General features: G+C 38.2%; 2 protein-coding genes and 1 pseudogene across 10 annotated transcripts; 1 reads left to right on the forward strand and 2 right to left on the reverse strand.

Annotated features, from left to right (window-relative positions):
- Positions 1 to 26055: 26055 nt before the first annotated feature.
- LOC107796139 (uncharacterized) lies at positions 26056 to 30632 on the reverse strand (annotated as a pseudogene).
- Positions 30633 to 51003: 20371 nt separating this feature from the next.
- On the forward strand, positions 51004 to 54102 carry LOC107779973 (uncharacterized). The gene is made up of 8 exons (XM_075223755.1): positions 51004 to 51328; positions 51425 to 51599; positions 51967 to 52045; positions 52163 to 52517; positions 52609 to 53211; positions 53278 to 53338; positions 53441 to 53498; positions 53662 to 54102. Exons 1-8 carry the CDS (start codon positions 51004 to 51006, stop codon positions 54100 to 54102), a joined length of 2097 nt encoding a protein of 698 aa, XP_075079856.1.
- A 7488-nt stretch (positions 54103 to 61590) lies between these two features.
- LOC107824993 (uncharacterized) lies at positions 61591 to 97868 on the reverse strand. Of its 9 annotated transcripts, XM_075222887.1 has the most exons (24): positions 97506 to 97645; positions 91883 to 91951; positions 91716 to 91759; positions 91530 to 91593; positions 90039 to 90153; positions 89839 to 89939; positions 89618 to 89715; positions 88188 to 88359; positions 87178 to 87406; positions 86621 to 86747; positions 85845 to 85910; positions 84117 to 84226; positions 83902 to 83991; positions 80548 to 80679; positions 80287 to 80420; positions 79612 to 79698; positions 79434 to 79507; positions 77551 to 77731; positions 77353 to 77424; positions 76377 to 76416; positions 70439 to 70716; positions 62557 to 62734; positions 62259 to 62470; positions 61591 to 62025 (listed from the first exon to the last, which is right to left on the reverse strand). In XM_075222887.1, exons 5-24 carry the CDS (start codon positions 90082 to 90084, stop codon positions 61729 to 61731), a joined length of 2724 nt encoding a protein of 907 aa, XP_075078988.1. In that variant the 5' UTR covers positions 90085 to 90153; positions 91530 to 91593; positions 91716 to 91759; positions 91883 to 91951; positions 97506 to 97645; the 3' UTR covers positions 61591 to 61728. The 9 variants fall into 9 exon arrangements, with proteins under 9 accessions (XP_075078988.1, XP_075078984.1, XP_075078983.1 ...); XM_075222883.1 differs by lacking the exon at positions 91883 to 91951 and having other exon boundaries at positions 89872 to 89939; positions 97506 to 97868; XM_075222882.1 differs by lacking the exon at positions 91883 to 91951 and having other exon boundaries at positions 97506 to 97868.
- Positions 97869 to 144179: the final 46311 nt, after the last annotated feature.

Raw genomic sequence — 144179 nt, forward strand, 5'->3', positions numbered from 1 at the left:
GAGAGTTTGATCACTAGAGTGTAGATCTCTCCACTAGCTTAGCAATCTTGGGTGGATGTTGGTGACCATACGGAATTTGGGGACTTCATGCCTCATATTTCTGCAAGACAAATATGATTAGGCCCTTACCCCCACCAGACTCGACCATTTAGCATCAATAATTAGCACGAAGCATTTAGTTCTCCAAATAAATGCACAGAACGTGACGACGTCCGTTTGGGTTTAGGGAAACCCGGTGGACTTTTGGACAAGGCTATCTTAAAGGATCATTATACGGATAACATAACTGACCCGGCTAGGTTTGACCACAATGCATGCACAACTTAAATAGAGTAAGGTTTCTATGGGGTTTTAGACTGGTACCCTTGAGCGGGCAACTCAAGGGGAGAAGGCACGAAACTGTCAACTGCACCGTTGATCGACTAGTTTTACCGTAAATATGTTTTTTCGAATTTAGGGGTAATGATATAGGAAGAGCGCAACCACTCATTAAAAGTGTTGCTATAGCATTTGCTTGGCACGAGTGGAGTATGATGTTGATCAAGGTTATGCAATAATTAAAAGCATGTTGCAATGCATTTGCACGTTAAGAAAACGATAAATACAACAGTTTCATAATTTAAAGCAGCAATAAAGGAAAGAAACAAAGAAGACATGTCAGTTTCGTAATTGAAGAAAGAATTAAATGCTTAAAGAAATTTAAACAAGTAATTGCACATAATGGGGTACAAATTCACAAAATAATCTGAAATGGTAAAAGCCTAAAATCCCCAGCAGAGTCGTCATGCTATCGCGCCCCCTTTTTCCCTCTTCACATCGGAAAATCGGGTTTATGACATTTTGGGTATGGGACAACTCATTCCTTTCGGGAACTGGGTTTGCATTTGAAGAGTCGCCACCTAATGATTTAAGGTGCATTAGAACACCTATAGGGTTCATTTCTAAGTTTGTTTGATAACCAGAGATAGGGTAAGGGCATGAAATTATCCTAAGGGGAAAGTGTTAGGCACCCCTCTGGATCCACTAGTGTGGTTCCCGGCCAGATAGTTTTGTGAATTTGTACAATTATAAAATAGACAAGTATAGACTCAAATAGTAGGAGATTTAGGTTTAAAACATAAGGGTTTGAAAACAATTATTAAAAGACGAATTTTGAAAAGTAGTTACAGTTTACACATACTTGAGAATGTAAAAGGGGGGTCCTAGGTTTGTTTATAATATGGATCACATCAATGCAATATACTCGGTATGACACTCCTCAAAAGAGGGGATACACGTGGTATTAACGCATCGGTCATCATATCCATATCTACCCTTCTCACCTCGCTAAAGTATTAAAGCGCAAATTCGTTTCGACCTCTATTGCATACTATTACCTGTCCCATTCATATTTGTCCTGGAGGGATTTAGGACTACTATACCTATAAGAGGGAGGATTTTAGGCTGACTCTTAGGTTTAAAGGTAAAAGGCTAGAGCAACATACAAAACATGTAGGACTGCTTTTTTAGGGGAAACATATAAACAATTTAAAGGCTCATGTACACCTCCGCAAATAGAGCATATAGATAGTATGACTTAAACACATTTAGGGTCGGAATTTAAAGTACTAAAGTAGGGTGTTTAAATTGTTGAAGCAGACCAAATTTATTACATAACTCAGATAAGAAGTCTGAATCAGGCATGCCTGCTGGTTGTAGCAATTACTAATTAACAAAGGCAGATTCAGTTTATCATTATTACCTAAGGCTTGCCTGGGTGTGTAATGGTGATGCCTTATAAGCATGATATCTATCGCTTATTAAGAGTACAGTAAGACAATGATCAATTTTTAAATGAGCGATTTGGATCCTATAGGCATGTTTTCTAATCGTAATAATTAAGAGGAGTAGGTTATTAATCTGATTCAGACGGACATGAGTCAAACTGATTTTTAACTAAGCTGGTTTTAGATCTTATAGGCATGATCTCTATTATAGCTAATTTTAATTCCTATAGACATGGTATCTAAGTATTAAAGGTTGATTTTGGTCCTATAGGCATGACATCTAATTGAACACGAAGTGAAGTAGCCAGGATTTATTTGATCAAAGCAAAATTCCTATAGGCATGATTTCTATTAAAAGTGACTTTTAATCCTATAGGCATGATCTCTATTTGTGTGAAAGTAAAGCATGCAAAATTTCATTAAACCAAAGCAGATCCTATAGGCAAGTTATCTAACAGATCATATCGAGATACACCCTATAGACATGTTATCTACCCTTCTAATAGTTAAAGCATGCATAATCGCCCCATCCCTTTCCACTAGCCAACCCCAATATTTGTTACAAATTATTACAGACCAAATGATTGAATTACATCCGAAAAGGTGCAAAATAAGAAGTTAGAACCATAGGAAGCCTGATTCTGACTTCCCCTATGAGTTATGGAATAAATCACCTCAAATGCCAATGATGTTTCAAAGCGTTTCTCATACCTGGGTGTGTCTAAGTTCCCTAAGGACCTCATGGGATCCTGGGCAGTGCTCATACCCAGGTTTGCATAACCAGATAGAAATGAGCATAGTGTGGAAAAGCCAGCCCTTGTGTGTCCAAGTTCAGAGAGAGCTCAAAAGTCCCAAGGCAAGGCTCACACAAGAGGGGCAGAACTTAAATTTTAGGAATATAGTGAAAGTGCAGAACATAGTTGAAAAAAGAGTTTGTTTAAAACTGGACTGGCAAGTCCATTTTGAAAGTAATCAGTAGCAGAAGTGTTTGAAATCAGTTGGGGTAATGAACAAAACTCAAACACACATAATCAGTAGTCACACAAAGGGGTCAAGGGGTTTTGAAAATACATTATATGAAGCATATGACCCCAGTAGGGGTTAAGTTTGGTCATGCACAGCAATAGCTGATGCTGGCATACCCACAAATCAGCCAGAGAACACAAATACATAGAGGGGATATGGGTGATTGGGATTCATAAGTCAACAAACACATAACAAGTGACTGACAGAATACACACATAGGGAAGCACTAATTTAAAGGGGAAGGGAACATATGCTAGTAATATAACTTAACTGCAGAAACATAAGCAGGAGTAGACAAGAATGAAAGAAATTGGAACAATCAAAGAAACATGTTGTTGTTGGGGCTTTAAAGAATTAACTAGGACATACTAGTAAATAAGCAAAGCGCAGAAAGGAAAAGTAAGCAAGATTTCACAATCTAGCATAGGCTTTCAGCCGGCTAGACAAAGCAGTAGCACAAGTAGTAGTAAAGAAGGAGAGAGTTTTGAGTGTAAGTGTGTGTTCTGAACTCAAAATGTTCGTGTGTTTGAAAGAAGAGAGGGTGGGTATTCATAGTTTTGAAAACGAGTGAAGAATAAGGTAATAAGTAAAGTCTTAACACAAACATGGAAATAATCAGAATCAATTAACACAAGTGATTCTCTTTAATTAAGGGATCACTGCTTAATAGATACTAACAGGTTTAATTAAGGAAAAAAATCAGTTTGAAACAGATTGATTCTTGCCATATAAGGGGGCAGTAAAAGTATGAAGTAAATGATTGAGACTAAGTTCAAAGTATACTTAGTTTTGGGAAAAGATTCAGTAAGGTAAAACATTACAACAATTAAAGGAGGGAAATCAATTAATTCAAACAAACGAGAAAGATTAAGGTTCATAAGAAAATTTTTGCAATCAGTTGCAACATTGAGGAAGTCAGAATCAATCTATGATTCTGCACCTCAACATATAAATAGCAAGGAATGAACAGGCATGCAGGGTCAAACATGTTAACAAAAAGAAACAACACAAACATACAATAGCAGTAGAGGTTAAGCTAGGATTCAGCAGTAAGAAAATATTCGAAGCACAGTAGTCAAGTAAGTCAAGTAGTCACATAGAATCAACAGTGAAGAACATAGTAACAGGTAAAAGAGTCAGAAGCAAGTAAAGGTCTCACGGTAACAAGTGAGGAAAACTATTTTAATAAATTAGGTCTTCGACAGTAATAGAGTTTAAGAGATGATAAGAACTCAAATCAGATAAGTCAAACAAGGAGAAGAGAGTCAAACATAAAGAACTTAATCGAACAAGTACACATTTAAACAAACAGTTTCAGAACTCGGATGAGACCGAAAAGGAACTAGGGTTTTCAACATGCTGACTCAAGTAGAAGGAAAGCATAACAAGTTGTTTGAACATGGTAAAATCATGAAACAACACCAAAAAAATCAGAGAAGAGATCTTTAAAAAGAGGTTAAAAGAAAAACCCTAATCGTTGAAAAACAAAAGAGTCATTTTGAAAGAAAAATTGAAGACCCTTCGAGAAAACACTTAAAAAATTCATAGTAAGCACAGATCTAAGATAGATCTGAAAGAAAATCAAAAGATCTTAAGGCTAGGGTTTCAGAGAACCCAGAAAAGGTGAGAAAGGCTTTGAAAGTTAATGATCTAACCAGAAAAGTCAAGGATCTAACTTGAATGGCCATGGCTGGCTGGAGAAAGACCGGAGACAGAGGTTGAGCAAGGACTGGACCAGATCTCTTTGAGATCTGGACATGAAATCACAGAAACAAACACCCAGGAGCCCTAGGAGGTCGATACACATCTCAAATGACCATGAGAGGCCATGTATTAGGCAGGGGTTGAGATGGATTAGGGTGGAATTAGATGGCGGTAACTAGGATTCATGTGAGGCTGCAGAGAGAGTTGAGAGAAGAGGGATTCAAGGGCGGTGTTTAGTGGAAAATGAATTAGGGTAAGGGGTCGTCTAGGTTTATTTTAGGAAGGGTAAACGGTGGTCATTGATCTGAATGATCAACGGCCTGGATTAAACGGGTAGGTAGGGAATCCGGGTTTGGGGTTGGTTGAAATTGGGTTGGGTCGGGTTTAATTGGAATTGGTCCGGGGAAATTGGGTCTAATTTGAGGTTCAATTTAGGCTAAAAATTAAATACAAATGGGCTGTTATTTAAATAGCCAATTTTCCCCTTTTTAAATTATAAAAAATAGTAAATAAATTTTTGAAAATAAATTGAAAGCACTAAAATGATTCACGGCATGTAAATAATAATTTAAATATATATGGCTAGATTTTTTGAATATAAAACACAATTAAATCTTAACAAGGCTAATATTGCAATTATGTGCAATTAGCTTTAAAAAAATACTAAATAAAATTGTAAAAATATGTAAAAATTACCTTAGCCATACTTTGACATAAAGATGAAAATCCAATAGATGAATTACCAAAACAATAATTTTGGAAATAATTATTGGGTTTTTATGGATAAAAGAGGGAAATAAATTGATTTAAAAACCTTTAGAAATCATGGAAAAAATAATAATAAAACATTTGGATATGCTTATATATGCATATATATGTCATTTTGTAGTTATTTTGCATATTGAAAATATATAGGGAAGAATTGGGTATCAACACTTACCACTACACTAAATCATGCATTTAGTAACATTTTCATGTTAGATGTATTTGTCATATTTACCATTAAATTGTGGGTGATGGTATGAAAATTTTAAATGTTGAAATTGAAAAGGTTAAAAAGGCTCTTAATTGGCTTTTTATTCAAACCGTAGATGTAGACTTAGAGAATATTTTAAAAGATGCGATGAATTTGGCCTAAGAGAAAGAAAGGTTCCTAAACCTTGTTTAACTATATGGAATTACATGTATGACAGTTTAGTTGTCGCATATAAATATAGAAATCCCATAAACTCAACGTTTAATGCTCATGTAAGTGATGATGATGAGCACCTTACAAATGCGGATTGGGCTAATGTTAAAATGCTTGTAGATTTTTTTAGAAACATTTCATGTTGCTACAAATGAATTTTTTGGGCAATATTATCCTACTATTTCGAACTGTTTAGTTTATCTTGCAGATCTTGCAAATTTGTTTGATTATTTTTCAGAGGGTGGGGAAATTTATGAAGTAGCTATTGATTCTATGAGAAAGAGAATTAAAAAATATTTTTTTTCTATTCCCCCTATTTATGGTATTGCTTCCTTGTTAAATCCTACTATGAAATTAGGTGGTCCTCAATATTAGTATTGATATATTTATAATGGTTTAGCACTTGTACCTGAGGAGTTCTCTACACTTTCGGACGCACAAGCCTCAATTAAAATAAATGCTCTGACTATTTATAGTGCTTATCAAATTGCACTAGATAATGCTAGACCAGATATTCCAACTCCTTCTTCTTCTAGTTCTCAATCATCTAAAAGAACTGCAGGAGTAAGAGCACTTAGTTCTTTGACCGAGTTTAGGGGTTCTCAAGGTTGTACCACTAGTGATTGTTCACAACTAAATGTTCTTGAAGTTTATTTGTCACAGGGACTTGAGAAGGAGAATCCCAACGGCTCATTTAATCTTTTGGAATGGTGGAAGGGCAAAGAAAAATACTTTTCGGTCCTTTCAAGGATGGCCCGAGACATTTTAACTATTCAAGCTTCAACAGTACCATCGGAGAGTGCTTTCAGTCAAGCAAGACAACAACTCGGTGATTATAGAGCATCTATGAGGGAGAGCTTGGAAAAATCATTACTTTTCAGAGATTGGATCCGTTCGGAACGAAGAAATTTTGGACTTGCTGAATCACAACCAGAGGTAGACGAAGCTTACAAAGAAATGCTAGCTGAACTTGTGGAGGAAGCAGCTTCGCCCCGAGGCGGTGATGAACAAACTTTTTTTCCACCACCACCAACGGAAATTCCTCCGAACCTTGAAGGATTTATGAAATTTGTAAGAGACACCATATAAAATTAATATGTAACTTGTATTTTGGCACATCTTGATTAGTTTCTTTTTCTTCTCAATGGTGGTATTAGCACCTTGGTTGTGCTCTTTCCACTGGGGGGGGAGGGGTGGAAGCTAAGAAAGATTAGGTCATGTTTTCTTAATGTTATAATAATAAAAATTATAACGCATTCCTTTGAATATTTTTTTTACAATATTTTGTGTTTTAAATTTGAATTAAAAAATTTTAAGTCACAATTATATAGTATAATTTACAAGAAAATACCTTAGATAAAAAATTTAAACAAATAAATAGCCCCACATATTATATATATATATATATATATATATATATATAAGCTATATAATTTATAAGAAACTGCCTTAGATAAAAAAAATTAAAAAAAAAATAGTCAAGGCCCATTTAGGCCCGTTAAGGACCGAGCGCGACCCACATAGCCTGGGACCATTACTACATGGTCCCGGTCCCGGTCTGGTTACACCGAAAAGCCCATGAATCCCGGATTCGTTTAAGCCCGGCCCACGAAGACTGGGTCCATTTGAGCCCGGACTTTTTAAGCCCGACTCGTGAAGCCCGTTTGGGACCGGCCCGCACCATTTGCCAGCCTTAATCAAAACATGCGTATCCTCAATCAAACATATTGAACATGGGACTTTTAATTCATATTGGATTGGTATAGCCTTCCTCAACTCATGTATCACAGGTTTTCCATAGGAGAATTTGCCCAGGACTGCTAGATGTAATCCTTACTTCAATATAGATTGTTTAGCCTCAGTTTTCTTCCATCTCACCATTGGTTCTCCAAGCAGATACTCGACGGGCTTTAGGTTAACATCGTTTACGTGGATGGGGGAAATTAATGTTTGGGGATGGAGGAGTTTTGCGTAGTTTGTGATTGTAGTAGGGTTGTTAGATGTTTGAGGAAGCTGTTTAGGGTTGGTTGACGACTGACCAATCTCCATTTAAGGCTGGCCAGTGGCCGGCGTGACCATGGAAGCTAGGTTTAGGCGTCAAGTTTAGGGTTTTTTCATGAGAGAGAAGAGAGCATACTTTGTGGCTTTTTTTAATATTTTATAATTGTGGTATCCATGTCAACTTCGCGTAAGTCGATTAATTTCATAGGGAACATGTTTGTATATGGTAAATTGGTTAGCGATAGTTGTATAAATGACGATATGATGCGTGGAACTGAAGACAGGTAAAATATGAGTAAGCAAATAGTTGGCACCGGATACAAGTATGTGACTGGTGCTGAGTAAGTTCCGAAGGCATTGAAACTGAGAACAAAGATTTGAAAAGAAGATGTCGGTTGGGACAGATAGCATTCAATGAGTAGCTGTTACAAAGAATCTTTGTATTTATAGCCAACTGTTGTGCAACCATCAATAAAAATTTTATTTTAATTCAAGAGGAACTTGATTTGGGTATCTTGTCTCCCTAAATAGAGCTATAAATAGAAGAATTAATGTCCATTGTAGGACACGAGAAATCATTTGTACTAAAAGGCTATAATTTGCTCTTCTTGAAAAGTTACTTGATTTTCCTTTGCTCTTAAACATTGTTCTTGTTATCATTTCCGGATAGGCTCACCGTACGACCTGGCTTGTATTTCTTTTAAATTATTTTCATAATCTTGATTCTATTCTTACTTATTTCGTATATTTTCGATCAAATTAATTCACGTGTCTATAAACCACCTTACAAATTCAAATATACCAATTTATGGATAAACAGTTTGGCACCCACCATGGGGCATAGAAAAATTAGATATGGCTGCCAACGATGTGAACAATTCTCATAATGTTGGAGCTCACAACGAACGTGAGGATGTGCTCCAATGTAATGATTAAACTAGCGAAACTCGCTACGAAAGGAGATGAAACAACTCCAGTTTTTGAAGGTTAAAATCCTTGACATGTAAGGAGTCTAACTCATGATGATGCGGATGATGAAGACGTTGAAACAGTCAAAATCTTAAGAGAGAAACAAAGGGAAATTATGAATCACCTCTCAAGGCTATATTAGGTAATAACATAATTGAAGCAGGTGATTTTAGTTGCTTCCAATAATTCTAATGGAGGAGTTCGGATTCCTCCCAGCATCCCTGAAAATCAAACAGTTCGAAGAATTGGTAATGATGATCCAAGGGAGGAGTTAAGTTTTAATGAGGTAGGAGTTACCGGTAGTGGGTCTGGGAATGACAACAACACTAATGACCCTTTCAAAATCGATCTTATGAGATTCATGAGAAAAATGAATGAACGAATGGACGAAAATGCTAAAGAATTCCATGCTCGGATGGATCAGATCTCGGGAGTGTTGCTAGTGCTAAAGGGACGTGATTCCGAGAAGTATATCCCAGTTACTGTTCAAACCAAGTGCGGCCCCAAAGTTTATTCCAAAAAGATTTAAGATGTCGGATATTCTGAAGTATGATGGTACTTTAGATCCACAAGAGAATATCATGACCTACACTACGGCTGTAAAGGGAAATGACTTGGCCAAACACAAGATTGAATCTGTCTTGTTGAAGAAATTTGGCAAAACCCTAACGAATGGTGCTTTAAGTTGGTATTCTTTGTTACCTAGGCATTCCATTGATTCTTTTGAAATGCTTGCAGATTCTTTTATTAAAGCTCATACTGGAGCAAGGAAGGCGGATATATTCAGAATAACCCAAGGAGAATCCGAACTATTATGACAGTTCATGAACCGATTTCAGAAGGAGAGGATGTTGTTGCCGGTAGTACCGGATAAGTGGGTAGCGGAATCTTTTACAAAGAGTCTCAACCCATTGAGCTCAGATGCCTCTAGGAAACTGAAGAAAGGTTGTTCAAATTTGAGGAAACTACTTGGGCAGATGTCCACAATTGCTACGAGTCAAAATTAAGAATAGAAGATAATCAACAGAGTTCCTCAGTTTCTTCCAAGGGGCGTAATCGTGATCGGAATCATGAAAGGTTTAAAGTTGATGTTGATACAGATCGAAGATCTTCTAGAGGTCGCTTTTAGCCTTATGAAAGGGCCTAATGGGCGAGGAAATAAAGGTTTTCCGTCATCAGGTAGGTTTGATTTTGACAGAAGAGTGGATCATGGTTGGAGTAGCATAACTTTACAAGAGAAAGAATCATTGGGGTCCAGGGATTCAATGTATCTTCGGTTATCCAAATACAACTTTAACATCAGTTAGTAGAGTTGGTGTCAGCTATGATAAAATTAAGGAGGCTAGGTTTCCGAAACCAATTCGATTGGATCCTAGCTAGAAAGTTCCTAATTTATGGTGTGAATTCCATGGAACACATAGTCATGGGACTGAGACTATCGGCATCTTCGTGAAGAGGTAGAAGCATTATTGAAGAAGGGTCACCTCAAATAATTTCTAAGTGATCGGGCCAAGAATATTTATGGGAAATATCGTGAAGCTGGGGAGCCAACCAACCTGCGGCAAGGTCACCTTGTATGACCATAAACATAATTTTTGGTAGTGACGAGGTAAACAGTGTGACATTTTCAGCAGCAAAGAAGATGAAGATATTTGTAACTTATGGAAAGAGGATCTGAGAAGTTGCAGAATATGACATCACCTTCATAGAAGAGGATACTGAGGACTTCTTCTACTGCACAACGATGCTCTTGTAATATCTCTTAATGTTTTAGATTTCAAAATTAAGCATGTGTTGGTTGATCCAGGTAGTTCATCCAATATCATCCAATGGAGAGTTGTGGTGCAAGCAAAGTTAACCGAAAACATACTTTTCGGCAACTAATCTTCTAGCCAAGTTCAACTTAACAAGTGTAATAACAGGGGAGAAATTCTGATGAGCACATATGCAGAAGGAATAATGAATACTACTCTATTCAAAGTGGTAGATTGCAATATGGGATACAACGTGATCCTCGGAAGGCCTTGGATACATGAAATGAATATGTCTTCAACTTAGCATCAGTTGCTGAAATTTTCCACACCAGAGTGAGTCAAGTAGATCAGAGGTGATCAACCAGCTACAAGAGAAATGAATGTGGTTACCTTGCCCAGTATCAAGGGGAAGGAAACAAGCAAAAATAGCAACTACAGGAGTCGGTGCCATCTTCCACCCTGATTGAAGATAATAGAGAAGAAGAGTCATCAGATTCTTATCAGGTGCCGAGGTCTTTTCAGGTACCGGAGGAAACGGATGCGACCAAATCAACTACTAAAGAGATCCAACAAGTGTCCTTGTTCACGGAGTTCTTAGAAAGGAAATTCCATTTAGGAACGGGGTTGAGTCCCGAACTCAGGTTAAAAATTACTGATTTTCTAAAAGCTAACATTGATTATTTTGCATGGTCGCATTCAGATATGACAGGTATTCCATTGGAAGTGGTGTCCACAAGCTGAGTTTGGATCCTAACTTCCTCCCAAGAAGGCGGAATAAATGACTGATAATAGAGGTCAGAAACAGGTTTGTCAAAGGAGAGGTAACTCGATTACTAAATATAGGTTCAATTCGAGAAATAAGTTACCCTGATTAGTTAGCTAACACAGTGGTAGTAACAAATAAGAATAATAAATTTAGAATATTTGTAGATTATAAAGATTTAAATTAGACATGCCCTAAGGACTCTTTCTCGTTGCCAAATGTTGATCAAATGATTGATGCAACGGTCGAGCATGAGTTAATGAGTTTTCTTGATGCATATTTCGGGGATGCACTCGAAAGATCAAGTAAAGACCTCATTTATCACAAATTTTGGCACAACCACTATAATGTGATGCCTTTTGGGCTTAAGAATGCCAGATCCACTTACCAAAGATAGTTAATAAAATGTTTGAACAAGAAATTGGTAAGACAATGGAGTTTTATATTGACGACATGTTGGTTTCGTCTATTAATGCAAGAAATCATTTGAATCATCTCCATTAATCATTTGACATTCTGAGAAAATATAACATGAAGCTCAACCCGGAGAAATGCGCCTTCGGAGTTGGTTCTGGTAAGTTCCTAGGGTTTTTGGTTTCTCAAGGAGGAATCAAAGTAAACCCCAATAAGATAAAAGCCATCGAGGATATCCCGGATTAATTAACTAGTGTGAAGGAAGTACAAAGGTTGACTGGCACGTTGGCGGCTCTAAGCAGGTTTATCTCAAGGTCTTCGGAGAAATATCATCATTTCTTTTTGCTTTTGAAAAAGAAGAACGATTTCGTGTGGACTGCGGAATGTCAACAAGCATTGAAAGACCAAAAAAGGTACCTATCTAGACCTCCTTTCCTATCAAAATCGAAGGAAGGGTGAAATTATTAATTTATCTGGTGGTTTTTTAAGTAGCGGTAAGTGTTGCCCTGGTCCAGGGGTGGAAAGTACGTAATTTCCTGTTTATTATGTTGGTAAAGTTTTATCGGGAGCAGAGACACACTATTCGCACCTTAAAAAGTTGGCCCTAGCTCTTGTAATCGCTTCACGAAAGCTTAATCCTTATTTTCAATCCCATCCTATAGATGTTGTGACAACTTTACCCTTGAAGAATGTCCTTCATAAGCCTGAGTTATCAGGGCGTTTAGCTGAATATGCAGTCGAAGTTAGTGAATTCGACATTGAATATAAGCACAGGATTGCGATCAAGTCACAAGTTTTGGCCGACCTCATGGATGACTTTAGTTCGGTATTAATGTGTTTAGCTACTAAAGACGCAATATCGGGGACGGTATCAGGTTTTTGGACATTGTTTACGGATGGAGCTTCCTATATAAAAGGGTTCGATCTCGGGATAGTATTAATCACCACTTCGGGAGAAACCCTGAGACAAGCCATTAGAATTGCGATATTAACTAACAATGAAGACGAGTATGAGGCTTTGTTTGCAAGACTTGAACTAGCTCGAGAACTAGGCTCCGAGGTAATCGAAATAAAGTGCGACTCCCAACTGGTAGTTAACTAGGTGTATGGAATTTTGGACACCAAAGAGGAACGCATGTAGCAATACTTGAGTAAGGTTCAAGTATTACTTTTCCGGTTCAGGGAATGGTCGATTATACACATTCCGAGAGAAGAAAACCTGGATGCAGATGCATTAGCCAATTTGGGATCGTCCACGAAAATGAAAGGAACCAATTCCAGTGCGGTCAATCAACTGCTACATTCGGTATTAGACGTAGACGGATATTGCAAAGTTAACTCAACCAACCTAATTTAGGATTGGAAAAATGAGTTTATAGAGTATTTAAGGCATGAAAAATTGCTTGAAGATCCAAAAGCATCTCGGGCACTACGGATTAAAGCAGCTTGTTATTGTCTTATTGACGGTTAGCTGTACAGAGGGTCTTTTCAAGGACCATTGCTTGGTGTTTAGGGACATGGGAGGCTGACTACATAATGAGAGAAGTTTACGAAAAAGTGTGCGGGAACCACTCTGGTGCAGACTCGTTGGTTCTCAAATTGATAATGGCTGGCTACTACTAGCCCCAAATAGAGCAAGACGCAAAGACATTTGTACAAAAGTGTGATAAATGTCAGTGCCATTCACAGGTAGTTCATCAACCGGCAGAACCTTTTGCATTCAGTAATAATTTGCTCTTATTAAAAATTTACTTGCTTTTCTTTTGTTCTTAAACATTGTTCTTGTTATCCTTTCCAGAGAGGCTCACCATATGATCAGGCTTGTATTTATTTAAGTTATTTTCACAATCTTGATTCAATTCTTACTTATTTTATATTTTTTGGATCCAATTAATTCATGTGTTTATAAATCACATTACAAATTTAATTTTACCGTTTCACGGGTACATAATGCTACCTCTCACAAGCATTGTACCAAGTAGCTATGTCTACTATGGGTTGGACAAATGGAAAGAATTCATTCTATCTTTCTTGTTTTCATCATTGCTGAATATGCCTATCAAATACGGATAAGTTGCAGAGAAGATTATGTACAAAAGATGGTGTTACTTTATTTTTAAAAAAAAAACATATTATGTACAAAAGATGTCAGCTTGGAAGGGGCTGCAAGAATTGACTTAAGTTGTAGCATACACATGTAAGCATGTGCAACGTCTTAACATGATTAGAGCTAATCATGTGATCTTAGCTCTTGATTGCTAAAATGACAGAGCAAAGCTACTTTGCAATTTGCATTATGAAACTAAAATGTCACTAAAACTTCCAAAAGACAGTCAGAAATAACATCCAGTGATGGGGTTGACAGAGTTTAAAGTTTTACTATCAAATATAGTGATAAATTATTTAAACAATTAGATCATTTTAATTACATATAAAAAATCATATAAGCATTCATTAGTAGCCCGGTAAAAATGGTAACTAACCTAATGTAACAGGTTACAATACACTATTAGTGTTAAAATCTTTACACTATCTGTATGCACGACTTAAATGTTAGTTAATAACAGTGATCACAGCTAGATTTAACCTCTAGCTCAAAGATCAACCAGTGGTTTCATGGCATCAGAATAGGATTACTCCTATATATGAAGGCCAAAAGGCTTCGACAACCATGATATTGTCAATCAGCAGAACTATTAAATACATATACTAGCTAAATAATCCTTTAGCTCTGTAGATTAACTAGAGGTCCACAAGGATATAATGTCTTAGAGACTAAAAAGAAAAAAGAAAAAAAAGACAACTCTTGTTCCTCTTTTTCCTTTTTTGACGGTAAAAAGACAACTCTTCTTACTAGATGTCATCTGATATAGGCTGAGCTCTTAGCTATATATTGAGATTGTGGCTGGTCAAATACATTTATACAAGTGATTTTCCCTCAAGAATTTGGCGAGATGAAGAGTAATCACCCAAAAAGTAGAACTCCATAATTTGCAAATGGCATCATACACTTCTAAGAATTCCTTGACCAGGCCAGATTAGGATTTTCAAATCGTATATTTAATGAACTCAAATGTCTATTTTGGTTCACCTATTTGAAACTCCATGGATTTGTACAAATATATACACAATACTATACATGTTTCAAATAAGGTTGTCGCCTTGAGTGTGCTATTTGCACCAATATCAGGACCTGACTGTATTGGGTAAAATTGGTTTATATTAAATACTCGAATAATAGAGCGATACGTGGAACCGAAGATAGACGAAAAATAAGGCAAGGGGGAACCAAGATCGAAGACAGCAACTTCGATTGGCACCGGGCAGATCCCGAAAAAAATAATGCTAACAAGGACAAATGAATGTTTGCCACCTGATAAAATTAAATAAAGAATATTCCTTAGTGTTAAATACATAATCCGTTAATAAGAAATTTAGCATTCATAGCCTGCAATTATTACATTCATCAATGGCCCCCATAATTGTCATTTAATAAAATCTTGATCCTAGGACCTTGTTTCCTAGCTGTAGCTATAAATAGTGACTTCAACAGCCATTATAACACACGAAAATTCTAACAAACTTATGCTACACATTATCATAAGCTCAATATACTTTATTTTCAATCTATTGATATTCTTATTGTTGTCTTTGGAAGCCTTGCTCCCGGAACCAAACTGTTTATTGTCTCATCTTGATTTCAACGCTAAGTTTTGCATTTTATTTAATTTATTTATTATTTAGGGATCAAATTGATTCGCTTGTCTATAAACTAAGTTATAAATTCAATTGTACAATTTTACGGATAAACAGTTTGGCGCCCACCGTTGGGCTTAGACAGTTGCATAATTGAGTTGATCCTTGCATCTATTACTAATCTGTTTAATTCTTTGTCTCTTAGCAAAAAATTGTAAAAGATGGAAGATAAGGATGTCAACATCGCACACAACATTGAGGTACGAGGAAATTTGCCTCAACACGAACATTTGGTCAGTGATACCCGCAACGAGGAGGACGTAGCCACGCTGGTCCATGGCAGGCAATATCTACGACACGTATGCGAGGCGAATTATGATGGCGAAGACGAGCACGTTGCGAAAATGGGGAGGATCTTGAGAGAACAATAAAAGGCTATCATGGGCCATCTGTCATGGCAAGATCAAGCCATGACAGAATTGAGGCAAGCGTTGTCAGGTGCTTCCAACAACGCGAATGGAAGAGGTCATATTGTTCCCGATGCTCCCGCATATTAAACAGCGCAAAGGTTGATAATAACACCTCGAGGGGTGAGGTCGTCTTCGACAGGGTCGGAGGGATGACAGCGAACAACGGGAATGATCCCTTTAAAACCGAGCTCATGCGGTTTATGAGGGAAATAATTGCCCGAATGGACCAAATTTCGGTGCACCGCCGGTGTTGAAGGGACCGGACTCAAAGAAATACACCTAGTTGTCGTTCAAACCGAGCGCGGCACCAGAGTTAATCCCAAAGTGGTTCAAAATGCCAGACGTACCAAAATATGCTGGAACCTCAGATCCTCAGGAGCATATCACTACCTACACAACGGCGATGAAATGAAACGACTTAGCTCCACACGATATTGAGTCAATCCTGCTGAAGAAGTTTAGGAAAACTCTTATGAAGGGGCCTCTGACATGGTATTCACTTTTACCCGAGCATTCAATAGATTCCTTTGAGATACTCGCAGATTCTTTCATCAAGGCCCATGCCGGGACCAGGAAGGTACATGCCCAAAAGGCCAACATATTCAAAATTGCGCAAGGAGAGTTCGAATTACTGCGAGAGTTCGTGACCAGGTTTCAAAAAGAAAGGATGCTGCTACCGGGTGTGCCAGATGAATGGGTAGCTAAGGCATTTACTAAGTGGTTGAACCCGAGGAGCTCCGACGCTTCCCGAAAACTGAAAGAAAGCCCGCTCGAGTTCCAGGCAACTACTTGGGCAGATCTCCACAACCGTTACGAATCAAAGACAAGAATATAAGATGACCAGCTCGGTTTATCGGCATCAACCAAGGGTCAGGATCGAGAAAAGAATAAGGATAAGTCAAAGGATGATTTTGACACAGATCGGCGATCTTCTAAGGGCCAATTTTTGCCTTACAAAAGGGTCGAAGGACGCAGCAGAGGTTTCCGGTTGGCAGACAGGTTCGCTACTGATAGGAGAGTCGATCGTGGCCAAAACAACATATCATTACAGGACAAAGAGATATCAGGCTCCCGAGATTCCACTTACCCAGAATATCTGAATATAATTTCAGTGTCAGCATGGTGGAGCCGATATCGGCGATAAGGAACATTAATGAAGCACGGTTTCCGAGGTTGACGAGATCCAATCCAGTTCAAAGGGTCCTAATCTATAGTGTGAGTATCACGGGACTAACGGTCACTAGATTAGGAACTGCCGACATTTGCGCGGGGAGGTAGCAACGTTGCTGAAAAATGGCCTTCTTAGAGAGTTCTTATGAGACCGAGCTAAAAATAACTGCGACCGCAACCGGGATAACGCATAGCCCTCAAAGACAGGAGAAAATCCTCCTCGACTAACAATCAACATGATTTTCGGGATGGAACGAAATTAATGGTGTAACCTTTTTGGCAGCAAAAAAAACAAAGGTATTGGTGACTCATAGCAAGAGACTTCGGGAAGTCGCCGATAACGATATCACCTTCACAAAGGAAGACGCGATGGACTCCTACTACCGCACAATGATGCCCTGGTAATTTCTCTCAATGTTTTAGATTTTAAAAAATTAAACGTGTTTTGGTGGACCTAGGATATTTAGCCAATATTATTCAATGGAGAGTGCTAGAACAAGCCAAGCTAAGCGGAAGCATCATTCCGGCCACAAAGCACCTCGGCAGGTTCAACTTGCAAGTGTGACAATCTGAGAGGAGATCCTGCTGCCCACAGACACAGAAGGGGTCATGAAAACCACCCTATTTGAAGTGGTAGATAGCGATATGGGCGATAATATAATTCTTGGCAGGTCGTGGCTACATGAGTTGAAGGCCATGCAGTCAACATACCATCAACTTTTGAAATTCCCAACTCGAGAGGGCATTAAACAAATAAGAGGAGATCAACCAGTGGCAAGGGAGATGAACGCGATCTCGGTTTCTAGCAGTAAAGGGATGGAACATGCGGCATAGCAATTACAGCAACCGAAGCCCACTCCCGGACCAAATGAAGTCAACAAAGGAGAGGAGTCATGAGAATCTTATCAGGTACCAAGATATTTTCAGGTACCGGATGAAACGAATGCAACCAAATCCACCGCGGAATAACTCAAACAAGTCGCATTGTTCGAGAAGTTCTTAGAGAGAAAATTCCACTTAGGGACATGATTAAACCCCGAGCTCATGTTAGGATTTATAGAATTCCTTAAATTAATGTTGATTGTTTCGCATGGTCGTATGCAGATATGACAGGTATTCCAGTAGAGGTGGTCATGCACAAGCTAAGCCTGGACCCCCAACATCCCTCCGGTAAGGCAAAAGAAGCGCCCAATTACCGAGGTCAGAAATAGGTTTGTCAAAGAAGAGGAAACTCGGTTACTCGATATTGTTCAATCCGGGAGGTGCAGTATTCCTACTGGCTAGCTAACGTAGTAGTAGTTCCAAAGAAGAATAATAAATTTTGAATGTCCATAGATTACAAAGATCTAAATAAGGTATGCCCGAAAGACTCGTTTTCATTACCAAACATTGATCAAATGATTGATACAACGGCCGGGAACGAGCTGATGAGTTTCCTCGATACCTATTCCTGGTACAACCAAATCAAAATGAACCCGGAGGATCAAGAAAAGACTTTGTTCGTAACGAACTTTGGCACATATTGCTACAATGTGATTCCTTTCGGGCTTCAGAACGTCAGAGCCACTTATCAGAGGCTCGTTAACAAAATGTTCGAAAAGCAGATAAGGAAAACAATTGAAGTTTATATAGATGATATGCTGGTTAAGCCTTTGAACGCAGGATACCATCTGAGACACCTCCAAAAAAGTTTTGACATCCTAAGGAAGCACAACATGAAACTTAAGCCCGAAAAGTGCGCATTCGAAGTCAGCTCATGTAAATTTTTGGGTTTCCTGGTATCACAAAGGGGATCAAAGTCAATCCCGATAAAATTAAAGCCATTGGGGACATTCCCGACTAGCTGACAAATGTGAAAGAAGTCCAAAGGTTAATTGGAAGACTGGCTGCTCTAAGCAAGGTCCTTTCCCGGTCTTCAAAAAATGTCATCACTTCTTCTCACTTCGGAAGAAAAAGAACAACTTCGAATGGACTCTAGAATGCCAGCATGCCTTAAAAGACCTGAAAATGTATTTATCAAGCCCTCTGTTACTATTGAAACCAGAGGAAGGTGAACAATTGCTAGTTTACTCAACAGTCTCGGAGGTAGCGGTAACTATCGTTCTAGTCCGGAAAGACAAAGGTACGCAATCTCCTATCTATTACGTTAGCAAAATTTTAAAGGGAGCAGAAACTTGTTGCCCACACCTCAAAATATTGGCCTTAGCTCTCGTAGTCACCGCTTGAAAGCTTAGGCTTTATTTTCAATGCCAACCAATAGTCGTGGTGACGACTTTTCCCCTACGGAATATCCTTCACAAACCTGAATTGTCAGGCCGTCTAGCCAAGTAGGCAGTCAAAATGAGTAAATTAGACATTGAATATAAACCTAAGACTGCAATCAAATCACAAGTTTTGACCGACTTTGTGGCCGATTTCAATCCCGAACTGCTGCCTTTGGCCACCAAAAAAGCGATGATGGTGTCGGAAACGACATCAGAAATCTGGACCTTGTTCATAGACGGGGCTTCCAATGTGAAAGGGTCCGGGCTCGGGGTAGTATTAATTACGCTCTCGGGAGAAACCCTGAGGCAAGCCATAAAAATAGTTCCCTTGACTAATAATGAAGCCGAGTATGAGGCTTTAACTACAGGACTTGAACTGGACCGGAAACTAGACTCCAAGGTCATTGAAATCAAATGTGATTCCAACTGGTGGTAAATAGGTATACGGGATCTTCGACACCAAAGAGGAACGCATGCAACAATATGTGGTGAAAATTCAGACTTGTTCTCACGGTTCAGGGAATGGACAATCACCCACATTCCGAGAGAAGAAAACGCAGAAGCAAACGCACTAGCCAATTTGGGCTCATCCACAGAAATGAAGGGACCAGATTCCGGTGTGATCGTACAACTCATGCATTCGGTATTGGATGTAGACTGTTATTATGAAGTAAATGCGACTAATTTAGTCTGGGACTGGAGAAATGAAATAATCAACTATCTTGAGCATGGCAAACTGCCCGAAGATCCGAAGGCATCCTGGGAACTCCGTACCAAAGCAGCTTGCTACAGCTTCTAGGGAGGCCAGTTGTATAGAAAGTCGTTCCAAGGCTCGTTGGCCTGATATTTAGGAGCCTCTAGGGCTAATTATGTCATGAGAGAAGTTCACGAAGGAGTTTGTGGAAATCACTCAGGTGCGGACTCGTTAGTTTTAAAGTTAGTTAGGGCAGGATACTACTGGCCTCGGATGGAACAAGATGTTAAGGCATTCGTTTAGAAATACGACAAGTGTCAACACCACGCGCCATTAGTGTACCAGCCTACAGAGCTATTGCACTCAGTATTATCGCCATGGTCATTCATAAAATAGGGGATGGATATAGTCGGAACACTGCCATCGGCTCTCGGAAAGGTAAGGTTTCTTTTGATTTTAACTTATTACTTCTCTAAGTGGGTTGAAGCAGGCCGTTATCAGAAGATCGGCGAGCACGAAGTGGTCGATTTCCTATGGGAGAACGCAATTTTCATGTTTGGAATACCAAAAAAGATAGCTTGCGACAACAGGCCACAGTTCATAGGCGCAAAGGCCACAAAATTCCTTGAAAAATCAAAAGAATCACATCTTCACCATACCATCCGAGAGCAAATGGCCAAGTAGAGTTGACAAACAAGGTGATTATTCAAAACCTCAAAAGAGATTGGAAGCAGCCAAAGGCAAATGGCCCAAAGAGTTACCGACAGTGCTATGGGCATACCGAAGAACGATCAAGTCAAGCACGGGAGAGAAACCTTTCTCTCTCGTATACGGAGCAGAAGCTCTGATCTCAGTGGAAGTGGTAGAACCTACCATAAGATACTTCCGGGTGGACAAAGAAACAAACCACGAAGCATTGCTAGTCAAATTGGAGCTGTATGATGAAATCATGGACTTGGAGCACATAAAATGGTGGCTCAGAAACAAAGAATAGAAAGATACTATGAACCGGGAAGGCCCCTACCGGGTGTCAGCTGTCACCGGAAAAGGATCATATGAATTGGAAAACCAAGACGGAGTAAATTACCGAGCAACTGGAATGTGTCACACCTCAAAAGGTATTATTATTGATGAGCACCGCTTATACTGAAAGTATGTGCTGCACTCTTTTTCCATTCGCCCAATTTTTGTCCCAATTAGGTTTTTTTGGCAAATTTTTTACGAGGCATCAACGGAAAGCATACTACAAAGAAAACGCCATCAGCACAAATAAGACCTTCAAATGACAAGGCATGGAAATAACAAACCAATGGGGGATGGTTAGATAGCCTTTGGCTCGATAGCAAAGTTCCTAACGGGAATCAAAGCTTTCTATCAGACCAAAATCTACTTGACTGTTCATGAGTGCTTCTTCACTACAAGCCACTAGGGGTGGTTAGATAATCTTTGGCTTTGTATCAAAGTTCCTAATGGGAAATGAAGCTTCCTATTGGATGAAAGATTATTCAACCATTCACTAGTGAAATCCTCAAAGGAGCAAGACTTCTAGTTTTTCAATTCGTATTCTTCACATTCGAACACTAGGGGGAATGATATGAGAATACGACAACCTGATTGCCACAAAAACCAGGACTGCGAAATCCAGGAAAAAAATGTCTCATCGGGATCGAGGACTGCGCAGTCAGCCCCATAGAAACAAGTTGTATAAATTAGCCACAAATAATGGCAATTTCATTTTCAGCAGAACGAATGTTTATGTACTTTTAAAGATAAAAGAATTAAATAAAGTCCTTTTATTTTTATCTTGTTTCTTGTCCAAACAATGAATTAATTTTATCATTTGAAAGTTAATCAAGTACTTTAAATGTTAGTGCCGAAATGAACAGGAGACGTCCTCTTCAAGAGCACCGTAAACATAAGAGGGCCCTCTCTTATGAAACTCTCACAGAAAAAGGCTGGTTCCGAAAGAGTTTATGCCCAGAACTCAAACGCTATCGGGAAAAAATGCACCAGAAAGCTTTGCGTAATTCGACGCAAAAAAGTAAATTTTGCGCAATGCTTAAACGAAAAGCACTTTTATATATCAAAAATGTGCCAAGTAGCATGAGTACAGAAAGAAATACGAAAAGAAAGCAAAAAACTAAACTACAACACCCCTAAAACTCGGGGGATAAGAAGCATATGCGCCCCAGGAGAGGTAGGCGGATTTGTCGTCGGCTCGGGGTCTTGACCTTCATCATTATCCTCTTCAAGTTCCTCCTCTATTGCCGAAAACTCAAAACCGGAACCAGAAGAGTCACTTGCATCAGACCAAGTCGGGAGGCGCCTTTGAATAGTTGACTCCAACTCTCGGGCCTTGGCGATTTCGACATCAAAATTAATGACGCTCGCTTTGACCTCTTCCAAGGTTTTTCTGTTCATGCTATACATAGAGTATGTTTTCTTGATAATGAGGGAATCCGCTCGGTGCAGTGTTGTAAAGAGTGTGAAGCGAGGAAAAGCGGCAACACCCATTTCGCTTAAAGCGAGAAGCAAAGCGCTCACTTTTTGAAGTGAAGCAAAAAAAATATTAAAATAAATTATGTTAAGAGGAAAGGCAGTATACCATTCTGTTAAAAACTGGGTAGCATAAAAACAGTGAAAGAAGAACTGGGTAGCATTTCAACGAAGAGGAGAAGACTGAGAAAGAAGAACCGAAGGGAAAAAAATTCGCCAGCATTTCGATGCTATTTAGATGAAGAAGAAGACTTGGAACTCTGATAGTATGTTGAAGTTGAAAAGTGTACAAGACTTGGAACCCTAGTCGCCTATTTCTCTCTATTGTTGTTGGTCGTGTGTTTTAATAAAAGAACACCTTTATTTTTTAATTAAATATGTTGGCAGGTGTTTAAACAGAGAAGCGCTCGCTTCGGTCGCCTCACTTCGCTTCGTCGCTTCTCACTTTTTAGTGCGAAGTGCACTCTTTTGCCTACCTGAGTCGCTTCATATAGTAGAAGCAATCATAGGGTCGCCTCCCTTCTCTTCTCGCTTTAAGCGAGGAAGCGACCACTTTTCACAACACTGGCTCGGCATTGGAGTTCTGATTTAAGTTGATTGACCTCAGTCGAAAGGTCATCCCGCTCAGATCTCGTGGCTCTAAAGCTGAGCTCAAGGTCACGGATAATGGTTATATAAACCTTATTGTGCTCCATGACCCTCTTATATATTTCTCATCTAACTGGGCACGCTTCTCCTCAGCAGCAGCAACCTCTTCAGCTTTGGAGTTCAAGGCTGCCTCCAAGTTATTCAATCTCCCAGTAGAGGCAGCCTCACGCTCGGCAGCAGCAAGTACAGCATTTTGGACCTCAGACCATTTAGCCTTGGCTTCTTGAAATTGTACACTTAACTGGGAGGCTTCTTGGCTAAGGGCCATCACTTCCTGCTCACTCTACTGTAACCGAGCCTCCAACTCACTGGCTTCAGCTGCTTGTGCTTCCAGTACTGGGAGGCGAGCAACAACTTGGTCCCTTTCGTCTAGCAGTTGATCACGCTCAGATGTAAGCTTTTCTTATCAAGGATCAACTTCTGAAGGCCCTTGGAAGCAAGGAAGTTCGTCTGCGAAGCAAAAACCCAAGTCAGAAATTCTATCATAACAAATCAAGAAAAAACATACAGTAAAAAGAATTAGTACCATACCGCTACTGCATTATGCATGGCATTGTTTATCATACAATCCTCCGAAAGAGAGTGTATTTTCTTCTTATCTTTCTCTGAAGCCAGTGGCTTTAGGTAATTGGCGAGCTCTACGGGCCGGGACAGCAAATGACACTCAGTGGATACCGAGAGGGAGACACTCCTCCTCCTCTAAAGATCTGCAAAGGGTGCGAATAATTATGCACCAAATTCCCATGGTCTGGGGACTGGGCAGAAGGCATCCTCCTTTCGGGTGTCTGCAACCGATTGGGGTGACACAGCAGTTGCTGGTGACGAAGGTATAACCAGCGTGGAAGGAAATGAAGCTGATGGTATTGTGGGTTGAGAAGCAACTGTAGCAAAGGCAATGCTAATTGTAGGTTGCTCACCAACTGAAGACGGAAGAGGCCCGGTACTCAGCCTCACAGTACCGGGAGTAGCAGCTGGGACTGGAAAGCGAGAATTGGCATTCTCCACCAAGTCATACTCTCCCTAGAACGCTGGGGCACTGTACTCGGTTGGGGTTATAAGATCTTCAGATTGAGCATTCTGTTGAGCTGATGAAGGTCGTTTTCTTCTTTGTAGGGAAGCCCCTTCAGCACTAGCTTCCCCGTAATTATCAATCACCATAGAGACTGTGGCTGGCCGGGCACGGCTTTCTTCACCTTTTTATTTTTGCCCTCAGCTGAGGAAGAGCGTCGTATTTTAAGTTGCTTGCTCTTCGGTCGGGGACTCCGAGAGGAAGCACTTACACCAGAAGTGGATCTGGTGATGCATGTGTGGGTGAAGGCCTCCTTCAGCAACATCGCAGCCTCTGCGGAATCAGCCAAAACATCCTCCTCGAGGATGGTAACAGACCCCTGCGAAAGATCTAAATTCAATGGAAAAAGAAGTTAACCAATTTTCTTATACACAAAAATGAGATAAAGACAAGATTAGTTTCGCGAGTCAACTTACCATGATTTTTGGCCTTCCACCCGTATTTGAGGGCCAGTTCTTTCCACCGGCGGGTCTTAAGCGTGGTAATGTCCAGAATTTTCTGAACCCACTGGTCTAAGCCTTCAACCATTTGTGGTGTCCACCGAGCTGCTGAAATAATAAAAAGAGGAAGGATCAATATCAACACGAAACAACCTTTTTCAGAAAAAACACAGATGTTGAACTCAAGGAAAGATAGAGTTGTGGCAGGGATGATATCCCCGGTGGCAACAACAACGAACCGCAATGTCTATCCACGGTCGTTGTCATCATCCACCCTGGTGAGCAAAGCATAGTGGCTATATTTGTTAAAGTTTATTACTCCCCCACAAAAAATCTTGGAAGAGTAGAGGTTCATCATCTGAGCCAAGGTGACCTCCTTCTTTGTCTCCAGGCACAGTCACCTTAGACTGGCTACCGTCCGCCACACCGAAAGGCCCTCATGTGCCAAACAAATCTAGTATTTCTAGCACAGCTCCAGAGTCACGGGGTCAATTCCCCTGCTAAAAAAATACACCCAAAGTGAATGGGTACATATAAACGTTCATAAAGACCTTCTTAGGAAAGGTACTCGCTCCACTGCAGGAGTGCTAGAAGGGCAAATGGAAGAAGGGTACACACTAACAGCCCATGTACAAGAACTTGTAGAAAAAAACTTCTCTCTGAAGTCCTTAGCTGTATTGAGTCTTCTGAGAATGATGGTGCTCACCTTAGGAGGGGCAGCATCATCGCTATTTTCTTTGTTTTTTAGGAGAACTTGAGTTTTTGGAAGAGAAAGCCATGGTTAGCAAAAGGTAATGAGAGTTCTTTGAAGAACAAGATTAAAGAAGAGTGAAAGCAAGAAAGAGTTGAATGCAAAGAAGTTGAGAGAGTTTGAAGAACTGTAAAGTGTAAAAGAAGAAGAATAAGGCATATAAGTAAAGAAAAAAAAGGCGGCTAAAACCGTAGCCATGATTACCTCGAGAACTGGCAAAAATATTGCTAAATCGTGGACTGACGCGTGTTCGGAATATTAAATGCGGAGAGACGTGCGCCTAATCAAGTGTCAGAAACTGTTCAGAAGGGATCAGAAAATTTCCTGCCAAGAAAGGAATCTTCACCAACTTCCCAATGACACAAAGATGTGCTACCGGAAAGCAAGAGGACTATCTGTATAGAATAAAATCGGTTTATATTAAATACTTGAATAATAGAGCGACATGTGGAACTAGAGACAGACGAAAAAAGAGGCAAGGGAGAACCAAGACCGGGGACAGCAGCTTCGGTTGGCACCGGGCAAACCCCAAAAGGAATATTGCTAACAAGGACAAACAAATGTTTGTCACCCCATAACATTCAATGAAGAATATTCCTCAGTGTTAAATACATAATCCATTACAGAGAATTTTGGTATTCATAGCGTGTCGTTACATTCATTTTTTATGAAATACCTAATGCTTCGAGCTTTGAGATTTGAAGGGGTCAGTATTTACCCGTAAAATGGTACGGTTGAATTTATAATGTATTTTATAGATAAGCGAATCAATTTGATCCCAAAATCTCCATTCAATATTGAAATATATATTCATTTTTTATCAACAAAAAGATCCCCTAAAGAAAAAGTGGACATACGAACCACGAGATCTCACCACTTAATGTAAAATTACAGCTGATTGTCGTAATTTCTCATGACTCATTATCTCGTCATTGGCAGAACAACTCCTATTGATTAACAAGGAAAGAATTAGCAAACAAATTTGTCTATAACCATGTGGTACTTAGCGTAAGAGTTAGAAAGTTCTAAACTGTAACAATACAGCCAGAAAGAACAGAACAGTAATGGATTCAGGAGTCAACATCTTGCATTTAAATCCATTTGAAATTGCTTTCAAAAGTTGGAACATTGAATTGATATGTACAACTTTACCTATATACAGGAATGGTTCATGTCGTATATTCCACTTACCTGGTGAGAAACCAAAAACCAAAGGACCCTAATTGGGACCCTCTGCTAGCCACCATAAAAACATAAAAGAACAGCTGAACACAAAAGCCCTTCAAATTACTCCATGTTGTTCCGTCATGCCTCAATCTTTTTTCTCCTATTTGTCTTTTTCTGCTTTCCCTAGTTTTTTAATCATAATGCATACATTACCAGAAGGCTCAGTCCCTAAGAATGAGCATACTAGGAGGGTACACAATGTGTTAACCACAAAATATTTCATATAAGCTGGAAAAACATCCCAAAAAAGGAGAAGGCTTTAATTTGGATTGCACTAAACAAAAGTTGATTTCACAGATGTACATCTGGGATTTTGGGCATCTTCTCTATTTTATCGCCTCTATTAAACTCATTTGCATCAGAACTATGGGATAATAATTTTATTACCTAAGATTCTTACCGCTACTACTGCCGGATCGGATCAATGTTGACAGAATTTCAGAGAACTGAGGACGTTTTGAAGGGCAATTGTTCCAACACTTTATCATAAGAGATGTCAGGATTTGGGGGCAATCCTTTGGAATTTCAGGTCTAAGCCCACAAGCAGCAATTCCAACCGCAGCCTGTACTGGTGAGTAAGCAGAATATGCTACCTCACCAGTCACCATTTCCCATATGATCATTCCAAAACTATACACATTACTCATCCATGTCTCTGTAACACTTTCTGGATCACCTGCGATGATCTGTTAAAATAAAAAATAGAAAAAGAAGGATAAATGGTCAGCGGCATTACTTCTTTTCTCATTGATACAAAGTTGATAGCATATCGCATGGGATGAAAGATCTATGATGATTAAACTATAGCAGGATAGTCAACATCCTCCATTTCTAATTTGCTTTTAAGTAGGCTCCATGGAGATAAATCAACTTAGAAATGCTGCAAGGAAACCTAATCATGCAGCACCCTCTTTAGTTATAAAGTCATAAAGCAAAAACATTTATGATATCATATTGCGCATGCTCAATAATGATGCTAGGATAAGTGACATAAAGTTCACATTAGTAGAGCACTAATCAAAAATAACAATAATCGTGAAGTTCTCATTAGTATAACAATTCATACATACACTTTATCCAATGAAATAATCACTATGCTTAATAGTTATAGCCAACAAGTATCCTGCTTTCCGCAACTGTTAATCTACTCAATTGCAGCGAACCAAGAAAGAAAGGGGCATTTTTTAATCCTTAAGACTATGAATGTACACATGTATGAACCACAGAAGGAATTTGGTTATCAAAGAAAACGCTCCATAAAAAGTTTGTTACCCCATCAAAAACGCTCCATAAAAGTTTGTTTCCCTGTCTAAGACAGAGATGCCCTAAGGAATGAGTTACAGCATGCAGGGCCACTCATTGAAGCTCTAACACCTAGAAATTATATCTGTAGTTTCTGATGTGGGCTAGCCAATCTGAACATAGGCCCCAATCACCATGTAAGTCTTTTAGGACATTACTATATGCAGGTCATTTTGACATCTCCATTCTGCCCTCCATTGTTTTCAGTGAAACAAAGTCTTGCTTCCATTACCTTCTCATCCACACTGCACATGAGAAACTAAAAAAAAAAAAGTGTGGAGCCACGTAGAGTCCTATAAGAGCTATGGCTAATTGGCATCACCGACCTATGCTCACACTACCTTGGGCATAGAAGACGTTTCAGTAGGGGCTACCACCGCATTCCTGTTAAATATTTTACCACCTTAGCTCATAGCTCATTGGAGGGAAAACTAACATGTGACCACCAGCAAACTCATCTAGCCTCCATGGTATTAGACCACTAAAGTTTCAGTTACTGTTTGGAAGAGAGAACTGCTTTCCTCCCCGCTGTTAGAATGCTATCAAATTAGCAAGTGTAGTACAGGGGAAGTAAGTGAACATATCTGTTATTAACGGCCCCATATTGTCTGGATAATTCACCAAAACAGAATCTTGAAAGTTGAAACTATCACTAAGAAATCGATTCAAGAGATATATCTTACAATTCTTCTGCTTCTGACGATGACAAAAGTTAATACAATTAGATTAAACTGGCTGCAATTGCAAAGTCGTCTGAAATGCTCACTCTACCTAAAGGAATAATGTTTTTTCAAATTGTTTGACAAATTAAAGATTACTACAAGTAATAATGCTTGACCAGTCAAAAGAAAGTCTTTGGAATTTTGCAATAATAAGCGGACAGACATGAATGGAACATAAAGAACTCAAGTAGGATGCAAGAAGGAACAAACCTCGGGAGCTAGCCACCTATAACCATCTGTTTCGTACTCCATGGCTTCACCAACACTATTGCAAGCAGCAAGAATACCCATATCGCCTAAGCAAGCATTCCCCTGTTTGTCTAACAAGATCCTCTGTGTATTAAGATCTCTATATGCAGCTCCCATGATCATTCATGAACTTAATTCCCTCAGCTATGTCAATGGCAATCCTCATTATCTCTTTAGTCTGGAGTTTCTTCTTCTTGAGCAATAAGTCATGAACCGATCCACCTTCCATCAACTTAGTCACAACGCACAACCCATGATTTTCGTCAATGCAAACACCAAAAAGTTGCAATATACCCTTGTGCCCACAAGTCATCAACTCCAACAAATCTTTTCGAAGCTCAAATTCATAGGCATTGCCCTTATCACATCCCTTTAGTTTCTCAATTCCAACCTTTTTGCCCTTGTATGCCCCTCTAAATGTATTAGGTCCAATCTGATCAGCAAACTCGAGATTATCCGAGCTCAACAACCACCTTCCAATCTCATCTCCACAAGATTGCACTGTCTGCCATTCATCAACTGACACAGTAAATGTTTCATCGGGTAAAGGAATTTGCAATTGAACTTCTGAGCTCAAATTCTCAAACCCATTTCTGTAATTAACCTGCCCATTATCCTCTTCAATCTCTCCTAACTCTCTCCTTCTTGTGTTCTCCTCTTGACATCCACAAAGCCCAAAGGGTAGCTTCATAGAAGTAGATTTCGGCTTCTTAACAGCTGATTTGATCGCATTTTCAATCCTACTCCTAAACATTCTTTCTCCTCCAGATTGAACCAAAAGCATCACAACCCCCAATGTAAAACTTTTCTTTTCGAAGATCTGTATCTTTTTACAACAAATGGAAGCACTGTCAAGCGCCCCAGACATTGCAGGCCACGAAATGGAACAGTTACAAGCAAATGTAAGCTTGAAAATAACCCCAGCCACGTCATCATCAAACACCTCTTCAATCATAATCGCTGGTTGGTCCTCTACTGACGCTTGCTCGATCAATTTAATATGTAAAAACACCTCCTTCATTTCGAATCCCGCTTGCGCATAGCTAACAAACAAAAAAACAATCAATTTCAAAGCAAATCAAGAATAAATAGAGACAACGTTTTAAGTGCGGATCCAGTGTTGATTCCTGAAATATTTTGGAAAATCGTAAAAAAAAGCTAAACCTGAGGGGCAAAGAATCGTAATGCTTGCGAATGTTAGAGACAAGCTTCTCGGGAAGTTGACTGCCAGGGTAAAGTTGAGTCAAGCTACGTACAACACTACCCCAAACATGTTTCCGACAAGTTTCGACCCGGTTCGAGGGAGGACCAGTCGACTCACGAACCGAGTCAATGCTAAGCGAGTTCTTAAGTGAAGCAATGGCCTCAGAAACGTTCCGGCTCAACCTCTGGAAACGCTTCTGCATAGCTGAAGACTCTTTAAAACCTCCATCTGAACCGGCACTGCTTGGACCGGATGAAGAAGCATTTTCCAGTTGAGCCTCCGATCTATCATTTGTTCTCATTAAGACTTGTTCCACCATGTCTTCATCCGTACTGGTTCGGCTCGACCAGCATTCTAAAGCTGCGGCCATGGTTTAAGACTAGTATTCAAGTTTTGAATTGAATGTATATATTTATCGAAACGGAGTTAAAATAAAAGAGTGACTAGAATGAAATTTTTCTTATAGTGGTATGAGATTTTAGTGTGTACTAACTACAGTTTTGAGTCCGACATGAGAGTGGCTGGCGACTCGTGACTAAAGGGGTAAAAAGAGTGGTTTTTTGGGAGCCGGCGAAAAATAAATAGGGGGATGTCAATGGGGTGTGATTGAGAGCGGAAAGGCCCATGGGAGTAATGTGATGATACGTGGAAATACGAGTGTGCACGGAAATAATGATTTGTTATCCGGTGTCCTTGGAGCTACATATAGGACCCAATATTGATTACTCCTTCTATTAAGCTATTTCATTTTTGGCTCGTTCTAAAAATAATGACGTTTTTTTAAATTTAGAAATAATTTAGCTTAAATTTTCAAGTCAATCGTTAATGAGAAATATTTAGAATCACACAAATACTCTAGATCCCTTTTTTGATTTGTTTAGAACCACAAATTCTAAAAGTCTTCATTTTTTCTTAAACTCTGTATTCAGTCAAATAGATTCACATAAATTGAAATGGAGGGAGTATTAACGAAAAAAAGGGAAATGGTAACATCAAGCGTCTAAATCTCAGTAGGTAGAGCGTATGTTTCCTAGGTAATAAGTCGTAGGTTCGACACCTATATTATCCGTTGCTTTGTATCTTTTTTCGAGAAATTTTATTGTGTGTGAAGTTCCTTTTTATCTCACAAATTTGTAGACCCAATTTTATATTTTTGGGTCCATAAAAATCTGAGTCCATAAAACTGTAAGACAAAAAAGATGCATCATACAACTAGTGACAACTAATGTCATGAGACACAAAATAAAAAATTTCCCTTTTTCCTTTTTGAATTGTTAACTCATTTTCTTCCTTTAACTTTGCTTTAAAAATAAGGCAAAATGCACTTAAATTTACCCACTAAATTTTAAGGCAAAATGCACTTAAAGAACCCCTTAATTTGATTTGGCAGTATGTGTGAATATACATGCTAATGAATTTGTTCTCACCTAGAAAAGTTAAAAAGTATTTGCATTTCCATATTTGCCCTTAATTTCACATTTCTCTCCCTGCTTAGTGCCCACCATCGTCGTTGCCACCATTTCAGCATCTTCAAACCAGCGAAAACCCCAAACACAAAAAGCTGAAAAACCTTTTTCATTTTGCACCATCCACAAAACAAAAGTCAGAAAAAATTTCAATAATATCGATAACACAAATAAATTACATGTTCAAGTGAAATGCTCTAAAAACAAAACTACCCTCACTAATGTCCTCTGCCATCAAAGATTTCTTTTACTTTTGTGTGTCCAGATTCAGGCCATGTTTTCCATGAACTTTGGGGAGAAACAGATGAGGAATCTAAAACAAGACCAAAGTTGGTAAGCTTCTTGATTTATCGGATTCCAGCAGCGAGGAAGAACGAGTTTGAGCTTGCGGAACAAACAACATCAAAGAGAAAACAAATGTTTATAATATACGTTAAGCATATTTGGTGGTCTAGGTTAGTAATTTTCAGAAAGAACGTCAATGGCGGAGTTTCCTGCTAAGTCTCGATCTTTCTGAAAATCTATCAGAACCATAACTGGGGGGAGAGATTGGGATAAAGAAAATAAAAAAGTCGGAGGAGCAAAAGGGACAAGCAGTTAGGGGTGCAGGAGGACTTGGAGAAGAACAAAAAGAAAGGGGTTATTTGCTTTTCTTTTTTCTTTTCTTAATTAAATGTGTTTAGACTTTAATTTCTTTCATTAGATGTGTTATATGATGATTCGTTACTTTGACACACCAATTGCATTTATATTTTCCATGTGAGGTTTACCAAATCGAGGGTTCATGGGACACACTTTTGCCTAGAATAGGCGTCTGTCTTATTAGTACTAAGTAAGTTTAAGTGTCAAATTAAAATTGATAGTTCGGACTAAGTTTAAGTATCTATGTATGTATTCTGCCAAAAGTCAAATACCTCCGCCAACTTTGAAAATAGGCACTCTCCCTCCTTTATCTTAATTGAACATTTTAAATACATATTTTACTCTCTATTATCAACTTATATCTCTTTTTACTTTTTTTATATTATGATACCTTTTTCTTCTTTAACTATATTATGAACTTACTTATAAAATAAATCAATCTTATTTATCAAATAAATAAGTAAAAGATTATTTTCAAGCATATATAATATTGAAATAGTAAAAGAATTGAGTAAAATAAATAAAAATTAATTAGAATGAAACTATGGTAAGTGAAGGTGATAAAAGGGGACGGGATAGACCTAAAATCACATATAAGGAAGTTATTTCGAAAGACCTACAAATTCTTGGGATCAGTACAGACTTACATAAAGATAGGTGCCATGATCTTAATTCCCCACCAAAGCTGTGACGGCGCCTAATACTACTTGCTAGGCAAGCAAAAAAAATAATAGCAAAAAACCCAATAACAGGATAAGATAGTCTTAATAGCTGAATAATCATAAATGATAGAAGTCAATAGCATTCATACAACTAAATTATCCCACAATCTGATGTCACTGAGTACATGAGCGCTACAGAATTTGTAAATACATAGTATGATCCAAAATACACAACTGTCTAAAAGATAGAACAGTAATAGCATAAATAAAAGGAGGAAGGGACTTCAAGGTCTGCGAACAAATTCAACAACTACCTCGAAACCTTCAAAAGAAATTGGTACTGGTGCAACCCATTAGCGATCACCTCTCTTGGAGTACCTGAATCTGTACAGGAAGTCTGGAGTATAGTATGGGTACAATCGACCCAATGTACTTAATATGTAACAAGCCTAACCTCAAGCTAAAAGTAGTGGTGAGCTCCGCAGGTCCAAATACTCATATTCTATTACTGTTATAATGGATTATATTCAACCTTCTATTTGTGAAAAGGTCAAGCATTATTATATTCAACCTTTTCACAAATAGAAGGTTGAATATAATCCATTATAACAGTAATAGAATAATATTGCTAAAGACAAGTAGCTCAAGCATTATTATATTCAACCTTTTCACAAATAGAAGGAATGTGGCTTGCTTTTCAAAAAAAAGCAATTAAGGCTTTTTCCACACATAAGTCATTTAAACATGGCTTCATCAACTTAACAGTGATTCCAAGTCCAACACATTGAATAAGCACAACAAGTACAAATATGCAAAAGAGAAGGGATACGTCCTGGTACCTGTATGACAAGTATGTATGCTAGAATCAATAATGTTGTAGTTTAAAATATCAAATATGTCATATCTCAGAACGTGTGTAGTGCCTGGCACATTTGCCATGGGACCCTCACGCTAAACAATAATAATACTCAGCACTGTACGAGTGCGTGACACAAGTCCCTCACCAAAGCACCTATGTGACTGTTTTCCTGCGCCCGCAGTTTAACCTGACTTCGGAAGGGAGGGTGATTGATCAAACGCTGATCGGATCTAAGTCAACGATCAATATCACATAGCCCAACATGGGGCCTAGCATATGTGTCATCTCATAATCATTATCACTTAGCCCAATATGGGGTCGGGCATACGCGTCACCTTATAATCAATACCAAATCGACTTTATGGACCCAAGCTCAGTCATCAATCGCTCAAGTCTCAAATATTTGCATCTCATAGTACTCAACTCAAACTGTGTCAGACATATAAGGACATCAATAATATGTGAGATAGTATTTAAAGAAGGTACATAAACAGTGATATAATACGTGGATAAAGCATCATGACTAAGAGTATGACTACAACTAAGCCAAACAACTCAAAATAGCAAGAATATCCCTATCTTCTTAAGTCCCCACTTTCAAAATCATTTTGAATAATTGGAACATGTGAAATATTATCACTTGGAATAATAGGAGCATCAGAAATATTCTCAAATTTTAAAGGAAAAATTTTTTCAAAAAAAATCAGCATTTTTTGTTTCAACAATAATATAGTGTTCAAGCACGTCACTTTGACTATTAAAAATCTATATGCTGCACTACTTTCAGCATACCCAATAAACATACAATCAGATATTTTAGACTATATTTTTCTTTTCTTAGGATCGGATAACATAACTTTAGCAAGGTACCCCCACACTTTCAAATATTTCAAATTAGGGGAATAGCCTTTCCACAACTCATAAGGAGTTTTACCCATTTCTTATAGGGAATTCTATTTTGTAAATGACAAGCAGATAAAATGGTTTCACCCCAAAGATTATCCGGGGCACCAGAACTAACAAGCATGTTATTCATCATTTCCTTTAAGGTCCTATTTTTCTTTCCGCTACACCATTTGATTGTGGAGAATATGGCGGAGTTATCTCGTGAATTATGCCTTCTTTCTCACAATAATCATTCAACAAAATAAATTTACCACCTCTATCAGATCTAACTTTTTTGATTTTCTTATCTAATTGATTTTCTACTTAAGATTTATAAATTAAAAGCTTCATCTTTATTTCTTAACAAATAAACTTTTGTATATCTAGAAAAATCGTTTATAAAAGTCACATAATATTTTTTCCCTCCTCTAGTCATAGTTTGTTTAGCTTCTGACAAACTTCACACTTATCAATATTTGAAAAATTAATATTTAATATCAGACCTCCGGAATGCATTTTCTTAATATAAGATAAGCTAACATATCCTAATCTAGCATGCCATAAATTAAAAGAGTCAATCAAATAAGCAGAAGTACTAGCATTTTCATTCATAACATTGAGTACAAACAATCCATGGTTATAATAACCCTTGCCAACAAAATTATTATTCTTGGTCAACACGACCTTATCATATCAAAAGAAACCTTCACCCCTACTTTTTCTAATAATCCCACGGAGACCAAATTGGCTCGGATACTAGGAACATGCAACACGTCATTAAATGCCAAAGTTTTGCCAGATGTGAATTTGAGAAGAACTTTGTCTTTCCAAGAACTTGAGTAGTTCTTGAATCACCAAGATAGACAATTTCTTCTCCCTCCTCAACTTGGGTGTAAGACACAAAGTCTTTTTTGTTAGCACATATGTGCCTAGTGGCACCAGAATCTATCACTCAATCTTTCACATTGGCTACAAGGTTCACTTGGAAAACAACCACAATAATTATATCATCCACTTTGGCTTCAGTCAAATTTACTTTAGTCTTAGTAGGATTGTCATTCCCAACCCTTTTTCGGTATTGAGCAACGCAGTGGCCAAGTTTGCCATACACAAAGGAGTTGCCTATTTTCTTGAAGGTTTGATTGTTGGTTTTGGGCTTATAACCATTTATTTTGTCATACATGTTACTTAATTTTCTCTGAGGGTTGTTGTCCTCCACAAGGTTGCTTCTAGTAGCAATTTCTTTTTCTTTGTCAACAACAGCTTGCTTGCGGTTAAATTTACCTCCACCAAAAACCACAATTTTCGAAACAACGGGAAAAGATTTGGCATGTGTAATTAGCGATAGAACAACAACAGAAACAGTAGGAGCAGCGGGTGTAGTAGCAACAACAACAACATTAGCAGCATTATTCTCCATAATAATAGTGTGTAAATATCCTTAAGATTGTTGTAAAATTATTAGATTATGGAGAATAAGATTTAGCTTGAGGCGTGCCAAAGACATTGTCCTTAAGGATATTTCGCATACACCGTAATGAATAAAATTAGGCATATCCCCCAGGATTCAACAAGCTCTTCTAGTATAACTAAGAGCAGAAACAACAAAGATTAATGAGAAGAAAACCCGACATAAAAGATAAGGGAAGAAAAGTTTTTAACTTTTTTCTTTTACACAGTCCTCAAGATGTAAAAAAAATAAATATAAATAGTGCAAAAGAAATGCACAATCTGATAAGAAATTGTCTAAGCCATAAAGGTTTTCCAAAGCTTACAAAACGTTCAAATTCAAACATACAAAAATGTTAAAATTCAAAGCCATTAAGGCTGTCAAATGCTCAATTATTCTTTCCGGTATAACTTCTACCCACTAATGAGCATTCAATAATCAGATTTATTTTGTCCCAAGTGAATTCAAAATTAAACTAATTTTCTGTTATAAATATATTTAAAATAATTACTATAATAATGACTCATTAATATAATGGTATGAAAATGAATCTAAATATAGTTTTAGAATATTTCTTTTTGAGATATCAAAAATATTTTCTATCAACAAGTACCATCAAATTGCAATGAAACCAATAAAATTGATACGATGGTATATCCTTCATTTGTGTGATTCCTTGCATCCGCTCGATCAGCTAAAGGCCTTCAATAGTAGTTCCAAAATACCAATTAAAAACTATCCAGTAGGTGGGAAATGACTGCATTCGGTGAGCATAATCATGCAACATATTTATAATCCATCAGTCTGCTTTGTTAAAATAGTATCTCGAACGTGACCATTGTCACGACCCAATTACTCACCTGAGGATGTCATGATGACACCTAATCTCTAAGACTAAATAAGCCTAATATGCATGGAGAAATAGTGGACATAATAATAAAACTTCGAATTTAAAACATCTAGCTATCATAATAGAACTCAACAATAACGCTGACAATAACTTACAAAATCTGGTGAGACTGAGTCAAAAGCTCTACACGAATATACTGTAAAATTTCTAATACATCACTGTCTAAATAAATAGTAAGCAGTCGAAAAACAAGGACAGAGAGTGACTCTGTGATGACCCAAAAGGTCATCACTTGATTTACGAGTAAATTCTGTGTTTCGAGGCCTTAGAAGCCTTCTTTTTCCTCACCTTGATTTGCTTGCACGGTCCGGGCGTATATCCAAAATGCTTTTATGTGGAAATGTGATGAAAATGCTAATTTGGCCTTTAAAATTAAATTTAAGTTGACTTCGGTCACTATTTTAGGTAAACGGAGTCGGACCTGTGATTTGACGATCCCGTAGGGTTCGTAAGAAAATATGGAACTTAGGCGTATGTCCGGAATCGAATTCCGAGGTTCCAAGCCCGAGAAATGAATTTTTGAAAGAAATTATTTTACTGAAAATATAAGAATTGTTGAAAATTTGATTATATTTGAAATTTATGGTATCAGACCCGTATTTTAGTTCCGGATCCTAGTAAAGGTTCAATATGATGTTTGAGTTGTGTCTGTAAAATTTGGTAAGAAACGGAAGTCGTTTGATGTGATTCGGACCCGTATTTGTAAAGTTTGAAACTTTGAAAGTTTTGAGATTTTTCTTAGATTTCTATGCTAAATTCGTTGTTTTAGATGTTATTTTGGCGATTTGATCGCACGAGTAAGTTCGTAGGATATTTTTGAGGTAGTGTACATGTTTGGTTTGGAGCCCCGAGAGCTCGGGTGAGTTTTGGATAGGCGTCGGAGTGTTTTTGGACTTAGAAAATCTGGTGTTTTTGTTGTTTGCTGGTGTCCAGGTTTTTGTGCTATCCGATCGCATAGGTAGGTCCGTGATCGCATAGTGTAGTCTCAGGGGGCCCTATTTTGTGTACTATGCGAATGCACTGACTGGGACGCGAACGCAGAGCTTTGGGTATGTTGCTCTACGCGAACGCGTCTAAGTCTACGCGAACGCGTTGCCTAAGGGGGAGCTGGGGAATGGTTGGCCATAACACTGTGCGAACGCGTAAGCCAGGAGGATTAAGCCTATGCGAACACGGCCAAAGGCACGCGAACGCATAGAATACCTGTCTAGTCTTTTTAAAAACAATAACAAAATGGGTTTTCTCCAAAATTTCATAACTCTTTCATTGAAACTCAAACTTGGGCGGTTTTTTGAAGGGGGATTTCATCACAAAACCATAGGTATGTGTTCGTAGACTTGTTTTCTTCAATTTTCATTAACACCCATTAGATTTCTAGTCCTAAATCATGTTCTTAAGAGTAGAAAATTGGGGATTTGGGTAGAGTTAGGGCTTTTTGAATAATTGGAATTTAGACCTTAGTTTGGGGTCGAATTCCGAAACTAATTATATATTCGGGCTCGTGGGTGAATGGGTGATCGGGTTTTGGTCCGAACCTTGTATTTTGACCAAGCGGGTCCGGGGTCGATTTTTGACTTTTTGGGGAAAATGATAGAAAACTTATAATTAAGCATTGGATATGAATTCTTTAGCATTTATTGATGTTGTTAAATCAATTTGTACTAGATACAAGTAAATTGGAGGCGAATTCTAAAGGAAAAGCGGTGTCAGGCTTGAGTTAGCCGTGGAAGTTTGAGGTAAATGTTTGGTCTAACCTTAGATTGAGGGATTAGGAGTTGTGTCCTATTTGCTATGTGTTATTTATTGAGTACGACGTATAGACATGGTGACGAATATCTATACGTTGGTGTCAAGCATGCCCATGAGTCTTATACTATGATTAATGTGACTCTGTTTGTATTGTTCATGCCTTATGTAATGATTTCTATTGTTGAGCAAAGCTTGTGGAAGTAATATTGGTATTTGGATATTGAAGAGTGTTGGCTCAAGTTGTAAAATGAATTGTGGAAGTATAATTGGCAATTGAACCTTATAGAGCATTGGCTCAAGTTGTGAAGTGAGTTGTGAAGTAAATGTGAAAAAGAGAAGAGGATTATTATATTGTCTCCCTTGTCGGGATGTTATTGCTTTTAATGCTATCTCCTTTGCGGGGATGTTGATGATTTTGATATTGTTCCCTTGCCAGGATTTGATTGTTGTACTATTGTTCGCTTGCCGGGATTTTATTGTAATTTTATTTATTTTCTTGCCCCTATTTCTTGTGATTGTTGTTTGGGTGAGAAAGAGTGTTAAAGTACGAAGGGTGATGTCGTGCATTGTTTTGGTGAGAAAGTGTTAAATCACGAAGGGTTATGCCGTATATGATTTTGTGAGGAAGAGTGTAAAAGCACGAAGGGTGATGTCGTGCCGCACGATGTACAATTCCATGCCATTTATGATTTTATGGTGAGGACGAGAGTAAAAGCACGAAGGGTGATGTCATGCACTTGTCCTTGATTTTCCTGATTCTTGCTGATAATTGAGTTATGGTGTTCTTTACGTTTATATACTAATTTTCTATTGTTACTTGATTTTACTATGATGTTATTGATTCCCTTGCCCAAATTTCTTTGTGATTATTGCTTGGGTGAGGAAGAGTGTAAAGCACGAAGGTTGATGTCGTGCATGATATTTGTAAGAAAGTGTTAAAGCACGAAGTGTAATGCCGTGCATGTTATTTGTGAGAGAGTGTTAAAGCACGAAGGGTGATGTCATGCACTTGTCTTTGATTTCCTAATTTTTGTTGATAACTGAGTTATGGTTTCTCTACATTTAATTGTTGGTTTTCTGTTGATACTTTTTGTACCCCGCAGCATGATCCCCCCTTCCTATCTTCAATTGAACTATGGTGATCCTTATATTTACTTATTGTTCTTCTATTATTATTCGATGTCCCCGCAGCATGTTTTCCCCTCCCATCCTTAACTGTACATTTCTGCTTTATGTTTTCCGTTGTATATGATTTAACTGCACAGGTTTATTTGGTAGTCTGGTCCTAGCCTCGTCACTACTTCGCCGAGGTTAGGCTAGGCACTTGCCAGCACATGGGGTCAGTTGTGCAGATACTACACTCTGCACTGTGTGCAGATCCCGGTGCAGCAGCTTCTGAATCTTAGCTTTGGGTTGTTGCCTTCAGTCCATTCGAAGATCCGAGGTAGTCCTGCAGGCATCCGCAGGCCTTGGCGTCTCCTTCTATCCTTTTATTTTGTTTCTTTAATGTATTTCAGAGACGGTGTTGTAATAACTCTTTCGGACCTTTATTTGTAGTATTCTTAGACAGTCTGTGAAATTATGACACCAGTCTTGGGTAGTTTATGTATGGATTGGTATTGGCATCTTTATTAATATATTACGTTTCAGTCTTCCACTTTTAATTTCTGCTGTTTATGTAACGTTGGTCCTTAATTGTTAAAGGATAAAAAATGGGGAAAAGGTAAATAATTCAAATATTTGGCTTGCCTAGCTTTCACAAGTAGGTGCCCTCATGACTCCCGAGAGTGGAAAATCCAGGTCGTGACAAGTTGGTATCAGAGCTCTAGGTTCCATAGGTCTCGCAATTCACAAACAAGCTTAGTAGAGTCTGAGGGATCGGTACGAAGACGTTTGTATTTATCCCTCAGAGGCTATAGAGTTAAGAAAAACTCACATCTATTCTTTCCTGTCAAGCAATTTTGTTCTCTCAATGCTAAATTGAAACCTCTACTCTTGTTCTTTCGTGAATGGTGAGGTCACGTACCGCTTCTTCAGCCGAGTAGCAGCACAGACCGGTGATAGATCAACTAGGTTTTCGGAGGCTTTGTGGAGGTTGTATAGGTTTCACCAAGCTCTTTACTACCACTTTCAGTGGTGCATCTTCGGAGGATCCTCAGGATTATTTAGGCAGCTATCATGAGGTTCTCAGGAACATGGGGATAGTGGGGCCAATGGGTTCGACTTTGCTACTTTTCGCTTGTCTGGATCCGCCAAGACTTGGTGGAGAGATTATTGTTTGGCTAGACTAGTTGGGTCACCAGCTTTGACTTGGGATCAATTTTCTTAGCTATTTCTAGAGAAGTTTCTTCCTGTCACTCAGAGAGAGATCTATCGGAGGCAGTTTGAGCATCTCCAGCATGGTTCTATGATTGTTACTCAATACGAGACTAGGTTTATTGATTTGGCTCGTCATGCTCTTCTTATACTTACCACTGAGAGAGAGAGAGAGAGAGGAGGTTCATTGAGGGACTCGTTCAGCCCGCCCAGCCAGCTAGAGGTGGAGGTAAAGGTGCTAAAGTGGAGGTAGAGGTATTAGAGGTGGAGGTCAGGCCGCTAGAGGTGGAGGCCAGCCAGCAGCAGGCCATCCTAGAGATGTAGTTCAAGGTGGTGGGGCCCAGCCCCAATGTTATGCTCTTCCAGTCAGGCTTGAGGCTGAGGCTTCCGATGTAGTTATCACAGGTACGGTTCTGGTTTGTACGAGAGATGTTTCAGTTCTATTTGACTATGTGTCATCTTATTTTGCACTGTATCTGGTCATGCTTAGTGATTCCTTGAGTGCTCCTATATATGTGTCTACACCGGTGGGTGATTCTATTGTGGTAGATTGTGTCCATCGTTCATGTATAGTTGTGATCGGGGGTTTTGAGACTCGTGTAGATTTGTTACTTTTGGATATGGTTGATTTTGATGTCATATTAGGGATGGACTGGTTATCATCATACCACGCTATCTTGGACTGTCATGCCAAGACTGTAACCTTAGTCTTGTCGGGCTTGCCTCGTTTAGAGTAGAGAGGGACTCCTGGTCATTCTACCCATAGTGTTATCTCATATATGAAGGCTCGACGTATGGTCGAAAAGGGATGTTTGGCTTATTTGGCATATTTTTGTGATTCTAGTGTCGAGGTTCCTTCTATTGATTATGTGCCTGTTGTTCGTGAGTTTCCTAAGGTATTTCCTTCAGACCTGCCGGGTATGCCACCCGACAAGGATATTGACTTCTATATTGATTTGGCTCCGGGCACTCAGCCCATTTCTATCCCGCCATATCGTATGGCCCCGCCTGAGTTGAAGGAGTAGTTGCAAGACTTGCTTGAGAAAGGCTTCATTAGACCTAGTGTCTCGCCTTGGGGTGCACCAGCGTTGTTTGTTAAGAAGAATGATGGATCGATGAGGATGTATATAGATTATTGGGAGTTGAACAAGGTTACCATCAAGAATAAGTATCCATTGCCGAGGATTGATGATTTGTTTGATCAGTTTCAGGGTGACACGATATTTTTTAAGATTGACTTGAGATCTGGTTACCATCAGTTGAGGATTAGGGCATCTGATGTCCCTAAGACAGCTTTTCGCACTCGGTACGGGCATTATGAGTTCTTGGTGATGTCATTTGGATTGACAAATCCCCTAGAAGCTTTTATGGATTTGATGAACCGAGTGTTCAGACCTTACTTGGATTCATTTGTGATAGTCTTCATTGATGACATTTTGATTTATTCCCGCAGCCGGTAGGAGTATGAGCAACATTTGAGAGTGGTTCTTCAGACTTTGAAAGATAGTCAGTTGTATGCTAAGTTTTCGAAGTGTGAGTTCTAGTTGAGTTCAGCCGCTTTCTTGGGTCATGTTGTTTTAGCAGAGGGCATTCAGGTAGATCCGAAGAAGATAGAGACAGTCAAGAACTATCCTAGACCAGCATCAGCTACATAGATCTGGAGTTTCTTGGGTTTGGTAGGCTATTATCGTCGCTTTGTGGAGGGGTTTTCATCTATTGCAACCCCGATGACCAGGTTGACTCAGAAGGGTGCCCAGTTCAGGTGGTCGGACGAGTATGAGGCGAGCTTTCAGAAGCTCAAGACAGCTTTGACTACGGCGCCAGTGTTGGTTTTGCCCACAGGTTCAGGGCTATATACAGTTTATTGTGATGCATCTCGTATTGGACTTGGTACGGTGTTGATGCAGGATGGCAAGGTTATTGAATATGCTTCACGTCAGTTGAAGATTCATGGGAAGAACTATACGGTTCATGATTTGGAGTTAGCAGCCATTGTTCACGCGTTGAAGATTTGGAGGCATTATCTGTATGGCATGGCATGTGAGGTGTTCACAGATCACAAGAGTTTGCAATACTTGTTCAAGCAGAAGGAGCTAAATTTGAGGCAGAAAAGGTGGTTGGAGATATTGAAGGATTATGATATCACCGTCTTATATCATCCGGGAAAGGCCAATGTGGTGGCCGGTGTTTTGAGTAGGAAATCAGCCAGTATGGGCAGTTTCGCGTATATTCTGGTCGGTGAGAGACCGCTTGCCTTGGATATTCAGACTTTGGCCAATCAGTTCGTGATGTTGGATGTTTCTGAGCCCAACCGTGTGTTATCTTGCACAGTCACTCGTTCTTCTTTATTGGAGTGTATCCGCGATCGACAATATGATGATCCTCATTTATGTGTCCCTAGAGACACGGTGCAACACGGAGGTGCCAAGCAAGTTACCTTAGGAGATGATGGAGTTTTGAGGCTTCAGGGTCGAGTTTGTGTGCCTAATGTGGATGGACTCCGAGAGTTGATTTTAGAGGAGGCCCATAGTTTCCGGTACTCTATTCATCCGGGCGCCACTAAGATGCATCAGGATTTGCGGCAGCATTATTGGTGGAGGAGAATGAAGAAAGATATTGTTGCATATGTGGCTCGGTGTTTGAATTGTCAACAAGTAAAGTATGAGAATCAGAGACTTGGTGGTTTGTTTTAGAGGATTGAGCTTCCCGAGTGAAAATGGGAGCATATCACTATGGACTTTGTTGTGGGACTCCCACGGACTCAGAGAAAGTTCGATGTATTGTGGATAGGCTGACTAAGTCAGCACATTTCATTCTTGTGGCAGTCTCCTATTCTTCTGAAAGGTTAGCTGAGATCTATATCCGGGAGATTGTTTGTCTTTATGGTATGCCCATGTCTACTATTTCTGATCGAGGTACGTAGTTTATCTCGCATTTCTGGAGAGTCATTCAACGTGATTTGGGTACACGGGTCGAGTTGAGCACAACATTTTATCCTCAGACGGACGGGTAGTCCGAGCGTACTATTCATATTTTAGAGGATATGCTCCGAGCTTGTGTCATTAACTTTGGAGGCTCGTGGAATCAGTTTTTGCCTTTAGCGGAGTTTGCCTACAACAACAGCTACCAGCCGAGCATCCAGATGGCTCCTTATAAGGCTTTATATGGTAAGCGGTATCGATCGCCGATTGGATGGTTTGAGCCGGGAGAGGCTCGGTTGTTGGGTACGGATCTAGTACAGGATGCCTTAGACAAGGTCAGGATTATTCAGGATAGGCTTCATACAGCTCAGTTCAGGAAAAAGAGTTACACCGACCGTAAGGTTCGTGATGTGGCATTCATGATTGGCGAGCGAGTGTTGCTTCGGGTGTCGCCTATGAAGTGCGTGATGAAATTTGGAAAGAATAGCAAGCTTAGCCCTAAGTTCATTGGCTCGTTTGAGATTCTTGATTGAGTGGGAGAGGTGGCTTACAGACTTGCGTTGTTGCCGAGTTTATCAGCCGTGCATCCAGTGTTTCATGTGTCCATGCTTCGGAAGTATCACATCAATCCATCCCACGTGTTAGACTTCAGCACTGTCCAGTTGGACAATGACTTGTCATATGAGGAGGAGCCGGTAGCTATTTTAGACCGGCAGGTTCGTCAGTTGAGATCGAAGAGTTTCCCTTCTGTTCGTGTTCAGTGGAGAGGTCAGCCTGCTGAGGCATCGGCCTGGGAGTCCGAGTCCGATATGCGGAGCCATTATCCCCATCTTTTCTCTGACTCAGGTACTTCCTTCTTATGTTCGTTCGAGGATGAACGGTTGTTTTAGAGGTGGAGGATGGGTCATCACTTGATTTACGAGTAAATTCTGTGTTTCAAGGCCTTACAAGCCTCCTTTTTCCTCACCTCAATTTTCGTGCGCGGTCCGGGCGTATATCCGGAACGATTTTATGTGGAAATGAGATAAAAATGCTAATTTGGCCTTTAAAATTGAATTTAAGTTGACTTCGGTTAAGATTTTGGGTAAACGGACCTAGACCTGTGATTTGACGGTCCCGGAGGATCCATAGGAAAATATGGGACTTAGGCGTATGCCCAGAATCGAATTTTGAGGTCCCAAGCCCGAGAAATGAATTTTTAAAAGAAATTGTTTTACTGAAAATATAAGAGTTTTTAGAAATTTGATTATATTTGAAATTTATGGTATTGGGCCTGTATTTTGGTTTCGGAGCCCGATACAGGTTCAATATAATGTTTGAGTTGCGTCTGTAAAATTTGGTAAGAAACGGAGGTCGTTTGACGTGATTCGGACCCGTATTTGTGAAGTTTGAAACTTTGAAAGTTTTGAGATTTTTCTTAGATTTCTATGCTAAATTCCTTGTTTAAGATGTTATTTTGGCGATTTGATCGCACGAGTAAGTCCGTAGGATATTTTTGAGATACTGTACATGTTTGGTTTGGAGCCCCGAGGGCTTGGATGAGTTTCGGATAGGAGTCGGAGTGTTTTTGTACTTAGAAAATCTGGTGTTTTGCTGTTTACTGGTGTCCAGGTTTTTGTGCTATTCGATCGCATAGGTAGGTTCATGATCGCATAGTGTAGTCTCAAGGGGCCCTATTTTGTGTACTATGCGAACGTACTGACTGGGATGTGAACGCGAAGCTTTGGGTATGTTGCTCTACGCGAACGCGTCTAAGTTTATGTGAACGCACTGCCTAAGGGGGGTTGGGGAATGGGTTGGCCATAACATTGTGCGAACGCGGCCAATGGATCGCGAACGCGTAGGCCAGAGGGATTAAGCCTATGCGAACGCGGCCAAAGGCACGCGGACGTATAGAGTACTTGTCTAGTCTTTTTAAAAACAGTAACAAAACAGGTTTTCTCCAAAATTTCATAACTCTTTCATTGAAACTTAAACTTGGGCGGTTTATGAAGAGGGATTTCACCACAAAACCATAGGTATGTGTTCTTAGACTTGTTTTCTTCAATTTTCATGAACACCCATTAGATTTTTAGGCCTAAATCATGTTCTTAAGGGTAAAAAGTTGGGGATTTGGGTAGAGTTAGGGCTTTTTGAATAATTGGAATTTAGACCTCGTTTTGGGGTCGAATTCCGAAACTAATTACATATTCGGGCTCGTAGGTTAATAGGTGATCGGATTTTGGTCCGAACCTCATGTTTTGACCAAGCGGCTCTGGGGTCAATTTTTAACTTTTTGGGAAAAATGATTGAAAACCTATAATTAAGCATTGGGTATGAATTCTTTAGCATTTATTGATGTTGTTAAATCAATTTGGACTAGATACAAGTAAATTAGAGGCGAATTCTAAAGGAAAAGCGGTGTGAGGCTTGAGTTAGCCGTGGAAGTTTGAGGTAAGTGTCTGGTCTAACCTTAGCTTGAGGGATTAAAAGTTGTGTCCTATTTGCTATGTGTTATTTGTTGAGTATGACGTATAGACATGGCGACGAGTATCTATACGTTGGTGTCAAGCATGCCCATGAGTCTTATACTATGATTAATGTGACTCTGTTTGTATTGTTCATGCCTTATGTAATGATTTCTATTGTTGAGCAAAGCTTGTGGAAGTAATATTGGTATTTGGATATTGAAGAGCGTTGGCTCAAGTTGTAAAATGAATTGTGGAAGTATAATTGGCAATTGAACCTTATAGAGCATTGGCTCAAGTTGTGAAGTGAGTTGTGAAGTAAATGTGAAAAAGAGAAGAGGATTATTATATTGTCTCCCTTGTCGGGATGTTATTGCTTTTAATGCTATTTCCCTTGCGGGGATGTTGATGATTTTGATATTGTTCCCTTGCCGGAATTTGATTGTTGTACTATTGTTCCCTTGCCGGAATTTTATTGTGATTTTATTTATTTCCTTACCCCTATTTCTTGTGATTGTTGTTTGGATGAGAAAGAGTGTTAAAACACGAAGGGTGATGTCGTGCATTGTTTTGGTGAGAGAGTGTTAAAGCACGAAGGGAAATGTTGTGTATGATTTTGTGAGGAAGAGTGTAAAAGCACGAAGGGTGATGTCGTACCGCACGATGTACAATTCCGTGCCATTTATATTGATTTTATGGTGAGGACGAGAGTAAAAACATGAAGGGTGATGTCATGCACTTGTCCTTGATTTTCCTGATTCTTGCTGGTAATTGAGTTATGGTGTTCTTTAAGTTTATATACTGATTTTCTGTTGTTACTTGATTTTACTGTTATGTTATTGATTCCCTTGCCCAAATTGCTTTGTGATTGTTGCTTGGGTGAGGAAGAGTGTAAAGCACGAAGGGTGATGCCGTGCATGATATTTGTGAGAGAGTGTTAAAGCACGACGGGTGATGCCGTGCATGTTATTTGTGAGAGAGTGTTAAAGCACGAAGGGTGATGTCGTGCACTTGTCTTTGATTTCTTGATTTTTGTTGATAACTGAGTTATGGTTTCTCTACATTTAATTGTTGGTTTTCTATTGATACTTGTTGTACCCCGCAGCATGATTCCCCCTCCCTTCCTTAACTTTACATTTCTGCTTTATGTTTTCCGTTGTATATAATTTAACTGCACAGGTTTATTTGGTAGTCTGGTCCTAGCCTCGTCACTACTTCGCCGAGGTTAGGCTAGGCACTTACCAACACATGGGGTCGGTTGTGCTGATACTATACTCCGCACTGTGTGCAGATCCCGGTACAGCAGCTTCTGAATCTTAGCTTTGGGTTGCTGTCTTCAATCCATTCGGAGATCCGAGGTAGTCTTGCAGGCGTCCGCAGGCCTTGGCGTCTCCTTCTATCCTTTTGTTTTGTTTTTTTTTATGTATTTCAAAGAGATTGTTGTAATAACTCTTTCGGACCTTTATTTGTAATATTCCTAGACAATCTGTAAAATTGTGACACCAGTCTTGGGTAGTTTACGTATGGATTGGTATTGTCATCTTTATTAATATATTACATTTCAGTCTTCCGCTTTTAATTTCCGCTGTTTATGTAACGTTAGCCCTTAATTGTTAAAGGATAAAAAATGGGAAAAAGGTAAATAATTCAAATGGTTGGTTTGCCTAGATTTCACAAGTAGGCGCCATCACGACTCCCGATGGTGAAAAATTCGGGTCGTGACAGACTCCGAGGCCTGCGAACGCCAGGCAGGTATACCTTGAAGACTCCGAACTGAATTTCTACTCACTGGTGCCTAGCCTGGGTCGAGGTACCTGGATCTGCATAAAAATATGCAGAAGAGCAGTATGAGTACATCATAACGTACCCAGAAAGTATCAAGCATAATTTTCATAGAGTAGTGATGAGACCAGGTCAAGACACCTACTAGGATAAGAAAAGAAACTAAAATGGTGTAGTCTAGTCTAATAATGAAAACGAGGAAATAGTGACAATAAAGCAATACAACAAGGTAAATTACAACTTAATTTTAAGCAATAAAGGCAACAAGAAAGAGACACATAATAAGAACACTGAGAAAATAATGTGGACAAATACAAGTGGGGTAAGTGAGAGATAACAACAAGAATCACAACCGAGGTATCGCCTCGTAATCTCATTTCACAATCACAATCACAATCTTTCCTTATACCGCCGTGTGAGCCTTACATTTAAATAGTTTTGAAAACATTTTTACCGAAATAGCCACATGCACTTTAGCCTACCTTATATCGCCGCGTGGCTTCAAGTAATTCTCTTACTCGCAACACGCACACAAATCCCACATTATGCCGTTGCATGCACTTTAGCCCCTATCCTTGTATTACCGCATGTGCATCAATATCACCACACAATAACATCTCATACCACAAGTGCCAATATACCACAACTTTATCAAAGGGATCAACAATATCAATATTTCCACAAAAATAGCCCATGGCTCAATCACAATGTACACAAGAATTTCAACAATAACAAAATAAAAGTGAAAGGCTCAACATGAAAAATATCTCAACAACATAACAACTTTGCCTCAATGTGTCATACTGAGATGTGGCGACAGTATTTGTAGACCAAACTATCAAACAAATAAGGAATTTTATTTATTTATGCTATATTATAAACCTAATTATTTACTATTAAAGAAGTTTTCACGTAATTACATATCCTATACATAATTACCAATAGTATACAAAGTAATGTATAGCTCCAATCTTTCCTATTTTTCCTCCTCCTCTTCCCTCGCTCAAGCACGCTTCTCTTGCCTAATTGCCCAAACTGAATCAATCATAGCAATTATTTAGGCCAAATTAGTTTGGGGGGGGGGGGTGCAAATTAGCTATTGTCCCTAATCGATTAAGTTAGCTACTTCGATTACTTTGCATTTGGGATGTACGTCTTATCTACGCATGTACAAAAGGAATCCCCTTTTCTACAACAAAAAGAAAAAGAAAAAAGGAAAAAAAAACCACTACTTAAATCGCTCTTGCAAATTTCATGTGCTCTTGCGAGATTGTTGTTATTGTTGTTGTTGTAGTGCTTGAATAGCTGTGTGGCACAAATTTTATTCGTACTTAACAATAGAATCAAAAATTTCACATGTTGTTTTATGTGAACTATAATTAGACTTTGTTTGGGTGGGTGAATCTTGAAGACGAGCTTATACTCCATTAATAGCCATTAAAAAGTTTTGTAACTTTCAATTTGTAAATCGAGTTTTACAAAATTATTATTTGTTCAAATTAGGTCTTGTTTCAAATGATTGAAAATATTCTTTGGAGTTTATATCTCAATTTTAAGTAAATTTGGTGAAGATTTGAGTTAATTTTGATTCAAATTGAGATTGAAACTCGAAGAGAGAGACATAAATAAATTATATATATTTTATATGTTAGGTGTGCAAACCACATAAAAAATATACACAACTAATAACTATATGCAAGTTATATGTGTTTGACCAAATTGTATATAAATTTTATGTTTTGATCAAATTTGTATATATTTATAAAATAAAATAAAAAACTCTAACTACTTTTTGTAAATAGAAAAATCTAGCTACACTGGGTAAATATTATATTAATTTTGTATTTATTGCTAAAGTTTATCTTTGAAGAGACATTATGAAAGATAAGTCGCTTGCTATGGCGACTTGGTTCATTTTGTCCAATTGTCATGAGAAATATTTCGCTTTTAAAGATCCTCACAGAAAAATCTATTTCTATTTTCTTCTCCAAATGGGAACTTGTTAAATAAAAATAAATAAATAAATAAATAAATAAAATAGGGAAAACAGAACATAGCTAATTCGAAGAGGGGAAAACATATGACAATGTGAGACTTCTTCCAACATGGCATGTCCATGTTATGCAAATATAATCTTCCTACATTGGTTGGCTTAGCTGAGGGATGTCTCCACTTCGTTAGTTGGTCAAGGATCGAGTCACAGTGGATTAAATTAAAAAAGGAGAAGGATCAAATATATCCTTACACTATCGAAAAATGTTTAAAGATACCCTCCGTTATATTATTTGGTCATATTAGCCCTTACCGTTATACTATCATTCAAATATACCCCTCAATTGGACAGACTGACACCTCAAGATTAAAAAGGCCCACCCCAAATTAAAATACCCAGTTCAATACTAACCTGCTCCTAATAGATCCGTATCCGACCACTTAAAAAATAGAGAATTTTTCACAAAGCACCATCTTTTAGTCCTAATTAGCCATTAATAGAAACCCTTTGCTATATTACGTCCTATAGATATCTTTTATGCAATTCTATAATGTATTTAATGTATTTAAGGTAGTGTATTTAATAATACAACAAAAATTAGCGGCGTACAAAAAGAAAATCCAGCTAATCCTGATATGTATTTACTTGTATTCAAATGTATGTAGCGCTAAATACGTAACGTATCTGCGCAATATCTGGATCGACAAAAATGTTAAAAACGGAAGGAAATCAAATCAATTCTGATTTCCCTAATTTTACGCAACAAACATAAAAGTTATCCCATCAATCTGTATTCTTCTCAAACTCAGAAATACATAAACGTGAAAGAAGCGAAGAAACAGAGCAACATGCTTCTATATTGTGCGATTTTCTTCTCCTCCTTATCGATTGATACAAATTATATACAAAAGAAGGTATAACTCTTCTATATATATGGCAAGCTTGACAGTTTTGTTGCGTCATTCTGGAAAGTGGAACGATGAGGGCAATTATATCGACTTTTCCATTGAGGGAATACTGATTAAGGAGTATGCTTCCTTTAATGATCTAGTTGGTTCAATTTCTAATCAACTGGGTATAGATTTGAGCACAAATACCATTAAAATACAATACAATGTTGAAGGCAATCGCACGCCAATGGAAATACACAATGATATGGGTTACAGAGTGTATGTAGAATTGAAAAAAGAGAACAAAGAATTTGGGATGTATCCTCTGTGCATTACAACTATGGAAAAAGAGCTTATCTCCGGAGATGGTTTAAATTAAGGCGACATTGTGCAGATAGACGAAACAGTTCAAATGTACGATTCCGATACATATGATACACTAGCTATAGAACTTGTCAATTCAGGAGAAGCGATTGGAGTGTTCGAACTCCACAAGGATTTGATAATTTCAAAAACTAATCAAAAGGAGGTTATGGCTGGACAAGTTTATAAGGATAAGGCTACATTGAAAGAGGTGATGGAGAATTATGCTATAGCTCAAAGGTTTCAATTCCGTGTTGATCGGTCTAATGCTGTCAGGTTTGATGTTTGTTTAACTTTGTTGTATTTAGTTTTATTTGTGTGTTTCCTCCAGATGATGAACACCTTTGAAAATTTTATATTTGTTTAGTATTCTTAATAATATGTATTCAGGTGTATTTTACTATTGAAAAAATACAACAGTGGCTATGATTATTTTCATATTATGTCTATAATGTTATTAAGTGTTTGATTATTCATACAAATGTATTTAGTTGTATTTATTGTATTTAATCACATCTAACAATATTGGAATTCGTTAGTATACAAAATTACATATACACAGATATCAATTTGGTACTTTATGAATAGGAAGTATATATGTCAGATTCGTTAAGTTGTCTGATGTATGAACTTTTTTTTCCAGCTATGCATTAATATGTATTTCAGAAGATTGTGATTGGAGGTTTAAGGCTTCAAGCATTAACAAATCGGAATTATTCAAGGTGAGATAATTCAATGACAACCATACATGTCCGCTGAAGGATAAAGTGTACGAGCAGCGGCAGACTAGTAGCAGCCTTATAAGTGGTATTATAAGGACAAAGCTTACAAACCATAAGAGAAAATACACTCCGAGGGACATTATTGATGATGTGAAATCAGATCTAGGTATTGATGTTAGCTACATGTTGGCGTGGAGGGCTAAAGAAAAGGCAATGAATTTTCTTAGAGGTGAACTGGCTGATTCATACAAAAAATTACCAGGATACTTATATACAATGGATAAGACATATCCAGGTTCTCACATAAGAATGGAAAAATCGTCAAAGAATGAATTCATGTATGTGTATATATCATTGTATGCATTTATAAGGGGGTTTGATCATTATAGACCAACTGTTGTAGTGGACGGAAGTCATCTAAAATCCTACTACACCGGGACATTCGTTTCTGCAAGCACGTTGGATGGTGCAGGTGAGTACCTCAATAATAATACAATTTGTTAATATTTAAAGCATTGGAAAACATGTATTTAAAAACAATTATATTCAATTGTATTAAACAGGTCATATATTGTCACTAGCATATGGTGTTATTGATTCAGAGAACGATGCTGCTTGGACGTGGTTCTTTGAGCAATTCAAGATAGCATACGGTGTAAGGGAAAACATGTGCATTGTTTCGGATAGAAATGAAAGCATCATTAAATCTGCATCGAGAGTGTATCCGGATGTACCGCATTGTGCTTGCATATGGCATCTATGGAATAACGTATACAAGAAATTCAAAAAGAGCCATGCCAAGTTGAGTGAGATATACTTCTCGATGGCAAAAGCATACACACAAACTGAATTTGATAGTCTGATGGAGAAGGTTGAGAAGGTAGATATTAGGGTGAAAGAATACTTAGAGTTAGCTGGTTACGAAAAGTGGGCTAGGTTGTATGCACTTGTTAACAGGGGATGGACAATGACGTCAAATATCGCTGGGTCAATCAATGCAGCACTAGTTTCAGCAAGGGAATTGCCAATATATGACTTCCTCGAAGAAGTTAGGAAGATGTTTGGTCGTTGGAATTGTAGTAACCATAAAGAAGCTACTCAGACATACAAGACGCTTGGAAAAAAATACCAGGAAATGCTGGAGTTGAATGAGACCATGTGTACCCGTATGACTATAAGTTAAATTTTTATGGCATTGCTGTATACAACTGAATACAATTTTTTTTAGGCAGAACTACCCGTTAATTTTTATGAATATTTGCTTGAACTAGTAAATAATATAGATGAATACAGGTAAATACATGTGATTATTAAGACTGTATGCACGTGATAATGAATACAATGGAATTCAGGTGATTGATACAGTTTAAATTGATTGGAAATACCTGAATACAGTTTCTCAAAAAAGGTTGAATACAAATGCATACAAATACAGACTGTAGATCATTACACAGTAATACAGTTGAATACAGTTGCTGGAATCAGCTGAATTTAACTGAAATTGGATGAAGTTGCAATTGTCGAAGTTGATAGTAACCATTTAACTCAGTAGTATGTATATATTTGTTAATTCATGTAAATGTGTTCAAAACTTATATTTCTGTTTTTAAATGTAGGTAGTACCCTCAACTGAATACTTACATATTGTTAACGATGGTGGGAGGAATTACACAGTCTGCCTGCTCGAGAGAAAATGTGTTTGTGGGAGGTTCCAAATTGATGAATTGCCATGCCCACATGCTTGGGCTATATTGAAGAGCAAGTTTTTAATGCCTGAAGAATATTGCTCTAGCTATTACAAGCCAAGTACAATTGTAATGACATACGATGTGCCAGTGTACCCGCTACCGGACAAAAATGACTGGAATATACCAGAGCATGTTGCAGAGGAGGTTGTACTACCACCCAAATGGAAAAGACCTCCTGGAAGGCCAAAGAAGAAGCGCGACAAAAATTTAAGTGAACTTTTGTTGCCGAAAAATCAACATTCATGTAGCATATGTGGGCAGGGAGGACATAACAAGCGAACTTGTAGGAATGCTCCACGTAATAAATAGTTGTATTCTGACATGTATTTGTGATTCGACAATTTCTCAACACTTATTATGACATTATCAGCTATAATAAATTCTTTTTTCGAAGTAATATATTGTGGAATGACTTTCGTTAATATTTTTGAATTTATTTAGTTGAAGTATTTTTATATATATAAATATATATGAAGTGGCTGTGAGAGTATCTTAGTATAGTTGAATACAACTATATCAATTCCTTAATACAGGTGAATACAACATTTTGAATATAGTTGAATATAGGTTAATAATACAGTTTAATTCAATTGACTTTGGAGGAATACACTATAATACAGTTGAATACAGATCTGGACAGATGGTTGAAACAGTTGAATTTAACTAACATTGGATGAATATAGGTAATTCAATTGTTCAATATATTTGAATACAACATGTTCAATAATGTTGACTATAGGTTAATAATACAGTTCAATTAAATTGACTATAGCTGAATACATATGAAATCAGAGAAAAATACAGCTGAATAATACAACTACATACAAGTTAATAAATATAACTTGTATTGTTTCAAGTCAATTCAAAGTTATATCTGAATGGATGCAGCTGAATATACTTGCATACCAACTGTAGACAACTGATAAATATATTTTAATACAACTGAATTGAACTGAATAATATAGATTAATACAATCAGCTAAACAGAATAATACAACTAAATACAACTGCTTAATACTGAAAGATAAAACAGATCTTATGCAGCTGAATACAATTCAAAAATTGGCATTACCAAAAATCATTCAGCATACTTCCTCAAAGAAGATACTTCCTCATTTTGGCCTTCTCGGAGCTGATGGTCATGCACAAGTTTATGTCCAATGTCAGAAACACAAACAGGAGGGACTTTGGGTTGATATTCTGGTTCTTTTGTAGGAATCTTAGGTTGTTCCTTGACTTTCTTATGTGGCGGTGATGAAGATGGACCAACACTTTCAACATGTTTCTTCTTAGATTGAAGATTGGGTGTAGGAGAAAAGTCATCCGTATCCTATCCCGATTTGTCTGAATGCGCATGAGTAGGTATTTTCACAATATCGGCGCACACTTGAGGAATCTGAATAACAGCAAGCTCTATATCTAGAGGAGTGATGTCCTTAAACACAATCTGTGAACAAAAATAAGATATGACGTACAAAAAATATATTAATGCATAACTGTATAATGCTATATTCAGGTGTATTTAACTCTGTTGTATTTAGAATGTATTAAAATGTATTAATATGTATGCAAGTATTCATGTATATAAGCTTATGAATCCAATGTATATTACAGTAGGCTTCCCCTCTAACTGAATGCAAATGTATGCAAATTATAGATGTATTTGTGTTCAATTATCTTCAGAATATTGATAACATTTGTATATTACCGTGTTTCCGGTGTCTTTGAACATGTCGTTCGTCAGATAAGAAAATGTTGGCTGATTTCCGGTGGTTCTCCAATTGAGTATTCTGGGGACCACGTCGCAGACTCGGACTGCAATTTTGGAATCAACAGAAGAACAGCACTCATAAAACCACACCTGCATAGCTAGGGGCATCCCAGCTATCCTGTAATACTTCTTCAAAACATCCATCTTCTTGCTAATCGAGTTTATCAACAGCTCAAATGCTTTAATACCCCAATGATATTCAGAATAGCGCTCACTCTCTACTAAGTCAAAATCTAGCCACAGTATAGTTGCACTATTCTTCTCAGATGAAAATATAAAGGTGTGGATGAAATACAACAAAGATATCTTCAAAGCATCCTCATCATTGTCGGGGCCCCATGCCTTGTCATTGAAGCATTGTCTCAAGTGTTTCTTCTTTACAGTATTAGCACTTCCAAAATAAGTCGCAATAAGCCGGTTAGGAGGAGTTTCACTAAACTCAAAATCTTCATCTTTACCTACACATTTGAGGCCAGTCACAAGCGCAAACTCCCTTAATGTGAAATGTAATTCAGTACCATTGACGTATACTGCAAATACATTGTTTGGAGTGCCGTTTAACTGTCGAGCCATGAAGCATCTGAAGAGTTGATGTTGAACAGCAAATCGCTTCATTTGAAGAAATGAGCCAAAGCATATATTGCCGAATTGTTGGAACTGATCGGGAGTAAGCTTATCTTTTAGCTGGGATACTATATCAGTGTTAGTGTAACTACTAATATGGGGTGCTAATTTTGGCTGGTGTTTCACAAACAAATCAATTCCTGCAATGAACATTGAAAGATACATGTTAATACAGATGAATACATTACAAAAATACATATTAAGTTTTTTGGAATACATGTAAGACATGATACAGTGACAAGGCTAAATGCATGTCAGACAACTACAAACACTTACAGAAGACTAGATACAGTGACAAGGCTAAATATATGCTAACATACTTTGTAACATACAGATATAATACAAAATATTTAAGATGAATACACCTGAAAACATATGAATGCATACGAATACATTTGAGGTCAAACTGGACAATTGAATTATCGCAAATATACATTAGCAAACGCTAAATACACATGAATACATATGAATACAAGTAAAATTACATTAAAATGAACTGTTGGAAACAACCAAATACACATGAATACATAAACATACTATAGAAGATTCAGAATACACTATACAAAAAGGTACAAAAATACAAGAAGAGACATATGAATACAACAGAATACATGTAACAAATACCCCTTACCTTTTTGTTTCTTGAATCTTTCATAGGTTTTTTCCTCTTTGAGCCAACTTGATTTTTGGTTTCTTTTGAAGCTTCATCAACTTGGACTTCTTTCAACTTGTCATTGTGTAATTTACTTCTTCTTTCATCAACTTTGGATAATGATAAACCTGCAAAATCTTTCTCCACTTGAGTCAGTTGCAACGAGAAAGAAGGCCCATCAAAATTGAGAATTTTGGTGGGTATACCTCTGGGTAGTCTGTTGAGTGGCGTTGCATCCGACATTAGAGAGAAAACTCAAAGAATCTTGGTGATTAACAATACAAATGGAAGATATATCAGAAAATTGTGTAAATTTGCTAAAAAAACTTATAGAAACAAACTAATGAAAAAGCAATTTTGAAGTAGTTGAATTACCTACGGGGAGAAGATTTCCAAAATACAACTGTGAAGCTCTAAAAAACATTTGAGAACCAACTTGCCCGTCAAAATACGCTTGAGAACAGTTGCGAAGAAGAATGGCGTGTGGGGTGATAATGGCGGAGAAGTATACGCGATAATGGCGGAGGAGGGTTTTTGAAGTGTATGGAACGTGTGTTTGTGGGAGAAGAGGGAAAAGTGTATTGAAGAAGAGAGAGAAAAGCTGATGAGAGGAGATATACGCTAATTAGGTGAGAGAAAATAAAAAAAAATGAGATAGAAAAATATTTTGTAGCATATATTAAGCCTTAATTTTAGGATGGAACTAAATTTAAATTTTTTGCTATAAACTAAAAAGGGTATTTATAGAATGTAATATTTTAAAAGGGTATTTATAGAATATAAATAGGGTACTAACCTATTCTATAGGTGGTAAAATTTCCTTCTTTTTTTAGGCGCTGTTTCTTTAATCCTGATATGCCACATGGAAGCCTGACCAATTAAGAGGCATATTTGAATATATATATATCTATATCTATATTAAAGGAATAAAGTTACCATATATAATTAGCATTGTGATTAAGCCAAGTGTCAAGTTATTAACAAGCCAAGTGGCAATTTATTGAAAAGCCGCTTGACAACCTTATTAAATCAAAATTAAAATATATGTTGTACTACACGGATTTTTCGGAAAACAAATATTCAATCATCCCATTTTTATCGATTCTTCTATAGAAAATTTCCTTTACATAAAGTTAATTGTTATTTTTTTTAGGATTAATAAATTAAAAGGTACTGAAAATAAGAAAACACCAAAACTTAAACAAAAGAATCGTACATATATTTTTTATGCCTTCTTATCGTTATCTCTTCCTAAAACATTTCCCAAATGATAATTTATATCTATATTAAAGGAATAAAGTTACTATATATAATTAGCATTGTGATTAAGTCAAATGTCAAGTTATTAACAAGCCAAGTGGCTATTTATTGAAAAGCCACTTGGCAACCTTTTTAAATCAAATTAAAATATATGTTGTAGTACACAAATTTTTCGGGAAACAAACATTCAATCATCCCATTTTTATCGGCTCTTCTATAGAAAATTTCTTTACATAAAGTTAAATGCTAATTTTTTTAGGATTAATAAATTAAAAGGTACTGAAAATAAGGAAACACCAAAACTTAAACAAAAGAATCGTACATATATTTTTTATGCCTTCTTATCGCTATCTCTTCCTAAAACATTTCCCAAATAATAATAATAATAATAATAATAATAATAATAATCTATATATTTATTAAAATAACATTTGCACTATTATTAAAGAAATAATGTTTGCACTATGGTTAAGTGAAGTGACAAGCTACTATAAAGTCACTTAGCTAAGGATATAGCCCACTGTCCTATCTCAACTAATAAATTAAAATAAAATTAAATTTAAAGGTAAAAACAACACCCCAATCTTAACCAATTATGAAGATATATATGGAGATATTATCAACACATACTATTGTTGCTCCTAATATTAAATAATCTATACATATATTACAGAAAATAAAGTTTGCACTATAATTAAACCAAGTGAAAAGTTACTATAAAACAACTTAGCAATTTAGAATAATATTTATAATAATATTTAATTAAAATTGAAAGGTAAGGTTTTATTTTTTTGAATTTAAATGGAAAGATAAAAAATAAGATTCTTTTAAATATGAACAGAAAGAAAGCGAATATTTTTTCTAAGGATATAGCCTACTTCCCTATCTTAAGTAATAAATTAAAACAAAATTAAATTTAATGGTAAAAGCAGCATCCCAATCTTAACTAATTATAAAGATATAAATGGAGGTATTATTAGCACATGCCACTGTTGCTCCTAAGAAGAAGAAAGAAGAAGAATACGAAAAATAAGAATAATCTATGTATTTTCTGTCTATTATTTCTTAAATAAATTGATTCAATTCTTTTTCAAGCTTTTAAATTGAAAAACAAACAAACCAAATCTTATCCAAGCTTTTCAACAGGAAAAGAAAACTCCAAGGACAAAAACAACACCTCAAAATTTTGGTGAAGTATAAAAAAATATGAGTAGATGCTCTTCTATTTTTTCTATTATTGGATTAAACATAAAATAAAATAACTCTATAAGATTTGATAGTAGAAAAATTAATATACAAAGAGGTAGTAGAAATAGTGTAAGAGAATTTATAATTGTAAGAAAGTTAATAAATAAATAATAATGAATAATATTATTAATAAATTTAAATATTAGTATGAGTAGTAGAACACGAGAATAAAAATAAATAAAAAAGTTATTACAATTAAAAGAAAAGTCAAATTCATCTATAATATATTATAATACGAGTAATGAACAAGGATATGAACTATTCTAAGTTATGGTTAATATAATAATATGAACAAAGCATTAAAAAAAAAGAGAAAAATATGTAAATAAATAATTTTAGTGTAGAGATATATAGACCTGAAAAGAGAAAATCTTTTAATAATGAGAAAAGACATACTATATGGATAAGATATACGTATTTGAGAATGCATATATATAGATAAAATTAAAACCAAAATCATAGACAATTGACATAATTTCAAGAAATAAATTAGAAATATAAAAATATATAATTTAAATTCTTATGTAAATAATTTTAATAAAAAAATTAAAAGTTAAACTTCATTACAAATAAAAGAATTGTATAAAATTTTATTGGAAGAGAAATAATATAGAAAGAGGGGATAGAGATATTGTGAGAAAATATACTTTAAATTAATTTAAAACATAAATCTATATGTTTTGTTCAATTAACATTTCAGGTTTGAAAATCAAGATGTGTGATATATATAGTTTGGATTTGAACAATTTTAGGCGATTCTCAATAAGACAATGGTCATGGACATGCAGTTTGGTTCAATCATTTTAATGCAACTCTTATAATATTAGAAGGAATTAAATTAACCATAAATGTGCATAAGAAGAGGAGGAACTTATGGCAGGCTATACATCAATTTATTTTGTGAGGATAATATAAGTATGAAGCCACTCAGGCATCAGCTGAATTAAATATCAATTGCGTTATCTTACGGTGAAATTAATATCCAAAATTTTATAGTTTGTCTTATATCTCAGTTGTTTGAAAGCAATATGTATACTTTTTAGTTTTTTTTAATCGATGCTAGCAGTTGCTATGCTAAATTAGATAGGAAATGGGAGTATGGATTCTTTTTTGATAGCTCAGGTATGGATTATACTTTTTAGTCAGTTGTTAATATTTATGCTCTCATAAATTATTTTAACCAATTGATTGAGCAACTGTTGAGGTCGGTATATACGTGTAAATTAGAATGGAATAGATTTGAACAGAGTGAACATATAGAGGGATATTATTGTATTATTTGGAATTGCTATTTACACATAATAAAGCGAATTACAAAAAGTAAAAGTTTTAGAAATTGAAATATCAAAATAGAAATATTTTTTGAAAGATAAAATCATACCAAATAAGAGTTCAAATCGTAGTATAAGAGTCACGTCGTAATCAAAGAATCGTTTATATCGTGTGAACCTTTGTGCTTTCAAATATGAGTTATTATTTCACTTTGTGGCTATTTTTAGGTTCCAATGATACCTATGAAAATAGTGCAAAAATAAAATTATCATTATGAGAATTGAGAAAATGTTAGTCTTTTTTTCATGTAATGTTTCTTAATTAATATCTGACGATTATCTATAATTATTTAGAAGGTTTAAATGTTAAGGTTATTGACATATAATTCAAATAACTCAGATATTTAACATGGTTAATGTCAAATATCAAAATGGAGTAAAAAAATTCATTAGCTAAAGAATTTTTTATATTTTTTGATAGTCAGCTAAAATGAGTTTCGAATTAAGAATAATATTTTCAATTACATTATTATAAAAAATAATTATTATTGAAAAATAATGTTTTAGAAACTGAAATTTTAAGAAAGAAATATTTTTTAAGAGATATCAACACACCAAATAAGAGTTCAAGTAGTAGTGAAAGAGTTAAGTCTTATCCAAAGAGTCTTTCATTGTCTCAACATTTAATTATTCTGCCATAAATATGAGTTATTATTTTGCTTCCTGACTATTTTTAGGATCCAATAACACCGGCAAGAATAGTATCAAAAAATAAAAATAGAAATGGTTAATATTTTTCATGTAATTAATATCCAATGATTATCTATATATTTACTGAGAAAGTGTAAATTTTAATATTATTTAACATACAATCCAAATAACTTAAATATTTGACATGATTAGTGTCCACGCATCCTCGCGGGTACTAATACTAGTGATAGTATAACGGTAGCGGCTGATATGACCAAATAGTATAACGGAGGGTATCTTTAAACATTTTTCAATAGTACAGGGATATATTTGACCCTTTCTCCAAATAAAAAATCACTACTGATCCGTTGGTGGGTAAAAAATGACTATATATTACATGGTTCCTTTTCTTGAAATGTCTAATCGCAAGAGGCAACTGCTAGTGCTACACTAAGATAATTTGAGGTTCCACTTATGTACATTCTGTATGTTTCTAACTCGTGCTGATAACCCCTGGGAGCATGACCACCATAGTAATTCTCGCTAAGGTGACCATGCTTGGTGAATATGATCTCTCTCAAGGTTGGTTCATGGCCATTTAGAAGATTTCCCATGCTTAACACTTTCCTCCACGATTGGTTAGCAGTGGGTGTTGTTAACATGCTTGCCGCTATCTCCCTTTCACGTCGCCCAACTTTTTGTTTCTTTTCGAAATCCTAAGAGATGGACGAAAGTCTTAAGCAAATAACAAGGTAAAAGAGAGCTGTGTAAAGTGGACTAGTCCATGGAAATAATACAAGAAAACAGAAAGGACTGGCCATGAAGGCTAAAGTGATGGACCAAAAGTTGTACGCCTTCGAAGTAGTTCAGCACAAGCGTTACATATTCTTGACCCAGATATTGATCTCTCATTCATGAAAAATCAAAAGAGAAAACACATTAAGTATACCTTTTTTACTTCGCTGGCAGTTGAGCCTGTTCCCATTCTTGGTGCATAAAAGTTGTAGCAATCATTGAAAATTGATTCTAATAGACGCGGTGCATTCATGAACTTGATATAAAAAGATGCAGCAAGTGTTATCAACTTCTCGACATGTTCAAATATTGCACAAAGCCGCTTCAAGTCTTGAATATCTTCAGTGTCAATAGAAAGATTACTTGCTGTAACACAGAAAGCCAAAACTGTCCAGTTACAAGCTTGCAAAGACCTACTACAACGCAATAACATACTTGGTTGACAAGTTTACTTTGCAAGCATCTGAGAGTGGCTGCCATAGTGAGGTTAAGTTGTCCAATTTTGGTTGTCAGCTGCTTTAAACCACCAAATGTTGTTCTGTTTAGTGTGTCTGCAGCTGCCCTAAAAGCAGTACAAACCATTTGTTCCAGTAGTTGACACGGCCGCAGTGTTTCCAAATAGTGAAGAACCTATCAGTTGAAGAATACAAATTACTTTCAACCAAATCAAGAGATCAATGTAAACGGCATTGGCTGTCTAAAGACCAACTATTGGAGATGAGCGCCTGCTACTTCGTGGTAAAAAATCTAAATACATGTGTACTCCTAGGTCTTTACTTTTAAGATCCTAATAAGAGGGCAGAAGGTTGCTCCAGTGGGCAAATGACTGCATGTCACATCCCTTGAACAATATCGCCATATTTGTCACGACGAAACAAGACACCATGTGGGGAAAATCAATCCCCTACCGGCGGAATTTGGCCCAAATTTTATATCCCCAATTCACTGAGCAACATGCAAACGATAATGTCCATTATGGGTGTCTTACCTGTTAGAAAGCACGGTTGAAATTATATTATTGATATTCTGTTTAATTATAATACAATGAACCCTATTTATACAAATACATATCCTACTCCTATTCTATGTGGGACTAGGACTAATTCATTTTATTTACATAAATATCTAGCAAATCCCCCTCAAGTCGGTGCATACAGATCATATGTACCGAGCTTGTTACATATGAAACTAATACGCGGACCAGTGAGAGACTTGGTAAAAATATCTGCAAGCTGGTCATTCGACTTCACAAACTTCGTAGTAATATCTCTTGAGAGTATTTTTTCTCTGACGAAGTGACAGTCAATCTCAATGTGTTAAGTTTTCTCATAAAACACCGGATTTGATGCAATATGAAGGGCAGCTTGATTATCACACACAAGTTCTATCTTGCTGATCTCGCCAAATTTCAACTCCTTGAGCAACCGCTTGATCCAAACTAGTTCACATGTTGCCATAGTCATTACTCGATATTCTGCATCTGCACTAGACTGAGCAACCACATTCTGTTTCTTGCTCTTCCAAGATACCAAATTACCTCCTACTAAAATACAATATCAAGAAATAGAACGTTTATCAGAAGGTGATCCTGTCCAATCAACATCTGAGTATCCAACGATCTGCTCATGGCCTCGATCTTCAAACAATAATCTTTTGCCCGTAGCAAATTTTATATACCGAAAAATGCGGACAACTGCATCCCAATGACTATCACAGGGAGAATCCATAAACTGACTTACAACACTCACAGGAAAGGAAATGTCAGGTCTAGTCACTGCGAGGTAATTTAATTTACCAACCAGCCACCTATATCTTGCAGGATCGCTAAGCGGTTCCCCCTATCTTGGCAGAAGTTTAGAATTCGGGAGTGTCAACGGGTCTATAACCTATCATTCCTGCCTCCTCAAGAATGTCCAAGACAAGCTTCCGTTATGAGATCACAATACCTGAGCTAGACTAAGCGACCTCAATACCCAGAAAATACTATAATCTGTCCCGATCTTTAGTCTGAAAGTGCTGAAAGAGATGGTTCTTCAACTTAGTAATACCATTCTGATCATTACCAGTAATAACAATATCGCCAACATAAACCACCAGATAAATACAGAGATTTGAAGCAGAATGCCGATAAAACACAGAGTGATCAACTTCACTACCAGTCGCCAAACTCCTGAATAACGGTGTTGAACTTACTAAACCAGGCTCCAAGAGACTACTTTATACCGTAGAGGGACCGGTGCAACCGTTATACAAGGCCACTAGTAGAGATGGCAAGGGCAGGGTTGTTACGATGCGGGTTCAATATTAACCCGCAAAAATTTAACTTGCCCCGCCCCGCCCTGCAAAATTTTCAGTTTTCAACCAGCCCCGCTAACGTTTTATTTCGTTTTGCTTTTATGCGTGAAATGTATTAGATTTGCGAAATATTGTTTGGAGCAAAGTATCGGATTTGGGTCTCGTAGACTTCCTTTAGGCTACTAATTCCCCATTAAACTACTTTTTTCATGCAATACCATTATTAACTTATACCGCACAATATCCAAATAAACAATTTCGTTGATGCTAACACTAATAAAAAAATGTAGATAATAATTAAATGATACTATAAAATTACTTCGATTCCAGAAATTCTAATTATTTAGATATAATTAATTGATAAGTGTTTGGAATATGATTTTGTCTTATTTTTATTTTTATTTTATTAAGGCTACGCCAGTACATAAGTACAAGTGCTTATTTTATCATTTTGTTTGAAATATCATCATACTGAATTGTTGCATATAATAAGTTTTAATATTTCTCATTTCATGATTTTTACAAATATAAACGGGATCACAGATGATTACTGTCATTGTTGTCAAGAAAACATTTAAAGTTGTGTATCTTTGACACCAGAATAAGCAGCCTTTCCTCCCAATCTAGTCTAAGAAAATAAAGAAATCAAAGAACAGAAGTACGTAGAATGAGTCTTAAACATTGAAAAATATATGACGTGTCAAATACGAAACATAATAGCAACCATTCTTACCACCCGCAACCGTTCCGCCCCACCTGAATATTAAAAGAATTTTTTTAACTTGCCTCACCCCGCCCTGCACTCGGATATGCTCAAACTCACCCCGCCCCATTGCCATCCCTAGCCACTAGATTTCCCCTGAGCACCAAAACCAAGTGGTTGTTCCATATAAACCTCATCCTTAAGGCTATCGTGAAGAAAAACATTCTTAATGTCCAACTAATAGAGAGGCCAATGGCGAACAACAATCATGGATAGAAAAAGGTAGGCTGATGCTATCTTAGCCACATGAGAGAAAGTATCACTATAATCGAGCCCAAATATCTGAGTATACCCTTTGGCAACAAGACGAGCCTTAAGTTGATCAACCTGGCTATCTGGACCAACTTTGATTGCATACACCCAACAACAACCAACAGTAGATTTACCTTAAGAGGAACAAGCTCCCAAGTACCACTCGTATGTAAAGCAGACATCTCGTCAATCATAGCCTGTGCCATCCTGGATGAGACAGTGTTTCACCTGTAGATTTAGGATGAAAACAGAGGACAAAGATGATACAAGCGCATAATGTAATAACTTAAACCGACATGGGGATTAGAATTAAGTGTGGACTATATATCTTTCCGAAGTGCAATCGGCGTGTACTAGGAAGAGACAAGTCCGCAGTAGGAGCAGGGTCATGTGCAGGACGTGAATCAGCTGGGCCTGATGCTGGGCGCGGATGATGATGATGATAAGTCAGGAGTGATGGAGCTGTAGAAGGTTGAACTGGACTAGGTGATAGAACTGGAGCTATAGGTGGTGGAGTTGGAACTGGAGCTGTAGGTGGTGGAGGAAGATGAATGGGAGATAGTGATTGAATCTCCAAGAGATGGAACTGGTAGCACTTCATAAATATCTAAGTAATCGCTTGGATCTATGAAGTATGATTGGGTAAAGAAGGTAACATCAACAAACGTAAGGTACCGCTGGAGGTCAGGTGAATAGCATCAATATCCCTTTGAGGAGCTAACTTATCTTTTCCTGGAGTAAGGGTATGAACAAAACACTTGCTCCCAAAGATACAGGGTGGAAGAAAGAACAAAGGTGAGTGGGAAAACAAGACAACGAATAGAACTTGATTCTGGATAGTTGAGGGTGGCGTATAATTAATAAGATAACAAGATGTGAGAACTGCATTCGCCCAAAAACGCAACGGAATATGATGTATGAGTAGGGTACGAGCAGTTTCAGCAAGATGTCTATTCTTTCTTTCAGCTACCCCATTTTGTTGAGATATGTACGGACAAGATATTTGATGAATGATTCCATGATAGTTCATAAACTGCTCAAATAGGGAAGACAAATACTCTAGGTGCATTTTTTTTTATCAAAACTATCCAAGTGCACCTAGAGTTATCATCAATGAAACTGACAAAGTACCGGAATCTCAAGGTAAAACTGACCCGACTAGGACCCCAAACATCTGAATGGACTAAAGTGAAAGGTGACTATTCGATTATCAAGAAGTTGAGGAAAATGGGAGCGAGTATGGTTACCGAGCTAACATGACTCACATTCTAGAGTGGACAAGTGAGATAAACCAGGTACCATTTTCTGAAGTTTTGATAAATTGGGAAGTCCCAACCGTTTATGTAATAAATCTGGTGAATCACTAACAGGACAAGTGGTAGGAAGACAAGATGTGACTCCATGTGATTTAGCAAGGATAAGGTAACAAAGTCCATTTGCTTCACGTCTGATACCAATGATCCACCCCGTACTGCGTTCCTATATAAAAACAAGGTCATCAAGAAACAAACGGAGCTTTTAAGTGATTTGGCTAAGCGGCTAACGGCTATGAGATTAAAAGGACTACCGAAAACATAAAGAACTGAATCTAAATGTAAGGAAGGAAGTGAACTTGCTTGACATATTCCAGTTGTCATGGTTTGAGAGTCGTTGGCCATTGTGACTGTTGGAAAAGATTGAGAATATGAAATAGTAGTGAAAAGAGATTCGTTACCAAAAATGTGATCAGATGCATCTGACACAAGAATCGGAGGATGAAGATTGGGAGACACAAGTCACGCTTTACCTGTTTGAACAACGGAAACTATCTCTAAAGATGTTTGTTTACATGCTTTGTACTGAAGGAACTCAATATAATCCAGTAGAGAAAACATCCAACTATTCATAGTATTGGATCTCATTTCATTACAACAAATTTCTCAAATTCTTGACTAAAACTTGTAAGGTTAACCTTAGAATGCCAAATCAGAACAAATTAAGCTGGAAAACTGAAGAAATATCTAGGAGAACATTGTTCACAACAAAAAAAGGTACTATTCAAGGCAGAATCACTGTTCACACGGAAAAGTGCACTACTCACGCCGGGAAAAATTAAAGTTGTCAAAACATGATGTAATTTATATGGGTAAGCTCGGAATAACAGAATGATTAAACTGTCCTAAAGAAACTTTGTCAAAAAACGGCCGAAAAACACCTCATGCGCAAGTGAGTAAGTCGGAGTCTCGCTGGAAAATATTCTGCCGACGGCGCGTGAGAGCGCGTGAGAGGGGCTCTGCCGGAGAAATGTTTACGGGTTGGTCGTCGAAAGCTGATCTACCTCGTGGCAGTATTGGTTTTTATAGAACACCGACAGATATGAACTTTCTTGTGGACAGACATGCGGTCATCGAAACTTTTTTCGATTAACTGATTTCTTCCAGGGATCTCTAGTACTTTTGCACAGCGAAGGATCTCTCACGGTTGCTCTGATACCATGCGAGAAAGCACGGGAGAAAATATGTTATTGATATTCTGTTTAATTATAATACAATGAGCCTTATTTATATAATACATATCCTACTCCTATTCTATGTGGGAATATGACTAATTCATATTATTTACATAACCATTTAACATTACCTAGGGCACCATTAGAAAAACCCTAGGGAGTAGATGCCTTTATATAGCAACTTTTGCCCCAGCAAGTTGCCATTGAATCATGTTCATAAAGCTTGACACTTTCGTACAAACGGACAAGTGGAGAATGTTATTTCTAACACCTTCCCCAGGAAAAGCGTCATTACTTCTTTTATTGTCGTGCCTTGAATCGTTTGCACTCAAGTAACACTTGTGAAGTACATAAATGAAATCACTTCAACCGAAGGCATCAAAGTACATCATTACGACACTTTTACCAAAAGCTCTAGAGAGCACAATAGAGAGGGACTTTAAAATAATCTTCTGAAACTCCAAGGTCACATATGTTAGGGCAACACTCATGAAGCATTCTAGTTGATCTCTCGATTAAAAGAAAGTTATTTCCTGTATCTGATGGTACCCTGTAGAGGCGAAACTACGTTGAAGAGAAAGGGTCTCGGGCACCCACCAACTTGACAAGAGTTTTGTTTTATGTATATATAATTCTTATAACTTTTTTATATGGTAAGGTTGGCCCCATATCAATAAAGCACCTGTGGGTACCTTGGTTGAAGGTTTGCCCATTTAGGGCTTTCTCTATGACAAGGCCATGTATCGTTAAAGGGAACTCACATATTTTTTTAGACGATCCATCTTTTTTTACTTTTTTTCCTATTCCTTAGTTGTTTCTCAATTCTACTCCTCCTAACTCGGTCTTTAAGAATCTCCTAAAAAAATATATTCAGACTCCAACTATTTTTCGGCGATCTTCAATTCGACAACATCAAGTAGGTGCTTATATCCATAGTTGTGCAACTTCTCAATTCGTCAGCTTCAAGTGGGTGCAACAACAAAAACAACTATACCTCAGTCCAAATAACTTGGGTTCATTTATATGAATTCTCACTGACCATGTTTCTTCCATTTAAGCTCAACTCGTGTCATCATCATACAGAATAAAAATGGAAGTAAAAAGTAAGTTAATATACATGAATAATACTAATAATATTAATTAAAAAAAATTAAGTTCGACTGGGTGCTTATATACATATTTCTGTAGCTTCATTTTGCCATACTTTTTCCCTAGGCAAGACTTTCTTGACCCATAGCAGAATTGGAGATAGAGGGTTTGTTTCAACTTTTTAGCTAATTATATATTATATGGGGATATTACCCTTGATAGGAGGGTGTGGAGGTCGAGAATTAGAGTAAAAAATTCGTAGGTAGTCGAGAGTTTCCCCTTTCATTACCAGAAGTATTAGTAGCACTCTTATATTTTCATATTCTCGTTCGCTTCAGTTATTTATTTTCCTCCTCCTCCTCCTCCTTCTTCTTCTTTTCTTGAGCCGAGGGTCTACCAAAAACAGCTTCTATATCTTTACCATATAGGAGTAAGGTTTGTGTACACACTACCCTCCCCAAACTCCACTTGTGGGATTAGACTGGGTTTGTTATTGTTATTGTTATATATATATTATATGTGGAGAATATGCTGAAATATTAAAAGGACGAACACTACGAATATCGAGTTTTGTGTAACTGTTTGGATAGTTGGAAAATATCTTAAGCTAAAACAGGAAGATTTCAGGTCCTTTATTTTTTTTAAAATTTATGAAGACATTTCAGGTCCTTTCTTCCTTGTAAAAGAAGCTGGAAACTTTCGAATTTCTATTTTCAGATGAAAACATTTCAACCAACTGAAGTTATAAATCACTGAGGAAGGATTCAATTTCCATGTGAAATGTTGTATCTCAGGAAATTAACATTTTTAAGTTCTTGTTCCTTTGAAGTTTCAGACTCCTCCATTTTAAATTTTTGTAATATGATTTAATTGCACTATGTCTAAATGAATTATGTGAACTGAATTCAAATTAATATTTGTATTGAATTGAAATCTTTGTAGTAGAAAATTATCATCAAACTTGACAATTAACATGGAAAAATATCTTAGCTGCCCCCCCCCCCATATGCCCTAAACTCGTCCCCAGCTCTAAAAAACCTGATCAACCCTCCTCAAGAGATTCATGGAAGTCAAGTGATAAGAATGGTTGCAAGCTGTGAAGGAAAGTTTGAACATCTAAGGGGATAAAGAAAGGACTCTGGAAGAGATGGGTAAAAGGCTGTACGAAGGCGAGTTATTTAATTTGCGAGAAACCTGTGCAGCCCCCCCCCCAAATTAATAAGTGGGTAAGTTTCACCTTAAGCTATGTCTTGTAGCAAAAATATCTCCAAATTTTAACTCGTGGATCAAAAATGCAATCTGTCAAATTACCTAATTGTAGTTCTCTTGATTATAATAGGATGGATTTTTAAGGGTGAAAAATAATGATTTAATATCTTGAAGATAACTTTTCCCCAAAGCATAATAGGTAACACAGGAATTTATGCCCGTAAGCATCTCAGAATACCTTTTCTCCTTCTCGGTTTGGATCCAAAAGAGGCTTCTGTTCAGAAGCGGGCAAAGGAGGTGCCTCATTCCAAATCTTTCTCCACGAATTGCCAAACTCAGACATTCTTTCTGAAAGCTTTCCTCGAGGGGGCCACTCAACCGTTAACCCTTTGATTGCATTATCGTGAGATGCTCCACTGTCCATATTATCATTGTTCTCCCAGTCTCTAGGTGAATGCCATCGGATGAAATCTTCAAAAACAGCATCTGGATTTGCTGCTTTAAATGCAGACATATCTAGTTCATAGTGCAAGGATTATCAAGGATGAGTTCATGAAGGAGAGATTAATTCATGTGATCTGCACATCTAGAAAGCAAATAATTTTCTGAAAGAGTACATTTCATGTGATCCACACAACTAGATATGCAGACTAAATAATTGACATGGAAAACAAATCAAACATTTGATTGACAAATAGGTAGATGCAAAGAGTAACTGCAATTGAAAAATTGACAGAGCATTAACTAACATTGATCAGAGATCCTTAATTCTTTGAGAATTCCTAATCATCAAATGTTGTCTCCGAGTCAGTGAGGAGTAATGCTGCTAGTATGCAACTTTTTGACATTTATTAGCTCTTGTTTCTATGTCTATAGTAAGGTGACACAGGAACAGCGTGAACGGCTAGATGAGTCATATCAAGAAACGAATGACTTCAAAATTCTCAATGAGATGCAACTGTCTGTTCAGAAGAAAAGCTGAGAGCAAATGAACCTCTTTTCATCCTTCAGCTAGTGACTGTACCTATGTCATTTTTTGTGCCTATGTCATTTTTTTATAATATATATAGCTGCAACATTAAAAAGATAAGAAGGGTAATAACAACGGTGCTCTGCTGTCTGTAAACCAAGAGGTTGACAAATAGCAAGACAAAAAATGTGCTAAAAGTAATTAGCTTTAGGCACAAAATCTTTGCATTACAAAACTCTGCAAATGTTTGCAAATTCTCAGTGTTAGTTTGATAGTTAAATAGTAGTATATAACCCTAATCCCATATGTATTAGGAGTAGTACATGTATTATATATATAGGACTCATTGTATCATTGTCAATTTTTTAATCAATAATATATTTTCTCCCATGCTTTCTCACATGATATCAGAGATTCAGTGAGAAAATTATCGTTGTGTGTCATTCCAGCGACTTCCGGGAAGAAAGACCTCATCGCCGTGCAATTTTCCGGCGACTTAAGAGGTTGTCCGTAACAAAATCACTTTCCGTTGGTGTTGTGCAAAAACCAACACCACCACAGGGTTCCCAAGCAAGGGCGGAGCAACGTACTAAATTTAGGTGCTTCACCACCCATTAAACTTTACACAGCATAGGTATAGTTATATAAGAAATTTGAGGCCTCTGATATAAAAAGAAAAGAAAGCACATACCAACCAAAAACGCTAATGGGTGCTTTGGTCATCAAGGGGTAGTCGCTGATTTCAAGAAGGTAGGGGTCGGGAGTTCGAACCACACTGATTATAGTTTAGCGTTTTTTTTAAAAAAATTAAGCACCCGGATCCGCCAATGTTCCCAAGGCTTAGGCGACCAAACCCCACCAAAGATCTCCGGCAACCTCCTCTCACGCGCGGATCGGAAATCTGTTTTTCGGGCGAGTTTTTCCCCACGCGCCGGCGCGTGTGGCCTTTTCCTGGCCAGATTTCAAATTTTTTCCTTCAGACAACCTGTTCGCGTGGCTTTTCCGAGCCTACCCATCAAGTTTACATCAGATTCCGACGACTTTTTTATTTTCCGGCGAGCTACAGTGTTTCCGGTGAACAGTAACCCTGAAACGGTGATTTCCAAACAATTTTCTGACCTTTTCCGGCGTGAACAATATAATGTCATTCTTATTAGAAGCCTTAGACTCACAATTCGTTGGATCGAATGCATTAAATCCAATCCAGATGGTTTCTTTACTGGATTATATTGAGTTCCTTCAGTACAAAGCACGTAAACAGACATCTTCAAGATTAGCCTCCGTCGTTCTAACAAATAGTAGCATGACTTGTGTCTCCCAATCTTCACCTTTTGAGTCTTGGGTCATTGATTCAGGTGCATCTGATCATATTTCTGGTAACAAATCTCTTTTCACTAGTATCTCATATTCTCAATCTCTTCCAACAGTCACAATGGCCATGGGTCTCAAGCCATGGCAACTGCAATAGGTCAAGCAAGTCCACTTCCTTCCTTATCTTTAGACTTAGTTCTTTATGTTCCTGGTAATCCTTTTAATCTCATAGCCGTTAGTCACTTAGCCAAATCACTTGAATCTGCTGTTTTATTCCTTGATGACCTTGTTTTTATACAGGAACGCAGTACAGTGCGGATCATTGGTACCGGACGTGAATCAGATGGACTTTATTACCTTATCCTTGCAAAATCACATGGACTCGCATCTTGTCTTCCTCCAATAACTTGTCCCGTTACTGATTCACCAGATTTATTATATAAACGGTTAGGACATCCCAGTTTGTCAAAACTTCAGAAAATGGTATCTGGCTTATCTCACTTGTCCACTCTAGAGTGTGAGTCGTGTCAGCTCGGTAAGCATACCCGCTCCCATTTCCCGCGGCGTCTTAATAATCGAGCAGAGTCACCTTTTACTTTAGTCCATTCAGATGTTTGGGGTCCTAGTCGGGTTAGTTCTACCTTAGGATTCCGCTACTTTGTCAGTTTCATTGATGATTATTCCAGGTGCACTTGGATATTTTTGATGAAAAATCGATCTGAGTTGTTTTCTATTTTCCAGACCTTCCACACTGAAATTCAAAATCAATTTGGGATTTCTATCCGCACATTTCGTAGTGATAATGCCCTAGGGTATTTGTCTTCCCCATTTCAGCAGTTTATGAACTCCCATGGGATTATTCATCAAACATTTGTCCGTACACATCTCAACAAAATGGGGTAGTTGAAAGAAAGAATAGACATCTTATTGAAACTGCTCGTACCCTACTCATACAATCTCATGTTCAGTTACGCTTTTGGGGGGATGCAGTTCTTACATCTTGCTATCTTATTAATCGTATGTCATCTTCAGTTATCCAAAACGTTGTTCCATTCTCTATCTTGTTTCCCCGTTTATCTTTGTTCCCTCTTCCACCTTGTGTCTTTGGAAGCACATGTTTTGTTCATAACCTTATTCCAAGAAAGATAAGTTAGCTCCTCGTGCTCTTAAGTGCGTATTTATGGGTTACTCGAGAACGCAAAAGGGGTATCAATGTGGGACAACTCAACATTATTAAAACTGCTCGTACCCTACTCATACAATCTCATGTTCCGCTGTGTTTTTGGGGGGTGCAGTTCTTACATCTTGTTATCTTATTAATCGTATGCCATCTTCAGCTATCCAAAATCAAGTTTCATTCTCTGTCCTGTTTCCCCACTTACCTTTGTTCTCTCTTCCACCCCGCGTCTTTGGGAGTACGTGCTTTGTTCATGATCTTACTCCAGGAAAAGATAAGTTAGCTCCTCGTGCTCTTAAGTGCATATTTCTAGGTTACTCGAGAACGCAAAAGAGATATCCATGTTATTCTCCTGACCTTCAGCAATTTCTTATGTCTGTTGATGTTACCTTCTTTGAAACCCAATCATACTTTACAGGTCCAGCTAATTACTTAGATATTTCTGAGGTGCTACCCGTTCCTTCTTTTGGAGATTCAATCCCTATCTCCCTTTCATCTTCCTCCATAGCTCTACCGCCTACAGTTCCAGTTGCAGTTCCACCACCTATAGCTCCAGTGCCACCACCTAGTCCAGTTCCACAAACTATAGCTCTAGTGCCACCACCTAGTCCAGTTCAATCTTCTACAGCTCCACCACTCCTGACCTATCATCGTCGTCCGCCCCCAGCATCAGGCCCAGCTGATTCACGTCCTGCACCTGACCCTGCTAATACTGCGGACTTGTCTCCTCTTAATCAACCGATTGCACTACGAAAAGGTATATGGTCCACACTTAATCCTAATCCTCATTATGTCGGTTTAAGTTACCATCATCTCTCATCATCTCATTGTGCATTTGTGTCATCTTGTCCTCTGTTTTCATCCCTAAGTCTACAGGTGAAGCACTATCTCATCCCGGATGGCGACATGCTATGATTGACAAGATGTCTGCTTTACATACGAGTGGTACTTGGGAGCTTGTTCCTCTTCTTTCGGGTAAATCGACTGTTGGTTGTCGTTGGGTGTATGCAGTCAAAGTTGGTCCAGATGGCCAGGTTGATCGACTTAAACCTCGTCTTGTTGCCAAAGGATATACTCAGATATTTGGACTCGATTACAGTGATACTTTCTCTCCCATGGCTAAAATTGCATCAGTCCGCCTTTTTCTATCCATGGCTGTTGTTCGCCATTGGCCTCTCTATCAATTGGACATTAAGAATGTTTTTCTTCACGGTGACCTTGAGGATGAGGTTTATATGGAGCAACCACCTGGTTTTGTTGCTCAGGGGGAGTCTAGTGGCCTTGTATGTCGGTTGCGCCGGTCCCTCTATGGTCTAAAGCAGTCTCCTCGAGCCTCGTTTGGTAAGTTCAGCACAGTTATTCAGGAGTTTAACATGACTCGTAGTGAAGCTGATCACTCTGTATTTTATCGACATTCTGCTTCAAATCTCTGTATTTATCTGGTCGATTATGTTAACGATATTGTTATTACCGGCAATGATCAGGATGGTATTAATAAGTTGAAGCAACATCTCTTTCAGCACTTTCAGATTAAGGATCTGGGCAGATAAAGTATTTTTTGGGTATTAAGGTCGCTCAGTCTAGCTCAGGTATTGTGATCTCACAACGGAAGTATGCCTTAGAAATTCTTGAGGAGACAGGAATGACAGGTTGTAGACCTGTTGCACTCTGATGGATCCGAATTCTAAACTTTTGCTAGGACAGGGGGAGCCTCTTAGCGATCCTACAAGATATAGGCTGTTGGTTGGTAATTAAATTACCTCACAGTGACTAGACCTGACATTTCCTTTCCTGTGAATGTTGTGAGTCAGTTTATGGATTCTCCCTGTGATAGTCATTGGGATGCAGTTGTCCGCATACTTCGGTATATAAAATCAGCTCCGGGCAAATTATTGTTTGAGGATCGAGGCCATGAGCAGATCGTTGGATACTTGGATGCTGATTGGGCAGGATCACCTTCTGATAGACGTTCTACGTCTGGATATTATGTCTTAGTAGGAGGAAATTTGGTGTCTTGGAAGAGCAAGAAACAGAATGTGGTTGCTCGGTCTAGTGCAGAAGCAGAATATCGAGCAATGGCTATGGCCACATGTGAGCTAATTTGGATCAAACAGTTACTCAAGGAGTTGAAATTTGGTGAGATTAGTCGGATGGGACTTGTGTGTGATAATCAAGCTGCTCTTCATATTGCGTCAAATCCAGTGTTCCATGAGAGAACTAAACACATCGAGATTGACTGTCACTTTGTTAGAGAAAAGATACTCTCGGGAGATATTACTACAAAATTTGTGAAGTCAAATGATTAGCATGCTGATATTTTCACCAAGTCCCTCACTGATCCTCGTATTAGTTATATATGTAACAAGCTCGGTACATATGATTTATATGCACCAGCTTGAGGGAGAGTGTTAGTTTGATAGTTAAATAGTAGTATATAACGCTAATCCCATATGTATTAGGAGTAGGACATGTATTATATATATAGGGCTCATTGTATCATTGTCAATTTTTTTAATTAATAATATATTTTCTCCCGTGCTTTCTCACACTCAGTACAAAGCAAGCCAGAGATCTTCAAGAAATATCGGCATTTCTCGGATGGTAAAATGAAATTTCACTTTAACGACCACTGAGAAAATACCACTACATGAACATGGACATGATGCAAGACAGAACAGCAAGGAAGGCCTTTAAGAAAATAAGCACAGAAGTCAGTACCTGATGATAAAATGTCTTTCTCCAGTTGAGCCGAAAAGCTCTGTAAAGGAACATTAGAAACTTCCATTGTCAGATGAAATGAAAGTATTACTGTTCAAGGTGAGGCTTTTAGGTAAAGCAGCAAATGATAGATTTACTGGAAACAACTGTTTTCATCATACGAATATACGATACAAGAAACATCTGCAGATCTCCTCTCCAAACAGCAGTATGATTATGATAGCTAAACAGAGAATGGTAAAAGAGAGTTTTCTGTTCAAGAAATACCAATTGTAGCTCACTTCATATTTCTTTAGCTTTGCATTCTAAACAAAGATTGCTACTTTCCGAAGTGGAACAATATTTTAGAGATACTCCGCGAGCAAAAAAAACTAGAGAAAAAAATAAAAATGGTGGGCTAAAAAGTAGGTCTAACAACGTTGAAGTTAGTAGTCACAACAACAGTGCAAATCCAGGTACAGACTTTCTGAGAGACCCATATGGTTACGGATTGTAATTGAATATTTCTTAAGAAAATTAGTCAAGAAAAACATTAGTAGTAAGGAAACGTTGTGAGGTCAGACGCGTCTAAGGATCAAGGGATTGCTAAGATGGCTCTTTACACTTTTGTTCCAAACGTCATCATGTGCCCAATCATCTTAACCAGACGTACTAGCAATCTCAAAATATGGATAAGGTGGTTTCACAATTCATAACCACACCCCGGTACTGAAGATCCATAGAATGCTGAGAAGGTAATAGTATTTCTCTTCTTGAAGAGGTTAAGAGCTGTCAAAACAAAAAATCAAAAAACATATACCTGATCCCACTATGCACCTAACCATTCAATTATGACTACTACTTCAGACTTTCCAAAATAAGCACCAATCATTTCAACGACAAGAAGCAATGACCTGCTATAGGGATAGTAATACCACCAAAATTGATGATTATCTATCAGGAAACTGAATTGTCGATAATAGAGTTTGGTGCTCACAAAAGAATCACCTAATGCTTCAACAGCTTGTAGACGTTCTTCATGCATATCTTCGGTCATAACCGGCGGCTCCTATATGAATTTTTCATAATAAAAGAAAAAACTTTAATATTGTGCACCAGAAACAAGAGAAGGTTGGACAGTAAAAGACGTGAATGAAACAAATAAAGACGTGGTTAGCAATTCAAATAAACCAACCTGTGTAAATGGAGCATGCATGTTCTGTTGAGATTTCAAAAGCATCATAGAACCCACAACACCAGCTGATCCCCTCCTAATACATGCTGAATGCTTAGCATCACCCAATTTCACAGTATCAGAATGTCCAGAATTAGAAATATGACCCACAGAATCTTTTACAACATCTGGTCTTGATAGACTGCCAAAAGAACAGGAAATAACTCAATTCAAATAAAAAAACAAAGGCAAACTCAGAAAATTCTGGTAAGTTTGGAACATTTATCCAGACTGTGCACAATAGAAGTATCCCCAACTTACAAGACCAAATTTATAGGCACTGCAATTTTGCAGATCAAAATCAAAGAATTGGTTCAAAAGTAAATGAAGGAAAAACTGGAAGGACTATACCTAGGCTAGTTGAGATTACCTTAAAACCCAAACAATAGAAGCTAATACCAACAGAAAGATGTCATAGAAGACTATACACTTTAAAATCTATAGAACAGATTAGGATTAGTCAAGGATCAGCCTGTTTCTCCTTATGAGAGAAAAGGTTGGGGGGGAAGGGGGGAACTGACAAGCCCACCTTCTCGTAATACCACATTTTAAGTGTTTCGGATGAATATTGTCTAAAAGGACCGTCATAAGTTTTAAAAAATAGGATATAAAACAGGACCGTCAAAACCAGAACTACTGCATTAATTTATTTCCCCTTAAATGTGTGGCAAATAATGGGAATATTCTCATATACTGTGTGCATGTGTATTGGTAAATGTTTTAATGGAAAATATATTTTAGTGAAAATTACCTTACTTTAGAAAACTATTTTCGAGATCATTTTCCAGTATTTGGTTGGACATGAATATTAAAGGTTCCAGATGGGGTAAGAAGGTGGTGCTCATGCTAGTGTCAAGCATTACATGCTGCTTGAAGCAAATTGTATGAAGTAAGAGTTAATAATTTATTTATTTTTGAGAAAGAGGAAGTAAGAGTTGATAGTAAGAGTATGTTAAGCTTTTGGGAGTCTTAAAGTTATATTCCGAGAAGTTCATTGCAGTTGCTATTATAATTATCTTGACCTTATCTAATTTCTTTTCTTGTGATGGAGGACTATAGTTCTCCTGTAATTCCAAAGCATAGTGATTGCGCTGACGCACTCTAAAATATATCCTGAATCTTTGGATGTTTGTCGGATCTACTTCTTTCATTCATTTGTTTTCTAATTTATGCATAACATCATAAGATTGAGGTGGATATGGTGTTTTATGGCTCGATGTGTTAGGTATAGCCTAAAGTGTTTTTCTAGAGAAATATTTTTCAGTGTTTGGTTGCCTTAACCTTTTGAAAAAATTCCCTTTGCAATAATCGGGAAGCATGGAGTAAGTCTTTTTGCTCTACAAGTATCTCGCAAAGGAATTTTTTTCAACAGGTTAAGGCAACCAAACACAGGAAAATATTTCTCTAGGAAAACACTTTAGGCTATACCTAACACATCAAGCCAAAAACCACCATATCCACCAATCCCAATCTTATGATGTTATTCATCAATTAGAAAACAAATGAATGAAAGTAGATTTGACAAACATCCAAAACTTCATGACATATTTTAGAGTGTGTCAGCACAATCACCATGCTTTGGAATTACAGGAGCATTATAGTATTCCATCACAAGAAAACAAACAAGCTAAGGTAAGGCCAAGATAATTATACTAGCAACTGCAATGAACTTCTCGGAATACAACTTTAGATTCCCAAAGCTTAACATCCGGAGACTGGAATGCAAGAATGAATAAAAGCACTACCAAAAGGCAGAAGAACTGAAATAACCTACTTTGGAAAGACATGATCCACCGACAATTATCATTCAACATGAACACAAAAGGTTCTCACTTGCTTTTCACCTTTCACGTTCTCCAGAAGAAGTCTGAGTTTTTCCATCACGAGGAGATAAACAACGTTTGACCTGAGTCTCTTCCTACATCACATTGGTTAATTGGTTTCCTGTCAGGCACACAGCCATAACACTGTTTTGACATTCTTAAACACTTAAAATGATAGCATTTATTGATGCTATAATACCTTAACATGAGAAGGAAATTTTTTTTGTTCACCACACTTTGGACTCTCTTGTTCCTGCTGACGCTTTTTATTAATGCAAATTGAAAGCTACATTTGAGAGAAGAAAAAAAACAATTAGAGCGAATAGATAATATTTCATCACCATATCTTCAAAAGAGAAAATCCACTAGAGAGAAAATGCAGAGGAACACAATCAGTTAGAAGACTCAAAAACTTCATCTTTCACAAAATTAAAAGATATTGTACAGTTTCACCTTCTCCCAAAGAAAGATTTCACTCTTTATAAGTGAACGGGGCAACAGATTATCATGAAAATCTATGCAAAATTACAGAACACCATATTATAAGCTGAAAAAAGTGACATTTATCCATATCTGTTAAGGTCGGGTCATATTGTACATTCACAATTAGTTCCACTGTCAGATTGTCTACATGTACAGCAATGAATTGCGCGGGAGGACTTCAAAATTTACCACAAGAGGATAGAATGGGAAGGCATAGGAAGGAGCAAAAGAGGGAAACAGACGCACTTAGACAATCTAAATGCTGAATAACACAACTTCTTAGTGGCATATACAGGCATCCTCATGGAATCTATAGACATGAAATTTCAAGCTCAATATTTTTCAATTCTCTAGTCTATGAGCAAAGCATCAAACTTCAGAGGTTACTTACCATGTGTAGTTTCTGGTTAATCAGGCAGGTAGATAGATCAATTACACAATTAGATGGCATTCTAGGTACTGGCTGTGACTCTTCCCAACACCAGCGAACTTCCCGTACGAACTCTATCCAGAATACAGCAATAGCTAATAGACACCAATAGAAAACAAAAACCTTAGGGAAAAATAAAATCAAAAGTAAACATGATTACAGGAATATACAACGGAAAAGATAATGTATTTGAATTGCTCTTGAAGAAAGTCAGAAAAGTACCACGTATATTGCAATCACCAAACCACAGAGCATGCAGACAGAACTGCCCAAACAGTGACTCAAGAGGGGCACCTTTAATGGTGCGGGAATTTTTATGATCTCCATCAGAAAAACCAAGTTGCAGGCCTTCAACTGTATGAATAAATTACAACAAAGCATGATGAACCAATGAAGATGTCAAACTTCTTGTCAGTTAGACCCTGAAATTTGGAATATCTGTTACCACATACCACTAAAATTCTCTAGACAGTTCATTACATTTCATCTAATTTCAAAACTATCTTCTTAAAGTAGATCCATCACTAGTGGAGCACAACCACAAAATGTATGCGTCTCCTACGTTGCTAGTTGAGACCCTCTTTTTTCTTTTGGTAAGTTTAGGGGTGTCAATGGATATTTTAAAAGTGACTAAACCGACCGAACCATACCGTACCGTACCGATTTTAGGTTTCTTTTAATGAAACCGTGGGTTTTATATAAATCTATAATTGTACCGATAATTAGAGTAGGTTTTTAATTTATGAAAATAAACCAAAAATATACCGAACCGTACCGAATAAATTCACAAGTGAAAAAATATATTTATATATTAGGTTTAAAAATAATAAAGCATTAATTTTTTTCGCGGGCCTTGGAATTATGAAAACGTTACAAGCCAACAAGTATTTAAAACTCAAAATTCTAATTCCAAACCTGTTATGCTACTCTTATTGAAACTAAATTATTTCCAACATATTCACTAGCAAGACATTAGGATTCTAGAGATTATGAGCAGGAAACTATAATGTATTGAATATGTTTCCTTTCGTATGATTTGGATTATTTTTTTTGACTATTTAATCTTCTATAGACTTTATTCTCGAGTCCCAGTTGGTTAATATCTTTTCACTCGTGTGATACATATTTTTTTTTGTTTTTGTTTAATTTTTTTTATGCTGCTGTAGAATAGTTGATGGATCTATACTCTGGCCATCTTTCATGTTTTCTTAATTCATCACCCTTTAAACAGTAAAAATGTCTAAAGAGTTTTGTTAAGTCATATAAAAGTACATATGTTATTGCACTCTACTTCTACTAGTGACTTTTACATGACATTTTAAAAAATACCGAAAATCATCCGAACCGTACCGATACCGAAGAGAAACCGATATGATTGGGATGGTTTCGGAAAGTCTACTTTTGGTTATACAGAATAGAATAATCGAAAAATTGGCATGGTACAAATTTTATAAAATAATCGGCCGAACCGAACCATTGACACCCCTAGGTAAGTTCAATCATCTAGTCGATTTATGAAATATGTATCAGACTAGTGAAAATGACATGTCAAGTTGCTCATCAAATAATGACAGGTTGAGACGTTGAGTTGCTCTATCTAACTATGTCACTTTGTTATTGCCAGTCAAAAAGTGACAAAGGCAATAATATTTACTAGTTTGGTAGTTGACTATGCTTAAATAAGCAAAGGATTTGCAATGTACATCTATAACTTCTATACTAGACTAAATGTGGGAAGCCCCTAAGTTCAAATTTGAATTACCATAATGCCCATTAAAAGATAAACGACCACTTCTACCCTTAATATTACTCCCTCTGTTTCAATTAGATTAGGTAGTTTGACTCGGCACGAAGTTTAAGAAAAAAAAATACTTCTGAAACTTGTGGTCTTCAAAGTTTAAGGGGTAAAAGCTTTGTGAGGCCATGACATTGGTGTGGTTATAAAAGCTTCTCATTAAGAGTAAAATGGGTAAAATGAAGAGTTTAAGTTGAATTAGTTCCAATTGTAGAAACGTGTCATTTTTTTTGGAACGGATTAATAAGGAAAGTGTGTCATCTAAATTGAAACAGAGGGAGTAATATATAAAATTATGTTAGAAAGTGTGACTTGAAATCATAAACTTTTTAACATGAGCCTTTACTTGTAAGAAATTTATTACTGTACTGTTTCCAGCATACTATTCATCTTCTAAAGCTAACATTAGTATTATTTCTTAACATGTTATCTTCTCGTTTTTGCTCTCACATTGGGTTTCATATTCCTATATTCTTTTGAAATGATCATGTAATGTAATTTTCCACTTAAAAATAGATTTTCTTTCAAAGCCATCTGATATCATTCACCCTTGCGAAATCCTTTCAGCTTCTTGGACTCAACCAACTCACTAGGGGTGAAGTTGGTGGGACACAGTAATATAAATGTACAAGAATCCATTTTAGAATTTTATAGTCTTGTTTTTCTATTGTAAAAGTTGAAAAGCAAGTGACTTGATTCTCTTTTCACTGCTTATAAGGGCCAAAGTTAGTGTTCTTTCATCTTTAGGTAATTCTATGTAATATGGAATAGGAATGTGGGATTGCGCTTCATATTTACGTATACAGTGATCATATTGCGAGGGAAATAATCATGGCACAACATTAATTTGAAATATTATACAATCATCTTCCTTTTCTTTCTTTTTTTATTTTGTTTTAAGGAATGGTGTCTTGGATCTTTCGCACTGATTATTCAATGTTCTTTAAACAGTTCAGCATAATTAATTTATTTTTTAAATATATTGCACAAAGTTAAACTGCTCCACTAAATCTTTTCAAAATGAAAGAATGAGTAATATTCTGGCAAAACAAAATTGTTTTCAGTGACAAATAAATTGTATGTGTCTGTCTATTTTTTTTCTTTTATCTTTGTTTGTCGAATATGTATAAAGAACAATGCCTTCAATATTGTCAACATTTCGACCCTACACATGGAGGATTAATATGGCACGAGAGATATGAAAGAAATTCATACACATGATGATTTATGTACTGAGGATAAATAATGATATAACACATGATGGATCAATGATCAACCTTACTGCTTCTGTTTCCGTGGACTTTTGTTCGGTATGGTTTTCTCCTTTGATGTGCTCGTTAAATGAGATTAACATTCATCATTTTCAGGAATTTCAATTTTTTTTCTTTAGTTCTCATTTTATAACTCAAAATATTTTTTAATAATATTTATGTATTTCTCAAAAAATTTACACTCATAAATATGGGGTACACATGCAATGCGCTTGTCCGAGACAAGTTCAAATACTTATTACTCCCTAAAAAATACGCATACTGCTGCTTCACATGTGAAATGCAACTGATCATAATATTTAACCTCAAAATTAAGCAAAAGTAACATAGAGCCAGAGATGGGTATAAAACTAATGTAGAGCCAGAGGTGGGGATAATGCATGTTGAGACCCCAGGAAGTAGCAGTTGATATGCCATAATTGCATAGCGGCACATTTATATAACCAAAGAGGGAAATAATAATAAAAGTCAAAAACAACCACTTGAAAAAATGAATAACTAGTGACATACCCTCATGAAAAAGGTCTTTGAGCACACGATCAAGGACAGTTGGAGGAGGTATGACTGCACTAGACTTCAAAGTCTCAGGTCCTGAATGCTCTAATGACGGAAGCAAAATGAAGAACAAATGTGTCAAGATTTACTTCACATGCATTAAGATCTGACATTGGAGCTACATTAATCTGAAAGCTGAAGTACAGATGCTTCATGAACACTTTTAGAACCTGAAACAAAATCTTCTATAAACTTTGCTTCCATTGACATTTCCAGAGCATCAACAAGAAGCCGCAACTGTGATGCAAATCCAATCCTCTTTCCATCAGAATCCTCAGTGCTGAAAATACCAAATGTTTACGAAATAAGACTCCAAATTGGGTGTGCAAAGTTCAGAGGTAAGGCAATCATTGAATCAAAAGAGAATTTTAAGAGCAGGATCTCTAAACCCTGCCACTTGTAATTTTAAAAAATTTAAGTGACGCACAAAACAAATAATCCTTCACTGTTTTGGACAGGAGTGAAAGTTTGCTCATTGTACACGATTCAACCTCAGCTACCTGATAACCCTTCTCCCACCCCCTGACAGTGTTCATCTTAGCAACAAGGGCAGATGTCTCTTGATAATCCACTCCATAAGTCTGAGTGAATCCCTTAGCCACTAATCTTGCTTTGAATCTTTCAATTGACCCATTAGCTTTGTGCTTCACAGTGAAGACCCAATGAAGACACTTTATAGCTCTAGGATCAAGTTTCCCAAAATTTCTAGTGTGGACAAAGCAAACACACCCAAACACCTTTGGAGGAATAGTATATTCATTCTTACCCTTTAAAGTTTCCAGAGGACTTTGAAAATTGCGGGGTTTAAGTGGCATTCTGTTGATAAGATAGGCAGCCGCAAGAATAGCATCCCCTAATAAGGTTTTGGTAGATGCATGGTGAACATAAGAGATCTTGCTACTTCTAACATATGCCTATTTTTTCTTACAGCGACCCCATTTTGTGCAGTAGTGTAAGGACAACTAGTCTGATAGACTATCCCATTGGACTCCAAATAAGTACCAAATCTTTTATCCATGTATTCGCTGCCATTGTTAGTTCTCAAGATACTTTTGGCATCAAACTGAGTACAAATCATCGAATGAAATGACTTAAAACAAAAGAAAACTTTTGGTTTTTAACAAATATACCCAAGTCATCCTAGTGTAGCAATCAATGAAAGTAACAAACCATCGACTATCAGACAAAGAAACAGTTTTGGTAGGACCCCATACATCAGAATAAATAGTCATAAACGAAGTTGTGCTTCTATTATCACTCACAGGATAAGAGTTTCTAGTATGCTTGGCATATTCACACGCATCACAAAACAAAGATTCAAATCGAGTCCTTGAAAACAAATCGAGATATAACTTCTTCAAAACAAACAATTATGAGTGTCCTAACTATCTATGCCGCTATATTATTTCTTAGTTGACATCCTTACTTTCCCCAAAAAAGGCTTGACCAGAGTTTTGAATCTCATCTAATATATACAAGTCATCACGCAATCTACCACTGCCAATCATTTTCCCTGTTTGAAGATCCTAAAAAATACAATGATCGGGGAAGAACTCGCTTTTACAGTTTAGAGATTTGGTGATGACACTAACAAATAAAAGATAAATTAGGGAACTCAGGGACATGGAGCACAGATGATAGTTTAGGAGTACAAATGACAGAACCTGTTTCAGATATAGGTGTTAAAGAACCATTGGCTATTTTAACATTATCTCCTTTGGGACACAGAGAATAGTTTTGAATGCCTTTAGAAGAGCATGTCATGTGTCTATTTGCACCCAAATCGACAATCAGAAGTAAATCAGAAGGAGTTTGTGTTGCGGACAGCCAACAAGAGAAAGAAAACTCGACCTCTTTGATAAAAACGGAACTCTAGTGCTGCGAGGGAGATAACTCACCCTAAAAAGGCAGCAATATTCTGATACCATGTAGATTTTGAGAAGAAGAAAAGGCTTCTTGTATTTCTGTATATGTTTACATCCATGAGCAAGGGAATTTATACAAAGCTCCTAATGCTAATAAAGGAAATAAAATAAATCTATACAATCAATCCAGCTATCAAATAATATCAGAATAAAACTAGATCTCCTAAATATAATCAAATCTCCTGAAATTATGCGAATCAACACTCCTAATCAAGTCTCCTGGAATCATGCTAATCAACAACTTTGACAATGTTGTTTGTGTTTCAATGATACTTAAGTCTTTATTTCAAACGCCTAGCTAAAGAAAATCGTGATCCGCATTTTGGACATGATAGTAATGATACAGTAGCCTATTTGGAATGATAAAATTAGCTATACAAATTATTATCATTCTGTTATACCATTAGTAGCTTCTTCCCTTTTCCAAATCCATTTTATGTAAGAAAATTTCCCCTAAGATTTTAAAGTATCTGCTATTTTATGCCTTTCAAATATTCTCTATCTTAAAAAAAGAAATTATTATTTGTATGAGATTTTCAAAGTGTGCCTAAAGAAGCTGCCCCTAGTGACATTTTAGGTTAGATAGCGTACTCGAACTCTTGACGTGCCATGAACCGAAGCAATCTATGTTCTAGGTGACATCTTCTATTATCGCATGCACCTAAACAAACAAAAATCTTAACAGAACATATCTGAAGACATGCTAAATGACAAACTACCAATATAATTCACTTAGAGTATTCTCTTACAGAGTCTCAGACAAACATGGAAATATCAACCAGTCATCAGCTTCAAGAGGTGAAGCATTTTCCAACTCAGCCATATCAAGTGAACTTTCAAATGCTTTCTCAGACCACACCGCAATCAACTCAAACCCTGCATCATAACCACATAATAAAGAAATAATAGCAAAAGGATATATATGACAAAAAGTAATTGGATACAGAAGAATGAATTAGAAAAATAATACTCCTTAAAACAAAGTGTTCCCATTTATAGTGTAATAGATTTGTTCCATACTTCCATGTCAAGGTTCCAAAAGATGATGATAGTATTGCCTTAAAGGCTTTCCACAATTACAAAAGTTAATAACCTATGCATTTTCATTTTGTCAATTCAATGTGCTTCCATAGTCCCAATTTAGGAATTATGACCAAAGACCCTTACACCCAAATATGAGAAATTAAAACAGGACCTGAGATCAATCAGGTAAACATGGTTTCATGTCACTTGTTCCATTGCCACCAGATCCAGCGCTAGGAAAGAAAACTCATACAACTATTAGCATCCTCAGCGATATAATTACCTCTTACTGGGTCCTCTGACGAGTACCATTCACTCCAAGGACAATCATCATCCCACTGTGACTTATTGTGATGATTGCTTTTGGGACTCCCACCAGATTCTGTACTCCCTGCCTCAGGTTCTTGTACATCATCATCATCATCCTCATCGTAGGGAAGTGTACAATAGGTTAGCTTCATCTTGAAACTCACTTCGAAAAGATGCGTAGATAAGTCCTCATTGGAGAAGGCCTTGCGCAAGTAATTTAAGATGAACATCTCAGGACATAAGCTGAAGCTAATTAAACCCTAAAATTGCAATGCAACCCATTGAAAACAAGAGCAGATGCAGTATTAAAACATATAAAACCTCATGTTGCCCCCAAGGGTGTCACTTAGTAGTCAATGCAGCTACAATGAGCCATGGGAGACCAAGGTTCAAATCTTAGCGAAAGCAAAAACCATTGAGTGATTTCTTTCCATTTTTCTAGACATTAGTAAACCTAGTTAACCCCTACCTGTTCTAGTGGGAGTTAGCGGATACCTGGTGGATTAGTCGAGGTGCGAGCAAGCTGACTCAGACACTACCATTATTAAAATAAAAATTAAAAAAATAAAACATATAATTACCCTTTTGGAAAAACTCTAGGCGGAAACCTTGTAGAGAGCGTGCAAAGTTTTTTTCTCCTTTTCAAGGTGGCAAAATGGGTTAAAAAAAATTCTTGACGTGAATTAAATATGCTGCTCTCACATAATCCAAAATGTCAATAGCCTGTGACATGTATTAAAGCAGGAACTAGGCATGTTGCTCTCATGATCCAAAATGTCAAACACTGTGTGACAACAAGAATAAAGCACAAAGGTCTAGACAAAGCAATGGTAATATTTCAAAAGGAGCTAACAAACATCATGCATGGAGTTTTATAGTATTCCAGCTTAGGCAATAGGGGAAGTCATCAAGATCTGCAAGACCACTAAGACATCATAAGCTATAAAACTACTTCAAAATATTCAATCTGAATGGAGAACTTACAAATTTAGAAACAAATAGCTCATACAATCCCTCCAAATGCATAAGCTTCACCGGCACTTGGCTACCTATACGGTCAGCCTCAAATCGCCGGGTGAAAAGGGTTCCCATATTCTGAATACCAATGTAAGCTTTACGAGAAGGATCATGCACCGGAACGAATGCTGGCCACAAACTGAAGGGAGCAAAGGGTGAAAAAGATCAAAAGTGTACTATATTATTCATTACAGAAAGGAAAGAAATGTAATATACATAGAGATGAGCATCACCATCTGCTGAAGAAGCCAAATACAAGTATGATCTCTATTTTAGAGCAGCACATTAGAAATTCGACAGAAGTCAGCTTAATATGGTAGAGATTATACCTTAGCTTCAACAAGGTGGTTATTTTCAGTGGCCGTGCTTGTTATCTCTGCAGATTTTCAATTACAGGGTGTAGCTAACTCCTACAATTTGCAAAAGTTCATTTTTTTATAGAAGTGGCAGGACGCTTCTCTTGCCAACGAGTGAATGCTACATATATCTTAGTAAAAGTTTCAAGTGATATAGATATTATGCTGACTTTTCTTCTTCTTTTTTTTTTTTTTAGAATGGTAACAAGTTTTATATATCAATGCATAAAAACAGTGCCAAAATCATATGTACAGAAGAAGAGCAAACTAAAAGAAACAAAAAACCTATCCTTGCAATTTACAGAGCTTCCAAAATATGCCGACTTTTCTCCATTCAGTTATATTGGCCTTTTGCAGAAGGAAGTCTAAAGAAATTCAAGGACTCTTGTAACAGCTAATGTGCCATGCTGCTTGCCGGAGGATGAAAGATTTTCTTTTTTTTTTTTTTGGAACAACCGAGAAATCCCCAAGGGCAAACTGGCACACGCATCGAAACTCAATGGATAATGGGCTCACCCATCTACCATTCATCACAGGATTTTGTCTGTGGCACATTTCAAACCATGACGTGCACCTAATCCACACATCACGCATTGTGCTCTACCAATAGACCAAAGCCCTGGATGTATGAAAATAAAATATGTAGCCATTATCTTCACATCTTTCTCAATTTCTCAACTTCTATGATTCTGAATAACCAACTTTATATGCTTCACATTACATTATGTCACAAATTATATGTTGTTCTCTCAATAATGGATACTCTGTCAACTTCTCTTTCATTTAGGGCCCATTTATTTCTAACAAGATTTTGCTTAAAATTGAGCAAGGTTAGCTAGCTTCTAATTCTATTGCACTTAAATTATGAAGAGAAACCTTGACAAAGCATGTTAGTTCACCATCAAAATCTCACTTTGATTTTGAAAAAGACAGATTAATCCTTTGAGTGATTTTGAAGAAGACTAGTACTTCGGTTCAATTACTAAAAGGTATAGATCCTACAGGTTGATATAAAAAGAAGTTTGCAACTGACAACCATACCTGGAACAGTTCGACAAGGCAATAGCAACTGCACTTAGAAGTTTGCTGGCCTCTGGTCCATCAAGAACCACACCACTGGCACTTTGAGGAGCAATCACCTAGAGACATGCATTCAATTTTAAAAAAGAAAGTTAAACATAATAACCCATATCAAGGTGCTAAACATACAACAGATGTCTCATCCTCTTTGTGCCACATGTTAGGGGAAGAGATAGAGATACCAGGAACTTTTTTTTTATAAGTGATAGAGATACCAGGAACTCATTCACCCCAAAAAACAGCTGCAGATCATGCAGTACACAACTCCAGTCCTTTCCTTTTCCTGGCACAAATAAATTTTTGGATATTTGTTAGGCAGTCCCGAGAAAAAAGAAAGAAACATATTTTCAGTTTTAATTTCAAAGTAGACTTATTTACGTACCATCATTAAGTGTTCCAAAATAGTACTCCATGCAATAGCTTTTCATCTCGTACTTCAGGTCAGCTTTGACCTTATATAGGCCCTCAGAGATATTCAAGCAGATAGCGTCCTTTTTCTACCATCACATAATTTGCAAAAAAATAGAAGCAAGGAATCAAGACAAGCAATAACAGAATCTTTTCCTTCATACTTCGACCAAAAGATTCCACTCAGAGAAATAAACCGTCAAGGAACTACTTGTTTTTTTCCTCTAAAGGAAACACTTGTTGACAGAAATAAAACCATTGTCACAGAATCTATTAACAGATATAAACAGCAAATTATCCCGCACAAACCCACATACCATGTTGGCTAATAATTTATTTTTGATAAGTGGAATAGCTAGTGACTAATTAGTTTCCGGAAAAAATCATAAATATTACAAACATCGGAGATGATGAACCTGAAACATCTAATAAACTATTCCAGCATTCTTATAAGTATAGGACAAAACTAAAAGCAGATGATTTTTAGGGAGCCATTACTCCTTCAAAAGTAGTGGCAAGTGCTTTCGACCTTGTTGGCATTCACTTAGGTTTCGCACTTCAACAATGATGAACGATCACACCTAGCACTTCTTTATAGGTATAGGTTGAGCTTGAAGCTCAAATTCTTTTTAAATAGCCTTTCCAAAAGACAGGCTACTGTCTTAGGATGCTACTGGTCAGCTACTGATGCAGGGCTTTATCTACCGGATATTATTATACCTTCCATCTTTTTCGTATTTCCTATATTTCCTATATTTCTTATATTATTGTTATTTTGTTATTTTATGTTATGTTATGTTATTTTATTATGAGTCTATTGATAGTACTAATATATCGTCTCTTGTTGCTTTCTTGAGCCAAGGGTCTCCAGGAAACAGCCTCTCTGCCCCTCGGGGTAGGGGTAAGGTCTGCGTACATATTACCCTCCCCAGACCCCACTTGTGGGATTATACTGGGCCGTTGTTGTTGTTGTTTCCAAAAGACAGGCTACTAGCAAATCTTTGGGGAACGACCTAAACTAAATAGAAGACTTTAGTAAGCAAATCTTTTTTTTTTACTCAAGTATCCGCCACACCTATTATTCGACCTATTACTCAATCTTTCAAATAGAAAATCAAAACCAGTCCCTTATCAGGTTTATTTGGGGACCACACTAATGAATATGGTGTCAACATTCAACTACAGCCATCACAATCTCTTGAAAGATGGACAGAGCGAGAACTTCTACTTCTGGTAATAGCAAACTAAGATATAGTATTCTCAACCAAATCTTGACCTCTTTCCGTCAAATGTACGAAATGAAAGTCAGTAGTCAGTCAAATACAGTCAAAATGATAAATTTTTAGTCAATGTGTAAAATGATCATTTCCATTGGGCATGCATGTCATTCAAAAAGGTTAAATCATTAATGAAATCACAAGTTCTTTCCCGGTAAAGATGAGGTGAATAAACAAAACATTCATACCAACAAATTCTTCGTGCCATCAGCCAACCATTTCCTGCATACTGCCTCTATCTCAGAAATGAACCTGTGATATAGAATATTAGTAACTTTATTAGTTTCTTCGGCTCCTATGATACTAAAACGCTGCACATAAGTTGAGGATACCACAAAAAAATGCGGTGAGTTGCTATGGTTGAAAAAAAATACCTTTCCCAAGAAGAGGCAAGGGTGAAATCATCAAAATGTTCAAACTGCATATGAAACAACAATAAGAAATATGAGAACCACCATCCACCAGGTCAGTTATAATTCATGTGCCTTGAACAAAGACCAAATCCGAAAGTCTAAATAGCAAGAAAGAAAAAATTACTCACTTAATTTCTCCCCTCTTATTTCAATTTGCGAGTTCTTAGACAGTAATGTTTCATAATGTTGCTCGTTAACTGTTAAAGCATAAAACAATTTTCACGTGATTTAGAAGGTGATATTTTGCTACATAATACGAATACCAAACTATTGATTTCATCCGCTTCTCCTTGATAGCTTCAAATTACAAAGAAAACGGGCGTGAAATTGAAATGAATTGACCTTTTGGGTGAGAGGAAACAATAACAACAACAACATACCCAGTATAATCCCACATAGTAGGGTCTGGGGAGGGTAGTGTGTACGCAGACCTTACCCCTACCTTGTGGAGGTAGAGAGGCTGTTTCCAATAGACCCTCGGCTTAGGCAAGCATAGGTTCCCCAATAATAACAAGAAACAAGACGGGACAACACCAAAAAACCATGTAAAAGCAGCATACATAACAAGATAGTAAGATGATCGAAATGCAAAAAGCTAATGCGAGAGTACGTACTAACACTACCGGTATGAATAACCTACTGTACTAGACTACCTAACCTACTATCCTAATCTTCGACCTCCACACCTTCCTATCACGGGTCATGTCCTTGGTCAGCTGTAGTTGCGCCATGTCATGCCTAATCACCTCATCCCAACTCTTCTTCGGCCTACCTCTACCTCTCCTGAGGCCCTCCAATATCAATCTCTCACACCTCCTTACTGGGGCATCTGTATTTCTCCTCCTCACATGTCCAAACCATCTAAGTCGCGCTTCCCGCATCTTGTCCTCAATAGGAGCCACACTCATCTTATCCCCAATAACTTCATTCCTAATTCTATCTAATCTGGTGTGCCCGCACATCCATCTCAGCATCCTCATTGTGAGAAAGCACGGGAAAAAATATATTATTGATTAAAAATGACAATAATACAATGAGCCTTATATATACAATACACGCCCTACTCCTAATACACATAGGATTAGGGTTATTTACTACTATTTATACAATGAAACTAACACTCCCCCTCAAACTGGTGCATATAAATCATATGTACCGGGCTTGTTACATATATAACTAATAACTAATACGAGGACCAGTGAGGGACTTGGTGAAAATATCAGCAAGCTGATCATTCGATTTCACAAATTTTGTAGCAATATCTCCCGAGAGTATCTTTTCTCTAACAAAGTGATAGTCAATCTCGATGTGTTTAGTTCTCTTATGAAACACTGGATTTGACGCAATATGAAGAGCAGTTTTATTATCACACACAGGTCCCATCTGACTAATCTCACCAAATTTCAACTCCTTGAGCAACTGTTTGATCCAAACTAACTCACATGTGGCCATAGCCATTGCTCAATATTCTGCTTCTGCACTAGACCGAGCAACCACATTCTGTTTCTTGCTCTTCCAAGACACCAAATTTCCTCCTACTAAGACACAATATCTAGACGTAGAACGTCTATCAGAAAGTGACCCTGCCAAATCAGCATCTGAGCATCCAACGATCTGCTCATGGCCTCGATCCTCAAACAATAAGCCTTCGCCTGGAGCTGATTTTATATACCGAAGAATGCGGACAACTGCATCCCAATGACTATCACAGGGAGAATCCATAAACTGACTCACAACACTCACATGAAAGGAAATGTCAGGTCTAGTTACTGTGAGGTAATTTAATTTACCAACCAACCGCCTATATCTTGCAGGATCGCTAAAAGGCTCCCCCTGTCCTGGCAGAAGTTTAGAATTCGGATTCATCGAAGTGTCAACAGGTCTACAACCTATCATTCCTGTCTCCTCAAGAATATCTAAGGCATACTTCCATTGTGAAATCACAATACCTGAGCTAGACTGAGCGACCTCAATACTTAGAAAATACTTTAATCTGCCCAGATCCTTAGTCTGAAAGTCCTGAAAGAGATGTTGCTTCAACTTACTAATACCATCCTGATCATTGCCGATAATAACAATATCGTCAACATAAACGACCAGATAAATACAGAGATTTGAAGCAGAATGTCGATAAAATACAGAGTGATCAGCTTCACTACGAGTCATGCCAAACTCCTGAATAACTGTGTTGAATCACAATGGGCACAGTTGGTGCTTCATCAATTTATTTCAATAACATTTCATTCTCAATATTTCTGGTGAAGTTGGTCTCTCGATGAATGTCACACTCTGTCTTTGCCACTTATTTTATACTCTTCGCATTTGATGAAAAATTTCACTCTTTTATGTGTTTTTTTCTCATATATCGTAATGATTTGCATGGATGAGGGTTTATTAACTGTGTGATTGTCTTTACCTATCAAAAGGAAGAAAAAAAAACAGTGGTGGTTTTTTGACGCCTTGACAGCTCTTTAACACCTTAGTTTTGAAGTCATTTTTTGAATTGCGTTGGTAGCTCTTTCCTTTTTGTCTTATTCTTTTATAATTTCCATTACCCAACTGAATTGCGTGCAAGATGGAATCTATTATCAGTTGTTTTTGGAGTACTTATGTGGGAGAGTAATTTCTCTGTCCACTGTCATATGCTCTCTACATATATATCCATATAAGGATCACTTTGTACTGAGCTAAAATCTGGTCAAAAATTATCACTTTGTACTGAGCTAAAATCTGGTCAAAAATTATAGTTTTGGCTACAACTAGGGTTGTCTCTGTCTGTCTTCATGCTTTGCTATTGGAGTTTAAAAGCTGAAGAATCAGTGTACAATGTTCCTGTTTCTTGATTGACATCTCAAGAGTGGAATAACTAATTTCTATGTACTGAGCTTTGCATCAAGCTTTAACTTATTTAATTTCTATAATAAGAACAGAAGGGCAAGGACTTCTTTTTATGGCAAAGATATCGTTACCTTTTGTAATTTGCTATAGCAAGGTATGCTTAATGTTCAACCAAGCTGCAAGAAAGATTGGGTGCAGTAGTTATTGCTAATAGTTGGAAGAACTTTTCATTCTTTTGAACAAATAATACTTGTGCATATCACTTTATGAGTAGTATTGTTTAGATAAAATGTGTCTGCTAACCTATTTGAGTACATATCATATATTAAGATGATTGATGAAAAGATAAGTTAATATCCACAATAGAATTTTACATGGATGTTAGAAATATATGAGACTTTTCTTTCTTGCAAATAGGTGTCATTCTCTTTGTAGTTTATATGGAGAGATTTAGTGCCCTATTGCCTAGGACTGTTATCAGATTCTTTTTTGGAGCATTTGGGAATAAAAATTATATTTGATTAGCTGACTTGAAAGGAATGCTTGAAGATTTGCTTCAAAGCTTTAACGTTCACTTTCAATAATCAGAAGAAGCGAAGATGGCGTCAGTCCTGATTGATTGTTTTGAAGTGAAGGGCTTTTGCCTACTAACGACGAGCTTCGGTCACATGAATAAGTGGAAGTTCTTTGATATTAGCTGATGACTTGAAAAAGGTATGCGTTTGTTTATTTGGCTAACACAAAAGTTGTCTTTAATGACTTGTCGTTCTTCGTTTTCTCCTTGCACATAAAGGATATTTTATTTGCATATTTGATGTTCTTGTTGACATCCTTTATTCTGATTTGTGGGACTTGAGTTTTGTATCTCTTTTGTTTCTGGAATGTTTTATCAAATTTCAGATATTGTGGAAGCTAAAGTAGAGCAAATAGAAGAACTGTAGAATATTTTACAGACTGAAAATAGTGCACCGACCATTGGAACCAAAATTATTATGTATAAGCATAATAACCTTTAAAACAGATTCAAAGTCTCTCATTGACCTCTTTTTCCACTTTTTGTTGATTCTATTTTGTTGATTGATAATCTCTTCAGTCCAACTTTCTTAAACTTTGTTCAGCATGCTTTGATTATTGTATAAGGAAAGAGGGAGAGACTTGCAAAGAAGGTGATAACCTCAAGGAAGCTCAAACCTCTATGGTTTTCGGAGCATACAACACAACCACTACAAATTTGTAATGGCATGAGTATGAAATGAGATTACCGTCGTGAGTCCTGGAGGAATATCATGGCTATGAGCAAGAATTGTCATGATTTGTAGGAGCAGTGATTTGAAATACAATATTTTTTATAGTGTTTCTCATATTTACATGTTCTTTTGTAATCTGTCTTCAAATACATCTGGGAGTTGAATAGTGCCATAATGCTTAAATACTGATAGTGTTATTGTAGGTTGCATGCTGCTACAACCACAAGGACAACCAGAATTATTATATTTGAGAAGGATATAAGAGTGAGCTTTACATAGACAAAACTTCAACAACATTACGACCACAACAGAAGCTCTCATGAAAATTTAAATCGTAGAAACGCCTAATTTGAAGTTCAGAAATCTCGACCTACCATGTGTAATCTACATGTTCTGAGTTGCATTTATTTGGTGCTTATTGTATTTGAGTTTGTATTTCAATTGAGTGTAAGCTTTTGGTTGAATAGATGATTTAGGGTGTGTCATGTGAAAATTGGAAAATATTTTCCGGAAAATATTTTCCAATTTTCACATTTTTGGTTGGCTTAAATGTTTTGGAAAACATTTCCCTTATGAACTCATTTTTCTTCAATTGAAGGAAAATGTTTTCCTTATCAAGAGAAGGAAAACATTTTCCAAAACTTTCTCAACCTTCCTCACCCTATTCTCTATCCTCACCAACCCACACCCTCACACCCATGCCCACGCCTACCCACCACCCCCTCTCTCCAAAAAGGCTTTTCTTTCAAATTTCAATTTTTATTTCCGTCACCACCTAGCCTACTATCATCCACCCCACCCCCGAAAAAATTATTTTTTTTTAATTTTTTTTTTGTAATTTCAATTTTCTGTTTTTTTTATTTTTTTTGCACCACCATCCCCCACCCCGCCAAACCCCACCCCCACTGCCCCCCCACCCTGCACAAAAAAGGGGTTTCTTTTTACTTTTTTTATTTTGTAATTTTCAAATTTCTGTTTTTTTGTTTTTTTGTACCACTCCCACCCCCAAACTGCCCCCCCCCCCCCCCCACACACACACAAAATAAAGTTTTTTTTTACCTTTTTTTTTGTAATTTCAAATTTCGGTTTTTTTGTTTTATGTACACCCCACCCCCCGAAAAAAGAAAATATTTTTTTATATACTTTTAATTTTTTCATGTTTCGATGTACAGGTTCGAAATTTTACAAGTTACAAAGTTAGAGTTTGGAAGTTTATGGGTTTATAAAGTTTACGGGTTCGAAAGTTCCCGGTTTCGAAAGTTTAGCGGCTCGGAAGTTTATAAATTTGTGAGTTCGGAAGGTTGTTGGTTCGAAAGTTTATGGCTTCATGTTTATTATATCTAAATTATTTATGAATACTCTTGAGAAGTTATTTTCCTTAAGTGTACCAAATACCAGAAAATGAATAAAATTATTACATGTTTTCCAAGAAAACATTTTGCACGGAAAACATTTTCGTTATGCCAAACACACCCTTAGTTTGTAATAGTAAAATACTTTTCAGAAAACTGAACAGGCCTTGCAACATTATTGTCGATCTAACAATATCTTGATACTATGTAGCTCTCTGATGTTGTGCCTGACATCATGATTTCTTCGACTAAATATTATAGTGCTGCTAACAATGATAGTTAAAGAACAAATGTACCAGCCACTGGAAAAATACCTCCTCTTCTAGATCATCCTCAGAAGTGCTAGGCATTTTGCTAGTTGATGCCATTAAAATTGAGCAAAATGTAGAAAGTTGCAAAGGGTTTGGGTTTATGATGGCATCAGACTACAGAGATTGTGGAGCTCTGTCGACAGATCCCTCCAAATCCCAGCCGAGGGGAGACCAAAAGCACAAGAACCGTACTCAACTTCCACTTGCACCAGAATCGTTTTCGTTAGTCATAACTGACCGAAGGACGAAACCGCTCCAAGAGCTGAAATCTGAGACGATGGAGAGAGAAAATCGGAGACAAAAAAAAAAAGAGGAAAATTGAAGTTTACTGAAGCATGTGCGGCATGATTCGAACCTGCGAGGGCAAAGCCCACATAATTTTAGTCCGGTTATATGGGGAAAAATTCAAAAATAGCCAGATTTACAAGTGGTTATTCAAAAATAGCCACAATTTTAAAAGTAATCGAAATTTAGCCACTTTTCATGTAAAGGTAAATCTGAACGAAAACACTATTCAAAATCCGGAAAAATACTCCAGTATATTAGACTGGAGTTCCAATATAATATACCGGTCCAGCATAATATACTGGAGTTTGGAGCACCGGTGCTCCAGTCTCCAATATATTATACTGGAGCCAGCAAAGTATACCGGTCCAGCATAATATGCTGGAAGTTCATACACAGGTGCATCGAACTCCAGTATATTATGTTGGACCGATCTCTGTTGCAGCAAAATAGTGGCTATTTTTTAATGACTTGACAAACGCTAGCTATTTTTGAATGACCAGTCCGAAACTGGCTAGACCGTGCTATTTTAACGGTTATTTTGTATTCAATTATTCATGTAGTATTGAAAAGGCAAAAACATAAAGGACCCTTTAAGTTGTCCCCAACGACCAAACAAGCATATCAACTGACCCCTTTACCATTTAGACACTTCAAGAGGCTATTAAGTGTGTCAAGTAAATACATGTTGCTTATGTGGCATGTGCGTGTTTGCTACTAATATTTTGGGCACGTGAAGTGATTTTACAAGCTCAGCACAAGCTCAAATAGCAACTTCCATGGAGACGGATCTGTAACAATGGCTACTCGAGCAATATCTTCAATTTGCACAATTCCAACATTAACACAAAAAGTAAGTTAATCCAAACTATCACCTGATTAGAGTATAGTAATGCGTTCTCGTTAACAAATTGAATCTGGAAGTCAATCCAATTGTTTTGATCTGAAAATTGGAGGTCGAATCGATTAAATGTTCAAAATCTTTATTGAAAACTTCTTTGTGAAGCGGAATCTACAGATTAAGGATGACTGCAGCTGATTCGATAAGTGGTTCGAAATTTTCAAAGTTTGTTCGAAGAAGACGATGATGGGGTTTGTTCGAAGAAGACGAAATTTTTGGGTCTGTTTAAAGTCTATTTGAAGAAGATAGGTTTGTTCGAATTTTTTGGGTCTATTCGAATTTGCTCGATGAAGTCTGTTCGACCACTGATGCTGGGTTCGTTTGGATTCTATTGAAGAAGACGAAATTTCTGAAATTGAGTTTGAAGAATCATAGCCTACACTCCATCCCTACTCGTCAAAGTGTAGCCAATTTCAGTTGTTTTTAATATTTTGGGATTGATTTGAGAAATGTTATTGAGGATGTAGATGGGGAAGCAAGAAGATGGTTTGGGGGGGGGAGATTGGCATTGGTTTGCAAAAGTTTTCTTTTTTTCTTTAAATGTATTTTTTTTATAATTATATGTATCAAATATTTATTACAAATTACATGTGTCATTCTTTTATTGGTATATTTAATACATCACTAGCAAGTGTTACTCACGCATATATTTTGTTGGGCTTGGGTGTTTACTTGGCACACTTAATAGCCTCTTGAAGTGTCTAAATGGTAAAGGGGTCAGTTGAAGTGTTTGTCTGGTCGTTGAGGACAACTTAAAGGGGCCGTTTATGTATTTCACCTATTGAAAAGGATTTTTAGTTTCTATACAATATTTAAAACTTATTTACCAAAATTGTCTTAATTTCGTATATTATCCGCTCTAAACAAAGATTGCTTATAATTTATATACAATCCATTATTAGTGTCTTAAATTAGGGGACTCAGTTACATACTTTTCCTATTTCTCTCTCTTCTCCTCTTTCCCTATTTTATGCTACATCTCTCCATATATAATCCATTATCTCTATTCGATTTATTAGTTCGTTTTGTCGACACACGGTCAACACGGTCCTATGTCCAAGTTAATACAAGTGTAAAAATTGAATGGGGCGCCCTATTTGGTTGCCTTTTTTAACTTGTATTCATTTTGTTTTTCCATTTGCATCTGTACCCATTTTATTGTTAAAAGCATTTTAAAAAGACAATTTTGCTCTTCTTTATTAAAAGACTACTTTCTCTCCAAGTATACAACATATTGTCTCTGTCTCTCTATCCTTCTTCGTAGTTTTTGATTATTTTCTAAAATCAAACGGTTTTCGCCATTGCATTCTGCTTGATTTGCAATTGTTTCTTCTCCAACAAAATTAAGTATAATCACAGGTACAATTTTAATGGTTGCTTTTGTACATTGCATTAACTTTGTATGGGGTTCTAATTTAGGATTAGTTTTATGATTTAATTTCTGGGTTTTTTGTTGATAGTAATCTTAGTTGAGTCGTTTTTTATTTGTGCTAAAATAGTTTCCTAGGTTTTACTATGATTAGTGCATTAGTTTTGTAGGTTTTACTTTTAGGATTAGTGTTTTTAGGTTTTTTGAAACTGTGTTTGTATTTTTGATGAAAATTCTATATATTCTTCGGTGATTGTTGGAGGCGTTGAAATTTTTAAAAATTTTGAGGCTCAAATAGATGATGTTATTAAAGTGTGAAGTTTATAATACTTTAAGGATAACTTAATTCTAGGAGCTGAAGTTTTATTTTGTGTTTTGTGTAGGTAAAGTATGTTTTGTCTGCAGTTTTGTTTTTGATAAACTTCTGCATTATTAGAGTTGAAGTTGTGTTTTGTATTTGTAAAACTACAACATGTTTTGGCTAAGTTTTTGTTCTATAATTGCTGAACTTCAACATTCTTAGAGCTGAAGTTTTGTTCTATATTTCTCTGAAGTTAGAGGGCTTTAAAATATAACTTAAGCCAAACTGTGCGGAAGTTTTAAATGATTTTTGATAATGTTTTGAAGTTATTTTTTCCACATTTAATTTTTTTGAACAGATGGCATCTACGAAATCCAAAGCACCTAAAGATCCTAAAGCACCTAGAATACGTAAAGCTCCTTCAGTCCCTGTTGTACCTACAAAACCAGGGGAGAGATAATATGAGTTCAAGATTGGTTTAACTTTCGTGATTACTAGAAGGAGAAACACGATTTGAAGGGTGTAATTGCAACTTTCTTGACTCCTGCACAACAGGAGAAGCTGAATAATGGTACATTTCGGTATATCATGGCTATGGAGAATTTCCATTGCAGCATGAAGTTGGTTCATTGTTTGATTCTTTCTCGCGTATTCATCAATGATTGAGATTCCATTAGTTTCAAGATTTTTGGCTGTGATATGTTGTTCAACCTTGAAAACTTTCACATTATGTGCGGTTTGAGGATCACAACACATAATGTTGAAAACCCAATTAAACAAGAGAGTAAGATTCCGAAGCGCTATTTTGGGAGGTCTAAGGTTGTGACCTTGAAGGACATTCGAGAGTATATGATATGGAATCAAATTAAAAAGAATGATGTGAATTTCAAACACGTAAGCAAATTTGATGAAGATGTTGTGAAGCTTATGAAAATTCTTATTGTGGAGTCTATTTTGCTCGGAAGAAAGAATGAATCAATTGTGTTAGAGGGGTTCGTAGCTATTGTTGAAGACGATGAGGCTTGTCTTAATTATCCTTGGGGTAATGCATCTTATGAGAAGATTATTACCTCAATAAAACATGTTTTGGACAACAAGGACAAAAATAATCCAACTGAGTATACTGTAGGCAAATTTCTATGTCCATTATGTGTTTAGTTCTATGAGTGTTTCCCAGATATTCGGGACAAGTATTTAAAAGATGACGACTACCTTGATGTCCCTCAAGTTCCCAAGATGTTACGTTATCAATCTTTGGGGGAGCCTAAATTTAAAGAACTTCATGAGGATTACTTTAGCAATTATGGTGTAAGTTAATATTCTTTATTTTTCCTTTTTTCTGTAGTTTTGTCAATATGTTGACGTATCAGTTTTATTTTATTTTTCCTAATATACCTTTCTGTATTAAATAGAAATATCGGACATTTAGGGTATTGGAGATAATTCCTACCGAAGAGGAATTGAATTCAATGCCTTTAACTGGACAATTACCATGCAGTTGCATTCGATCGAAGGTACTGAATCCGATTCCTTCAACTGGTGAATCACCACGTAGTCAGAGTCGATCAAAAGAAACGAATCGAACTCATGTAATTGGAGAATCACCTCGTACTCAGAGTCGTTCTAAACATTCTAAACAGTATTTTGATGATGAATTAGTTAACACAATATGTCGTGTAAGTTTTTTTTTTTGCGTTTAATCTAAAGTTTTTCACACTATTTTTTGCTTAATTATAGGATGTTTTATGTGATGTTTATGTTTCGTATTTTGCTGAACTTCAACATTGTTTTTTGAGCTAAAGTTTTTGTTCTGTGTTTTGTAAAACTACAACATGTTTTGTCTGCAATTTTTGTTTTGTTTCTGGTGAACTTCAGCATTCTAGGAGCTAAAGTTTTGTTTTGTATTTTGTAAAAGTAAAGTATGTTTTGTCTGTAGTTTTAATTTTGTTTTTATGAACTCCAACATTCTTGGAGCTGAAGTTGTGTTCTGTATTTGTAAAACTACAACATGTTTTGGCTGAATTTTTTATTCTGTATTTACTGAACTTTAGTATTCTTAGAGCTGATATTTTGTTCTGTATTTGTTGAACTTCAACATTCTTAAAGCTGAAGTTTTATTCTGTGTTTCTATTTTCTGAAATTGTTGTGTTGTTCTATTTCTATACTATAGGGTAAGGATTGAGGTTAAAAACCATGCAACAGAAGAAAAGCGCATGATCGCGAAAGAAGTTGTTCAAGAGTTTCGACGAGATAACCAATCTGTTATTGTGGATGGGGTTGTGAAAAAAGTCAAGGTAAGCTTATTTATAGATAAGTCTTTTTTCTTGATAATGTTATTCTATTATTCAGAATAATCATTGTTAGTAATTTTTTATAGGAATATTTTGATGAGAAGTTTGAAAAGTTATTTGAGATTTTCGACAAGTCAAAAGGAAGAGATGATGGCGATGCAGATTTTGAATTCATGAACTATCGATAATATGATAGGATGAATGTGACGACCCGTCCAGTTGTCTCATGAGTTACCGCTCCATTTTCCCCCATTTCTGCTTTTTTATGCCTTGATTCCGTATTCTGTGGTATCGGGTTGGTCGGATCGAATCCGGAATGATTTTGGTAAGGTTTGAGACACTTAGTCTCTTTGGAGTGAGTTTATGCTGGAAATGTCAACCGGATGTTGACTTATGTGTTAAAGGGCTCGAATGTGAGTTCCGGTGGTTCGGTTAGCTTCGGGAGGTGATGGGACTTAGGAGCGTGATCGAAGTGAATTTTGGAGGTTTGTAGTAGATTTAGGCTTGAATTGGCGAAGTTGATATTTTGGCGATTTCCGATTGGTAGGCTAGATTTTGATATAGGGGTCGGAATGGAATTCTGAGAGTAGTAGTAATTCCGTTGAATCATTTGGGATGTGTGTGTAAAATTTCAGGTCATTTGGATGTGGTTTGGTTGGGTTTTTGATCAAAAGCGGAATTTGGAAGATTTTAAGAAGTTTGGCTTGAATCCAATGTGTTTCGGGGGATTTGATGTTGTTTGAGGTGTTTTGATGATTGGAACAAGTTTGAATAAGGTATTAGGATATGTTTGTGCTTTTGGTTGAGATCCCGGGGGCCTTGGGGTGATTTCAGATGGTTAACGGGAAGTTTGGATTGTTGTTGCAACTGATGAATTGCTGCTTCTGGTATTTTCACACCTATGGATTGGGGACCGCAGGTGCGGCGCCACAAATGCGAGAGAGGGGCCGCAGAACCGGCCAGAGGTATGTTGACTGGGACCGCAGAAGCGACTAAGAGAACCGCAGATGCAGATGGCTGGAACTTAAGTAATTTCCGCAGAAGCGGAGGAATAACCGCAAATGCGGTATCACAGAAGCGGGTATGGGACCGCAGATGCGAAAAGGTCTGGGCAGAAGGTATATATTGTCTCTTTCACGAAATTTTGCTAAGTTCATCATTTTTGAAGACGGGAAAGAGGCTAAAGCATAGGATTTCAAGAGGAATCAGAGGATATCAGTTGGGTAAGTTCCTTAGGCTTAATTACTTGGGTTTAACATCATTTTTGCATTGTTTAATCATGATTTTAGTGGAGATTAAGGAAGGAAAATTGGGGTATTAGGGCTTGAGTTCAAGAGGCCTTTAATTGGGGATTTGAAGGACCATTTGGGGTCGAATTTGTGAACTTTTGATATGTATGAACTCGTGGGGAGATAAGGAATCTATTGGTGTAAAAATTATCGAATTTCGAGACGTGGGCCCGAGGTCGTGTTTTGGTAATTTCGGGATTTATGTCGTATTTTGATTATTTTCGCTTGGGCTTCGTTCCTTTAGCATATTTTGACGTCCTCGTTTTGATTTTGGATAGATTCGACGCGAGTAGAGGCCAATTCGAGGGGCAAAGGCGTCGCGAGTTAGAGATTTAACCGGTTCGAGGTGAGTAATGATTGTAAATGATGTTCTGAGGGTTTAAAACCCCGGATTGCACATCGTAGTGCTATATTGAGGTGAAGCACACGCTTGATGACGAGCGTGGAGTCGTGCACTATTGGGGATTGTGACGTGGTCCGTCCCGATTGATGATTTTACCGCGTATTTGATTGAAAACTGTTTGCTATCATCATTATTTGGGCTGAATGCCATATTTGGGTTTCGTGCCAACTATTTGAACCCTTCGGGGCTTTTTACTGATATTTCCTCATTGTTTGACTTTATATTTGAACTCAGTCATGCTATTTTCTCATTGTTTTCATACTCAGCCATGTTTACTCAGTTTTATTACTTAAATGATATTTTAAATGATGTTTGGGCTGAGAAACACTGTTTTACTATTGCCCGAGGGGCTTGTGAGGATTTTGACTGAGTAAGGCCGAAGGCCTATGTTGTGAGGAAACACTGATATTGATTTGCGGCTGAGGGCCTGAGATATGTACGCCACATGGTGGCTTGATTGATATGAGGCTGAGGGCCTAGTGTTGATGCCACGAGATGACTTGATATTGCGCTTGGACCGTAAGGGGCTCCTCTAGCAGTCTGCACACTACTAGTGAGTGCGGGTACCCATTGTGATGTGAGATTGAGCCCGAGGGCTGGTATTGTTCTATGTGATTGCCCGAGGGGCTGGTACTATTCTGAGATGTTGCCCGAGGGGCGGATTTGTTGATACTATGCCAGAGGGGCGAACCTTTATGTGTTTATTTTTCATAATTGCTTGTCAATTACCTGTTTAATTGTTGAAAAAGGCTTTTTAGGAAGTAAAATTTGATACAAAGGATTTTGCCTATCTTTCACTGAACCACTGACTTTTAAATGGTTTTACTGCTTCATTATAGAATGCTTGCTTTATGTGATTTCTTGCTTTCAGTCTTTATTTACATTTGTTCCTCACTGAGTTGGAGTACTCACTTTACTCCTTGCACCCCTGTGTGCAGATTCAGGCATTGCTGATCCTGCCAGTGCGAGTTGAGAGCTCCCGACGGACATTCAAAGTTCACGAGGTAGCTACTTGACGTCCGCAGACCCGTGTTTCTCCCTCTTTATCATTTCTATCTTTTATCAGACATTCGTAACAGTTCGTAGACTTTTCAGACTTGTATTAGGTTTTATAGATGCTCATGACTTGTGACACCCCGGTTAGGGTTGTGTTGGGTTGTACTTCCGCATTTTTATCGATATTATCTGCTACTTCATATTATTAATCATGTCTTAGACTGTTTTACTATTGTTTTAACTGTTTAACATCGAATTGGGAATAGTTGGTTGGCTTTGTCTTCACGAGAGGCGCCATTACGGCCGGGTCCGGGTTAGGGTCGTGACAATGAACGACTCCTTCGAACCTCAATCTGATATTAATGCTGGTCATGATAGAATGCATAAAGTCTAAGATAAAAATGTAAGAGGTGAGGAAGTAGCTCTTGAAGGCCAAGTTCAAGTATTCAAGAAAGTTCAATTTGTTGAACGACAAGTTGAAGCGGAATGTTCTAGTGTTGATAGACTGAGCAAAGTTGCTGGATATGATGAACAAATATCAACCGAGCATGTAGGAAGCAAGAAAGGTGCAGATGATGAAGTTGTCGATACTGAAGAACATGTACCGACTTGTGATTTGGGTAGTCCTATTGCAAAAGGCAATGTGTTTATGAACGCAGATGATGAACCTGTTGGTACTGAAGAACACACACCGGGTGATGTGGGTACTCCTATTGGGAAAGGTAATGCATTTGCGGAAGCATTAGCTATTTGCCAAGAAATTTTAGGTGCAGAGACACAGGAAGTTGTCACTACAAGTATAAATATTTTCTATTAGTTACAAACATACATATATATATATATATATATATATATATATATATATATATAGAGAGAGAGAGAGAGAGAGAGAGAGAGAGAGAGAGGTCATTGATCCATCCCCCTTAATGAATATGCAGTGGAAGTTGAAAATAGTGGTGCTTCAATTGATACGACTCAAAAACTCTCCGATAATGCTGCATTGTATGAAGATAGAGTCTAGAAAATCCTTTTGCAGAATATTCCAAGGCTCCTCGACGATGCCGCACCATTGAATAAAGCTGGAGCTGCTGAGATCGACAAAGGTATGCAACCTGGTGATAGCGCAGTGGAAGGTAAACGTCAAGGTATTCTATACATCACGAACTTATTACATTTTATCCAAGTTTTTATTTTCAGTTTGAAATATACATACTTTCTTTTCTTTTTTGTGTTTTTTAATGATTATTCAGAAAGACTCGATGTAGCCGAAAAAGAAATTGAGCTCATTCGGCTATATGAAAAAGGAGAAATACATCTTTTCACACTTGTTGGCTCACACACAAGCATATTTGAGGGTAATGCAAGTGGATCCATTGGCATGCAAAAACCATCTGTGTCGCAACACTTAGACCAGATAGTTATTTGCTGCAATTTGATTACAAGGTATTTTTTCGCCTAATGTGCGTTTGTATCAGTTGTATTTATGTATATATTTTTCTTATTCTTTGCAGATCTCATATGATGCATCACAACTTCTTACAAATCCTAAGAGAAGGAAGGTGTCTAGTTCTCCGAATGTTTTGCGTGACATTAATGATATTCCCAACTTCAATTTATGTTCATTTTTGCTGGGTAGTACATAAGAGACTGGTTTAGAAGCTAATTTTGCTGTTGTTGGTGGTGGTGAAGAGAGACAAGAAGATCATGAACACTAGGGAGTTGGAGAAGTAGTTGTCCTTATGACTGTGGATTTTTCCCTTGCTGCTGAACCGCAACAGTTAGTTGCGACTAAGAAGCAAGAACAACAAGCAAAAAGAAAACCAACTAAAATAGGGAAAAGGCGTATAGAGAGTATTTGGTTGAAATATCCTTACGTCATTCCTAAACTAAATGCAAGGGGGCAAGATTGGAAAGCAGGAAAGGCTACACGAAGGTGTACTTTCCAATATGTCAATCAAGACAGCGGATTGATGTAGACATTTATAGAGTGATACAAGATAAATACCGGGGAATATGATTCCAAGCCATTCAGATTAGTTGGAATCGTCCAAAGTCATTCTTTACCGAGCTTGTGAACTCTAACTTTGATCTTGCGGATGAAGTAAGTTATTACGTTTGTTTTTTGAATTAGTTTTGAACTGTATTGTCACGGCCCTAAACCCGGACCCAATCGTGATGACGCTTCTCGTGAAGACAAGGCCAACCGACACACTCCCAATTCATTTTTAAGTAATTAAATAATAAAACTTTAACATAATAATAATACCCAAAATAAGGTGAATAATACAGTTTGCGGAATAGACATAGCCCGACATCGGGGTGTCACTAGTCATAAGCATCTATCATAAAAACTACAAGTATGAAAGAGTCTACACAACTATTACATAACTAAAACAGGAGAAAATAAGATAGAGGGAGAAGTACTGGGATGTGAACGCCGAGCAACTACCTAGTGGATCTCCAAAGTCTGTTGGAAGCTCTCAACCCTCGCAAGCAGGACATGAAGCGCTTGAATCTGCACACGGGGTGCAAGGAGTAAAGTGAGTACTCCAATTTAGTGAGTAATAATAATAAATGAAGACTGAGCAATAAGAAATCACGTAAAAGTACATCAACATACTATAAAGAAGCAGTATAAAACCCGTAAAAGCAATGAAACAATGAAAACATGTAAAAACACTTAGTTCAGAAGAAGCTTCTTTAAAACACTTTTTTAATAGTTAAGCAATTAAATGAGAAGCATCTAGAATAGATAAACACATAAAATTCGCCCCTCGGGCTATATCTCATATCACAATGGGTACCCGCGCTCACTGGGGGTGTACAGACTTCGTGAGAGGCCCCTTACGGCCCAAGCACAATATCAAGCCATCTCATGGCATAATCAGTAGGCTCTCGACCTCATATCAACAAGCCACCTCGTGGCATATAATCTCAGGCCCTCGGCCTCATAATCATAAATCGGCTCAATAATCCTCACAACACAGGCCCACGACCTTACTCAGTCAGAATCTCATAAGCCACTCAGGCAACAATAAAACATGATGCTCAGCTCAAAATATCATTTAATGTGTTTAAAAAAGAGTAAACATGGCCGAGTTATGAAAATAGTAGAATATAGCATGACTAAGTACAAGTATAAAGTCAAATAGTGAGGAAATATCAGTAAAAATCCCCTAAGGGTCCAAATAGTTGGCACGAGGCCCAAATATGGCATTCAGCCCAAAACATGATGATAACAAATAGTTTTCAATCAAATACGCAGTAAAACAATCATATGGGATGGACCAAGTCACAATCCCCAATGGTGCACGACTCCACGCTCGTCATCTAGCATGTGTGTCACCTCAATATAGCACAACGATGTGAAATCCAGGGTTTTATACCCTCAGGACAACATTTACAATCATTACTCACCTTTATCCGGTCCAAATCTCTAGCTCGCGATGCCTTTGCTCTTTGAATCGACCTCCGAATGCTCAAAACCTAGCCAAAATCAGTGCAAAACCATCAAAATATGCTAAGGGAACAAAGCCCACTCGAAAGGAATCAAATTACAACACAAATCCCGAAATTGGCCAAACCCGACCCCCGGGACCACGTCTCGGATTCCGATAAAAATTACATCAATAGACTCCTTATCACTCCCCGAGTTCATTCACATCAAAAGCATCAAAATCTAACCACAAACGACCCCTCAAATCCCAAATTCTAGGTCTCCAATTACAAGCCCTAGTTCTTCAATATTAGGCTTAAATTCCATGATTAATTAGGTATAAATCACATAAGAATCGAGTATTAAGTCCATAAATCCTACCTCCAAGTGTTTTTCCTTGAACCCCTCTTCAATCCTCTTCAAAAAGCTTCAAAATCGCTCAAAATGGTGGAAGATAACCCCAAAATCGCGGACAAATGGCTATTTAAACATTCTACCCAGGCATCCAATCCTTCTTCACGAATGCGGTCAACGCCTCGCGTTCGCGAAGCACAAACTTACTTTGATAAAAATTCCTTCATCGCAATCGCGACTCCAAGCTCACGAACATGAAGACCTAGCTCCCTTACTCACCTCGAACGCAACTCCCCTTCCGCGAACGCGAAGAACAAATCAACCTGAACCTCAGCTGCTCAACTTCCTCTATGCGAACGTGGCATAACCTCGCAAACACGATGCACAACTACCCTAGCCCTTCACGAACACGGAACCTTTCTCGCAAACGTGAAGGCTAAATCCTACCCTTCGCGAACGCCAGGGCCTACTCGCGAACGCGAAGGTCAATTTTCTGCAACACTTCAGCAGATTTTCTGCAATTCTCAACATCTTGAAATGATCCGATTGACCACCCGAAACTCACCCGTGGCCCCCAGGACCTTAGCCAAACATGCAAACATATCCCATACCACCATTCAAACTTGTTCCAATCTTCAGAACGCTCAAAACAACATCAAAACACCAAATTCGCATCGGATTCAAGCCTAAGAATTCCAAAATCTTCTAAATTATGCTTTCGATAAAAAAGTCTACCAAACCACGTCCGAATGACCTGAAATTTTGCACACACATCCCAAATGACACAACGGAACTACTGCAATTCCCGAAATTCCATTCCGACGCCTATATCAAAATCTCACCTATCAACCGGAAAACGCCAAAATTCCAATTTCACCAATTCAAGCCTAAATCTACTCTAGACCTCCAAAACATATTCCGATCATGCTCCTAAGTACCAAATCACCTCCCGAAGATATCCAAACCATCGGAACTCACATCCGAGCCCTTTAACACATAAGTCAACATCCGATTGACTTTTCCAACTTAAGTTTCCTCAAAAGAGACTAAGTGTCTCAAACCTTCTCAAAACCTTTCCGAACCCAAGCCAACCAACCCGATCACATATAGAACCGATAAACAAAGCAATAAGAAGTGGAAATGGGGGAAACAGAGCGATAACTCTTGAGACGACTGGCCGGATCATCATATCCTCCATCTTAAACAAACGTTCGTCCTCGAATGAGTCAAGAAACATACCTGAAGCTTTAAAAAGGTGAGGATATCTGATCCGCATCTCCCACCCGGTCTCCCAGGTAGCCTCCTCCACGGGCCGACCTCTCCACTGCACATTCACTGAAGCTATATTCTTTGATCTCAACTTTCGAACCTGACGCTCCAAAATAGCTGCTGGCCCCACATCGTAAGTCAAATTATCATCTAATTGAACCATGCTAAAATCCAAAACATGAGACAGATCCCTAATATACTTCTGAAACATAGAAACATGAAATATCGGATGCACACTCGACAAGCTAGGTGGCAAAGCAAGCTCATAAGCCACCTCCCTAATCCTCTGAAGCACCTCAAAAGGCCCAATGAACCACGGACTCAACTTACCCTTCTTCCCAAATCTCATAACACCCTTCATGGGCGAAACCTTCAACAGAACCTTCTCACCAACCATGTAGGACATATCCCGAACCTTCCTGTCAGCATAACACTTTTGTCTCGACTGCGCTGTACGAAGCCTCTCCTGAATTACCTTCACCTTTTCTAAAGCATCTTGTACCAAGTCTGTCCCCAATAGCCTAGCCTCACCTGGCTCAAACCAATCAACTAGAGATCTACACCGCCTCCCATACAAAGCCTCATATGGAGCCACCTGAATACTCGACTGGTAGTTATTGTTATAAGCAAACTCTGCAAGCGGTAGAAACTGATCCCTTGACCCTCCGAAATCAATGACACAAGCACGCAACATGTCCTCCAATATCTGAATAGTGCGCTCGGACTGTTCGTCCGTCTGAGGGTGAAAAGCTGTGCTCAACTCAACCTGAGTACCCAATTCTCGCTGCACAGACCTCTAAAACTGCGAAGTAAACTGAGTGCCCCTATCTGAAATGATGGAAACTAGGATACCTTGTAAACGAATAATCTCCCGGATATAGATCTCTGCCAACCGCTCTGAAGAATAGGTAGTACAAATAGGAATGAAATGCGCGGACTTGGTCAACCGATCCACAATCACCCAAATAGCATCGAACTTCTTCAAAGTCCAAGGGAGCCCAACTACAATGTCCATGGTGATCCGCTCCCACTTCCACTCTATAATATCCATCCGCTGAAGCAAGCCACTCGACCTCTGATGTTCATATTTCACCAGCTAACAATTGAGACACCGAGCTACAAATCCCACAATATCTTTCTTCATTCTCCTCCACCAATAATGCTGTCTCAGATCCTGATATATCTTCGCGGCACCCAGATGAATGGAATACCACGAGCTATGGGCCTCATCCAGAATCAACTCCCGAAGCCTATCTACATTGGGCACACATATCCGGCCCTGCATCCTCAACACCCCATCATCACTAATGGTCACATCTTTGGCATCATCGTGCTGAACTCTATCCTTAAGGAAAAGCAAATGGGGATTATCATACTGGCGCTCTCTGATGCGATCATATAAGGAAAATTGAGAAATCACACAAGCCAATATCCTCCTAGGCTCCGAAATATCTAACCTCACGAACCGATTGGCCAAGGCCTGAACATCAACTGCAAGAGGTCTCTCCCCAACTGGAATATATGCCAAACTCCCCATACTCACCGCCTTTCGGCTCAAAGCATCGACCACCACATTGGCCTTCCCCGGATGGTATAATATAGTGATATCATAATCCTTTAGCAACTCCAACCACCTCCGCTGCCTCAAATTGAGATCCTTCTGCTTGAATAAGTGCTGGAGGCTACGATGATCGGTAAACATCTCGCAAGACACACCATACAAATAATGCCTTCAAATCTTCAATGCGTGAACAATGGCAGCCAATTCCAAATCATGAACGGGGTAGTTCTTCTCATGGGGCTTCAACTGACGAGAAGCATAAGCAATAACTCTACCCTCCTACATCAAAACACACCCAATACCAACTCTCGAAGCATCACAATATACAGAATATGAACCTGAAGCTGTTGGCAAAACTAACACTGGAGCTGTGGTCAAGGTTGTCTTGAGCTTGTGAAAGCTCTTCTCACACTCATCTAACCATACAAATGAAGTATCCTTCTAAGTCTACTTGGTTAATATCACACCCCTTTTTACCCCTCCAAAAGATAAGTGTAAAATGTTATGGATTGTGGGTTAAAGAGCTTTTCCAATTAAAGTGACAAATTTGAAGTAAGGATTATTTTATTTACAGAGTCGCCACTTGGAATTGATTTCTACTGGTGTTCCAAGTCACCTTTTATTTGAATCCCTATTCAAAGGAAGGTTTGACTCTATTATTATTGGTCTGCGAAAACAAAGTCCGGGTAAGGAATTCTGTTGATCGGGGAGAAGGTGTAAGGCATTTCCTGAGTCCCGTGGTTCTATCACGGTCGCTTTATTGACTACATTTGGCTTGAATTAAACTTGGATAAACTGTGGTTTATTTGATTTTTATGCTTTTCTTATGTCCAATTTTATTTATTTTAAAAAAAATAAAAAAAATAAAGAAAAGATTTGAAGAATAATCTACAACTTAACTAATGAGAGAAAATTATTGTTATGAGTACTAATTTAAAAGATGAGAGTAATGAGAGATAATTATCAATTGACATTGCTTAAAACTAGTAAGATGTGGGCTTGTCTTGACATTGAACGAGGCATCCCACTATTGGGTTGATGGAGTCAAATGGGCTCATGTCCAAGGCAAAATCCAAAAGCCCATATGCTTTTGGACTTTAAATCTGCAGATATGGCATTTTAAAGCTATGTTACAGATTTGGCCATATCTTGCTATTTGCAATCCGTAGCCAACTATTTACAAAAATAAGTTTACATATTGTCTTTCTAATCTACAACTTAACTACCTTACTAAATAAGTATTTTTTAAGAGATAAAAAAAGATTATTGGGACTCTAAAATATAATAATAATAATAATAATAATAATAATAATAATAATAATAATAATAATAATAATAATAATATAATAATAATAATAATAAAAACTTAGCTTGGTGACAACAAAGGGACAAACATGGCTACAAGGGTTCAAATTTTAATATATATGCTCCTTTCAGACAACCAAATGCCAGTGGAATTATATCTAATGCTTTGCAAAAATAAAAATAATTAAAGATGCTTAACACAATTTAATTAACTAACATATCGTTATAACATTATCAAACATTCAAGAGCATATAAAAATGAATTACAATAGAAGGATAAAGCTACTAATATTTCTCAGCGTCATTATCTTTCATTCCAATGAGTTTACATGGTCCGAAAATTACCTCGACAACAGAAAGAAGAACAAATACAGCAGAGTCGGCTCTTTCCAAAATCAACAGCAAAACAATTAAACGGGCAGCAACAACAACAAAAGACAGCGACAACCGGCAGATTCAAACCCAAGAAAATAAACTAGAAATACCCCAGCAAAACAGTACAATTATGTAACTCCAGAAAACTCTTTCAAGACTACTCTATTTTCCTTAAACAAGTTTTCACTTAAGAATCAACTCACAAAAGCTGCTAAGGTATATTATAGCTACTGATTTTTTCTCTTTTTTGTGTGTCTCCCCGCTCCCTCAGTAAGATGGAGTGTCCTCCTTCTATATCAAAACAATCAGCTATTTCAAAAAAATTAAAAATCAATCTTTTTGACAGATTTTTCTACAAAATATGCTCTTAAATTCAAAATGCCAGAATTTTCTGGTTCAAATCTTGTCAAGTATTTCAAACAAAATCTTCTCTCCACTATTCAAAGACAGACTTTTATTCAAACACTGTCCAAAGATCTACATTTTCTTACCAAACAATTTGACTTTTGAGTGTTGTACTCAAAAAGTCTTGAAGTAGTAAATAAAAAATCAAACAAGTACCATATACTCTTAAGTATTTTTCACTACCTCACTTTTATCAATACAAAACTATTTTACTACTTTAACAAGTGCAAAAACAGAAAATTTAACATTTCAAACTTCAAAAACTAATGCTAAAATAATTAATAATAGACAAAAATAAGATCTGAAAAAATAAAAATAAAATATAAAATCAGCCACGAAATATAATAGGATTTTTACCATTTTATAATTCAAGTGGCCGAAAAAATAGTGGTATGTCAAAAGAGGGTGTTCTGGGAGGTCGTCGGAATTTGGCCAGATTTTGATCGCCGGATTTTTATGGTGAAATTGGCATCAATAGCTAGGTCTTGAGGAGCTCTATCCATTTATGTAAGTATTGTGGGGTGGTAGTAGTTGGAGATTCAAGAATTTGGGCAAAAAAGTGACGGGAAAGTTTCCTAGATCTAAGATTCAACGAGTTTGAGGGATTTTTTTAGGATTTGGTTTGGAGATATGGAAAGAGGAAGTTGTGGAGATTACGTGGCGTGAATTTGGAGGTGTTTGGAGGTGGTCCGCCGGCGGCGGCGATTTCCGGCAGGCAACGGTGGGCGGAGTTGGGGCGGCGTAAAGAGAGTGAAGAGAGAGAGAAGAGAGAAGAAGGAGAGGGAAAGAAGAGAGAGGAAATAAAGGGGAAATGGGGCAAATTTTTGGAAATTTTAGGCTTTAAATACCTAGGATGAAGTTCAAACTAGGACCGTTGGATTAAATCAAAATGGGTGGATGAGATTGAATCTTGTCACTTAACCAAAACGACGTAGTTTCAAGACAAAACTACGTCGTTTTAAGCTCTTCTTGGCAACCCCCTTTTGGACCGGATTTGGGCTCTTTGGGCTCAAATTTTGGGCCAATTTTGGCACAATTTTAATTAAATTATACTACCCCAATCCGTACCCCATTTATCAAACCATTACTCAATTTTTAAAACCTATACATATACTCAATTCTTAAAACCTATACATACACAAATAAAAACAAACACATACTTCTTACATCAAAAGAAAAAGAGAAGAGCACTACATATGTCTGCAAACTAAGAGTACAAAAATTCCTATCAGCGTATCTTCTGGAGTCAAATCTTGATTTTTGACCTACTCGCTTGTGTTGACCTTAGATTGGATCTTAATTCTTTTGAAGAAAAGATTATGACTCAATCTCGATGGCTTGCTTTCTAGATCAGAATTTGAGAAGATGAATCTCGAGAAGCTGGGCTGCTGACACATTATCAAAGCTAAACTCCGACTATCTTGTGATTGAAACATTTCTTTCTTCTGATGAGAAACTGAAACTACAAGCTTTAATCGTCACTTGTGCTATACGGCAGAGCCTGCAAAGCCATCAAAGACAAACAAAAACGAACAAAATATTTCTGCCCCAGTCTAGCACTAGAAAATTTTGTGAGTTATTAGAGAAATCTGTAAATTATCTAATTTATTGAAAAGGCAGACAGAAACAGTAGTAAAAACTATCTAAAAAGGGATAAGATTTGGTAACGAATGATTGTATAACCAGGGATCGATACCACGTATTACTGAAAGAAAATGTAATCGGGGGCTGGTACCTTCTCTCACTAGAAGGAAATAGAATCGGGTGTTAGCACCATGTATTATTGATAAAGTGTTGAATCCTTCTAGGTGAAAAAAGGTTCGATCTGAGTTAAACTGTATTTAAACAACCTGAGCGAAGATTACTTCTACCCGGAACTACGAACTAGATCCCCCTAGGCAAAACGGTTCTACTTGGGTTAAGCTACGTAAAACACCCTAAGCAAAGAGTGCTTCTACTCGGAAACTATGAGCTATATCCCCCTAGGAGAAACGGTTCTACCTGGGTTAAGCTATGTAAAACACCCTGAGCGAAGAGTACTTCTACCTGGAAACTATGAGCTGGATCCCCCTAGGTGAAACGGTTCTACCTGGGTTAAGCTAATGTAAAACAACCTGAGCGAAAAGTACTTCTACCCGGAAATATGAGTTGGATCCCCCTAGGCAAAACAATTCTATCTGGGTTAAGCTACGTAAAACACCCTGAGCGAAGAGTACTTCTACCCGGAATATGAGCTGGATCCCCCTAGGTGAAAAGGTTCTACCTGGGTTAAGCTATGTAAAACAACCTGAGCGAAGAGTGCTTCTACCCGGAAACTATGAGCTGGATCCCCTAGGCGAAACGGTTCTACCTGGGTTAAGCTAATGTAAAACAACCTGAGCGAAGAGTACTTTTACCCAGAAATATGAGCTGGATCCCCCTAAGCGAAACGGTTCTACCTGGGTTAAGCTACGTAAAACACCTTGAGCGAAGAGTACTTCTACCCAGAAAATTATGAGCTGGATCCCCTAGGTGAAACGGTTCTACCTGGGTTAAGCTACGTAAAACACCCTGAGCGAAGAGTACTTCTACCCGGAAACTATGAGCTGGATCTCCCTAGGCGAAACGGTTCTACCTGGGTTAAGCTACGTAAAACACCCTGAGCGAAGAGTACTTCTACCCGGAATATGAGCTGGATCCCCCTAGGTGAAACGGTTCTACCTGGGTTAAGCTACGTAAAACACCCTGAGCAAAGAGTACTTCTACCCGGAAACTATGAGCTGGATCTCCCTAGGCGAAACGGTTCTACCTGGGTTAAGCTACGTAAAACAACCTGAGTGAAGAGTACTTCTACCCGAAAACTATGAGCTGGATCCCCCTAGGCGAAAAGGTTCTACTTGGGTTAAGCTACAGAAATGGGAGGTGTGAATAATATTGATGCATGCTGAAAATAGAAAAATGAAGATTTTAAGGATCTTACGTTTGGTGACATTCAATTTTTTTTGGTTCTTTATTTCATGGAATGCAGGAATTTGGAGGGGACTTCCCTTTTGGATTGATTATTGCTGGAAAGCTCTTTCTAGCCCTTGCGCAGTTTCTCTTTGGTTGCACCTGCTTCTCACAAGGTTGCTTTGGATCGCACATGTTTCATGTTTTTAAACAAAGAATAATTGTTAGTTTGAAACGGTGGTTGGTTTTGTGGCCTTGATTGTTTTGATCACTTGATCTCGGCCCTTTCAACTGAAACTGGTTGCTTCCTGAATACCGATTGCCTTTCTGACTCTGGAGAAACTCTAGCTTATCTGGACTTTGTCATGATGATTGGTTGGTGGAACTCAACCTTTTCGACTTTATCTTGCCTTCGTAGGCCTTTTCATTCTGATTTTTTTTATACTCTTTTCTTTTCTTTGGAGCATTGGGGAACTTTTGGCTCCTCAAACTTTGCTGCAACGGCTAGTCGCATGGGACTTAACCTTTTCCAATTTTATTTCGCCTTCGTTGGCCTTTCTTTTCTGGCTTCTTTCTCCCAACTTCAAATTCAGAGCATTTGGGATGCCTTGGCTCTTTTCAACTCTTTGTCGAGACGGTTAGCCATGTGGGACTCAACCTTTTCAACTTCATTTGCCTTTATAGGCGCTCCATTTGATTTTCTCTTTCCAAGAGTTTTGATTTCGAAGCATCGGCCGCCATGGCTAGTCGGGGTCGACTTGATGCTCGTACGAGGATGGGTACCTTTCTACACATTAACTCGCGCCAAATGAGAACCCTATAAATCAATCTTGCCATCCTTTCTTTGTCTTAGTTTCGGAACAGTATTAAACCGAAATGGATTCAAAGAAAACAAACAATGGAATGGAGAATGAGTTTAAAACAAGAAGTGTCCCTTTCGGGGAAAGGAAAGAAGGACTTATCTAGAGTACATGCGGACTTCAATGAACATGACATGCCTTTTGGACTGGATGCCTGATCTATGTAAACCATCCGACTCTCAGAAATTCATCACAATGTTTTCCTCAAAATCGAGAAACCTTGCCAGGACTCTGTCGGTGCCGATGGCTGTGAGGATCCTCTTTTCGATCAGGGGCACCCTTTGCGGGTTTTCACGAGCTGACCTCTCTCATTTTCTTCTCGCCTTATAGTTCTCTTTACGAGTTTTCACTAACAAGATTCTCTTATTTTTCATTTCTCTCCTTACCATCACCTCATGGTGCCCGTGTGAGTTTTCACCAATAAGACTCTCTCATTTTATTTCTCTCATTTTTATTGCATCGGATCCAAGTAGTCGTATTCTTTGATCCTTGAACATTCTCACCGATTGATCAGAAGGACTTGAAAGGATTTAGGTAAAAATGATTTGGATCGAATTACAACTTTGGAACCATTCAGGCGGGATCATCCAATCTACGCGAACGTGGCATAACCTCGCGAACACGATGCACAACTACCCCAGCCCTTCACGAATGCGGAACCTTCCTCGCGAACGCGAAGGTTAAATCCTTCCCTTCGCGAATGCGAGGGCCTACTCGCGAACGCGAAGGTCAATTTTCTGCAACACTTCAGCAGATTTTCTACAATTCTCAACATCTTGAAATGATCCTATTGACCACCCGAAACTCACCCGTGGCCCCCATTACCTAAACCAAACATGCCAACATATCCCATACCACCATTCAAACTTGTTCCAATCTTCGGAACGCTTAAAACAACATCAAAACACCAAATTCGCATCGGATTCAAGCCTAAGAATTCCAAAATCTTCTAAATTACGCTTTCGATAAAAAAGTCTACCAAACCACGTCCGAATGACCTGAAATTTTGCACACACATCCCAAATGACACAACGGAACTACTGCAACTCCCGGAATTCCATTCCGACGCCTATATCAAAATCTCACCTATCAACCGGAAAATGCCAAAATTCCAATTTCACCAATTCAAGCCTAAATCTACTCTGGACCTCCAAAACACATTCCGATCATGCTCCTTAGTACCAAATCACCTCCCGAAGATATCCAAACCATCGAAACTCACATGTGAGCCCTTTAACACATAAGTCAACATCCGGTTGACTTTTCCAACTTAAGTTTCCTCAAAAGAGACTAAGTGTCTCAAACCTTCTCAAAACCTTTCCGAACCCGAGCCAACCAACCCGATCACATATAGAACCGATAAACAAAGCAATAAGAAGTGGAAATGGGGGAAACAGAGCGGTAACTCTTGAGACGACTGGCCGGATCGTCATATCCCCCATATTAAACAAACGTTCGTCCTCGAATGAGTCAAGAAACATACCTGAAGCCTTAAAAAGGTGAGGATATCTGATCCGCATCTCCCACTCGGTCTCCCAGGTAGCCTCCTCCACGGGCCGACCTCTCCACTGCGCATTCACTGAAGCTATATCCTTTGATCTCAACTTTCAAACCTGACGCTCCAAAATAGCTGCTGGCCCCACATCATAAGTCAAATCATCATCTAACTGAACCATGCTAAAATCCAAAACATGAGACGGATCCCTAATATACTTCCGAAACATAGAAACATGAAATATCGGATGCACACTCGACAAGCTAGGTGGCAAAGCAAGCTCATAAGACACCTCCCTAATCCTCTGAAGCACCTCAAAAGGCCCTATGAACCGAGGACTCAACTTACCCTTCTTCCCAAATCTCATAACACCCTTCATGGACGAAACCTTCAATAGAACCTTTTCACCAACCATGTAGGACATATCCCGAACCTTGCTGTCAACATAACTCTTTTGTCTCGACTGCGCTGTACGAAGCCTCTCCTGAATTACCTTCACCTTTTCTAAAGCATCTTGTACCAAGTCTGTCCCCAATAGCCTAACCTCACCTGGCTCAAACCAACCAACTAGAGATCTACACCGCCTCCCATACAAAGCCTCATATGGAGCCACCTGAATACTCGACTGGTAGTTGTTGTTATAAGCAAACTCTGCAAGCGGTAGAAACTGATCCCTTGACCCTCCGAAATCAATGACACAAGCACGCAACATATCCTCCAATATCTGAATAGTGCGCTCGGACTGTTCGTCCGTCTGAGGGTGAAAAGCTGTGCTCAACTCAACCTGAGTACCCAATTCTCGCTGCACAGACCTCTAAAACTGCGAAATAAACTGAGTGCCCCTATCTGAAATGATGGAAACTCGGATACCTTGCAAACGAACAACCTCCCGGATATAGATCTCTGCCAACCGCTCTGAAGAATAGGTAGTACAAATAGGAATGAAATGCGCGGACTTGGTCAACCGATCCACAATCACCCAAATAGCATCGAACTTCTTCAAAGTCCAAGGGAGCCCAACTACAATGTCCATGGTGATCCACTCCCACTTCCACTCTATAATATCCATCAGCTGAAGCAAGCCACCCGACCTCTGATGCTCATATTTCACCTGCTAACAATTGAGACACCGAGCTACAAATCCCACAATATCTTTCTTCATTCTCCTCCACCAATAATGCTGTCTCAGATCCTGATATATCTTCACGTCACCCGGATGATGGAATACCACGATCTATGGGCCTCATCCAGAATCAACTCCCGAAGCCCATCTATATTGAGCACACATATCCGGCCCTGCATCCTCAACACCCCATCATCACTAATGGTCACATCTTTGGCATCATCGTGCTGAACTCTGTCCTTAAGGAAAACCAAATGGGGATTATCATACTGGCGCTCTCTGATGCGATCATATAAGGAAAATCGAGAAATCACACAAGCCAATATCCGACTAGGCTCCGAAATATCTAACCTCACGAACCGATTGGCCAAGGCCTGAACATCAAATGCAAGAGGTCTCTCCCCAACTGGAATATATGCCAAACTCCCCATACTCACCGCCTTTCGGCTCAAAGCATCAACCACCACATTGGCCTTCCCCGGTTGGTACAATATAGTGATATCATAATCCTTTAGCAACTCCAACCACCTTCGCTGCCTCAAATTGAGATCCTTCTGCTTGAATAAGTGCTGGAGGCTACGATGATCGGTAAACATCTCGCAAGACACACCATACAAATAATGCCTTCAAATCTTCAATGCGTGAACAATGGCAGCCAACTCCAAATCATGAACGGGGTAGTTCTTCTCATGGGGCTTCAACTGACGAGAAGCATGAGCAATAACTCTACCCTCCTACATCAAAACACACCCAATACCAACTCTCGAAGCATCACAATATACGGAATATGAACCTGAAGCTGTTGGCAAAACTAACACTGGAGCTGTGGTCAAGACTATCTTGAGCTTCTGAAAGCTCTCCTCACACTCATCCGACCATACAAATAAAGTATCCTTCTAAGTCAACTTGGTCAATATCACACCCCTTTTTACCCCTCCAAGAGATAAGTGTAAAATGTTATGGATTAAAGAGTTTTTCCAATTAAAGTGACAAATTTGAAGTAGGGATTATTTTATTTACAGAGTCGCCACTTGGAATTGATTTCTACTGGTGTTCCAAGTCACCTTTTATTTGAATCCCTATTCAAAGGAAGGTTTGACTCTATTATTATTGGTCTACGAAAACAAAGTCCGGATAAGGAATTCTGTTGATCGGGGAGATGGTGTAAGGCATTTCCTGAGTCCTGTGGTTCTAGCATGGTCGCTTTATTGACTACATTTGGCTTGAATTAAACTTGGATAAACTGTGGTTTATTTGATTTTTATGCTTTTCTTATGTCCGTTTTTATTTATTTAAAAAAAATAAAAAAAATAAAAAAAAGATTTGAATAATAATGTACAACTTAACTAATGAGAGAAAATTATTGTTATGAGTACTAATTTAAAAGATGAGAGTAATGAGAGAAAATTATCAATTGACATTGCTTAAAACTAGTAAGATGTGGGCTTGTCTTGACATTGAAAGAGACATCCCACTATTGGGTTGATGGAGTCAAATGGGCTCATGTCCAAGACAAAATACAAAAGCCCATATGCGTTTGGACTTTAAATCTGCAGATATGGCCTTTTAAAGCTATGTTACAGATTTGGCCATATCTTGCTATTTGCAATCCGTAGCCAACTATTTACAAAAATAAGTTTACATATTGTCTTTCTAATCTACAACTTAACTACCTTACTAAATAAGTATTTTTTTAAGAGATAAAAAAAAGATTATTGGGACTCTAAAATATAATAATAATAATAATAATAATATAATAATAATAATAATAAAAACTTAGCTTGGTGACAACAAAGGGACAAACATGGCTACAAGGGTTCAAATTTTAATATATATGCTCCTTTCAGACAACCAAATGCCAGTGGAATTATATCTAATGCTTTGCAAAAATAAAAATAATTAAAGATGCTTAACACAATTTAATTAACTAACATATCGTTATAACATTATCAAACATTCAAGAGCATATAAAAATGAATTACAATAGAAGGATAAAGCTACTAATATTTCCCAGCGTCATTATCTTTCATTCCAACTCGATTTTACATGGTCCGAAAATTACCTGGACAACAGAAAGAAGAACAAATACAGCAGAGTCAGCTCTTTCCAAAATCAACAGCAAAACAATTAAACGGGCAGAAACAACAGCAAAAGACAATGACAACCGACAAATTCAAACCCAAGAAAATAAACTAGAAATACCCCAGCAAAACAGTACAATTATGTAACTCCAGAAAAATCTTTCAAGACTACTCTATTTTCCTTAAACAAGTTTTTCACTTAAGAATCAACTCACAAAAGCTGCTAAGGTATATTATAGCTACTGATTTTTTCTCTTTTTTGTGTGTCTCCCCGCTCTCTCAGTAAGATTGAGTGTCCTCCTTTTATATCAAAACAATCAGCTATTTCAAAAAAATTAAAAATCAATCTTTTTGACAAATTTTTCTACAAAATCTGCTCTTAAATTCAAAATGCCATACTTTCTGGTTCAAATCTTGTCAAGTATTTCAAACAAAATCTGCTCTCCACTATTCAAAGACAAACTTTTATTCAAACACTGTCCAAAGGTCTATATTTTCTTACCAAACAATTTGACTTTTGAGTGTTGTACTCAAAGAGTCTTGAAGTAGTAAATAAACAATCAAACAAGTACCATATACTCTTAAGTATTTTTCGCTACCTCACTTTTATCAACACAAAACTATTTTACTACTTCAACAAGTGCAAAAATAGAAAATTTGACATTTCAAACTTCGAAAACCAATGCTAAAATAATTAATAATAGACAAAAATAAGATCTGAAAAAATAAAAATAAAATAAAAAATCATCCACGAAAAATAATAGGATTTTTACCATTTTATAATTCAAGTGGCCGAAAAAATGGTGGTATGCCAAAAGAGGGTGTCCGGGGAGGTCGCCGGAATTTGGCCAGATTTTGATCGCCGGATTTTTATGGTGAAATTGACATCAATAGCTAGGTCTTGAGGAGCTCTATCCATTGATGTAAGTATTGTGGGGTGGTAGTGGTTGGAGCTTTAAGAATTTGGGCAAAAAAGTGACGGAAAAGTTTCCTAGATCTAAGATTCAAGGAGTTTGAGGGATTTTTGAAGGATTTGGTTTGGAGATATGGAAGGAGGAAGTTGTGGAGATTACATGGTATGAATTTGGAGGTTTTTGGAGGCGGTCCAATGGCGGCGACGATTTCCGGCCGGCGGCTGTGGGTGGAGCTGGGGCGGCATAGAGAGAGTGAAGAGAGAGAGAGGAGAAAAGAAGGAGAAAAGAATTATGGGTGAAAATGAGAACAATTTTCAGATTTTTGAGGCTTTAAATACTTAAGCCAAGAGTGAATGAGATCCATTGGATCAAGATGGAATGGATGGGTATGATTTGATCTTGTTTCATTTAGTGAAACGACGTAGTTTTGAGGCAAAACTACGTAGTTTCAGACCCTTTCAATGGCAGCCCTTTATCTTGCACTCTTGGACACTTTTTCTTTCAAATTTGGCCAAATTTCTTCCTTAATCCTACTTATTAAACTAATTTTACACAAATAAATTAATTAAATAACTTATTCTAATGATCAATTAACTAGATTAATTCACCAACTGAACAGCTAGTTAATTCTTAAAATGCACAAATGAAGAAAGAACTATTTTTTTTAGTATTTTATGATAGGAAATATGCAATTAAAATCACAAAAATTGAGAAAAATAATTAAAATAACAAAACACTAATAACTTTAGGAGGTGTTAAATAGTACAAAAGTTAGGTGTTCACAGTCAAGGGAGATGCAATAGATGAGAATCCCTGAACCATTGGCGATAATAACCCGCAAACCAAGAAAGCTGCGAATCTCTATGGCTGAGGACGATCTGGGCCAACTCTGAACTGCCTCTATCTTCTTATGATGAACCTGAATACCCTCGCTGGATACCACATGCCCCAAGAGAGTCACTGAACTGAGCCAAAACTCACACTTGGAGAACTTTGCATAAAGCTTCTCATATCTTAATCTCTGCAACACAACTCTCAAATGCTCCGCGTGCTCCTCATGACTACGCGAATACACCAGAATATTATGAATGAAGGCTATGACAAACGAGTCGAGATAAGACCGGAACACGCTGTTCATCAAATGCATGAATGCTGCTGGGGCATTGGTCAGCCTAAAGGACATCACCAAGAACTCATAATGACCATATCGGGTCCTGAAAGCTGTCTTAATAATATTCGAGTCCCTGATCTTCAACTGGTGATAACCCAAACGGAGATCAATCTTGGAGAACACTCTCGCTCCCTGAAGTTGGTCAAATAAATCATCAATGCGAGGTAAAGGATACTTGTTCTTAATTGTTACTTTGTTCAACTGCCTATAATCAATGCACATCCTCATAGTGCCATCCTTCTTCTTCACAAATAGAACCGGCGCGCACCAAGGTGACACACTAGGCCGAATGAACCCCTTATCAAGGAGTTCCTGAAGCTGCTCTTTTAACTCCTTCAACTCCGTTGGTGCCATACGATATGGTGGAATAGAAATGGGCTGAGTGCCCAACACCAGGTCAATACCAAAATCAAATATCCCTATCCGGTGGCATGCCCGACAGGTCTGCTGGAAACACACTGGGAAACTCCCTCACAACTAGAACAAAATCAATACTGGGAGTCTCTGCACCAACATCCCTCACAAAGGCTAGATACGAAAGACAACCCTTCCCAACCATATGCCGGGCCTTCAAGAATGGGATTACCCTACTGGGAACATAATTAGTCAAACCTCACCACTCAATCCGTGGCACACCGGTTATAGCCAATGACACTGTCTTAGCATGACGGTCCAGAATAGCACGACACGGAGATAGCCAATCCATGCCCAAAATTAGGGGTGATCAAAATCGATCCGAAACCGAAAACTGAACCGAACCGAAGCTTAATGGCTTACTGGTAACGGCTTAACGACTTAACAGATGGGGAACAAATTACAATTTTTTATTAACGACTTATCGGTTTGGGGGCGGATTATTCAATTTTTTTAACGGCTAATCCGTTAACCCGTTAAGAATATATATATAAAATTTATTTTTATTTATATATATTAAATATAAAAAACAAAAACCCTTGACCGGTTGACCCGTCTGTGACATGAGTGAGAAAGGTGAAAGTTCGAATAATATGGTAATGGGGAGGCCTAAAAAGGAGGATGAAAGTGAGAGCAGGTCCAATGGTGACAACTTCTTAAATGGCATTGCGTCTGAAGATGAACCGGATTATGTTCTCAATAATTCATCAAAAAGAAGGAAATACAACAGACATACTGCAAAACAAATTCTAGAGCTCGAAACGTGTATATCATTCCAAATTTCTATTTCACTTGTTAATTTTGTTTATATTAATTCCAATTTTTGTTCATTTGTCTGTCACAGTGCTTTTAAGTAGAATCCACATCCTAACAAAAAAGTAAGACTAGAACTTGGAAAGAAACTGTCTATGGACAACAAGCAGGTGAAGTTTTGGTCCGTGTGATTGTGTGAGAGTTTCCTGTTTAGTTGTATTTTCTTGAGCAGTCATGAACTTTAGGAACTGGGGACTGACTCGGAACATGAACACTTATTTTCAGTTTTATAAATCTTGAATCATTGATAATTTTGCTAGCCCGATAATCGCCGGAATGACTAGCAGACACGCCTGGTATAGAAGAGACCTGAACTGATGGAGCGCAGGACGAACTCTATGCTGGTAGGCACTAATTGATGACTGGATCTGATGGGAACTGTGAGAACCATGACCCGATGATGCCCCATGATAACCTGGGCAAGCTGGCTGAGCATGCCTGAATGGACGACCTCTGCCGTGCTGAAACTGACCTCTCGAAAGAGCACCACCATAACTACCAGATACTCGAGGCCTCTTGGCCTCCCTCTCATCTCGCTCCTGGCGACGAACTAACTCAATCTCATGAGCAATGTCCACAACCTCCTCAAAAGTAGCACCAGACACCCTTTCCCTAGTCATGAAAATACGAAGCTGATAAATGAGGCCATCTACAAACCTCCTAATCCTCTCTCTATCTATCGGAACCAACCAAATAACATGACGAGCTAACTCAGAGAACCTCATCTCATACTGCGTCACAGTCATCTCTCCCTAATGCAACCACTCAAACTGCCTGCGTAGCTCCTCTCTGTGAGACTGTGACACATACTTCTCCAGAAAGAGAACAAAGAATTGCTGCCAAGTAAAGGGTGCCACACCAACAGGCCTACGCCTCTCTTACGCCTCCCACCAAGTGAAGGCAGCTCCAGAAAACTGAAAAGTAGTGAAAGCGACCCGGCTGGTATCCAAAATGCCCGTTGTGCGAAGAATCCGCTGACACTTATCCAAGAAACCCTAGGCATCCTCGCCTTTTGCACCACTTAAAGTCGGAGGCTAAAGTCTAACAAACCTCTCTAACCTACACTACTCATCCTCTGGCATGCAGGAGCTATATAGTCCTGAGCAGTTGCAACAGGTTGGGTTGGATGTACCCCCGGTGTCTAAAGTCCCTACATGACCTGCTCAGGTGTGCGAGCAGCGGGAGTTTGATTACCTCCCCCAGCCTAAGAAGTAGTTGCGGCTGTAGTAACTGAGACCACCTGAGCTAGGCCAATGCATACTGATAGAATCTGAGCCAAGGCCTCCTAAAAACCCGGAATCATAATGGGCACAGCTGGTGCTGCTGGAGCATCCACAACTGGGACCTGATCTTGAACTAGGGCGGCTGGTGGATCTGCAGGTGCTGCCATAATTACTGTGCGGGCCACACCTCTGTCCCTACTACGACCACGACTGCGTCCTCGGCTTCTAGTGGCCACAACTGGTGGTACTGGTGGTCGTCTATCCTGATCGGTAGCACGTGTCCTCACCATCTGTGAGAGAATAGAATAACAGAAGTTTAATACTCGTAACAATAGATTCGCACGACAAGAATTTCAAAAATATGAAGTTTTTCCTAAAGGTTCTGCAGCCTCTAGAGGATAAATACAGAAGTCTCCGTACCGATTTGCGAGACTCTACTAAACCTGATCATGACTCGTGAGACCTATGTAACTTAGGCTCTGATACCAACTTGTCACGACCCTAAACCCGGACCCAATTGTGATGGCGCCTCTCGTGAAAACAAGGCCAGCCGACACACTCCCAATTCATTTTTATGTAATTAAATAATAAAACTAAGTCTTTAACATAATAATAATCTCCAAAATAAGGTGAATAATACAGTTTGCGGAATAGACATAGTCCGACATCGGGGTGTTACCAGTCATGAGCATCTATCATAAAAACTACAAGTCTGAAAGAGTCTACACAACTATTAAATAACTAAAACAGGAGAAAATAAGATAGAGGGAGAAGCACTGGGCTGCGAACGCCGAACATCTACCTAGTGGATCTCCGAAGTCTGCTGGAAGCTCTCAACCCTCGCAAGTAGGACCTGAAGCGCATGAATCTTCACACGGGGTGCAGGGAATAAAGTGAATACTCCAACTCAATGAGTAATAATAATAAATGAAGACTGAGCGATAAAAAATCATGTAAAAGCACATTAACATACTATAAAGAAGCAGCATAAAACTAGTAAAAGCAATGAAACAGTGAAAACATGTAAAAATACTTAGTTCAGAAGAAACTTCTTTAAAACACCTTTTTAATAGTTAAGCAATTAAATGAGAAGCAGCTAGAATAGATACACACATAAAATCCGCCCCTCAGACACAATGTCAACAGAATCCACCCCTCGAGAAATATCATGGAACAATACCAGCCCCTCGGGCTATATCTCATATCACAATGGGTACCCGCGCTCACTGGGGGTGTACAGACTCCGAGAGGGGCCCCTTACGACCCAAACGCAATATCAAGCCATCTCGTGGCATAATCAGTAGGCTCTTGGACTCATATCAACAAGCCACCTCATGGCGTACAATCTCAGGACCTCGCCCTCATGATCATAAATAAGCTCAATAATCCTCACAACACAAGCCCTCGGTCTTACTCAATCAGAATCTCATAAGCCACCTGGGCAACAGTAAAACATGATGCTCAGCCCAAAATATCATTTAATGTGTTAAAAAAAGAGTAAACATGGCTGAGTTATGAAAATAGTAGAATATAGCATGACCGAGTACAAGTATAAAGTCAAACAATGAGGAAATATCAGTATAAATCCCCTAAGGGTCCAAATAGTTGGCACGAGGCCGAAATATGTCATTCAGCACAAAACATGATGATAGCAAATTGTTTTCAATCAAATACGCGGTAAAACAGTCATGCGGGATGGACTAAGTCACAATCCCTAACGGTGCACGACCCCACGCTCGTCATCTTGCATGTGTGTCACCTCAATATAGCACAACAATGTGAAATCCAGGGTTTCATACCCTCAGGACAATATTTACAATTATTACTCACCTCTATCCGGTCCAAATCTCTAGCTCGCGATGCCTTTGCCTCTCGAATCGACCTCCGGATGCTCCAAACCTAGCCAAAATCAGTGTAAAACCACCAAAATATACTAAGGGAACAAAGCCCACTCGAAAGGAATCAAATTACAACACAAATCCCGAAATTAGCCAAACCCGACCCCCGATCCCACGTCTCGAATTCCGATAAAAATTACATCAATAGACTCCTTATCACTCCCCGAATTTATTCACATCAAAAGCATCAAAATCCAACCACAAACGACCCCTCAAATCCCAAATTCTAGGTCTCCAATGACAAGCCCTAGTTCTTCAATATTAGGCTTAAATTCCATAATTAATTAGGTAAAAATCACATAAGAATCGAGTATTAAGTCCATAAATCTTACCTCCAAGTGTTTCCCCTTGAACCCCTCTTCAATCCTCTTCAAAAAGCTTCAAAATATCTCAAAAATGGTGGAAGATAACCCCAAAATCGCGGACAAATGGCTATTTAAACATTTTGCCCAGGCATCCAATCCGTCTTCACGAATGCGGTCAACGCCTCGCGTTCGCGAAGCACAAACTTACTTTGACCAAAATTCCTTCATCGCAATCGCGACTCCAAGCTCACGAACGTGAATACCTAGCTCCTTTACTCACCGTGAATGCGACTCCCCTTCCGCGAACGCGAAGAACAAATCAACCTGAACCTCAGCTGCTCAACTTCCTCTATGCGAATATGGCATAACCTCGCGAACACGATGCACAACTACCCCAGCCCTTCACGAACGCGGAACCTTCCTCGCGAAAGTGAAGGCTAAATCCTACCCTTCGCGAACGCGAGTCCCTACTCACGAACGCGAAGGTCAATTTTCTGCAACACTTCGGCAGATTTTCTGCAATTCTCAACATCTTGAAATGATCCGATTGACCACCCGAAACTCACCCGTGGCCCCCAGGACCTCAACCAAACATGCCAACATATCCCATAACACCATTCAAACTTTTTCCAATCTTCGGAATGCTCAAAACAACATCAAAACACCAAATTCGCATCAGATTCAAGCCTAAGAATTCCAAAATCTTCTAAATTACGCTTTCGATCAAAAAGTCTACCAAACCACGTCCGAATGGCCTGAAATTTTGCACACACATCCCAAATGAGACAACGGAACTACTGCAACTCCCAGAATTCCATTTCGACCCCTATATCAAAATCTCACCTATCAACAAGGAAACGCCAAAATTCCAATTTCGCCAATTCAAGCCTAAATCTACTCCAGACCTCCAAAACGCATTCCGATCATGCTCCTAAGTCTTAAATCACCTCCCAAAGCTATCCGAATCATCGGAACTCACATTTGATCCCTTTAACACATAAGTCAATATCCGGTTGACTTTTCCAACTTAAGCTTCCTCAAAAGAGACTAAGTGTTTCAAACCTTCTCAAAACCTTACCGAACCCGAGTCAACCAACTCGATCACATATGGAACCGATAAACAAAGCAATAAGAAGCAAAAAAGGGGGAAATGGAGCGGTAACTCATGAGACGACTGGCCGGGTCATCACATGTATTTCCTAAAGCTTCAGCCTTATGTTTGTTTTAAAGTTTTTGTACTGTAATTTGGTAAACTTCAAACTTATGCATGCTTAAGTTTTTTAGTTCATTTGCTAAAACTTTATACTAAATGATGATGAAATTTTGTCCTGCAATCTGTAGTTTAGCGATGAGTTTTTCCATAAAAACTTCATTCTAAATATGCTGAAGTTGTATTGTTCATTTACTAAAACTTCAGACTAAACATGCTGAAGTTTTTGTCCTGCAGTCTCTGTTTTGTAATGAGTTTTTTTCTAAACTTTAAATTAAACATGTTGAAGTTTTTTAGTTCATTTCCTAACACTCATACTGAACATGCTTAAGATTTTGTCATGCAGTTTGTAGTTTTGTAATGAGTTTTTTCTGAACATCATACTTATGCATGCTGAAGTTTTTTAGTTCATTACCTACACTTTTTTTTACTCTGAATTATATTGTGGTTAAGTTCACATTTTTTTTGATGTTGTTCATTTGCAGCATATTGAAGTGTGCGTATATTTCTTACACAAAAAATATTGTTATCACCTTCCCAATTATCCAGAATCAAAATGTGTAGTAACGAATTTACTTTTTGATCAGTATATGACTAAGTTGGCTAGTGTTCATCCTTCAGATGAACAAAAAGAGAAAATTAGAATAAGGAAGGAAAAGAAAATGGAGGAGAAAAGAAAAATAGAAGATGAAAAGGTGGCCAACTATGTAAGAGGCATTGGCCTTTAATGTGGTATCTCATGGGCATCTGCCGAAAAAGTATTCTTTCCATTTTGACTTAAGCTAAGAGTTGGCCAGTCATCTACGCATTACTTTCTTGGAATTCTACACGTTAAAACCAAAATTATATGTGTGTACGATTCCTTGAGAAATTCACCATATGAGAGTGCGTTGGAACATGCCCAAAATTATGCTCGATTGATCCCACACTTGCTCTAATGCTTGAAGTTTGGCACACACAATAAAACTTATGGGGAAAATGCTCCGAAAAGTTTTACGATTAAGTGGATGAACATACTCCTATAACAGAACAAGTATATGTTTGGCTTATGTTTACCATGCATCTTATCTTATGGTTTTTCTTTATTTTAGAGCTGTGTTATTGTGTTAATTAATCTTCAATTTTATTTCATTGAATCCTTTTTTTTGAAATAAGGTATCTAATCCAGTGATGTGCTTTGTTCAAAGGTTTATAATTGATGACTAATCGAGGGACACCTCGTTCGATTTCAGAGTTTTTATTAACGTAAAAGGCAACACAACTCCAAGGGGATATGCTAGAGAGATGATGCGTTTTTCAAGAAGATCATCGATTTCTTTTTGACAACAAATGGTTAGCTCGTAATTCATCTGGATAGGACGAGCTTTTGTGGGGATAGTTTTTTTCATCAAAGTCAGGTTCGTAAGGAAGCCTAACGATGTGTTTCTTGTGATTCCAAAAGGTTGTAGGTAAATCAGCACAAAGCTCTTCTTGTATTTTGGTTTCTAAAATTTTTATCTTGGATTGCAGAGAAGAATCTCGAAGTTGTGTTTGTAACCTTTGGAACGCTACTTCTTCTTTGAGAAAATTGATCTGTGCTTTTTTACTTTTTATGGTAGACAAAAATTTTGCCATCGGAAAAGCAATCTTGAGCTTTTGAATATTCGCCCCACATTGCTCAGACCATTTGAAAGGAGCTCCCTTCTGGGTCAATCTGGTCATAGGTGCAGCAGTGGATGAGAAACCCTCTACAAAACGACAATAATATCCGGCCAAGCCAAGGAAACTTTGAATCTTAGTAGCTGAAGACGGTTTGGGCCAACTCTGAACTGCTTCAATATTCTTTAGATCTACCTTAGTCCCCTCACTTGACACCACATGACCCAAAAATGCCAATGAATCAAGCCATAATTCACATTTTGAGAATTTTATATACACCTTTTTCTCTCTTAATGTTTGGATCACGATCGTCAAATGTTGATCATGTTCCTCCCTACTTCGGGAATACACCAAGATGTTGTCAACGAACACAATGACGAATGAATCAAGATATGGCTGGAGTACAATGTTCATGAGGTGCATAAATGTTTTTGAGGTGTTGGTCTGCCCAAAAGACATAACAAGGAACTCATAGTGACCATACCGAGTCCTGAAGGCAATCTTCAGGATATTCTAATCTCGAATCGTTAGCTGATGATACCCTGACCGCAAATAAATCTTCGAGAATTCTCTGGCCCCCAAAAGCTGGTCAAATAAGTCATCAATGCGCGATGATGGATAACTGTTCTTCATTGTAACCTTGTTCAACTATTGATAATCAATACACATGCGCATAAAACCATCCTTCTTCTTCATAAGTAGAACCGGAGCACCCCACGGCGAAACACTAAGCCGAATGAAACCCTTATTAAGATACTCATGTAACTGCTCCTTCAATTTCTCCAACCATACTGCTGTCATACGATATGGTGGTATAGATATGGGCTGAGTGTCCGTCAACAAGGCAATACCAAAATCAATATCTCTATCGGGCAGCATGCCTGTATAATCAGCCGAAAATATATCTGGGAAATATCTCACTACAAGAACTGACTTAACGTTAGGAGTATCAACACTAACATCTCTCACAAAGGCTAGGTATGCATCACACCTCCTTCCCAACCATTCACCGAGCCTTTAAAAAGTACACAACCTTACTAGGAATATAATCCAATGTACCTCTCAACTCCAATCGTGGTAAACCTAGCACAGCCAATGTCATAGTCTTGGCGCGACAATCCAGAATAGCGTGATAGGGCGACAACTAGTCCATGACCAAAATCACATCAAAGTTTACCATATTGAGTAGCAATAGATCAACTGTGGTTTCAAAACGACCAATAATAACTAAACACGACCGACATACATAGTCCACAATAATAGAATCTCCTATAAGCATGGACACATACACATGGGAACTCAAAGAATTACGATACATATCTAAATTTGGAGCAAAGTAAGATGACACATATGAATAAGTGGATCCTGGGTCAAATAAGACTGAGTCATCTCTATGACAAATTGTAACGACCCGACCAGTCGTTTTAAGAATTTACGCCCCGATCCCCTGTTAACTGCTTTTCCCATGTTTGTTTCTACTATTGTGAGTTGACAGGAGGATTTATTTAGAGTTTCAGAGAGTTTTAGGATACTTAGTCCCTAAATGAGAGTTTAAGTTTTAGAATTTAGACCGTAGTGGGAGCAGTGTGAAGATGGCCTCAAAATGGAATTCCGTTAGTTCCTTTAGCTCCGTTGGGTAATTTCGGGCTTCAGGGCGTGTTCGGATTGTGTTTTGGAGGTTCGTAGCTTATTTAAGCTTGAAATACCGAAAGCTAAATTTTTGAAGTTTCCGGTTCGATAATGAGATTTTGATATCGGGGTCGGAATGGAATTCCGATAGTTGGAGCAGCTCCATAGTATTGAATGTGACATGCTTACAAAATTTCAGGTCATTCAGACGAGGTTTGATAGACTTTTTGATCGAAAGCGGAATTTGAGAGTTTTTGGAATTCTTAGGCTTGAATCCGATGTTAATTTGGTGTTTTGATGTTGTTTTGAGCATTCTGAAGGTTGGAACAAGTTTGAATGATGTTTTAGGATTGGTTGGAATGTTTGGTTGAGGTTTCGGGGGCCTCAGATGTGTTTCGGATGCTCAATGGGTCATTTTTGGACTTAGAGAATAGCAGATTTTCTGCTGTTGTGTTGCATAGAAAACCTTCATCGCATTCGCGAGAGGGTTCTCGCGTTTGCGTAGAGCATCTGGGCGAAGCAGCTGAATCGTGCTTCGCGTTCGCGATAATATCCCGCGTTCGCGAAGGTATGAGCCCTTTGGTCTTCGCGTTCACGACATGGTCCTCACGTTCACGTAGGGTCTGCCAGTGTAAGCTACGCATTCACGAGTAGACCCTTACGTTAGCGAAAGAGGAAGACTGGCCAGTGGATTTTTATGCATCACATTCGTGGCAATAGTTTCGCGTTCGGGAAGAAGATCGCGCCTAGGCAGATTATGAAAACTAGAGCTTGAGAGCTTTGATTTGAGCGAGATTTTGAGGGATTTTCAGAGAGATATATATTGGGTAATGATTCTTAACTCCTTTTTGCTTATAACCCATTAATCTAAACGTGAATTCATCATATAATTTCGGATTTGGGGGAAAAATTTGGAAAAGTTCTTAGACCTAATTTTCGAGTTTTGATTGGGGATTTGACATTGAATTTGGATAATTTTGGTACGGTTAGACTCATGAGTGAATGGGGGTTCATAATCCGTAACTTTTACCCGATTCCAAGACATGGGCCCGGGGGCATTTTGGTCATTTTTTCTAATTTCGCGTATTAGCTTAGAATTAATTAGTGGAATCAGTTACTTGAAGTTATATATACATTATGTAATTGATTTGAATAGATTTGGGCCATTTGGAGTCGAGTACTCGTGGCAAAAGCGTGGTTTCGGGTTGTTTTTGAGCCGGTTCGAGATAAGTGGCTTGCCTAACCTTGTGTGGGGAACTCCCCTTAGGATTTGGTATTGTTGATATTTAAAATGCCTTGTACGTAAGGTGACGAGTGTGTACTTGTGCTAATTGTTGAAATTTCTATTTTCATTAAGTAACTATAATTGTGTTTCATTTCCTGTTTATACTACTTGCAATTTAAGCCTGTTGTTAGCTTAGGGGAGCATGTCTTATTGACTTAATTGCTTTACTTGTTCAAACTGCCTTATTTGAATTATGTGCAGCATGCTAGGTTAGAAATACCTGTTTTACCTTGGTATGAAATTTGAATTTAATTGAGTATTCTTCGTGTTGCTGTTGTGTGTTTACTCAGGGATTACGGGATGCTATCCCGGGAGATCCCCCTGCCTGTTTACTTTGGGACTACGGATTTGTATTTCGGGAGATTCCCTGCACATATATTGATTTGGACTGTAGTGCGGGATACCGAGAGATCCCTAGCACGTATATTGAGGATACTAAGAGATCATCGGGATACTAAAAGATCCCCAACACGTATATTGAGGATACTAAGAGATCCTTGGGATACCGAGAGATCCTCAGCACACATATTGAGGATACTAAGAGATCCTCGGGATACTGAGAGATCCCCGGTTGTTATCTCTGTGTTGAGCTGTATTCCTTCTGTGATTATTTTGTCTTTGTTATAGTCATTGTTATTCTTATTATCCTATGTTACTTTATACTGTTAGCATTTAATTATATTGTCTTATTCTATAATGTTTTACCTCATTTTTCAGCTATAATCAGTAGGGCCCTAACCTTCCTCGTCACTACTCGACCGAGGTTAGGCTTGGCACTTACTGAGTACCGCTGTGGTGTACTCATGCCCTTTATGTGCATGTTTTACATGTGCATATCCAGGCACTTCGACTCAGTCCTACTACCCTTGAGGCAAAGCGACTCTCCAGAGACTTTGAGGTATATCTACCGTTTCCGCAGACCGAGGAGTCCTTTTCCATTCTCTCTCATAGTATTAGCCCTTATGTATTTACTCTTGTTTAGACATTCTGGAGTTAAACACTTGTAGTTATTCAATAACTTGTGATTTCATGATATTCCGGGTTTTGGGAAGTTGTTCAGTTTGAGAGACTATATTGTAGAGCGACATCTTTAAACCTTCACTATGTTCATTCCGCAATTTTATTTATTTTATCTGTTGTTTTCCTTTTTTCTGCAATTGTTAGGCTTACCTAGTGGTAAAGACTAGGTGCCGTCACGACAGTTAATGGAGGGTGAACTTGGGTCGTGACACAAATCGAAACCATACCTGTGATGAGAGCGTCTGATGCGACCGCCTCCATCCTACCCGAAAAAGCATAGAATCTGGTCTGGCCTCCCCTCTAGGGCGACCTCTAACCTTTTGATCCCCACTTCTAGCTGGCTATGCGGGTGGAGTGGCAACTGGAGCAACAACCATGGCCTGTGAAGTCTATGGGCCAAGTGGAATTCATGAAGCCTGAGTAGCTTGTGGAGGTGCAACCCTCCTTAGACTGGGGTAGTCCCTCACCATATGGCGGGCATCACCATACTCAAATCAAGCTCTTAGTGGACGTGGCTACTGAAACTGTCTCTAGCCTGATCGGTTGGACTGACCGCTGAAGGCACCCCGTTCAGAAGGTGCAATAGAAAGTGGCAGAGCAAAGTGTGCAACTTGAGAAAAGTTTGTCACTAGTTTACGATATTAAATTGATTTGTTATCATTCATTTATCTGTTTTTCCATTACTTCTCGTTATTATATTTTTGTTCTACTTATCATGTCCTAGTAGGTGTCTGGACCTAGCCTCACCACTACTCTACCGAGGTTAGGCTTGATATTTACTAGGTACTATTGTGGTGTACCCATACTACTCCTTTGCACAATTTTGTGTAGATCCCGTACGTCTTCCTGTGTCGGACGCTAGAGGTTAACTGGCGAGCTGCTTCTGGAGACTTCAAGGTATACCTGCTTGACGTTCGTAGGCCTTGGAGTCACCTTCTGTTTGTTTAGACATTCTACTATTTATTCCTTGTTTGCAAATAGTATTGTATTGCGAGCCTCTTAGTAAATTTTTGTAGAGCTTATGACTCTGTTCTATCAGGTTTTCAAGAAATGTTGACTATTGTACTATTGAGTTTTATTATAATACTGTAATAGGTTAATTTCACGTTTTAGAGATATTTCTGATATTTCTCCATACATATTAGGCTTACCTAGTCTTAGAGACTAGGTGCCATCACGACATCCTAAGGTGGGAAATTAGGGTCTTGATAAGTTGGTATTAGAGCTCTAGGTTCATAGGTGTTACGAGTCATAAGCAAGTTTAGTAGTCTTGTGGATCGGTACGGAGATGTTTTTACTTATCTTCGAGAGGGTATAAAATTGTTAGGAAAATTCCACTTCTTTGATCCTTATTGTGCGAATTGGTTGACTTCAAAATTTGAAGCTTTGACTTTCTATTCTCTCACGAATAGTGAGGACACGCACTGCTAGATTCGACGATCAGACACCCGCACCTCCTAATAGAGCCGCAAGAGGAAGAGGTCGAGGCAGAGGCCAAGGAAGGGCACGTGGTGCAGCTAAAGCACCTGCCCGAGCTGCCACTTAGGAGCCAGCAATAGCTTCAATTAGGGGACATGCACCCGAAGCGCCTATTGTCACCCATACAATTTAGGAGACCCTAGCACTGTTTTTGAGCATGTTCGGTACTCTAGCTCAGGCGGGGTTGATTTCTCTTGTACCAGCCACACCTTAGGCTAGGGGAGGAGCTCAGACTCCCACGTCCCGTACTCTAGAACAACAGGTCCATGTCGATCAGGTCCCAGAAATTATGCCATAGCAACCTGTTATTCCGGTTCAGCCTGAGGTTAGGGCAGTGCCATCTAAGGAGGAGTATCTTAGACTTGAGAGGTTCAAGAAGTATTATCCTCCTACTTACAATGGCCTAGCTTCAGAGGATGCGCATGGTATTATTGAGAAGTGCCTCCATATTATCTACACCATGGGTATTATTGAGACGAGCGGAGTTGCCTTTGCTATATTCCAACTGTCAAGGGCAGCGTATTAGTTGTGGCGGGCTTACGAGGAGGGTAGCCCAGCCGATGCTTCTTCACTCTTATGGACTCCATTTTCAGAGATGTTCTTGAGAGAGTTGTTTTTCAGATCCTTCAGGATGCATGGAGCGTAGAGTTTGAGCAGCTACGTCAGGGTACTCTAACAATGAGAGAGTATGCCATATGATTCAGTGAGTTGTCCAGACATGCACCTGCCTTGCATTCTACAGTCAGAGAGCGAGTCTGTCGATTCATCGAGGGGCTCAACTATGGTATTAGATTCAGCATGGCTCGAGAGTTGGAAACAGATATTCCGTACCGTAGGTGGTAGAAATCGTATAATGATTGGAGGTATACGGGGCCGTGAGAGAGAGCACATGGGGTCCAAAAGGCCTCGATTTTATTCGATTCAGGCTCCACTTATTCTTATGTGTTTTCTTATTTTACCCCACATTTGGGCATATCTCGGGATTCTTTGAGTTCCCATATTTGTGTTTCTACTTCTATGGGAGATTCTCTTATTGTAAACTGCGTTTATCAGCCATGTGTGCTTGCTCTTAGTGGTTTTGAGACCAGAGCCGATTTATTATTGCTCAGCATGGTAGATTTTGATGTTATCTTGGGCATGGACTAGTTGTCGCCCCATTATGCATTCTTTATTGTCACGCCAAAACCATGACGTTGGCTATGCCAGGTGTACCGTGAGCAGAGTGGAGGGGTACCTTAGATCATACTTCTATTAGAGTTGTTTCATTCCTTAAGGCTCAGCGTATGGTTGAGAAGGGGTGTGACGCGTATCTAGCTTATGTGAGAGATGACAGTATTGATACCCATACAGTTGATTTAGTCCCAGTAGTATGGAATTTTTCTGATGTGTTTCCAGCTGACCTTCCGGGCATGGCGCCCGATAGAGATATTGATTTTGGCATTGATCTATTGCCGAACACTCAACCCATTTCTATTCCTCCGTATCATATGGCCCCTTCTAAGTTGAAGGAGTTGAATGATTAGTTATAGGAATTGCTTAATAAGGGTTTTATTCGGCCCAGTGTATCACCTTGGGGTGCTCCTATCTTGTTTGTAAAGAAAAAGGATGGTTCTATGCATATGTGAATTGATTATCGCAAGTTGAACAATGTTATAGTGAAGAACCGTTACCTTTTGCCCCATATTGATGATTTGTTTGACTAGATACAGGGTGCACGAGTGTTTTCTAAGATTGACTTGCATTCAGGGTACCATCACTTGAAGATTCGGGAGCCAGATATCCCGAAGACTTCTTTCAGGACTCGGTATGGTCATTACGAGTTCCTTGTTATGTCATTTGGCCTAACCAATGCCCCAACAGCCTTCATGCATTTGATGCACAGTGTGTTCCGACCATATCTTGACTCATTCGTCATTGTCTTTATTGATGATATTCTGGTATACTCCCGGAGTTGGGAAGATCATGAGCAACACCTGAGGACAGTGCTTCAGACTTTGAAGGAAAAGAAGTTATATGCAAAGTTCTCGAAATATGAGTTTTGGTTGGATTCCGTGGCATTCTTAGGCCACGTGGTATCGAGTGAGGGTATTTAGGTGGATCCAAAGAAATTGGAGGCAGAGCAGAGTTGGCCTAGACCGTCCTCAGCTACAGAGATATGTAGTTTTCTTGGCGTTTGGGGTTATTATTGTCAATTTGTTGAGGGATTTTCATCCATTGCAGCCCCTATGACTAGGCTGACCCAGAAGGGTGCTCCGTTCCAGTGGACAAAAGAGTGTGAGGCGAGCTTTCAGAAGCTCAAGACAGCTTTGACTACATCCCCAGTTTTGATATTGCCTATAGGTTCTGGGTTTTATACCGTCTATTGTGATGCCTAGAGGATTGGCCTTGGAGCGGTGTTGATGTAGGACGGTAGGGTGATTGCCTACGCATCCAGACAGTTGAAGGTACATGAGAAGAATTATCTTGTCCATGATCTCGAGTTAGCTGCCATTATCCATGCCTTAAAGATCTTGCATCATTATTTGTACGGTGTGCCTTGTGAGATTTATACTGACCAATGGAGTTTGCAGCATCTGTTCAAGTAGAAGGATCTTAATTTGACTCAGAGGAGGTGGTTAGAACTACTGAAGGACTATGATATCACTATTTTGTATCACCCGGGTAAAGCCGATGTGGTGGCCGATGCATTGAGTTGCTGGGTGGAGAGTTTAGCTTATTTACTAGTAGCGGAGAGGCCCGCGGCGATGGATGTTCAGGCCTTAGCCAGCCAGTTTGTGAGATTGGATCTTTTGGAGCCCAGTCGGGTTCTAGCTTGTGTGATTTCTCGATTTTCCTAATTTGATCGCATTAGAGAGCATCAGTTTGATGACCCCCATTTGCTTGTCCTCAAGGACAAGGTTCTGCACGGTGATGCTAGAGATGTGACTATTGGTGATGAGGGGGTATTGAGGATGCAGGGTCCGATATGTGTACCTAATGTTGATGGGCTTCAAGAGTTGATTTTAGAGGAGGCCCATAGTTCACAGTATTCCATTCATCCGGGTGCCGTGAAGATGTACCAGGATGTGAGGCAGCACTATTGGTAGAGGCAGATAAAGAAAGACATAGTTAGGTTTGTAGCTCGGTGCCTCAATTATCAGCAGGTGAAGTATGAGCACTAGATACCGGGTGAGTTACTTCAGCAGATAGAGATTCCAGAGTGGAAGTGGGAGCGGATCACCATGGAATTCGTAGTTTGGCTCCCATAGACTTTGAGAAAGTTCGATGTCGTTTGGGTGATTGTGGTTCGACTGACCAAGTCCGCACACTTCATTTCTGTATGTACTACCTATTCTTCGGAGCGACTGGTGGAGATTTATATCCGAGAGATTATTTGTTTGCATGGTATTCCAGTTTCCATCATTTTAGATAGAGGTACTCAGTTCACATCACGATTCTGGAGGGCCGTACAACATGAGTTGGGTACTCGGCTGGAGTTGAGTACAACATTTCACCCTCAAACGGATGGACATTCTGAGCGCACTATTCAGATTCTTGAGGATATGCTCCATGCGTGTTGATTGAGTATGGAGGGTCTTGGGATCAGATCTTGCCATTGGCGGAGTTTGCCTACAACAACAGCTATCATTCCAGCATTCAGATGGCACCGTACGTGGCTTTATATGGTAGGCTGTATAGATCCCCGGTAGGTTGGTTTGAGCCGGGTGAGGCTAGATTATTGGGCACAAACTTGGTTCAGGATGCTTTTGAGAAGGTTAAGGTGATTCAGGATAGACTCCGTACAGCCTAGTCCAGACAGAAGAGTTATGCGGACCGGAAGGTTCGTGATGTTTCCTATATGGTTGGAGAGCGGGTTCTATTTCGGGTTTCACCTATGAAGGGCATTATGAGATTTGGGAAGAAAGGGAAGTTGAGTCCGAGGTTTATTGATCCTTTTGAGATATTGCGGCATGTTGGGGAGGTTGCTTATGAGCTTGCCTTACCTCCCAGCTTGACAGGAATTCATCCGATATTTCATGTTTTGATTCTCCGAAAGTATCACGGTGATCCGTTGCACGTGTTGGATTTCAATTTAGTCCAGTTGGACAAGGATCTATCTTATGTTGAGGAGCCGCTGGCAATATTGGACAGGCAGGTTCGAAAGATAAGCTCAAAGAACATTGCATCAGTGAAGGTTCAGTGGCGGGGTCAGCTGTTCTAGAAGGCGATCTGGAAGATCGAGCAGGATATGCGCAGCCGTTACCCTCATCTTTTCACTACTTTAGGTATGTCTCTATGCTCGTTTGAGGACGAACGAATGTTTAAGTGTAGGAGGATATAACGACCCGGCCAGTCATTTTAAGAATTTATGCCCTGATCCCCTGTTAACTGCTTTTCCCATGTTTGTTTCTGCTATTATGAGTTGACGGGAGGATTTATTTGGAGTTTCAGAGAGTTTTGGGACACTTAATCCCTAAATGAGTGTTTAAGTTTTAGAATTTGGACCGTAGTCAGAGTAGTGTGAAGATGGCCTCAGAATGGAATTCTATTGGTTCTGTTAGCTTCGTTGGGTGATTTCGGGCATAGGGGTGTGTTTGGATTGTGTTTTGGAGGTCCATAGCTTATTTAGGCTTGAAATGCCAAAAGTTGAATTTTTGAAGTTTCCGGTTCGATAGTGAGATTTTGATATCGGGGTCGGAATGGAATTCTGATAGTTGGAGAAGCTCCTTAGTGTTTAATGTGATGGTCTTGCAAAATTTCAGGTCATTCGGACGAGGTTTGATAGACTTTTTGATAGAAAGCGGAATTTGAGAGTTTTTGGAGTTCTTAGGCTTGAATCTGATGTTAATTTGGTGTTTTGATGTTGTTTTGAGCGTTTCGAAGGATGGAACAAGTTTGAATGATGTTTTAGGATTGGTTGGCATGTTTAGTTGAGATCCTGAGGGGCTCGGGTGTGTTTCAGATGCTCAACGGGTCATTTTTGGACTTAGAGAATTGCAGATTTTCTGCTGTTGTGTTGCAGAGAAAACCTTCATCGCGTTTGTGAGAGGGTTCTCATGTTCACGTAGAGCATCTGGGCAAAGCAACTGAATCGTGCTTCGCGTTCGCGATGATGTCCTGCGTTCGCGAAGGTATGGGCCCTTTGGTCTTCGCGTTCGCGACATGGTCCTCTTGTTTGCGTAGGGTTCGCCAGTATAAGCTACAGGTTCGCGAGTGGAACCTCACGTTTGCGAAAGAGGAAGACTGGCCAGTGGATTTTTGTGCATCGCGTTCGTGACAATAGTCTCGCATTTGCGAAGAAGAACTCGCCTGGGCAGATTATAAAATATCAAGGTCGAGGGTTTAGCCATTTTTATGAAAACTAGAGCTTGGAAGCTCGGATTAGAGCGAGATTTTGATGGATTTCAGAGATATTGATTGGGTAATGATTCTTAACTCCTTTTTTCTTATAACCCATTAATCTAGACGTGAGTTCATCATCTAATTTCGGATTTGGGGTGAGAAATTGGGGAAAATTTTGAAAAAGTTCTTAGACCTAATTTTCGAGTTTTGATTGGGGATTTGACACTGGATTTGGATAATTTTGGTATGGTTAGACTCGTGAGTGAGTGGGAGTTCATAACCCATAACTTTTACCCAATTTCGAGACATGGGTCCGAGGGTATTTTGGTCATTTTCCTAATTTCGCGTATTAGCTTAGAATTAATTAGTGGAATCAGTTACTTGAAGTTATAATTACATTATGCAATTGATTTGAATAAATTTAGGCCATTTGGAGTTGAGTACTTGTGGAAAGAGCATGATTTCGGGTTGATTTTGAGTCGATTAGAGATAAATGGCTTGCCTAACCTTGTGTGGGGGAACTCCCATTAGGATTTGATATTGTTGTTATTTGAAATGCCTTGTACGTGAGGTGACGAGTGCATACTTGTGTTAATTGTTGAAAATTCTATTTTCATTAAGTAACTATAATTATGTTTCCTTTCCTATTTATACTACTTGCAATTTAAGCCTGTTGTTAGCTTAGGGGAGCATGTCTAATTGACTTAATTGCTTTACTTGCTCAAACTGCCTTATTTGGATTATGTGCAACATGCTAGGTTAGAAATACCTGTTTTACCTTGGTATGAAATTTGAATTTAATTGAGCATTCTTCGCGTTGTTGCTGTGTGTTTACTTTGGGATTACGGGATAGTATCCCGGGAGATCCCCCTGCTTGTTTACTTTGGGACTACGGATTTGTATTCCGGGAGATCCCCTACACATATATTGATTTGGACTGTAGTGTGGGATAGAGAGAGATCCCCAACACGTATATTGAGGATACTAATAGATCCTCAGGATACCGAGAGATCCCCAACACGTATATTGAGGATACTAAGAGATCCTCGGAATACCGAGAGATCCCCAACAAGTATATTGAGGATAATAAGAGATCCTCGGGACACCGAGAGATACCTAGCACACATATTGAGGATACTAAGAGATCCTCGGGATATTGAGAGATCCCCGGTTGTTATCTCTGTGTTGAGCTGTATTCTTTCTGTGATTATTTTGTCTCTGTTATAGTCGTTGTTATTCTTATTATCTTGTGTTACTTCATACTGTTAGCATTTAATTATATTGTCGTATTCAATACTATTTTACCTCATTTTTCAGCTATAATCAGTA

This window comes from Nicotiana tabacum, chromosome 10, assembly GCF_000715075.1.
Source record: "Nicotiana tabacum cultivar K326 chromosome 10, ASM71507v2, whole genome shotgun sequence".
In the NCBI taxonomy this organism is placed as follows: Eukaryota; Viridiplantae; Streptophyta; class Magnoliopsida; order Solanales; family Solanaceae; genus Nicotiana; species Nicotiana tabacum.

Excerpts from the sequence above, each read along its gene's own strand:
- LOC107779973 (XM_075223755.1), top strand. The coding sequence starts at position 51,004 with ATGGCAAGCTTGACAGTTTTGTTGCGTCATTCTGGAAAGTGGAACGAT. Across the intron at positions 53,212-53,277 it reads GAATGAGACCATGTGTACCC|AACTACCCGTTAATTTTTAT; the intron begins GTATGACTATAA and ends TTTTTTAGGCAG. Across the intron at positions 53,339-53,440 it reads AATAATATAGATGAATACAG|TTTCTCAAAAAAGGTTGAAT; the intron begins GTAAATACATGT and ends ACCTGAATACAG.
- LOC107824993 (XM_075222882.1), bottom strand. The coding sequence starts at position 97,559 with ATGGCATCAACTAGCAAAATGCCTAGCACTTCTGAGGATGATCTAGAA. Across the intron at positions 91,760-97,505 it reads AGGATGATCTAGAAGAGGAG|TTTGAACATTTTGATGATTT; the intron begins GTATTTTTCCAG and ends TTTCATATGCAG. Across the intron at positions 62,735-70,438 it reads CAAACCGAGAAGGAGAAAAG|GTTCTTCACTATTTGGAAAC; the intron begins GTATTCTGAGAT and ends TTCAACTGATAG.